At 39.1% G+C, this 144,179-nt stretch overlaps 6 protein-coding genes across 7 annotated transcripts; 5 read left to right on the top strand and 1 right to left on the bottom strand.

The window, feature by feature from the left end:
• Positions 1-20,130: 20,130 nt before the first annotated feature.
• LOC306859187 (protein AAR2 homolog) lies at positions 20,131-26,478 on the bottom strand. Its single transcript, XM_079400093.1, has 4 exons — positions 26,397-26,478; positions 25,300-26,058; positions 23,691-23,920; positions 20,131-21,411 (listed from the first exon to the last, which is right to left on the bottom strand). Exons 2-4 carry the CDS (start codon positions 26,054-26,056, stop codon positions 21,244-21,246), a joined length of 1,155 nt encoding a protein of 384 aa, XP_079256219.1. The 5' UTR covers positions 26,057-26,058; positions 26,397-26,478; the 3' UTR covers positions 20,131-21,243.
• An 876-nt stretch (positions 26,479-27,354) lies between these two features.
• LOC306859439 (translocating chain-associated membrane protein 1-like) lies at positions 27,355-43,403 on the top strand. Its single transcript, XM_079400458.1, has 11 exons — positions 27,355-27,609; positions 28,404-28,470; positions 29,576-29,700; positions 29,889-30,005; positions 30,088-30,146; positions 30,756-30,840; positions 30,954-31,024; positions 31,704-31,808; positions 31,982-32,125; positions 33,479-33,636; positions 40,546-43,403. The coding sequence occupies exons 1-11, from the start codon at positions 27,490-27,492 to the stop codon at positions 40,617-40,619; spliced, it is 1,125 nt and encodes a 374-aa protein (XP_079256584.1). The 5' UTR covers positions 27,355-27,489; the 3' UTR covers positions 40,620-43,403.
• A 25,038-nt stretch (positions 43,404-68,441) lies between these two features.
• LOC306859563 (PRA1 family protein 3-like) lies at positions 68,442-73,168 on the top strand. The gene is made up of 3 exons (XM_079400641.1): positions 68,442-68,812; positions 70,645-70,862; positions 72,339-73,168. The coding sequence occupies exons 1-3, from the start codon at positions 68,634-68,636 to the stop codon at positions 72,512-72,514; spliced, it is 573 nt and encodes a 190-aa protein (XP_079256767.1). The 5' UTR covers positions 68,442-68,633; the 3' UTR covers positions 72,515-73,168.
• Positions 73,169-76,396: 3,228 nt separating this feature from the next.
• Positions 76,397-87,194, top strand: LOC306859562 (putative splicing factor, arginine/serine-rich 1). 2 transcript variants are annotated; one of them, XM_079400639.1, is made up of 6 exons: positions 76,397-76,601; positions 82,242-82,450; positions 83,821-83,939; positions 84,071-84,273; positions 86,210-86,287; positions 86,369-87,194. In XM_079400639.1, the coding sequence occupies exons 1-6, from the start codon at positions 76,495-76,497 to the stop codon at positions 86,802-86,804; spliced, it is 1,152 nt and encodes a 383-aa protein (XP_079256765.1). In that variant the 5' UTR covers positions 76,397-76,494; the 3' UTR covers positions 86,805-87,194. The 2 variants fall into 2 exon arrangements, with proteins under 2 accessions (XP_079256765.1, XP_079256766.1); XM_079400640.1 differs by having other exon boundaries at positions 76,423-76,601; positions 82,242-82,303.
• Positions 87,195-89,617: 2,423 nt separating this feature from the next.
• On the top strand, positions 89,618-95,390 carry LOC306859646 (uncharacterized protein). Its single transcript, XM_079400770.1, has 6 exons — positions 89,618-89,800; positions 90,070-90,098; positions 90,316-90,468; positions 90,554-90,677; positions 90,878-90,904; positions 93,476-95,390. Exons 4-6 carry the CDS (start codon positions 90,584-90,586, stop codon positions 94,246-94,248), a joined length of 894 nt encoding a protein of 297 aa, XP_079256896.1. The 5' UTR covers positions 89,618-89,800; positions 90,070-90,098; positions 90,316-90,468; positions 90,554-90,583; the 3' UTR covers positions 94,249-95,390.
• Positions 95,391-97,293: 1,903 nt separating this feature from the next.
• On the top strand, positions 97,294-138,449 carry LOC306859350 (lethal(3)malignant brain tumor-like protein 1; the record flags this gene model as incomplete). The annotated part of the gene is made up of 21 exons (XM_079400360.1): positions 97,294-97,429; positions 97,679-97,845; positions 98,799-98,925; positions 101,433-101,586; positions 101,736-101,859; positions 101,986-102,034; positions 103,030-103,121; positions 103,286-103,390; positions 103,467-103,602; positions 104,324-104,415; positions 104,493-104,644; positions 118,419-118,495; positions 119,499-119,584; positions 119,686-119,796; positions 121,943-122,081; positions 130,172-130,274; positions 130,447-130,641; positions 130,738-130,787; positions 133,181-133,338; positions 134,118-134,180; positions 138,315-138,449. 21 exons carry the CDS (start codon positions 97,294-97,296, stop codon positions 138,447-138,449), a joined length of 2,451 nt encoding a protein of 816 aa, XP_079256486.1.
• Between the last annotated feature and the right edge of the window lie 5,730 nt (positions 138,450-144,179).

Raw genomic sequence — 144,179 nt, 5'->3', positions numbered from 1 at the left:
AGAATGTTATTTTAACATTAAAAAAGCTATTTCAACAACAACAAACAGCAGTTATTTTAACATCAAACTATATAACACAGCACCACAGTAAGCCATAATGATACTGGAATATAATAGCAAAGACCCCAAAGGTAGGCTAATGTAAGTAATGTGCTAATGTGCTTTCCTGTAGCTCAAATGGTAGAGCATGGCGCTAGCAACGCCAAGATCATGGGTTTGATTCCCAGGGAAAACAAGAGCTGATAATATGTAAAACTGTAACTTCAATGCAATGTAAGTCGCTTTGGATAAAAGCGTCTGCTAAATGCGTAAATGTAAGTAATGTTAAACTGTTATCAGCACCAAATTTATAAAACAGAAGCTTTTTGTTTTATTATCAGTACCGAGTTTATGAAACAGATGCTTATTTTTATTATGGAAGTATATATACAGGAAAGTTATTTTTACACAGAAGGCAAAAACTTTAATATAAACCAGCTAAATAAAATGTTGTATATTATAATTTAAGATTGTAAAGCTATTTGAAAGTGAAAAAAAAAAGTGACGTGACATACGGCCAAGTATGGTGACCCATACTCGGAATTCGTGCTCTGCATTTAACCCATCCAAAGTGCACACACACACAGCAGTGAACACACACACACACACACACACACACAGCAGTGAACACACACCGTGAACACACACCCGGAGCAGTGGGCAGCATTTATGCTGCAGCGCCCGGGGAGCAGTTGGTGGTTTGGTGTCTTGCTCAAGGGCACCTCAGTCGTGGTATTGAGGGTGGAGAGAGCGCTGGACATTCACTCCCCCACCTACAATCCCTGCCGGCCCGAGACTCGAACCCACAACCTTTGGATTATGAGTCCGACTCTCTAACCATTAGGCCAGACTTCCCCATTTGCTGATGTTTAATCAAACATTAACTTTCTTGCTATGTTTAACTAGCCAGCTAAGGTTAGCTTGCAATATAGCCTAGTTTAGTTTATATAAATTCTCAACTTACCTTTATCTTGCTGTTTTTTCTCTTCCTTGGTTTTCTTTTCTTTCTTTTTTCTTTTCTCTGCACCAGAAGGATATGTCCTTTTTTGTGACATTATTGAGTGTTTTGCTGCAGTGCCGCTGCTTCTTCCATCAAAGTCAATTAACGTTACGTCAGTCAGTCATACTCTAGCTGTGCATGCATCCTGCAGCAGCCAGTTAACATGATATTGCGGGCGGGGGGTTCGTTGAATAATGCATTTAGTATAATTACCAATACCCATTGACATAATATATATAATAAAAAAAAAGAAAATTATGTCATTTCATGTACTCTTGGGGGCCCCTTGGTGGCCACGGGGCCCTAAGCAGCCGCTTAGTTCGCTTATGCCTTGGGCCGGCTCTGTACTCAATACTTGGTAGAGGTTCTTTTGCTTTAATTACTGCATCAATGCGGCGTGGCATGGAGACAATCAGCCTGTGGCACTGCTCAGGTGTAATGGAAGCCCAGGTTGCTTTGATAGCAGCCTTCAGGTCATCTGCATTGCTGGGTCTGGTGTCTCTCATCTTCCTCTTGACAATAGCCCATAGATTCTCTATAGGGTTCAGGTCAGGCAATGAATCTAAAATATAAAAAGTTTCACTTTTTGAAATAACTTACAAGAAAAAAATTAACTTTTTCAGAACATTCTAATTTATTGAGATGCACCTGTCCTGTACATAATAAATAATATTTTGGAAAATACATTGCGAATACGGAAACATTTGATTTTGTGTCGAATGAGAGACCTAATGTTGGTTTCAGTTTCGTTTTAGCCTAAATTAATTCGTTTTGGCTTGTCGTTTATAGCTAGCTTATATTTTTAAATCTTGTTCTTTTCTAAATACTGTTAATTGAAAGCATTTGTTGTGGAGTGAGGGGAGCTAAAATAGCCTAGCTATGTTTACAGTGTTTATTATAATGTTTGTAAACATTTTGCGTCGGCATTAGGCTTATTTCTGAATGAAATAATAAAATGCGGCTTATACGTGACTTTTCACTCTCTCTCTCTAAAAAACGCAATATTTTATACGCACAGCATTAACCATGCAGCAAATCTTTTTGATAAATTACTGAAAAAAAGAACATCCCTGAGATGAAGGCAAAAAAAAAAAAAATTGGCCAAACATATCGGCCAAAAAAATCGGCATCATATATCGTCCATCGGCTGCCCTGATTTCTAAATATCGGCATCGGCCAGAGAAAAACCCATGTCGGTCGACCTCTAATTAAGAGACCCTAAAATAAAGTGTTACCAAAATTATAAATAAACTGGAACCATGTACAACCGAGTAATTTTGCTTTTGACTAATGAGGTATGTTTTGGGTGCTTACACATGCTTAGTTTCTGATTGTTTAACAATTTGTAGTTATTACTGTTCAAACTATTTAAGCATTTGGAGAAGTCTTAAGTCCATGATCACCAACCCCATGCAGATGTTCTGCCAAGATACTTGAAAATCAATGAAGGGAAATCATAGAGAAATATATTAATGTTGTAATGCTTTAAGGATTACCTGAAAGACTGTAGAGATAAATGAGTCAACAAGTGAATGAAACAATAATAACGACAACAATAATAATGTCACGATTCTCACGGGAGCACGGGAAACGAAGGAGCGAGGAGACTCAATTCAAACAGGTTTTAATGGAACCAAATAGCCAAGGAACATATGGAACATGGAGACATCAAATTGACATTAAACACCGGACGCTTGGGCCAGTGAAACACAGGAGAGAACCCGAGATAATTAATAGAACACAGCTGCAACTAATGGAACTAAATGGGGACCAAACGAGAACAGAAAAACCAAATATGGACATGAGGGAGAAACTAGGGCAAGGAAAGCACAAAGCAGGTCCATAACCCTGACAAATAATAATAATAATATTTGATTAATGTTGCTCAGTTAGGAAGAGAAGAAGAGTCTGAGCAACCTGAATGTGAATCTGTTGGCTATTTTCAAATCTCAAAGCTACTGCAAATTAAATAAATATTTCATAATGCTGTCATTATTTACTCAAGTCATTCCAAAGCCATATGGGTTTTTGTTGTTGTTGTTAAAACTTCATGCAGCTTGTTTTCCATTTAATGTCAAGCTCCACGCAGGACAAAAAAGCACTCTAGTCCATAGCAGTCTAAACAAACTTTTTGTTTTGTGAAGCCATACAATAGCTTTGATTCTTTCTTTCATGTTTATCAGGTTTCAATAACAAGATTTCAGTGAACAATGGCTTGACTTTCAAAAATGACAACCAAAAACATCTTCTATATGCTGTCTGAAAACTAACCAGCCATGGATGCTAGAATGGGAAAAGCAAAAAATCAAAAGGAGCAGATAACCGTGTTGCTTTCTGATACTGTTTCTTATGTCATGGCTTCAGATGGAAGAAACTGGCTGGTGGACATGCATATGAAAAAATTAATTCAAATCAGATGACATTTTAGCGTACCTTTACATAGTTGACAATTACAGAATTTCCCAAACTGTTCCTTCAAGATTGCTGGACATGTACTTGATTCGGCTGAACTGAATGCACCATTATACAGAATGTTCTACATGCTTTTCCTTTCTCTTTTCCTCCTTAATTTGATGTGTGTAAGCATGATTTGCCTTGCTGGTGTTCCTGCTGCAGGCTAAATACAGCTTCATTTCACACCTCCTAATCCAATTTTACTCTGTTCATGGGGTCATGAAGAGAGAGACTGCCGTGCCACAATCTCTCTTCCCCCATTAAATGTGCTCCTTCTCTCCCTCTCCACCCCTCCACTGGACTAGGCCAGAGTTGAGTGGGTTTTGGAGAACATGTGTGGGGAACTCGAGGAAGTAAACTCACTGTTTTAACTGAAGGTCAAGTGAGCAGGATACTGGTGAGGCCAAAGCAGGTTAGTTCTCAGACTTAACACAGAATTAACATACTTCAAATAAATGAGGATATGAGTTGTGTTCATCACAAATGTTAGCAAGGACATCATACAAGTCTTTAATTGGAGACACATGGGGAAAAATCACAGTGATCATTTTTTATTTTGGGCATTAAATGATTGTAAATAATGTGGTGTGATGCATGCAGTAATATTGACACAAGTTTTCATAAAAGGCATCCCTTCAAGTTACCTTTAACAGCGTAATATTCAACCACTGAAACACATCAAAAACATATCATAGTGACGTTACCTAAGTTTAAATAGTTTTTAGTATGTAAGGTAGGTAGGAAAATATGATTTCTTGAAAGTTTAGCACTGACCCCTTCACAAATCCTGTACTTTACAGACATAAGTGGCAGTTTCCCAAAGCTTTTAATGCCATTAATTCACTATACAACACAATTACAGTTACCTCAAATAATTGCAGTGTGTTTAGCGAAAAGGACAAGTCTTTTGGCCTTTTTAGACAGGCTGGAAAGATCATTCAAGCGTTTTACGATGGCAGTAATGAATAATGATTTGGACAGGAGAGCAGAGGTCAACACAGAATGAGCGTAAGATGCTAGAGGAATGCTAGCAGTGCTAATTGAATCTGTAATTTACCTTGACACTCCAACTTACTACAGCAGGAACAATAAATCTGAAAATCAATCTTCAGTTATTTGTATACTTTTCAATATTATGACTGTGACACAAAGTTCTGTTCAGTAGATTTTTGGTTGAAAATGAACCAAATTTAATTACTGAGCAAGTAGCAAGATTGTGTGGCCTAACTATTTCAGGCTGATAACTGTGTACATAGCTGGAAATACCAGCACGCCACAGCTGAAGGATTGCAACCATGTATATGTTACACTTTCAAGAAGGATGTGACGTCCGTTCTTATGGCAACACATTTATTTTCTGTTAAAAAAATATGAAAAACACAGGTTAAACGGGGAACGCTTTCCTTTGCGTGTACACCGACACTAATCACGTACTGAATGCTATTTCTGTTCTCTCAGTCAGCTATCTTAACAGAGTATCATAAACAATAACATGTCTTATAGTGCAAATGTTTATGCAGATACATGGCACTGGACACATTACTCTTTAAACCACACTCAATTCTCAAGAAATATCTGCTGTAAACTCATAAACTTCATTACCTACTAGATCTGAATGTGTTCTGTGCCCACTCGCACACAGCGTAAAGAAAAAGTATGACAAATAACATTTAAACATCACAAACCCACTTTAACATGAATACAAGCGAGTAATGCAAACTCTATAAACAAACTATGAGGATGGCTAATTATTTTATATCCATATTACTCCAGCATTGATAACTGTATGAAGCTGTATTCATACTCTTTTTAATCCTCTATGAAATATGCTAATGTGTGTGCTAGCGATTAGATCATGTCAACAGTGTGTGGTTATGCTTGAAGCAAACTTTTGCCTGAATGATGATCAGATGCACTGTTTTGGATTGCTTTAATTTGAGAATTTGTTTTGGATTTAATTTGAGAATGCACAAACAAGATTATTAGTTTTCAAGTTCAAATTCAAGTTCGTTGCAAAGCAGCTCTACAGGAAATTAAGTTTCCACAATATATTTATATATTGCAGAACCTTAATATATTTAACTTATGGCAAAATTAGTTAATTCTGTATGTTGTCTGAGCGTTGGCATCCTCTGAAGTCCTCTGAGGGGTTGGCATCATCTTTTCTCAGGTGTTCGGTCATCTCAGATCATTTAAGGGTTGGATCCAGACTGAAGCTTCTGTCATTCCTAGTTACCACGGGATGTTAATCAACAGAGAAACAAATAGAGACATAATTAGCGTAGATGCTGTTCCATCTAAGCAAAAATGATTGGTTCAACCCAAGCTAAAGAATAATAATAATGTACATTTGATCAGATATAACTGCAGTACAAGATTATAAGATGCATTATGTGAATGCTTGGCTAAAGAGATGTGTCTTTAATCTAGATTTAAACAGAGAGAGTGTGTCTGAACCCCGAACGTTATCAGGAAGGCTATTCCAGAGTTTGGGAGCCAAATGTGAAAAAGCTCTACCTCCTTTAGTGGACTTTGCTATCCTAGGTACTACCAAAAGTCCAGAGTTTTGCGACCTTAGGGAGCGGGTTGGATTGTAGCGTGGTAGAAGACAAGTTAGGTACGCAGGAGCTAAACCATTTAGGGCCTTATAGGCAAGTAATAATAATTTGTAAATGATACGGAACTGAATAGGTAGCCAGTGCAGAGACTGTAAAATTGGAGTAATATGATCATATTTTCTTGACCTGGTAAGAACTTTAGCCGCTGCATTTTGGACTATCTGTAGCTTGTTTATTGAAGATGCAGGACAAGCAGCTAGCAGTGCATTACAATAGTCCAGTCTAGAGGTCATGAATGCATGAACTAGCTTTTCTGCATCAGAAACAGGTAGCATGTTTCGAAGCTTGGCAATGTTTCTAAGATGGAAGAATGCTGTTTTTGTAACATGGGAAATATGATTTTCAAAGGACAAGTTGCTGTCTAATATAACACCCAGATTTTTGACTTTAGAGGATGTGACAGTGCATCCGTCTAGTTGCAAATTGTAATCCACGAGATTCTGCGTACTGTTTTTTGGTCCAATAAGTAATATCTCTGTCTTATCTGAATTTAATAGGAGGAAATTATTGGTCATCCAATCTTTTACATAGATTTTACGCCAATCAAACTTCTTCCTGCACTTCGCAAGGTGACTACAACAGAGACAGATGATACTGTATGGAGATGATTAATTGACAGTTTGTGCTTCCAAAGCAGGGCATGAAATGTTGGCAAATGTTCAGGCTATTGAGAAGAGGGCACTGAATAAAGTTCTCTTTAAACTTAAAGATGCATGTATTTGTAAAGTTTAATTTGGGCTGGTTATGGCATCAGGTGCCAAGAGAATGCTTGTGTGTTTAATGCTCGAGAGATGTAGTCCACCAACAGATATCACTGCAATTTTACAGTCACAAAGATGGATGTAGATGAGCTGCTACTACTCTACATTTGCAAGGATGCTAAAGGAAAAACAGATGAATATGGGTATATGAAATTCTTCAAAGACAAGAAGAGTTGGGAGAATCCATCACTCCATTGAGAGAGCTTTCATCTTTTGAAGAATGTTTTTCATACTTTTGCATGAGTCAACATCACTTTCATGTTATCCTGGACATTGTAAAAAAGAATATCAGCAAGAGCCAAACAAATATACACAATATTAGGAGGGTGGATTTAATGTTGTGCCTGATCAGTGTAGATTCTTAGATGATAAATACTCAGAACTGAAAGATAATATAAGTATAAAAGTACAAAAACCACAGCATTGTTTCCACAGGTGAGGTCCGGTTTGTTTTGCTGCGAGGTTTCTATTACTATACACACAGTCCCACTCACTTTCTGGAGAGCTGATCAGTCAATTTATCCATGAAACTCTATAAATGTGTTGCAATAAAATGTGGAATGTAAACAAGCAGCACACAAACACACGAGTGACAAGTTATGCATAAGACTTCCCCTGAGTCTGTGTAAACAAAAAATTGCCATGATTCTTACAGAAATAATGCCTTTATTACATACCAGCGCTTAAATGGTCCCATATTAATAAAGCCATAAACCATGAAGACTTCCAAATTAGTTTATAGCAGTTCTCTTTCCAAATTATTCCTCAGGGAGCAGAGAAGCACTGAAAAATGCATAAGAGTCACATACACAGGCATGCACGATTAATGCAATCAATCACAAGTGCAAAGTCTGCACATTCAGAATGGGTTCACTCAGCTGTAGACTTCTCAGAAAGCACAAGGCATTAGCTCAATTAAAAAAAAAACTGTCTAGAAAGTACACACGAAATGAAAAATATATTGCAATCAAAACACAAGATGCACTTAACAAATGTATTTTCATGATACAGCCAGGCCACACTGCAACATTTATTTAACATTTGATTTGTTTGTTTTAATTTGAGAGAGAGAAAAAAATGAAGCTTATAAAACGTTTACTTAGTTAAATAGCAAATCTGTGAAACAACTACCACTGCCAAACAATTTAATTGTTATTTATATCATTTTTGAATGGGTGCACAAGAGAACAATTCTCAGTGCAACTGATTGCAGAGCACACAGAGTCCAACAAAACACCAGATTTACTGAGCTAACACACATCACACGTCAACTGTTATCAATGAATATCAATGAAAATAACATGACTTTTTACTTTTACTATATTCAGAATGTTAAGAATTTCAATAAAATAACGGGCGTCATACAAATAGCATTTTATTTTTAATTCGTTACTGCCCTATTTCACATAATGGATGTTGGTCACCCTTTAGAATACTGTTCCATCGTTAATGAATAACCTTATTCACTTAGTCATTTCATTGCGAATTTGCTCTCCTGATTGGCTGTGATTTGTGATTGATTTTGTCATGTTGCATAGTAGCCACGTCGCATCTGGCGTGGATAAATTACTTATCGCTGGAGTCTTATCGCATCGCATCTGGTTAGGACTCGGTGTAAGACTGCAATAAAAACTGAAAATTATATTTTCTGAATGTATTCAGGGCTGTTTGGAAATGTGTTTATGAGGAAGAGAGTGGTTAAATGTGATGTTTAACTCTGTGGTCTGGAAAAATATATCTGCTTTCCTGCTGAGCTCATTTATTCTGTGCCTCCATCACAAGTAAACTCAATATAATTTATAAGTGTACTGTACCTATGCTGTAAGTCTCAAATTTATATAAATGTATACATTTTATTTCCAGTTCACACTATTAACTAAATATTAATTATGACATTTGCCTCAATAAAGTCCTAATTTGCTGCTTATTAACAGTTAGTAAGGTAGTTATTAAGTTTCGGTATGATATATAGTCATACAGACATAAAGACATAAATTTGTGCTTTATAAGTATTAATAAACAGCCAATATGCTAGTAATATGCACGCTAACAAGCAACTAGTTAATAGTGTGTAATCATGGCAAGTCATACACAATGGAAATCAAGTGGGTTACTTTGTCTCAATGTTTTCTTTTAATAAAGACTCAGAGACTCCAATGTACCAACAGCGAACTATAAACCTTGTCATCTTGAAAACATCTCCTGGAATCCACCACAGCACTCATGGCTTCAGACGTCCCAAGACCTTTTAAATCTCAGGGCATCAGTGCGATTCGTGTCTGGAAGGCACTAGGAAATCAAAGGCCCAGGCTTTTCCAAATAACTAAACAATACATGCACCCTACACTGGGGGAATCTGACCTCAGCTGAGATTTTTACACTGCTGGAATTAGTGAAAAACCAAAACTAGACCTTCAAGTGCTTTCAGTGTGACGTGAAATATGTCAATCAAGTCAACACTGTATCACTACTGTATCTCTATGATTAATTAAATGTGAAACAGTTCAAGACAGTTCACTGTTCATTCAGAGCCGCTCAAGTCAACCAAGACTTTCTGCTGTGCTGCACCAACAGAACAAACTTCTCATGAGATGTCTTCATCTGTCTACAAATAAAATGTCAAAAGCTACATGCTGTATATAATTCCTATATTCCACAATTAATGGCTGACGATAAGAAGCGCTTTTGTCCCCATGCCACGTACAGTAGTAGCAGGTTTAATGTGCTACATTAGATATTAGTCCTGCACTGAAGTGAATTATACTAAGACACATTCATGTTCTGATAGTTTTCATAACATTTGAATGTATCGTTCAGTTCACTATTTCTGTGAATTTATTTACGCTCTCAATTACTTTCACGGTGATAACAGCAGGCAGTTAGTCACGAGCAGAAATAACAATCTCTTTGCAGGAATGTGGACTGCATGCTTCAAAATGACCACACAAACTGGACACGAAGAGAATCATCCAAAATCTCAGTTCATAAGAACACAAATCAAGGCATGTAAAACGATAAATAAACCCGCTAAAATCCACTTCCTCTTATTAAATGTCCAAATTCGCACATCCTCTTTGCTAAATATTACGCAAGATTGGGAAATAGTATGTTGGTATGCTATGGGTAGTACACTATTTCCAGGGGATTTGGGAAGTGTGCATTTTTGGCTTAATATCGCCCACAAACCATTGAGCAACGTGAGAAGAGTAGTTTACAGCAGTTCTCTTTCAACTTTTCCAGTTGTAGAAATGTGTTTATGGAATTTATCTTGATGCTGATGTTTACAGCATCACTCCACATTAAATTCACAAATACTGAGATCTTGTTGACACAAACACTCATGTAAGCATGTAAGTAAACCCAAGTGGATATAAACACTTGCTTCCCTGTGTTCCTGTAGCTCAGTTTATGAGTTAGGAAATTAATAATGCCATGGGGCACTGATATGACAGACAAACAATGATGTACCTGATTATGCTTCTATATAACCTGCCCACAAACAAACACACCACAGCCATGATATCTGTGAGAACATATTGTGACCCTGGACCACAAAACTAGTCATAAGGGTCAGTTTTTCAAAATTGAGATTTATATATCATCTGAAAGCTGAATAAATAAATTTTCATCGATGTATGGTTTGTTAGGATAGGACAATATTTGTCTGAGATACAACTATTTGAAAATCTGGAATATGAGGGTGCAAAAAAATCTAAATATTGGGTCAAAATTATCACTTTTTTTCTTTTATGCCAAAAATCATTAGGATATTAAGTAAAGATCATGTTCAATGAAGATATTTTGTAAATTTCCTTCCGTAAATATATCAAAACTTAATTTGTGATTAGTAATATGCATTGCTAAGAACTTCATTTGAACAACTTTAAAGGAGATTTTCTCAATATTTAGATTTTTTTGCTCCCTCAGATTCCAGATTTTCAGATAGTTGTATCTCAGACAAATATTGTCCAAACAAACCATCAATGGAAAGATTATTTATTCATCTTTCAGATGATGCACAAATCCTAGTTTCACAAAATTGACCCTTACGACTGGTTTTGTGCTCCAGTGAACATATTCAGTGTTGTATAAGGGGTTTTCATGTATAATAATAACCATAGTGTTGAAACAGTTTAAAATGGGTTAATAGCTGGGCTGAGATATATAAGAATGTTGATGACTGCAGAAATAATTTAATATCAGTATATACACATTATTTCACAAGGTCACAACAGTGACCAACCACAAAACACACATTTTTCCCCCAAAATAATTATTGATTATTTCAAGGGGTTACTAATGACACATCATTTTGATACTTTAATGTCTGAGAAAAAATTGGGATTAAATGGGTTAATATCCTAATGATTTTTGGCATAAAAGAAAAATCAATAATTTTGACCCATAAAATACATTGTTGGCTGTTGCTACAAATATACCCCAGCAATTTAAGATTGGTTTTGTGCTCCAGGGTCACATATTATACATAAATTTACATTTTCCATCTGACATCACAAGCTTAGATGTGAAAAATACAATATGTATGTAAAGCAACTGAAGTTTACAGTCACAATGCAAAGTAATTATTAGGAAAGGTGCAGATCTGGGCTGAACTGACATGAACTAAACTAATTTGAGTTGAATAACGACTACTGTATTCTGTAGCGCTGCTTACAGGTGAACTGACCTTGTTTTAAAACACTGAACTGAATCAACTGGACTGCCTTTTTGAGTGCTGCTTGACAGCAGAATCTCAATTTATCTTATATTTTTTAAGTTTGCATCCGTGATTCTGCTATTTTCCTGTTTGTTTCCTGGTAAAGCTGCTTTGAAACAATCTGTTTCTTATAAAGTGCTGTATAAATAAAGGTACCTTGACTTTGCACAGACAAAGAGGAATTGTCATTCAGGAAGAGAAAAGGACCGTCCTCAGATTGCTCCAACAAAGTTGAAAGCACACAGGCATCTAGATTTAAGATCTTTGTTTAGAGTTGCCAAATGCTCAGCAGGCGTGAATGGATAACTGGAGAATATACTGGTAACAGTGTTATTTCTGAGGTATATTTACAGATGGTGTGGCAGCTGATGTTGATATAGACAGCTGACTCTATTATTAAGGGCTGAGGCAGATGCAGGATCATTAATGTTGTTCGATTAGAGTGGTGACAGCGACATGAAGGGCAGCTGGAAGACGACTGACTAGAAATAAACACGCTTCCAAACTTGTGTGACATTCAGTATAATATAAAATAATATATTCTGAGGAATGTCTTAGCATTTTTGTTGTTTTATGTCCACACAAAGCATGGCAATTGTCATGCTCTGTGTTCTGCAGCAGTACTATAGGTGTAATGGTACACAATCATGACGGTTTGGTACATACCTCAGGTTTGACGTCACGGTTCGTACTGCTTTTGGTACAGCATGGGGCAAAAACTAAACTTTTTTTCTTCTTCTTTATCAAACAGTGGTTTACTGAGCAAATTGCTCTTTCTTTAAATAAATTCAATTATAATTACAATTTTCTTAGGGATAAAAATATAAACTATAGGGAGCCCTTTTGCATTACTATAAGGTTACGGTTAACAATGTGTTAAACTAAACCTTTAACCCATGTCATTTCCTAAACTTAACTTTTTTGTTCCTTTTTATCTTTTGAATGTGTGTAGACAGTATGTCCAAGATCTCCACCCTAAAAATTTAAACAAATTAAAAATCGAGTTAAATGCTTTGGATGGAACAGATGTTATGAAGAAGAGAAAAATTTAGAGGACAGGACTATTAAATAAGCATGTCTACCATAATGATGGCCAAAGGAATTTGAACGCATTGAGCCAAACATGAGGAAGAATGAAAGCGATAAAAGAAGCACATAAAGAAAGACAAACTATTCATGGTGCTGTTAATGTGTCAGGCTACTGGAAAGACAGGAGGAAGAGTCAGTGAATCTCATCACCCTGGCTCATTGTCTATCAGGCCAGGGAAGAGTTAGCTAATGCTGCTAAAGATGTTTGTTTACGGCATTAACAATGGTCAGATACTGAAGAGCAAGAAGTTCAAAAGTACTGACTGAGTGAGAGATAAGAAAGTCAGGGTCAGATTAGTTCAGTAAAGAACCACACGTTGCTCATATTACTGTTATGTCATCATAGTAACAGGCAAATGCTTTTTCGACAGCTTTTTGGAAGCCAAGATCTCTGTCACCTCCAAGTTCTCCAGCCCAGTCACACAGCAGCTCTCATATAAAAATCTGAACCAGGCCTTCAAATTGAAAAAGACTTGTTTGTTTTTCTTCCATGAGAGTTGTAATGCGCCCTGCATCCATGAGCTCAGCCAAATGGGAGATGACTGGGAAATGAATCCTCCATAAATTATTTAGCATCTCGACAATGGCATTTTAACTAGCATGCAAATATAATGCGTGCACTAACGCTATTAAAACACATGCCATTTTAATAAAAAAAATGCACACATAAATCCATACACACACAAGTTCCAAACACCTGAATCAGTCAAGTCAAAGTTTTCTTTCAGTATTTTAATAGCTTAACAGGATTTATAGGTTTACCAAGATTTCCAGGTTTGTCGGTCTCTAGAAATGAATTTCAGCTGCAGCTCAGCTCTGTCTAGGCTCTGGTCCAAATGCTGAACTGCCTTGCTGTCTCCATCCTAACCGAAAAAGTCCTGGTTTGAAATGCTTTACAACACACAAACGCTTCAAAACACACAAATACTGAACCTCACACTAACAGCTGTTTTCATGTTAGCATATTGCTAAGCTAACAACTCTGAACTCAACTCAAAATACTTTTAATACATCTTGTTTGATGTTTTCTTAAAATTGGTGCTACATGACTAGAGAAAACAGAAAAATGGCTGTGCTGTTCCCTTTAATTAAGAGGTAGGGAAACGTCAGCACCCATGCACTGGGCTTGATCCGACTGTCTGTGAGCAGGGATACAAACATGTGGAAGTATGATCTGTATTTAAAAAAAATAAAAACCCTAAAGCTGTCCACTGGATGAAGCGTTTTCATGTCAAATCAACAGGGATTTATCTATGCAGGTGACAAAGAAAGAGTACACATTGTTCATTTACATGCACTACTAACACTGTAACAATACAAAACTTAGCCTTTAAGATAAATTGCTTGCATTCCTCGTTTGTAAGTTGCTTTGAATAAAACAATCTGTTAAAATAATAAATTTGGATAAATAGTGTAAAAATGTACTCCTTCCTATAGTGCCCAAGTGTGTTTTACATTATACTGAATTATGAAATTGGGCACAAGAGGGTTCACAAAATGTATTACTTGTTTACTTACTAAATTTGATATTATTACTTTTCATTTAAAATAATAAAAATGAATCACAACTGTTTTTGGATCATAGTATGACTACGAGGTCTAAATTGTAGCCTAGGTATACTGTCTATGTAGGCAGCACACTAGGCTTTGGAGAGAGATAATATGTGCAGCTCTTTATATTGACACAAGGACAAAAACAAGAGCTGGACAGGAGAAGGCATCCTGATGGAAAATAATGAGATAGATAGAAAGATAGAGACGGGTGGAGGGTGGAAGGAAACTGTAAAAAAGGAGGACTGGGAAAATTGATGCCAAAATATGATATACTCACTGAAAAATATCCAAATGTCTGTTATTGCATCAAAGTATTGGGAACAAGAACACTGATGGCATTGTATCCGAGCAATGATCCACAGCTGAGTTTCTCTTCTTCCTCTTTTAAAGCCATTGTCCGATTCTCCTGCTTGGGTCTCTGGCCAGAGAGGTGCGGCTGTGAACGCAGCAACAACAAGAAAGCCATGTTGAACGGGACAAGTTTTCCAGCACAGGGAGGATGCCTAACCTTTGCTTTTCACTTTCTAGAGCGCGAGCAGCCAAAACGAGAAGTGAAATATTATCTAACTCCTGAAGCTCTTCAGATCTTGCAGGCGTTGACAGGGTCTGCCAGAGTTTAGAAAGGGTTGCCAAAAACAATAGCAGGCACCGTGGCAAACAGATTTCCGCTCTAACCAGACGGACAAGTGGAGAAACTGGAGGAGAGAAGGAGAAAGGGAGAGTTTCCTCTTCTAAGTGCATAAACATTAGATAAATGTGATTACTTCCAAGAACCGATGAGAACATCGATTAACCTTCAGAAGGATAAAAGATCCTCCATTAAAAGCAGTAGAAAAAAAAAATGGGATAGGAAGACCAAAAGCCCACTTTGGCCCTTTTCGTACCCCTTAAAAAAACACTTCTTCCTCTTCTTTTCCAGCTTCTGTCATCACTTAACCAGGCAACACCTGCAAGCATTTAGCTTCAAATATGGAGGTTCAATCCAAAATTCATTTACACACTCAACTGCCAGGCCAACACATCAAGCCACTATCATCAAGGGCACAATTCATCATTAATGGAAACAAAGCGAAAGCTTCATCCTTTGCCCTGTCAGAGCAGGAGCTCTGCTGTTATCCACCCCTGCAGCACAATAGGGCTCTTTGTTGGGTTTTGGAGCAGAGCTCTGAGAAGGTGCTGCTTTCGATGGCGTCATCACAATAATACGTTGTTTTTTAGAGACCTGCTTAACTTAATGTGCAATAGCACGTTAAAGTTGTGCAGTTCATCTGCTATTATGCTGTAGTTATCGCGATGATTAGAAATTATGATTATGCTCTTAACTGAGCAATCAGCAAATTGCTGATCTCTCGCTTGGTCCAAAAATTGGATGTTATGACAAAGACCCTTAGATTCTCCAGAATAGCATTGTTGGATCCCGGTAGAGTGGTTCTCCTAGCCTTTATTTTAGGGTCTCTTAAATGGTTGCTCATTAGCATGCATAGTACTAGAATATTACTCATTTATTAGCACATATTAATGTCTTAATCTACATCCCTAATCTTACCCAATACCTAAACTTATCAACTACCTTACTAACTATTAATAAGCAGCAAATGAGGAATTTATTGAGGGAAAAGTCACAGTTAACAAGTGTTCCCTATTCTAAAGTGTTACCCAAATGTAAGCATAATTTTAAAAAGAGTACACTTTACAGAAATAATGTACTTTACAAGAAATCTGAATGTACTGGTTTCAGACACTTAAATGCATGTTATTTACAATTAAATAAAATCTATTATTGGTGGTGGCTAAAATTGTTGAATGTCTTAATTCAACAATTCTTCTCCCCAAGTTACTGTCTTCTGCCATTTTGGACCATGATGCATGAGTGCGCTTTCCAATAAATGTAAACAATGCTGATTTTGTTTTCTTTGCACACAAAAAGTATTCTCGTAGCTTTGTTTCTTGGCTGTATTTTGAAGTAAGTGTGTTGCCATCATTTCAGAAGTGACTTCAAAGTAATTCCAGTGTTTTTTGATTTTGTGTTTTTAATGTTACATATCCATGATATTATATAGATGATGTAGTGTTTCAGTGCTCTGCCTTGTCTATTGAACGATATACTGCATAAACGACACTCGTGGTACACTACTACTGCTGCATGAAGTTACACTGGGAGACAACAGACGGCTGTCATTCACTGAACAGAATACATAGAAACTCAGTTCATATAAAGATAATGGTCACACTTTATTTAAGGTCAAATTCTCGATATTAACAAACATTAACGACGGCTTTGCCTCAAACTGCTAATTTGCTGCTTATTAATAGTTAGCGCAGTAGTTGCTAAGTTTAGGTGTTGGGTAGCATTAGGGATGTAGAATAAAGTCATGTAGGTTCCTGCACTGCTAAAAACATCATGTGCCATACAGAAACCAAACTCAAAGCATGTCAAAGCTCCACGTCTCAATGTTTTGTGTGTTTTCTAGGTAATTTGGGGAAAATAACACACAGCCTAATGAATAATCCAGACATCTATCAACTTTTTTAAAAGTTTTATAGCAGGAAAGGCATGCAGCTGGCACTATAGCTTCCTGGGACGAAGGGCAAAGCTATAGAAAGAAACAGCCCTTTAACTCCACCCGTCTATTATAACGACAGGGATTATGGGAAATGAGAGGGACAGAGGCGTTCGTTTAGATTACGAGCGGAGCTCCACATGCAGGCGGTGACCGTTTCTCTCTGAAAGTGTCTGAGAGACAGAGCAGACTAAAGACTAGTTAATGCTGACTGACACATTTCAGACCTCACAAAGGAGGCGGTAGCTCAAAAAGAGCCGTTTCACAACACGTCTGGATTCAGGGGTGAACTCTGGTCTCACGAGTGGCCAGGACTTCTAGAAAATCTACCCTAGTAAAAATGTAACATATTTAAAAAACATTTATTTCATACTAGATATAGTTCAAATCTATTAACATATTTACTGACAGATAACTCGAGACTTACTGATATAAAAATTCATTAAACTTAATTTGGTGTATTTCTTGTGCACAATGCACTTTACAATGTGTTTTAATGTCACTATTGATGAGAATTGTGTGATCTTTGAATGATATCGGTCTTTAAATCCAAGATATTTAAAGTGTACTTGAAGCATGCTTGCAATAGTTCAACTTTACAAACTAATACACTCCAGTATATCTTTAGTTGGACTTCAGCACATTTCTGCACAATTAAAGTGCATTACGGGGAGACACCGCAGGCAAAAACTCATGCACCTGTCACGTTTCAGATTTTGGGCTTTTTCATAAAGTGTTTTCTTTTTTTTCAGACTAGTGGAAAGAAAAGATCCTAAAGACACTGGTAAGAACTTTATCTATTTGTGTCAATAGATGTCAATTACAACACATTTTTAAAGAGTGTTTCCTCACACACGGAGCCATAAATCTCCTCTTCTTCGTGCACTTACACACACCAAACTTTACATTTTTATTCCTATACTCTATATCCTGAAGGTTTTTACATAGGGATTTGTTCATATATAATTTTTTTGATTATATACAACATTTTATTCCCCCAAAAATTGTAAAAATATACTGTTTTCCGTCTGTTCTATTTTCTGAATTATGGAGTGACAAAAGGAGATGTCCCAAATTCCCTCTGTAAAAGCTTTTGACTCTAACATGTCAAAACATAAATAAATACACAACATTTTTGAAACTGACTTCATACAGTGTTTAGATTTTTGGACTAGAATGCATATTAAATAATGCCTCATTTGCATATTTCAACCTAACATTTTAGAAAACTTATAATAATGCAAAAAAGTTTGCAATTATCAATGTAATCAAATAACTCAGTAAGTAAGGCGATAACTGTTAATTTTTTTTACCCTATTCACCTGCAGTGTCTCGCCTTAAGTACAAAATGAGTTTTTCCAATTTAGCAGGCTTTAAGTGTACCAGTTTAGTTTACTAAAAGTACAATTGCAGAGCATTTTGTTAGTAAATATAAAAATGTATTTGTAGTATATTTAGCGTAAAATAAATGTATTTCAAATGCATTTAAGTATATTTATTTTTCACTACGGTACAAACATTCCAAATGCTGTAATTTTTGCAAATGTTGAAGTCTTCAAATAGAGAAGTTATCACACAGTCCATGTATAGCTACAGCAACTAAAGATTCAATTTAGAGACAACCGAAAAGTGAGGTCTTCAGGAAAGAGGATGCTGAGATGAATTTGAGCAGAAACAACCTAAAATTCATTCAATATTATTACTGTGGAAGTGATATGGCTAGTAAACAACAGTAGCTACCTGATGTCGCTAAACACCAGATACTTCTAAACATGTTAAGAAAATAGCTATAAGGCCATTGCACACTGAGTCCGGAATTATTTTTTTCGCATTCCCCATCCTTTCCTATCAAAATGCATGCTACGGATGTGAAAATGCAGAAAATCGAACCTGATCCGAATTTATTTTTTATTTTTTTGACGGACAAAAGTTTCGGAGGCAGTGTGTAAACGTGATTGACACAACGTGAGGTCGTATTTAATTTTTAGCGTGCGAAAATTTCGGACTCAGTGTGCAGAGACCTATACACTACAGGCTAAATGAAGGTCGTTGGCTATTTAAGCCAACTTCATATACACTGTAAAAAAAAAAAAGAAAAAGTTGAGCCAACTTAACATTTGAAGGCAACCCGCTTCAGCAGATTTTTGAGTTTTCTCAACTTGTTATTTTAAGTTTATAAAACAAAAAGTTGAGAAAAAACCTGCCTTCAAATTTTAAGTTGGCTCAACTTTTTTTTTTTTTTAAGTGTACAGTGTTTATTTTTCCTAAATATGAAATATGTAAAAAGTCTGTGGTAATGAGTCAAACTGTTTTGTTGGGAAAATAGCTTCCCTGATCGTTCACCTCACATCCAGATCATCTGTCGAGCTTCATCCCTGGCAAACGACGGGGTGTATTTCTTGTTCATTGTTCATTTATTATGTGTAAATTAGCACTTTTTCCAGAGTTTTTTGTAGTTTGTGTTTGTATCGCGTATAGTTTTACAGCTCGAATGATTCAGTGCATAAACAATCATCTAAAACTTATCTAAAATAATCTGCAATCCTGTTTAGTGTGTTTAGCTAACTAGTTTACTGATTCATTTATTTTATTTTTATTTTTTATGTACTAACTTTGTTTCAGATGTTCTCATAAAGTTCTTTGGAAAATAAAGGGAAACAAATCAAATGAGATCAATTGAGACACTGACAGCTGTTGACAGTAGTTATAAAATAAATGTGGATGGTATGGTTTTCACTTTTGGGTGAACTATCCCATTAAGGCAGTTATTTGTATCTTTTGCTGTATTGTGTCAGTAGGATAAATCTTTGTGTTCATAACGAAATCTTAACATTTGATTGCATATTGGCAAATCTGAGCACTGTTTATTATTTTTCTCTAAAGGATTAAACGTATTGAGAAGCATCTGGGAAGCAGGAGACTTCAGCAAAAACAAGACTGTCCTGCACTGATCAATCTAGCGTGAAATCTTTGGCACTAATTTCAATAAACTCCCAGTGCATAGACATCACCTGACTAGCTGGAAAAACCTGCAGCAAATCTGCCTGGATGATATATGTGCTAGATAACAGCTAGATATATGTGACCCTGGACCACAAAACCAGTCGTAAGGGTCAGTTTTACTAAATTGAGATTTATGCATCATCTGAAAGCTGAATAAATCATCTTTCCATTGATGTATGGTTTGTTATGATAGGACAATATTTGTCTGAGATGCAACTATTTGAAAATCTGGAATCTGAGGGAGCAAAAAAATCTAAATATTGAGAAAATCACCTTTAAAGTTGTTCAAATGAAGTTCTTAGCAATGCATATTACTCATCAAAAATTAAGTTTTGATATATTTACTGTAGGACATTTACAAAATATCTTCATGGAACATGATCTTTATTTAATATCCTAATGATTTTTGGCATAAAAAAAAATCAATAATTTTGACCCATACAATGTGTTTTTGGTTACTGCTACAAATAAACCTGTTCGACTTCAGACTGGTTGTGTGCTCCAGGGTCACATATAGGGCCGACATCACATCGTTGATAAACTATTAAAATGCAGATAATTCTACTGTAAACCACATAAAGCAATGTCACTGATGATGTTCAAGTATCAGTGCTTTGACAGCTTTACTATAGGATATAGAGTTCAGTGTCTTTGTTATTGGGCTGTTTGCATTAGGTGGGGTTGTGATGGTCAGTGGTCTGATGGAAACTGAGGGGTCTGTGTTTGCTTTGGCAGCTCCACTGATACAAACCCTGAATGAAGAGAAAACCTCAGCCTCCTGCATGCTTACTGCAGACAAAACACTCATGTGACTCAGTTAGACCAACAGAAAACCTGACTGAAATGAACGTGAAGAATAAAAAACTGAATTGCTGCAAACTGATGGCAAGAAAATAATAAAGACCATTAAAATCATGCAGTGATTAGCAATTCCCAACTATAGGAAAACTGAAGATTTGAGTTGACATTTAATACTTAAGGCTATGAGCATTATTAATAGTCATGTTTGTCTCAGCATACAGCTCAATAAAGAGCGTGACTTTGAAAGGAGCGTCAGCTTAAACACCGTTTCTTGTGCTGATGATATTGTAGAGACTGTCTGAAGAAATGTCTTGAATGAGCACATATGCAAACAGGTCTTCACAAAATAGCAGACTGTCCAGGGTCTCAAATACATGATTTCATGTGTACTGGCTGCCCTCTAGTGGTCATACATGCTATTCAGGGTCAGAAAAACACAAATGAAGAACAATGAAGTGAAATAGATATCTTTAATAAAGCGGAATGGTCAATATTTCTTTCGGAGGATATCCAGATGCTGGAGTATCTGACGAATGCAGTCTGATAAGACACGATTAGGTTCATGTGAGAACAATATAAAAACTGCTGTTGTGTTTAACCTGCGGTGTGTTTAAGAGTGGAAGTGGATGGGCCGTGTGAAGCAGCTTCAGTCCAGGGTGACTCCCTCTGGAAGCTCCACCACCACCGGAGCGCATTCATCAAGATCTGCATCAAAGTCCCAACGAAACTTTTTGGTCAGATGGACTTTAAATTTTTCTGCTCTTTTCCGTAATGTGCTGTCCACTCCGGGACTGCTGGCAAACTGGAAGAAGTCCTGGAATGCACCGATAGAAAGAGAAGATATTAAAACCATCAGTTACACTTACATACAGTTCAATGCATAACAATGTGCATGCTGGCTGACAAAGACCAATCTTTAGTCATGAGAGCAAACATGTCCGGCTTTAATCCAGCTAAAACACTTTGACATATTTATATTTTTATATATACTATCTTTTAAAGGGGTCAAGACCTTAATCTTGTGGCATATAAGAGGTCACTGTTCCATTAAAACAAGCCGCAAGTTTCATAGCTTAAACCATCCTCTTCCTGACTCACTGCCAAAAGCACACAGATCTCATTATAATCACTGACGCTTTCTTCACTGGATACAGAAGGACCTGAGTGTCAGGAAGAAGAAAAGGATGGTTTTATATGGATAATAATGTTATTAAACCCTTAATCACATGCGATATCAAGGGGGCTCATACAACGATAACAGAGGCAGTTTACTGACAAGCCTTAAAGGAGCAGCCGCTTTAAATCTGAATTTTTCAAATATATGGTTGGATTTAAAACTTTATTAACATTAAATGTATTATAAGTAAACCTCAAGAAAAAAATAAATCCATGTCATGACCACTTTAAAATTTAGCAACTAAACATTGAACAATTACTGAAGAATTAAACATGAAGAATTAAACATGAACAATTAAACACATTTTGACTTTACAGTTCTCCCATGTCAGTGACCATCACCTATATAAGAATAAAATATCTTTATCTCTTTATTTGGATTGTTTTTACTTTATTTATAGTTATTTATTTCAATTTTACATTTATGTTTACGATTTCATTCATTTTTAGCTTTTAATCAACTCAAGAAGCTCCCGCAGGTCCCTCATGATCCCCTGGGAAACATTTATGAAACATCATATGAATAAACATTATACGTGACCCTGTCATTGTTTTGTAATTGAGACTTATACATCATCTGAAATAAATCAAAACTCAAGCTGAATAAATAATCTTTCCATTGATGTATGGTTTGTTATGATAGGACAATATTTGTCTGAGATACAACTATTAGAAAATCTGGAATCTGAGGGAGCAAAAAAATCTAAATATTGAGAAAATCTCCTTTAAAGTTGTTCAAATGAAGTTCTTAGCAATGCATATTACTAATCAAAAATGAAGTTTTGATATATTTACGGTAGAAAATTTGCTAAATATTTTCATGGAACATGATCTTTAGTTAATATCCTCTGCATAGAATACATTGTCCTATCAATATTTTGCACACTCATCCAGCTGTAATTATTTATTACCACTGTTCTCACGTTTCTGCTGTTCATAATGTATATAATCCTACATTGCTCTGTTCATAATGTACATACAATCCCTACATTGCATTCCTATTTATATTCTGTATATACTCTGCTCAATACTGTACAATACTGTATATAGCAATTCCACTGTACATTCTGTAAATCATATCTTCATTTACTCTGCACTTATATGTATATAAAACACTATATTCTTGCACTTCTGGTTAGATGCTAACTGCATTTCATTAGCTCTGTACTTGTACTCTGCATAAATGACAATAAAGTTGAATCTAATCTAATCTAATCTAATGATTTTTGTCATAAAAGAGAAATGTATAATTTTGACCCATACAATGTATTGTTGTCTATTGCAAATATACCTGTGTTACTCATGACTGCTTTTGTGCTGCAGGGACATATATGAAACCCATAGAAAACATAAAATTTGTATTTATATTAAAATCAACATGAAATGCCTATTTCAACCCCTTTTTAATTCCATAATGTCATGTATTTCCACATGAAACAATAAGCAATGAGGGGGGAAAGGCAACTGATTAGATACAGATCAAGCCAAACCTGAAGATGAGTTTATATTGGATCATAGAGGACTCTGTTTGAGAAGGTTTCTTTGACCGGGTCATGAAGGCTAAAGAAGGCTGGATATGACTGTATCGCAGTGATACAGCACCTTTTTCTAATCTATCATTATTCTAACCTTCATTATATTACTGTTTAAAAAGGCCATGCGTAAACAGCTATTTGACTATTAATATTAACCAAAAGCTTGTGTGTCTTTGACATCAGCCATAGTGAAGAAAGATTCAGGGATGGAACAAATGATTATATTTTGATGAAAGATCACATTTGAAAAATAAATTCTGTTTATGCTTTGAAATGTTGCCGCCTGATGAATTATGCATTACTAAAGTAAAAAGGCTATTTTTTGATTTGATGTTGACTGTAAGGTGGCTTGATGTTTGGGCTGAATTGGAGAGGGGAGCACCTGAAGTGTGGTGGTGAGGAAGTTGTTCTGCGACACGATATCCACAAAGAAGTCCGGAGGGATTTCTCCCAGCTGATGGTAGAGGACGGCGATGAGGCCCAGATACAGCTCCTTCCTCTGCTTCATGGCCTCCTCAGAGCGGCACAGCAGAGCCAGCAGGCGCTTCCAGTGCTCGAAGGCCTCGTACACATTCCCAACCAGGAAACAAACGAAGGCAAACTGCAGCTCTCCTGCAAACAGAGACACTCTATACTTCAGTATTTCAGTGCACACATTATAACTAGATGTATACATTCCCTGGAGAAAAATTCACAGTATTCCTTTAATAAAAGTGATGCTTGTCTGAATAAAAACCAGAGCAGTGCACAGAGCACAGATTACAAGTTGCCCTGTTTAAAATGTATTAAGTGGATGTTCAGTTACTTTATCAAAGTAATGTAACTGATTACATTTGATTTCTTCATTTAAATTTATTTTTTTTTCTTCTAAATTTGTATAAACTGTTAATCATTTTGAAACATTTAAAGCAGGCAGTTAATCTTACAGCAGTACTCAACACTGATTACTGTCAGACTTTCCAAATCCTTCCTCACTTGAATTAAGATAATAAAACATTTCATTTTACAGCACAGCCACCACAAAATCAGACTTTAGCGCCTCTTCTTGCTTTGAGGTTAAATACAGATTTAAAATCATAAAATATAGTTTAATAGCTATGATGCTGTTTTTGAAATCAAATATATGCATAGATATGACAAGAAACACTGGCATCTGCCTTGGAAGAACAGTTATTTAAAAAAATAAAGCATATACACAAACCCAAATAGGAAATAATAAGCAAGTTATCAAATAAGCATGTGTCTATTCGGTGTCCTAAACACTGGTGTCTCATATTTTAAAGCAGTCGATGCAATTTGGGAAAGAAATCAATCATATCTGTGTTTGTGTGTGAAAATATTCAGATGTTACCTCCTTTGGAATCACTAACATTTTAATAAGTAAGTGTAATTTAATTACACTTTATGCGCAGTAACTGTAACAGATTACAGTTACATTTATTTTGTTATTAAATTAACTCCATTACACTCCCAACACTGCCAATGATAACACACTTTACAGGACCACAAGCTACCTAACCTAAACAGAGTTACATTTATTCATTTAGCAGACGCTTTTATCCAAAGTGACTTACAAATGAGGACAATAGAAGCAATCAAAACCAGCAAAAGAGCTTGGTGTTCCTCAGGGATCGGTGTTGGGACTCCACTACAAAAGCTGGACCCTGGAGCTGTTATGTAATATATGCAAGAGTTATCTCAATTATCTTAATGTAGTACATGTAGCAACGTTTTTTTTTATTATCTATTAAATAAAAAGAAAACAGATAGAACACAAAAAGAATAGAGAAGCTAGTGTAAGTTTTAAGAAAACAAGCAGTTAGTAAATGACTAGAGTGCAAGTCTAAAAGGGGCCTTTTTTAAAGAATAGAATTGGAATAGAGAGTGCTAGAGTAAGAGGGTCAATAAAAAGTTTATGATTTTTATATAAAAAAAGACCATCCTTTCAGATTTAATCCCAGATTATGAAACCAAACAGCACCTGTGCTCACCTAGTACACCGAGAGGCTGCTCTTTATAATGCCTCTCCAGCACAGAGTTGAGAGCGTAACTCCAATCCATGTTACACTGCGTGATCTGCGCAGGTGTGGCCCCGGGAGGGTACGCCTGTGTGGGAATGGAGGAGAACCGCAGCTCCGTGCCTTCCCTCTGCTTCATCCGGGGCAGTCTGTCCAGCCCCTCCTTCATGCTCTGACACTCCTGATCATTGCGGGGCAGGTTCTGCTCCTCACGGTCTCTAGTGTGGGTCAGCTGCAGCTCCGGGATCACGTCGCTGAAGGCGCACACCCTCCCGCTGAGGGGCTGCAGAGCGGCGGCCAGCTCCTGGCTCAGTCTGTCCGTCAGGGAAACCCACTTGCGGAGAGTGTCGTAGGGATAGGGGCCCAGATAGCCATCCAGCTCTCTGAGGTTGGCCCGTATGCGCTCGGCCTCCTCTGGGTCCCGTGAGAACTCCAAATCTTCTTCTCTCTGGTTCCAGTGGGCTACAAGCACCTCCCGGGGTTTCAGGGACAGAAACAGGCCCATTTTGGGGCCAATGTCCCCACATGCTTCATTAGAGTTGGCGGAGCAGTAGTGGAGGAAGTGAAGCCCTGGAGGAATCATCTTCACCCCACGGAACCGAGGGCCCAGGGTCCAGCTTTTGTAGTCGAGTCCCAACACCGATCCCTGAGGAACACCAAGTAAAACAAGCGTGGCTCCTTCTTCAAATAAGCCCCGAGCCACCTCGGGGTCCATATCTGTGCCTGCCATATCTGTTTAAAATAGATATCACAAACATATTACTATAGTAAATATGACTGGAATCTCATTACAATGAATGGAAATAACAGTTTAAGATATTATCGTTTGTCTGTCATGTAATATCATTTTGTCAGCTTTAGAAAGTTGTGGGTTTGAAAATAATGACTTCATTAAATATAATGTAAAAGACTTGCGTTGTATTAATGAATTATTAAAATAAGGCACTGCATGAGTAAGATAGAAAATGTGTTTCGAGAGAATAATATAAATAAACAAGCAGCAACAGCAAAACGGGTGTAAAAAAAATTGTATGTCGTTAGAAAGGTGCAAAACTGTAAACTGATATTACCTAAACAACTGCGCTCAATCACAAATCCAACATTTTACATAAAGGCCATGTGTGAATCAAGAAAACAACTTCCGCTGAAGTCGAAGCTGAAGACAAAATAAAAGCCCTACTTTACAGTTGTTGTTAATGACTAAATGTGTTACCCATCGACATAATAAATATAGTATTTATTATGTCTATGGTGTTACCCTACTACACGCATAACGTTTGGAATTTAGATATATATAGATACTTACTGATGTCATACATTTTTAATAACTGTGATGTGGGGAGCCCATAATCGGGTTTTCTTTCTTTATTTCTTTATTTATTTGTTTTATTTTATTTATTTTTTGCCGATGTGTCGTATAATAAAATCCTACATAACAATTAAATTTTCCTAAATAAAATTTAAAAAAACGTATTAGAATTGTATTCAGCTGCTGTTTTTTACAGAAAAATGATTTGTTTTATCAAGATATTTTCTTTTTTAAGTGTGATTTAAATTCTCTCTTTTTGGATGTTGTGAACTTCGCTTTATTGATAGGTAAATATTCATACAAACAAATGGAAAAAATGTAAGCCCTCCTTTAATATATTTATTTGTGAGTTTGTGAAAATGTTTCTGAGCTTTTAAATAAAATAGAAAGTCTGAAACCAGGCCAGAGGACATCCCTGTATATATAAAAGCCTCTCTATCTAACTCTTTGCCTCTTGATCTCAAACGATTTATTATTTTAGTGTGTGTTTTATTTTGATGCTCCCTGTGTGTATTTCTCTCTCGTCCCTCATTGTTGCTATTTTTGTTATGAGCATATAATTATTAATTATGTTGATTATTTGTATTATTTATGGTGAATGTGCCTTATGTTGTCGGATGTTCCCTGTCTTGTTATGTATAATTTGCACACAAAAAAAAAAAAAATAGATGTGTTGTATACTTGTACTCCGACGCCTGCGCTGTTCGTCGCGCGCTTCACTGCTTCCGGGTCAGGCCGTGCGCGGGTGTGAGTGTACAGTGTAGCAGGGCTTCGGAGTGCGTTTCCCCGAGATCTGCTTCACCTGCGCGTCTCTGCTCTGATCAGGAGCCTTTGTCCCCCGCGAGAGAAGAGCGATGGGCTTCAGGAAGAAGAACAAGAGTCCGCCGGTGCTGAGCCACGAGTTTGTGATCCAGAATCACGCGGATATGGTGTCGTGTGTGGCCATGATCGTGCTGCTGGGGCTCATGTTTGAGGTGATTGTTTCCTACACCACCATCATCATCATCATCATCATTTACTCTGAAACTCACAACATAGCATGCAAATCATGTTTGAGGTCTAAAATCATATGATAACATGCTGCTCTTATTGAGTATATGTTCATATTTACTATTAAAATCAACCAGGTCATCACGTTTGAGTTCATTGTTTATAATTAAATATTTTTATCATCATATCATGTTTGATGTTATTGAAAATTATACTCGTATGTGCATCACTTTTTATTAATTTTTTTACTTTATATGTAAATAAGAGCAGGATTATTTTTGACTCTTGCAGTCCTATAATAACCTGATCATCACATAATATCATGCATCAGTGCAGTCTGTTGTATTGTGCTACATATAGACACCCTCTTCTATCCTGACACCTTGGTGTCCATGTAGTATAATACTGCATAGCTATTCCAATCTTAACGTACTCTCAGTAAAATGCCTTTGTTTAATTGCTGGAAGACGAGTGTTATTCGTTAAACAGCAGCACTAATGCTGATTAGATCATGAAGCATAAGGCGCTTGATCACATGCTCTGCTTGCTTCCTCTTTACAGCTGACTCTCATACAGCTCTCCTGTTAACTGGCTTTATAATAACAGCTGAAGTCATTTAGATTGTATCTGATTCTGTTCTGATATTGCTGCAGTTTGTATCAGTAATGGCAGGAACTATTTGAAGCACGGCTGTTAAACCTGTGCTTTTTGCATTTCGTTTGCAATATGTTTGTGCATACTTGTATTAATATGATTTTTTTGTTTGTTTTTTTGGCAGGTGACAGCAAAATTTGCAATTATGTTCATCACAGTGCAGTATAATGTCACACAAAGCCTGGATACAGGTACGATCACGGTCTTTCAGTCACGCTTATACTAACACACAAATACAATATTACTGCATCAGGGTCCGAGCTGAAATAAATGCAACCAATAATTAAATAATAGACTCAGCGAGTTCAGTGTAAAAATAAATAACTGTGACTGAAGGATTCTGTTGAAACAATCATTTCTAATGCAAAGCATGAATTCAGTTCTCACTCTAAAGGCCTGGACAAATCTCATGTGTTGTGGCCGTTCACGGTTGAATTACTGACTACTAAAATATGAATATGGATTAATGACTAATACAATAACATGCACATTTATATATATATTTTATCTGTGACTTAGTAGGCCATAGCACTCCATAGAGCCAGAATTGAACTAAACCTGCCGTACCAATTATCTTTTGGAAGATATATGTGTCCCTGCAGCACAAAAGCAGTCATCAGTAGCACAGGTATATTTGTAGCAATAGACAACAATATGGCTCAAAATTACTGATTTTTCTTTTATGCCAAAAATAATTAGGATATTAAGTAAAGATCATGTTCCATGAAGATATTTTGTAAATTTCCTACCGTAAATATATCAAAACTTCATTATTGATTAGTAATATGCATTGCTAAGAACTTTATTTGAACAACTTTAAAGGAGATTTTCTCAATATTTGGATTTTTTTAGATTCCAGATTTTGAAATAGTTGTATCTCAGCCAGATATTGTCCAAACAAACCATACATCAATGAAATCTCAATTTCATACTGAAAAACTTTGAAAAACTGACACTTAAGACTGGTTTTGTGCTCCAGGGTCACATAATTCAGGCAACTTGGGTTACAGCTGATAATTGAAGAAGAGGCAAAATAAATGTAAGGAATGAAATGATTTTAGTGAGGAGTGATTTAGTGATTCTAGTCAGCTGAATGTGTTTTTCTGTGGCTCGTGGCATTTCTCCGCTCACCCAGGTGGCTTCATCCGTTCATCGTTGTGTGTGATGAGATGAAATGTCGAGGCATCACAGGTCTCTCAAATTCTCCAGTTGAGACAATTAGCAGAAAGCGTCTCTGCTCGAACCCCTAATGAGTGCATAATGAGTTTAAATGAGCAGGCTTTTATTTTGGTTCAGATGCAGAGGACAAGCCTGAGCCTGTCAGCTACTACAGATACGGGCCCAAGGACATCGCCACTGTCTTCTTTTACCTGCTCATTGCCATAATTCTTCATGCCCTGATTCAAGAGTACATACTCGACGTAAGTTATGCTATTTTAGCTTGCCTGAGTATTTTTAAGATTGTGCCTTTTCTTGAGCACTAATCAGATGAGCATGTTTGCACAAATTGTTACTGATTGCATAATTTGTAATTAAAAACATGTATATGAGGTCAGTAAGCAAATTGCTCTTGATCTCTCAAGGCAGTAACCTGATTGTGTTTCAATAGAAAATCAATCGTCGGCTACACTTGTCCAAGACCAAGCACAGCAAGTTCAATGAGTCGGGACAGCTGGCCACCTTCTACTTGTTCTCCTTCCTCTGGGGCTGCAGCATCCTCACCAACGTAAGAGTTCTGCTCATGACGTCTCAGATCTACCCTGCCCTCATGTGTGCGCAGACTAACTGACTGTTTCTTCAATCAACAGGAGGAGTTTGTGACGAATCCAACTTTTCTTTGGGAAGGTTATCCTCACATCCACATGGCGTGAGTCTGAAGTCACGTGACGCATTCATTCTGACATCCATGTTTTCCAATAATTCCCGTATGCTCTTCAGAAATACGCTTCTCTCCAGCTTTGTTAGAAGACTGGCACCTGTATTGTGGTATGACAGGGTTGCAAAAAGGTGGAAACTATCCAGTAAATTTCTGAAACATTCCAGGATTTTTTGGAATCTTCCGGGAATTTTTGGAAAGTTTCTGGAAATGTACCAGAAATGTTTCACCCCTTTGCAACTCTAGGTATGACAAGGTTGTTCTTGTTCTTTAATAAATCTTTTAATACATGACTCGCCAAGAGGCTCATCTGGCCTGTAGTGCTTTATCAAGTTAACATTTGTGACCCTGGACCACAAAACCAGTCATAAGGGCCAATTTATCAAAGTTGAGATTTATGCATCATCTGAAAGCTGAATAAATAATCTCATTGCACACATTTCTGATTACTGCAGGATCTTAAACTATCCAAACACTCAGCAAATCCCAGCTCAGATTACTGTAACTGTAACCTGTGTGTGTTAGTGTTTAAGCATGTGACGCATTATGTGCGCCGTTGCGGATCACAAGCTAATCTACAACCCTCTTTCTGTCTTGTAGTTTCCAAGTCAAGTTTTTCTATATCTGTCAGATTGCCTACTGGTTCCATGCTTTTCCTGAGCTGTATTTTCAGAAAGTACGAAAGGTAAGGCTTAGTTTTTTGCCATATATATTTGAAGCTGACAGAAATGGTTTCTAATACAATATGGTTGTTGTTATACATTATTAAATTGATATTGTGTTTACTTTTGTTTTTAGGAGGATATTCCACGTCAACTTTACTACATTTGCCTTTATATATTTCACATCACTGGTGCCTACGTCCTTAAGTGAGTGTTTTCTTATTTCAGGGTGAATTTGCTTCTAGAACGAGGCTAGAGATAGACCTCAAGACCCCGGCTGTCCCTTTTAAAATGAAAATAGTGAAAATTAAAATGTATTACAGCAACAGTGTAGCCGTTGAGACTAAATAGCTGTGCAATTCTCATACATTTTCTGAATTGAGAAGGATCACGTTGTGAATGTTTTTGTATTTTTTTGTTATTATTGTTTTTCACATGAAAATAACCTATGATGCTGACATGGCATTAAAATATATCTTATATACTAAATCCAATGCAAATGAGTTCACCTCTGAGCTGTATTAAACAGTCGTGTTTTAAACAGATGTGTAAATGCATCTAAATGCCACATTAGATGTCTGTTAGCATTTTAAATGCAAGAATTTGGCAAGATGATCCATGCATCTAATACGTTTTTAAAAAATGCCAGTGTAATGGTAAAAATCTCCTGGAAATCAATTTAATGGAGCAACTATTGCCTCGTAGTGGAGTTTAATTTCTGTCACTACTGTGAACTAACCACTGCACAGAATATGAACATATGGTTGTTTTTATAACAGTGCGTGGTAGATGAGTGCAGTAATAGTAGTTAATTCATAAGGAACCAGTTGGTGGACGTGTGCTTGAATTATTGAAGAGTGACTCTGACTCGTGTGTCCTCTCTCAGTCTCCACCGTCTGGGTCTGGTTCTTCTGGTGCCACATTATCTGGTAGAGCTGCTCTTCCACGCCTCGAGACTCTTCTACTTCAGTGATGAAAACAAGCAGAAGGGGTTCGTTCGCTTCCTATCTTGAGCCCTCACATTGTGCTCATTTCCACATTTGTCTTGTCATATAATCTTAGAATTGTATATGATTTCTGCCTGCTTAGTTTCCCTTCCTGTGCTGAGATCTTTTGAATTGTTCAGACTGTTGTTAAGAGGCCTGGCCTGCGTTTGCATCTTAGGTTCACGCTGTGGGCTCTGCTGTTTGTCATCACCCGCCTCCTGACGCTCACCGTTTCTGTCCTGACGTTTGGTTTTGGCCTGTCCCGCACAGATAATCAGGGATTCTCTTTAGCAGAGGGAAACTTTAATGTGCTGACTGTCAGGTAAGTCAGCTTGATTTCACACATGTTTGCATCCTCTGTGATGATATGGCCAAAATTTATATCACGATATATTTCGGTCGATACGATATAATTCCGATATCGATATGAAATTTTAAAAAAGCTGAACAGTATGATTTTTAATGTTTTTTAAAGAAGTCTCTTCTGCTCACCAAGCCTGCATTTATTTGATCCAAAATACAGCAAAAACAGTAACATTTTGAAATATTTTTGCTATTTAAAATAACACTTTTCTATTTTAAAATGTAATTTATTCCTGTGATTTCAAAGCTGAATTTTTAGCATCATTACTCCAGTCACATGACAAATCATTATAATATTCTGATATACTGCTCAAAAATACTTTGAATTTTTTTCAGGTTTCTTTGAATAGAAAGTTCAGAAAAACAGCATTTATCTGAAATACAAATCTTTTGTAATATTATAAATGTCTTTATCAGTCACTTTTGATCAATTTAAAGCATCCTTGCTAAATAAGTGTTGATTTCTATCATTTCTTTTTGAATTTACAAACAGCGTGTGTCTTCTCCAGGTCATGCTTACCAGGTTGTTCATAAAAGCCGAAATGTACCCAGATGTCAGCTTTTAAAGTAGTTGGAGCATTTTTAATTACTCGCACTCGCCTCTCGCTGCCATTGTATGCTACCGCGACCAAGCACGTATTTGACAAATGACATCAGAAAAGCATCAGTACATTATAACTGGACTCTTTCTCTCCAAAAGTTTTGAGCAATTAAAATGTCTTTAATTACTTATTTAAAATAGTTACAAATGTCTTTTAATCCACTTACACATGCGCTCATCAATGCGGGCGCTTATCGTTTTTGCCACCTTCAGTATATTGTTGTTCTAGTTGTTGTTGGTGTCCTTCATTTCTTTTTCGACAGTGAAACAACAGCCTGGTTTAGTGTTGACACCTTGTGGACAAACTAAGTACTGCAAACACTATCTGAAGTGCATGTGAGAGCTGCGTTTGCATTGTACACACTGTTAAAAAAATGGGTGGTGCAGGATAAAGATTGGATGTGGTTTTCAATGATGCATGTCTCGGACATCCACAAGAATTGTATTCTGGGGTCATCAGGATTAAACATCAGTCAGAGCTTCACGTCAATGGCATAGCAGGTTGGAAAACCCATGAGGCTGAATGATCTCAGTGTAGCTGTGTATTAAGAATAGGAGAGGGCCAAACACTGAACCCTGAGGTATGCAATGGTTAGCTGATGTGACTTAGACAGCCCTCTCATCCTAGGATCGAACAGTGAGGGTAGGACTCAAATTTGAGATAATCTGAAGCTATATTGAAGTATTTGTGAATGATGATCTCTCTTTTAGGATGACATGCCTGTCAGCCATCTGCCTGACCCAGGCCTGGATGATGTGGAAATTCATCAATTTCCAGCTGAAGAAGTGGAGAGAACAATCTCAAATCCAGGCCAGCAAGAAGAAAGCTGTCAGCCCGAAAAGCAGACCCAGCAAGAAGGACTCTCGAGGTGAGTCTTGCCTGAAAGTCATTTGGCATGTAGATTAGAATGTGTTTTGAAGGAACCATATTTATCTTTAGTACTCTAAACAGTACTCTTCAAATTGCCTATTCACAAGTGTTGCACTAAAAAAAACCCTAATTTTAGTAAGTGACACCTCTGTTCCTGGAACATTTGTGGTTAGTGATTTACGACGGGGAAGTCGTGGCCTAATGGTTAGAGAGTCGGACTCGTAATCCAAAGGTTGCGGGTTCGAGTCTCCGGCCGGCAGGGATTGTAGGTGGGGGGAGTGAATGTCCAGCGCTCTCTCCACCCTCAATACCACGACTGAGGTGCTCTTGAGCAAGGCACCGAACCCCCAACTGCTCCCCGGGCGCCGCAGCATAAATGCTGCCCACTGCTCCGGGTGTGTGTTCTTTTTTTTTTTTTTATTTTTTTTTTTTTTTTTTTTTTTTTTTTTTTTTTTTTGGCCTGTCAGTAACACAGATAACACATGACAGTACGTATGTGTAGTTATGCTATCATCATTCACAGCCTTTTTTTTTTTTTTTTTTTTATATTATTTATTTTTTATTAATTAATTAAATTTTATATACCCTTTTATTTAACCATACTATGACCGACAAGACCAGGGGACAGAGGAAACAAGAGAGAGAAAAAAAAAAAAAAAAAAAAAAAAAAAAAAAAAAATTATAATAATAATAATAATAATAAAAAAAAAATAATAATTATAATTATAATGATAATAATAAAAATAATAATAATAATAAAAAAAAAAAAAATAAAATAAAAAAAAATAAAATTGTGGATAAAGTCAACAGAGAAGGGGGAGAGAGAGAGAGGAAAAAACAAGACAAAAAAAAAAAAAAACAGACAATTTGCTTCGATACCTGCTGACAAAAAGAGAAAACAACAGAAGACACAACAGAAGACACAACATCAGAGAAACTGCAGCAACAACCAACATCTGTATGAATCACAATAAATTCTAAATGTTAAATGTTATTGAGCAACACGCATAACTAATATTACAAAATAAGTTTTGAAGCAACAGCAGATCAGAACAATGTGTGTCAGTGAGCACCCGTTTTTACACCAATGTGAATGCTTGAGTGTACACCTGTGTGTGTGAGCGCGCTTGTGTTCATAAGGTTCCTCCATGTAAATGTTTAATAGTGTGTGTGTGGGGAACAACAGCCCCATCCCGCAAGGCATGAAGCAGGCATGGAAGAGACCCAGGCCCCAAACATCCGGAGGCCCCCCAGGGCACGGGACCCCCAGGGGAACCACCGCAGGGACAACTGCGGCCCCCACCCAGAAAAGGGCAGAGGAGAGCCCGAAGGTGGGACATCCGACAGCCACAGTGTAGACACCCCAGGGTGCCGTGGCGGCAAGCCCGCAGGCTCCGCCGGCAGCCGACCACACCAGGGCAGACCGAGCCCTGGGCCCGGAGATCCAAGGGCCCCCCACCCCCCAACCGGGGCCCAGCAAGGCCAGTAGGGCCAGGCCCCGCCAAGCGACCGCCGAGAGTGGGCCAGCGCTCACCCGAGCATCCTACCCCGGCGCGAGAAACCACCAATGCACCGGCGGCATCCTCCACCGGCAGGGCATGGTGGTGGGGTGGGGGTCGACTGAGATGATGAGTGAGGTGGAGTCTAAGGCCCGACCTGACACATAGACGTAGACGAACAAGCACACATATACACAAGCATACGTTCCCACCCTCAAGCACGCAACGAATATTCTCACCCTCGCCCCACATGTAGACACACAAAAATGGACATGGTACCCACACTCACACTCCCTATATGCACTCTATACTCCTAGATCCAGGCACCACCACCCCCAGAGGGGTAATCAGCGCCCGATCCCGGAGCTGAACCCCCTTCGCTCTGGCGTGGGGACAGGAAGACCACCCCGGTCCCTGCAGCAGCAGAGAAGACCACCAGCCCAGACCCCGACCGGGCGGCCAGCTCATCCTCGCAGCCCCCGGCCCCGGACAGAGAACAGAGAACAGGGGTGTGAGAAAAAAAAAAGAGACCCCATGCTTCACCTCACCCGCTCAAATGTAGTGTTGGTGTGTGTTGTTCTAAGGTGCTTTAAAACAGGGGTGCTTTAAAACAGGGGAGGGGCACCCTCCACAAGCTTGTGTCAGCTCGTCCCCTCCCTAGAGCCCTCAATGTCTATGTGCAACTTAAAATTGAGAAGTGGGCACTGGCACCAGAGGGAAGGCTGAATGAACAGACCGCCCTCCGGATGCCATTCAGTGTGCCCACCCCCAAGGCCCTATATGTATGTGTCATGTGACAGTAAGTAATGAGAATGTCTAAGCTGTAATGTGTGATTGAGATGCAGGTGGCCACGAGGAGACAGAGGAGTACCACCTCCCCCGCATCCCAGCGACACACCCGCACCTCAAAACCCTACCTATGTGTTGGTGTGATGGGGCGGGAGAAGTGAAGCCTTAGGGATGGGGAGGAAAGCATCAGAGGGGGCAAAATACCCCCCCCTTCGGAGCCAGCTCCCCCGCTGACCCCCATAGGCACCCCCGTTACCCCAAATCTGCCCAGGGCGGGGGGCCCAAGCCCATCCAGACCAGGGCCCATGGCAGCCCGGGGCGGCCCACCAGACCCCACAGCAGAGGAAAAACTACCCCACCCCATCACTCATTCAACTCCCAGACTACATAAGACAATAAGACACCCAGGTTAGGCCCGTTTTCCCTGCCTCTATTGGATCCCCCCCGCGGAGGCACCGATGCATCGAAGACCCCCACACCAGGGCCGGGCCCAAGCGCATGCACCAACCCATGCTCCCGGCGGCACACCAACCAGGACCCAAGCCCCCCAGGCCCAGCCGTAACCCCAACCGGGAGGCAGAGCGCCCCCAGAACCCCAAGCCTCCCCCGGACCAACCCCGGAATAGTGCAGCCGCCAGGCCGGCAACCTACGTCCGCCGGCACAGGCATCCCCAGTAGCGCCGCATGCAGCCGCCAGAAAAACAGCACCCAAGAGTCACCAATACCCCATCCAGGCCAAGATCGCAGCCCCAGCGCCGAACCACCCAAGAAACCCACCCCCAGGGAACTCCCAGATGCCCCAAGCCCATATGGCCACCCCAACCGCAAAAACCACAGCCGGACAGAATCAGGACCCCCCACTCACACTAGGTGATGGAGCTGATCAAAGGAGTCCAGAGAGATTGATCTAATGTGGCAGCAGAAGCTGTGTCAAGACTAATATAATCCCACAAATGATTTCTATATTGGTTGATATTAAGATTATTTTTATTTTTCCAGTTCATGAGGACAGTCTTCTTAGCAATGCATAGGGCAGTGAAAGCCATGTGGATTGTGTTACCTTCTGTAGTGACACCATCTAGGTCGCCCAACAAGCAGACTGAAGGAGAGGCTGGAATAGAGCATTTAAGACACTTTGATAAATCTTCACAAATCCTGTACCAGTACCTCTGAACAGGTGGACAGAACCATAGAGCGTGGATGTAATTGTCAGGTGTATTGCCTTGACAGTGTGAGCAGTTGTTAGAAGCTGTAAGACCCATCCTGAACATCCGATGACCTGTGTAGTGCACTCTATGCAGGATTTTGTATTGTATTAATTGTAAACCAGGATTTCTAATCAGTTCAAAGGTTTTTAAACATATCTGAGACCAGAAATTATGGTCCCAGTTTACTGCTAGATCTGCCTCCCATTTTGCAATAGGAAGTGATACTGATTCATCTATTTTGGAAAGTGTCCTGTATATTTTAGACATTAATTTGGGGGTTTTGAGATTAAGAAAATCTGCCACACTTGGTGGTATTTGTAATTTGATATGATTAGATTTAAATTTCCCTTTTACAATAGATTTAATTTGTTGATATTCTAAAAATCTGTTTTTGTTAATCCCATATTGTTTAACTAATTTGTCAAAGGGAATAATTTGTCCGGGTGTGTGTTCACTGCTGTGTGGGTGTGTGTTCACTGCTGTGTGTGTGTTCACTGCTGTGTGTGTGTGTGTTCACTGCTGTGTGTGTGTGTGTTCACTGCTGTGTGTGTGTGTGTTCACTGCTGTGTGTGTGTGTGTTCACTGCTGTGTGTGTGTGTGTTCACTGCTGTGTGTGTGTGTGTTCACTGCTGTGTGTGTGTGTGTTCACTGCTGTGTGTGTGTGTGTGTTCACTGCTGTGTGTGTGTGTGTGTTCACTGCTGTGTGTGTGTGTTCACTGCTGTGTGTGTGTGTTCACTGCTGTGTGTGTGTGTTCACTGCTGTGTGTGTGTGTTCACTGCTGTGTGTGTGTGTTCACGATGTGTGTGTGTTCACGATGTGTGTGTTCACGATGTGTGTGTGTTCACGATGTGTGTGTGTTCACTGCTGTGTGTGTGTGTTCACCGCTGTGTGTGTGTGTGTGTGTTCACGGTGTGTGTGTGTGTTCACGGTGTGTGTGTGTGTGTTCACGGTGTGTGTGTGTGTTCTCTGCTGTGTGTGTGTGTGTTCACTGCTGTGTGTGTGTGTGTTCTCTGCTGTGTGTGTGTGTGTGTGTGTGTGTGTGTGTTCACTGCTGTGTGTGTGTTCACGGTGTGTGTGTGTTCACTGCTGTGTGTGTGTTCACGGTGTGTGTGTGTTCACTGCTGTGTGTGTGTTCACTGCTGTGTGTGTGCACGTTGGATGGGTTAAATGCAGAGCACGAATTCCGAGTATGGGTCACCATACTTGGCTGAATGTCACTTCACTCACTAAACTCATTCAGAACAACAGCAGTAGGCTCTTCGTTCATAGTGACTCATATCAGTAAGATTAACATGATTGTCATGTCAGTATTGAAATTGGGACCATGATGTTCAGTGGCTGGATGCTGCCTGGGTGCATTGGAAATGATGAAAATTAAGACGATAAGATTTTTAAAAATTAAACACTCCATGTAGGAGTGAAGAGGGTCTGCTACAGTACTGTGTACAGTATTAACTGTAGGATATGTAGCACACTTCTTTTTCTCTCTGATAGATGAATTTAATTATTAGTTTCATAGGTAGTTTAGTTGGCTAGTTATGTAATGTTTTTACAGGCTCTTAAAGTAAATGACACAGGTCACACGCTTGTGGTGTTAAAGGTACTTTCAGTAGTTTGGTGCTGATTTAGAAATGTGTCCACATTAGGGCTATCAGCAGTAAAGATACGATACGTATCCTGATACAGAGACCACGATACGATACGCATCACGATACAGGACTGCACTGAACTTCACCTCAGAAGAATGTAGTAAAACTGTTTATTAAACACTGCTTACTATAGGGCCGTTGCTAACTATAGGCAGAGCAGGAGGTTGACCTCTGCGTTATGAAGCGCCTCTATAACTGGACCACAGTACAATATCGGTAAGGCCATATGTTTCATGTTTACATTGGGCACTCCCCACCAGGTACAATATTCTGATTGCTTATTTTTAAGCACAATAATAATAATGTACTGGTTCTGATAAATGTATATTGTAATGTGCTCCTATTAATACACCATGTTCCAAATTATTATGCAGGTAACACAAGTAGGATTTCATTCAAATAAATATTCAGGTTTTAGTTTTTTTCAAAGAACGTGTTTGTTTTATTTTTCATGTTTTAGGTTAACTGGTATCAGTCTTTGACAGGTTAGTTAATTAGTTTGCCAGGTGACCTTAGTTGAAGGGAAACCTACTTAAAAAGGTTGTTCCACATTATTAAGCAAGTCACAGTTCTCGTGCAATATGGGGAGGAAGAAAGAAGCGTGAAATAGTGCAATGTCTTGCAACAGGCATGAAAACAATTGATATATCGCGAAAACTGAAAAGAGATCATCGAACTGTCAAAAGATGTGTGAGTGATTCACAGCACAGAAGAATATATTTGGAGCAATAGTCAAAAATACATTGTATGGGTCAAAATTATTTCTCTTTTATGCCAAAAATCATTAGGATATTAGGATCATGTTCCATAAAGATATTTAGTAAATGTCCTACTGTAAATATATCAAAGCTTCATTTTTGATTAGTAATATGCATTGCTAAGAACTTCATTTGAACAACTTTAAAGGAGATTTTCTCAATATTTAGATTTTTTTGCTCCCTCAGATTCCAGATTTTCTAATAGTTGTATCTCAGACAAATATTGTCCTATCATAACAAACCATACATCAATGGAGAGATTATTTATTCAGCTTCAGATTATGCATAAATCTCAATTTCGTACTGACTGATTTAGAAAAACAAACACAAATGGCATGTGCATAATAATTTGGATTACGGTGTATAATGGGACTTGTACTGGTTTTAAAGGAAACTGTAATGACTCTGTGGGTCTCTGCTGGTAATTGGTCTCCTTCTATTGATGGCTTGTTAAAACCAATAAATCCTAATGGAATATGTCCCAAAACACACTACAGGAAATAATTTTTTAATGGTTAATAGTTTGTAATGGTATTTGTAGTGAAAGCATTCACATTTGCTGCCTAAAACTCACTAGTATCCGTGTCATTGACATAAAGCTCAGACGGTCATGCTGATCCACATTAGGATAGGTGTAGTGCATCATGTAACACCTGTCTGCCATCGGGACTGAAGAACTTTGAGCTTACTAATGAGTGCACCTTTAACAGTTGCATTAATTATAATAAGAGAGATTAAACAAGGGAGCAATTTAGATATTCCTAAAGTTTCCTTTGAGAAAATCAGCATCTGAACTATGAAATATGCTTTCATCACCTGTCTTCCTGGGTAAAACACACACCAAGATAATGGTAGACACCTAAATGTTTGATGCATGTTATATTGGTTGTGTTTTGGGTTGTAAAAATACTACCAGCTACCATGCTTCAGCACCAGACATGAGCAGTGGCATTGAAATCTCTTTATTTGCTTAACCAAATGATCTTTTCTTTCTCCTTGACAGGGGGTTCAGTCAATGGAGTCATGAAACCAGATGACAAGACGTCGCCAAGAGCAAGAAAATCTAAAGCCTCGTAAGAGGAAACCGAGAGCAGGTGCCCAAGATGTGCTGCTCTGTTTCCACTCTGAACTGTAGAAAAGAAACCGATTTGATAACTGCGAACAGAACCACAGGAACAAACTACGGCATGGTTCAGGTCTTATTTGTCTGTTTCTCCTGTCTGCATCTTTAAAATGAACTATATAGATTTGTAATCAATCATTATATCATATGCGTGTGACTTTTAGCAAGACTGAGAGGTTTTGTGATTGACGTGAAGGGAAGGCTCGCTCGTGGAGTTGTCCAGGATCTGCACGACGGAAATGTTTCTGTAAGTCAGTCTTGCTCAGAAGATGAAGCTTTTATCCGGCCCTGAACACGATTAAACCCTATTCGACGTGATTTCTGCGCTTCTTATGAAACACACGGTGTGGACCGAAGCGTTGGAGAAGTGTCCTTTGTTAAGCGTTCACCTTTAGGTCCTCAGTCCTGGACGCTCCTATGAAGCTCCGTGAGAAACCCCAATATGAAGAGGCTGAGGTGGCCAAGGACTGCTACACAACTCGTTTCTACGTAGCTTTTAAATGACCTGAGCTGTGTGATTTTACATTTCGATACTGAGAGCAACTGATTTTAGTGTCCCGTTTGTGTGACTGTTGTTGTTTGTGGAGAATCGTTTTATAATTGTTTGTAGCGACAATGTTTGAGGTGGAGCTGGATGATGCAGAGTTGATCTGGTTTCTTTGTGTTTTATGGGCTGTGGTTGAGGTGATTAGATGATGGCTCCCCCTGCAGGCTTGGATCTAGTTCTTTAAGGATCGATATGCCTTTTCTTTGCAGAAGGACGATTAAAGAGCCTAACTGGCCAAGTTTAGGGCCTTAGTGCTTATCATGGCTACCTTACAGTTATCGATATAATCCATAACTCGTGCGTTAAAGGTGATAGCGCTTTTAGTTGCACTTGCAAAAGCCTCGGAGCTCATTAAAGATTTTAAAGTATGGATTTCATCTTCAAATCAAGGAAAGCCAGCCTTTAGTTTGCAGTTCTCCAAAGATCTGAAGAGGTTTTGAGCGCAGAAGAAAGATGAAGTTATACAGACGTTTATGAAGCCCCGAAGCTCTGTTTTTATGTGAAAAGTGTTGGAACATCACTCTTTCAACACTTTGTGGCCTTTTTCCTTGCGTTTGAGTGATCTGCTCTCTGTTATCTGGAACTCTGTCAGCATGTAGTTTATATGAAACATACGATTCTTTAAGTGTCCTTAAGCTGACAAGTAGAAGTAGTTATTCCTGGGTTTGAGCACTGGTGCGTTCTCGTTGCGTCGGTGTTTATTAGTGTGAAGAGAGAGTTCGTTGAAATGCTGTGAACGTGTGCATGTTGCGATCTGTGGAAGATTGGCCTCACTGAAGCATTTGATGCCTAGAACAGAAATAAAACCGTAGGCGTGCAATCAAAAGTGATCGCCTGTTAAACACTTTTTTACTTCTTTTTTTGAATAACCAACTGCAAAATCAAGACACAAACTGCCAGTTTGTTTAATTTCTTTTGTGAGCCCTGTCTTAACACACACACACCCCACACACACACACGCACACACACACACACACACACGCTGTGCTGTGTACCAGTTGCCAAATTATATGAAAGGGACTTGCTGCTCTCTCCCAGTTACTTTGCTATTGTGTGTACAATACAAGTTAGAAATCATACTTGGTTCTCGGTTCAGTTTGAAGGTCAAGTGCCTAAATCTGGCGGCAGAACTGGGTCTGAATCAGTCAATGGTCGGTGCATTAGGTCACCGTGACCTTCGTAACACACAGAGGTCATTCTGCTGATAGGTAGCTAATTCTTGAAATTCACGGTTCTTCTCTAACAGATGTCTGGAGGACTGAACGCCGGAGTAATGTAGATTTGATAAAGTACTGAAATCTCCCAGGTTTACACAGAAATGATATTGTTTTTTTGTTCCAAACCTCTTATTTTTTTCTTCATGTCGTTCAGGATTTGTCAAGAGTTTGTTTTTCATTTAGGTTTTTGATTGCTGACTGAATGAAACTAAACATGAAAGGAAAATAATTATACAGATTCACTACTGAATAACTGTCAGATTTTTAAACTATTTTTATAGCGTTGAACTGTTGAGAGATGAACATTATTTAGAGCATATAAATATTTTACTGCTTATGGGTTTATTATTTTTATACTGTGTGGAAGAAGCTTTCTACCATTTCAGTGGGACTGCAAATGATTCTACTGTTGGTGACTATGAATATTGTGAAAAGATGCAAGCGTTACTGCCGCTTTCCCTGATCTGTGATGTGTTTAATTTGGGATATGAACAAGTCTTCGTTTAGTTTGTTTTTGACTAGTGAGATTCTGGATAAAAACACAAAGTAAGTGAGAATGAGAATAAACTTCACACGCTCCCATTGTTGTGTCTCGTGAGCGACTCTTGATGAATAACTGTGGTGTTTTAATGTGGCTTGGTGGTTTTGATTTTGTGTATATAAATGTAAATGAAAAAAAAATCAAATTCACAAAATCCATGTTTTTACTATATTGTTTGCAGTGATCAGCCATCATCATAATTACTCTGTCAAATTAAAAGATGCACCAAAGCCTTCTGGATATCAGATACACAGAGCCTAAATTATTTTTCACCATGCTTTACGTAGTATGAGCACTGTTACTTTTCTAATGCTTGCCTGTATGTTGAGATGTATTGGTTTTTATATCAAATGTTATTAATATATGTATTTATGCAAGTCTGTGTGATGCTTTTTGTATGTTTGTCCTTTGATTAAATCTTTTGCTTAACCCCAGTGTGAGCGTGTATTTTGTTCATTTTGACCCCTATAGGCCTGACGTTTATACTCCTCTCGATGATCTGATGTCCAAAATAACATGTTCACATCAGCAAAACACATTACATTTATAATACTGGAAAATAATAGTAATTTTGCTTTTTTGTTCAGTAAACGAAACCGGTGTGTGGATGTTAAGCTTTGTTAATGATTTGCTATATGTTAAAATGCACAAGACATTTCAGAAAAACAAGTGTTTTTTGTCTGAGTCATCAAAAGATAACAGTGTATGAATGTCAAGCTGTAGACTGAAACAATCCATATAATTAGTTACGTGCCTGCATGTATAGTTCATCCTATTTAGTTATTTGTTAATGAATATTATTGAATGATCCCTGCACACTGAACGGGGTATATTTATAGAAGTGCACTGATGAGATCTCATATTTGTATATAAAAAAAAAAAATCTTATTAAAAAATGTATCTTATGAAATTAAAGTGTATGTAAAATATGTATATATATATATAAAACAATGTATAAATTATATATTGATCTATAACATGGGGTCAGAGGTCATAAACCTTCCACTGCCATGCAGGAGGGAAAAGGGAAAGGAAGGGAGAGTGTTGTGGGAGGTACTGGAATAAATGAAACAGATACCTAGTCTGCCCAATACTTCATCTGTCTAAACACATGAGTATGTGGTCGGTGTTGTAAGGGGCTATTTTGGCATGCCCCCCATGGAGGACCCCATTCTGCGTGATTGCAGCATATATTGTGATGTTACCACCACGTTGACCCGGGACATTCAAAATAGCTCTGTGGCCAAAGATGCTTCTCCTTATTCCTCTTCCTCTTCCTGCAACACTGCCTTTCATTTTTGTTGAAGACAACAATTCACCTGTTGCTTTTTTATAGTGCTTACACCTGATTGTTGAGTTTACAGTTAAGCAGATAAGTGTCTGCACACCTGAGGGCCGTGTTTCATCAATTGGTTCACATGTGTAGTATTTTGGAAAGCAGTGCCTTAAAATGGCAAAGAAGTGACATTATGTTAGATTTCTGTGTCTAATGTTGAGAAGTGTGCTTAGTGTCGTGCAAAACAATGTGTGGAGTGAAAAAAGTGTGAGGCTGAGAATGTGCTTATAGTTGTGCAGATTTGGGCTGAAGTTTTGCTCCTTGGGTGTCACTAATTGTATTATTTTTAATTTTAGCGTGTAAGCAATTGTAAAAAACTGTTCTGATCTGAGAATTGCACCAAAGCCACTGAGAAAACTGACTTATCTGCATTGAAGTTTCTGATTGGTGTGTGATAAATTTAGATTCCTAGTGTTTCCACTTTGGTAATTGTGCGCTAATTGAGCTCAAACTCTGCAGACTTGAATGAACAATACTGAATGCTAGTGCTTTCTAAAGGACCACACGGTGTAAGCACTAGAAATGTAGGGATTTGTGTGTAGAGTTTTGCAGTAACAGTTCACCAAATCTGACTCATGTGTCAAAGCAGGGGAATTGTGTTTATAGTTTAGGGAAATGGGTGTGCTTTTTAAAAAATGGCGTTATGGTTTTGAAATTTTAGTTCAAAAGCCTGGTTATAGTGTTTTAGCAATCAAGAAAAACTGTAATTCATGCTAAGACTCAAAACTAATGTAGTAGACCTTGCAATATTAGCAGAAATGTCATTTCCTCAACATGTCTTTACCACAGCAAATTTAGGTGTTGCTGTATAGACAAGTTCAAGGTTTACTGTATATTAAATTACAAATATTCAGTCTATTGTAAATTATATTTAAACGTGACATTATGTAAATTATAAAGTAAAATAAATTATATTTAAACATAACCCTAGATGAGACCAAATTCATCAACAATTAAATCCAAGAAATGCAGAGAGGAAATGAGAAAAGACCCAGAGAGGTATGCAGAATATCTGAAAAAACAAAATAATTATTTGTAAAAAACATTTAACATATAAATTGAGATGATTTACGCATTGAAATGGCAACATCTGCCATTAAAAGCTAAATATGTTATCTTTAGCGTGTATGGAAACAAGGTTACTGTCTAAATGTTATACGGCATAGAGAAAACCATGAAATCCCCTATTTTATAAATATTTTTTTAATATCAGTATTTATAAAACTGCTCAAAATTTGAAATAGCTATTGAAATATATAAAATTTCTATAGAAATTAAAAGAGAAAAAATGTATATAATGAATGGTATTGTTACGTTGCAGTTAGGACATTTTGTAAGAAGAAGAGTTGAAAAACATAAAAAAGAAACTTGATCCAGATTAAAATCTTAATGACTCCAATGCAATTTTGTTGACCTTTTTATATGTATTACAGACTCTGATGGTTAAAAATGAAATTCACAGGGGTTCTTTTTTTTTTTTTTTTTTTTTGGAGAGTCAAAAGTCCCCGTAGTTGCAAAAACACACGCGCACACACAGAATAAAGTTCATAAATAAGTTACATTTAGATTTTATATGGAAAATGAAGAGTCATATATGTAAAAGTGATATACAGTAATTAAAGAATATGAAGATCTTAAAACCATTGACTGTGATATTATGAATGGGGTCATTAAGCTTAAATTGTTACCGTAATGAGTCCCCTTTCCGGTTTGAGATTCCTAAGGCTGTTTTCAGAAAATGTGGTGGTATAGTTTTTTTGTTGCAGTGTGACTTTGAACTTTAAACTCCCTGTAAAACTACCTGCTTTTCTGGAAATTGATCTTTACACATCATTTAGCCCACATAGCATGCCAATTTGGAACAACCTTTAATTTAATGTTTTACTGCGTGGTGGAAACAATCTTCCATGAGAGCTCTTGCAGTGCAGCAGCAAAGAATGTCAGCAGGATATATTAAGATTTCATATTTAGTATTATTTTAACAGGGTAGAGTATGCATGTATGCTGTGTAAATGATTTATTGTTTATAAAGTGAAAATGACAAAATCCTTCATTTGAATACATTTCGATTTATTCATTAGCAGACCCTTTTCAATTGAATGTATAAGAACTAGTATATGCATTTTCAGAATATACAGGGGGAAAGAAATGGACAAACAATTTTCACTCAGAAATTGCTAGTAAATTTCACATATTATTAAGATATTATCACATATTATATGTCAAGTAGCACATTGAATGAAACATGATCTTTTTAAGTAGAACACCTGAAATATTATTTTCTTAACTGAACCTTTGGTTTTTTTCAGGCATCAAAAATGAATTATTTACTAAAATGCCTTTTTAAAATAATGAAACAAACCCTTTCTTTAAAAAAAACTTCCACATATAAACCCCGGTAATTTTGCATTATAAGCCTTGAAATTTTGCTCTGACATCATGACAGGATTTAGATCTTAATTTGGAAACTTGAAACCATTTACTAGCATAGTTTCATATAAAAAAATGCTTGTGCTTTTCCAATCACTCCTCTCTATGCGTTTGAATGTCTGAAGCCGATCGTCTATCTTCAGTATTAGTTGTGTTGATGTTCAGAGTAAGGCTCACGGGGGAATGATCAGACAGAGTTATATCATTGTGTATGTCACACCTTCTCACACAAGCCACATCCTGCGTCAGCATGAAAACATAGTCTAATCTGGATTGTGTTGAATTGTAATGTGAGCGTGTGTATTGTCTTTGTGAAGGATGCTTTCTTCTCCAGACATCTGATAGCTTGGCTGTACTCATGATGTTTTTCAGTCTAGCTCTCCATGCAGCATGTCCTTGGATTTTTTTGCTCGCATCCAGTTCTGGACAAAGTGTTGTGTTAAAGTCTCCGCCAATTACAAGCCTGCTTTTAAAAGCATCTGACCCATCTGTTAAGAAGCTGCAGAAAATCTTGAGCATGAGATTCCAGTTTAGTTTACAATCATAACTACAGCAATACACACTTACAAATGTGTACTTCTGCTCGTCAATCTCAACATGAACCCAAGCAAAATCTCCACCCTCACAATCCGCTGACAGCAGTCTATGTGGTTTATTGATAAGAATGGCAACACCTTTCTGGTTTGAGCTGAAGTATGTCATATACATTGTCTCCTGCTGATTATCTTGGTTTAATTCCAGGTCTTCCAGCTTTTCACAGGCATATCCCTCATCTGCTAACTCATCTGTAACTGTTTCCCAGTCATCATCGTTCTTTGTTGAGCCTTGTTTCGGATGACCAATTTTAGTCTCTTGCAGAAGTACAACATCATATTCCTTAAATGTTTTGAATAGTTTTCCTTTTTCTGTTTTAAATTTTTTTTTCAGGCCATTAATATTCCAGGAGAGAATCTTGATTTGATCATTTTCTGCAGATGACATTATGAGGAGATGTTTGGTTGCTATTTGTGAGGTTTACTGTAAGTACACAAAAACAATTAATTTAATATATATTTGGTGAGTTGAGATTCAACACATTCCCTTTTATTCAGCTTCAGTTCATTAAGTGTTATTAACGTATTTGCCACTGTCATTTCAAATTTGTACCTTCAATTTGCTGCAGTATCCATATGAGCAACAATTCTTTGCTTAAACCTTACATAAAACTTATAAGTGCAAGAAGAGAGAGAGAGAGAGAGAGAGCACGAATTCCATGAATATTTGAAGTTGTGGTTTTTTTTTTTTTTTTTGGCTTTTACAGCAGACTGAACGGGTCTTTGAAATAAATCATTTATTGAACTGGTATGAAACTGTAACATTGTCAAAACCAAGAATTACTTTATATCCATGCAGTTATGTAAGTTATGAGAAATCATGTTCTAATAGAAAGATGAGAACGTGAAATACACATTCTTGCATTATTGGAGCTGTGATGCCAAACTTTCTCTTTTCTAATAGAAAGATAGTCAATAACAAAAATAAGCATAAACTCCTAAATGTTTCTTTATATCACTTTGGATACGTTAAGGCAAATCATCGATATAAAATTCATGAACTTAAAGTCATTTCATAAAAACACACATACCTTTGATGTTCACAGCAGATTTGTCCTGGTGTCAGAAGAGTGTTTTAAGCAGATAGCTCAAGCACACTTTTCAATATGCACAAATCTTACCACAACCACAGGTTATATATGATGAAGTGGGGTGTGGTGTGCCAGTGGTGTGTCACTGGTGTCATTCTTGACAACAAGACACAAGGTTTTATCCTGAAGGGAGTGTTCATCCATGCCACCATGCTGAGGTGATACAAATATGCTCTTTATAATTCATTCATTAGTGATGATGCACCACACATTTTGTGCAGGTCAAGTTCAGCTAGTTCTGGCATCTTTGTCAGAACTAGCTGAACTTGATTTGGATTTAATCTCAAGTTCAGCTAGTTCTGGCATCTTTGTCAGAACTAGCTGAACTTGATTTGGATTTAATCTCAAGTTCAGCTAGTTCTGGCATCTTTGTCAGAACTAGCTGAACTTGATTTGGATTTAATCTCAAGTTCAGCTAGTTCTGGCATCTTTGCTTCCTTTGTTGTTGTCATTGAATGAAAGGATGGGTGAGCTTATTTCACAAAATGGCTACAACTACTGCGTTCTCGGCATTTTGGTAGATAGCAGAACTTGACCAAACAAAAAAATATAAAAAATTATTTTCTTACAAAATTATGGTCTTACAACCATGTTGTTGCTTGTAATAATTTCTTCTGTAATAGAATAGAACATCTCAAATAAAATATCTAGAGTAGTCTAGAATAGGATTTTTTTTTTTTTTTATTGCAAATTGCATTATCTCTACTCTTTAATCAAAATGAGAAACTTGAACATGAAAACTGATGGATGGATAGCAATTCAATCCTCTTACAAAACTCTGTATCAATTTTGTATTTAGTTTTTTTCTTTAGAATTGTAGCAAATTAGCTCAAAAGGGAAATGTATATACATCATTACAATTTATTAAAATGAAAGATAATTATTTATATCAGCTGCCAGTAGTAGCTGTTGCAGAATTAATAGTAATATTAATATTACAACGAACACTCAGTGAAATTTCATATCAACTCTAAGAAATTTTATTTTTGTGGCCACAGAAAATATCTTTTCTTACAGTATTAATGAAGCTATGGAAAAGGAGTAGGTTAACCACCTGAGTGAACCCTCAGTGTTATTTTATAACGGGGTCTACAGCTTGTACTAAACCTCTGTTTCATTTAGTTAAATGTACAATGCTAGCATTGCCTTGGCCGTTGAACAAATGTCGGATGAAGTCTTGATTGTTTAAGGCTCGTTGGTGTTGGAATTGCGATCACATTTTTCTGGGTTGCAAAGGTGTTATTCTGATTTGGTGGTGGTTGGGAATAACCATACACACAATGTCCTGGAGATATGAGTGATCATTCATAGAAGGTTTTCTGTGAGTTAATGGGGAAGGGTCCCTTTTTATGGGCATTATGTGTCTTTATGAGGAAATGGAATGAGAGTTGCTCTTCTCACATTCCTTTGAGCAATAAAACCAGTGTTATTCAATGATTTGTCATTGCTTTGCATGGTTAACCAGAGGCCTGTTCTGCCCTTTCGGGGTATTAGTTGCTCTTCGGGGGTTGTCCACAGAACTTTAACAGATAGTTAGCTGTTTTTGGGTGAGGGGGTTTGCTGGGTTGTTCATTAAATATAATTAATAATTGTGTGTCTGATTGGTTCAAATGTTACAGCATAGTTGTGTGTCCTTGTTTTATTTTCACTTTAGAACAAGTTTCTACTGTTGAAAATCTCTTGGAGGAATAACAGGTTTGTTGTGTGACAGCACAAGGAAGTGCCACTGTGTTGTCAGTTCACATTTTTAACATGTTTCCAGAGCATTTCACAATATTGTACAGCTCATACAAGCAGCTTTATACTACAGTTTATTCAAATTATTAAACTTCATCAAAGAGAAAAAAAAAAAAGCTCTACAAAATAAATGCAGAAACCCTTTTTTTTTAAACATTCAAGGACTAATGAAGGTCATTTATGGATGTTTACTGAGAGTTTTTGACTTACTGATCTGGGGTGAGTTTCCCAAAAGCATCGTTAGCTAACTATGGTTGTAAGCCCCATTGAACTCTATTGGTAACGACGTAACTTGCGACCCCTGGTTGTTTTTTTGGTGTTATTCCACACTCAAATATATTGTGTACAAAATATTGTGCTGTAAAGAGGGCTTAGTGGCAGGTCTTTTGAAAGGAAATCTTAAGCTAAATTGGAAGATGTATGCAGTAGATCAAAATGCTGATTATGGGGGTGTTTATATGGTTTCATGATCCCCTGAAGGATGTCAAAACTAAATTTAGAGGCAGTCTACACAAAGCTTTTCTTACAAATATGCAGATACATTTCTATAACTCAGATCATAATTTCGGGTCTTACTGTTGACATTACCTGAACAGTTGAGTTAAATATGGTATGAAACCTGACTCATGCTCTATAATAGGCATAGCATTGAGGGAACATAATGTTAAGGCCCCGATACACTCACAGCAAAGCTCTTTTTCATTCTTCACTTAGGGGTGAAAAGACGTTTGAAATACCTATGCAGCAATTTAGACATTTGGGAGTAGATATCATTTACATCACTGGTGGCAGAAAAATAGTGGTAACAAGCGACGGAAAATCAGTGAGATCGCAGGACCTTATTTTACGAACATCTTTGTTGACCTAGGAACACATCTAACTCAGTAAAATCAGGATTTGCGGTGAGATCCATGGAATAAGGAAACACATCTTGTGCCTTTCTCAGAATGCAAAAAAAGATGGTCTTCGTTTATATAGAATACCATCATCAAAGATGCCGTTTGAAGCAAAACACAGACGTTTATGTTTTATGGATATAATGACAGTTATATGATATTCATGTCTGTTTTTCATCAAGAAAGAGAATGCAAGAGAATGACAAGAATTCAACACCTGTAGAGTAAAAATCGAAAGAGCTATCAGCAAAGTAGTGAGTCAAGAGTAGTAGAACCACTGTTGAAGAAATAATGACAGGTGTGGCGACTCAAGTCAACTTGTTCAGAGTTGCCCCTAGCAACCACAGGCCATTTATATAACAAAGAGTTTCATAACTAGGGACACTGGATAACGATCATCTCATTATTTAAACAAAGCTGGCAAAGAACCCGACACCCTCTCTTCAAAGCAAGGAACATGGCCCAGCATGGACAGCGAGCTGATCCATTTTCTCTTTAAGGCTGTGGAGGACCTCAGCTTGAACTGTTTGGCCTCTGAAGAGCCCCCACTGTGGCCGTTTACAGTGCATCCTGAAAGTATTCACAGCACTTCACTTTTTCCACATTATGTTATGCTACAGCCTTATTTAAAAATGGATTAAATTCATTATTTTCCTCAAAGTTCTACAAACAATACCCCATGAAGACAATGTGAATAAGTTTGTTTGAAATCTTTGCAAATTTATTAAAAACTGAAAAAAAAAATTACATGTACATAAGTATTCACAGCCTTTGCTCTATACTTTGTTGAAGCACCTTTGGCACCAATTACAGCCTCACGTCTTTTTGAGTATGATTCTACAAGCTCGACACCTGTTTTTGGGCAGTTTCTCCCATTCTTGCTTGCAGTACCTCTCAAGCTCCATCAGGTTGGATGGGGAGTGTTGGTGCACAGCCATTTCCAGATGTCTCTAGAGATGTTCAATGGGGTTCAAGTCAGGGCTCTGGCTGGGCCACTCAAGGACATCCACAGAGTTGTCCTGTAGCCACTCCATTGTTATCGTGGTGTGCTTAGGGTTGTTGTCCTGTTGGAAGCAACCCGGTCTCATCCCAAGTCGTCACATATTGACGCTTTGGATTTGGCGTCGCTTTTTGACGCTCAAGGTACCCCTTTAGCGTCATTTTTCGACGTGAAGGGAAGCGTAATTTTTCGGCGTCGATATGCTAACGCGCTCTTCATAATAAGGTTGCCATTATTGCATATATGTAGAGGTGTGATTTTTGAATGTAAACAGTCAAAATAATGACTTACCCAACCCCTGCCCCTAAACCTACCATCAGTGAAGAAAACGCAAGATATAGGAGGCAGATGCAAGTACTGGCATAATTTTTAAAAAAATGATTAATATACGCTAAGTGTTTCCTATTTAAAAAAAATTACCTTCCCTTCACGTCGAAAAGTGACGCGAAAGGGGTACCTTGAGCGTCAAAAAGCGACGCAAAAACCAAGCGTCAATATGTGACGAGTTGGGATGAGACTATGTTATTGGAAGATGAACCTTCGCCCCAATCTGAGGTCCAGAGCATTCTGGAGCAGCTTTTCATCAAGAATGTCTCTGTACATTGCTGCATTCATCTTTCCCTCGATCCTGACTAGTCTCCCAGTTCCTGCCGCTGAAAAGCATCCCCACAGCATGATGACTAATTTTACTGCTGAAGAGATACAACACTATACAATACCAAAAAAAAGTGTGATTTGTCTCTCTGAAGGGAATTACAACAACTTTCCCAAATATTTGTGTGCACAATTATAAGGCAATTAGATTATAAAATATTATTCTTCATTTATCTCATTGTGTAACAGTAAAAAAGAATGTTTACACAAATAAAAATGTTTAAAACAAAATAGCGTCTTGATCAGTTCTTGATCAACTAGTTGATGCAGTCACCGTCAATTACACCAGAGGTGGACAGTAACTAAATACATTTACTTGAGTATTGTACTTAAGTACACTTTATGAGTATCTGTACTTTACATGAGTATTATTTTTTTCTGGAAGCTTATGACTTTAACTTCACTACTTTGACTAATTTCTAATTTCCACTACATTTCTATCAAGGTCCTTGAAGTAGGAAGTCATTATTATGTAGCACCTTTAAAAGTCAGTGAGTGATTTTTCTTCTCTAAAACGTCAGACAGTTTATCAGTTATCACTCTTGTTGGGATACATGAAGTGATTTCCCAGCATTTTTTGAACACTGACCAGTAGCAAATGTGATATTTATTTACAACAATTCAATAATAAAAAGTTGAGATTGTGGAATATAAAAGACACAATATTTTCTGATTTTGCTAAATTGTGTACGTGAAAATATTACCTATAAAGCCACAGAAGAACTGTTGTATTTTTAACATTTTTTGTTTTGATGTCAGATAATCTTGCTGTTTAGCTTTTTTGTTAAAGCAGTGTTGCTCTGGTTTGCTCAGTTGGGGACACTTGATTTCTAGCGATTATCGTCAATTTGATTGCACAGATACTATTTAAACTAAACTGAGCTAGACAATAACATCTCTGAATTCAATAATGAAATGCTTTTAACTGAAAATTGAGTGTTTAATCTTATTATTATACATTACTGACACTCTATCCTCCAGTCTGATACTGTTAAGTGCTTTGACACAATCTGTATTGTTAAAAGCGCTATATAAATAAAGCTGACTTGACTTGACTGTTGTAAAGCTGAGTTTCTGGGTTTTAAAGCAGGCTTGATTTTTAGTTTTTCTTCTGTATCAGTCTGTATTTACAGGATTTCACTGTCCACTCTGTTTTAATGTGGATGAATGGTTACACATAGATGTGTGCACTGTGCACACACTACTTAGAGCTGTGTGAATCCTACTTTTGTGGGAGTGGTTAGGGGCGTTAAATAATATATATATATATAATTTTAAAAAATCCCCATAGGTTTTTAACATTCTAAAATCTCTTTATTCCAAATATACTACAAGCTAGTCAGTTTATTCAGTAGGTGTAATGTATTGTAAGTTGCTTCAGAGGTATTGCAAGTATTACATACAATAATAAAACATTGCATTGCAGTGCATTGACATAAAAAAGGACATTTACTTTTGGTACTTAAGTACTTTTAAAAGCAAGTACTTCTGTACTTTTAGTTAGTAGAAATCTGCCTTTACAACTTTCTCTTGTAATGCGTTAATATTCAATATATGGCAACCTGATCTCACATAATTCCGTGTAATGTCCACGCACGGACCCTTAATAAAGTAGGGTTTGCTGCATCCTGCGGTGCACATCCAACCCAGCCCACATCCAAGTGTGACGTCACAGGCCACGCCCATAGCAATACAGTCACGCCCACGCCAAAACGTTACGTCGGAAACCACGCCCTATTATATACGTCACCTCTTGTGATTCCCCTTACCGGGAAACCCGGAAGTAACGTTACGTCAAAGCAATTTACATCCGTTTCGGGGATCTAAATAATGTTGCCTTTCGTTTTACTAATACACGTTTTCACACACAACTTAAATCTAATATATGTAATATGTCTAATGTACAGAGCTGATTTCTCATCACAACAGCCCGTAAAACTCTTGCATTAGTTGATTAAATTAGGCTAATTGTAATAAAAAAACCTCTACACCTTATTCAACCTTATGAGATAAATTCTCATTTATTGCTATCAATTTTAAACTAAGACACCTTTTAGATTTATCAAATTTAAAGGGTACAATTAGATTTTGTTATTGTTAAAGTCACAACACATTGTTATAATTTAATTTTCTAAAGATGTGTTGTTCCACTTATCATCAGTTGTTAACATCTGACTGATAGGACTGACAGTTCTCCGTATGCAGTAGTCTGCACACACATGTGCTGAATAGAGATTGCTTGCTTTGATAGATTATGACGAGTAACATGGCATTGACATTCAGGCCTTGTTCATCAACAAAACTTCATATGAAGTGTGTCCAGGTCCTCCACATATTTAAAGATGAATAAACCGACATCTCTTGCTTCTTTTGTTATTTATATATTTATTATTTTACAAAAATAATTCAATTTAAAATTTTACAAAAATATGTTCTATAAGAGATATGTTCCAACTATCATAAATGAGCAGCTGAATGATCAGATAAACAGTTCTTGAAATGCAGTACACAGACATATATAAGCTACAGAGAGAGATTCCTGGCCTTGTTAGATTATTCACAGAAACATGGCATGGACTTTCAAGCCTTGTTCAGCAACACAATTTGATATGAATGTGTCCAGCTCCTCCGGATACTCAAACAATCAGAATAGTGTATTGTACAGATGTGCTACATACAAATTATGCAAGGGAATGTGGATAGATCGATATATTAAATCAAAAACATATGTATAATAAATATAAGTATGGGTAGTATGGTATTGTACATGTTTTATTGCACAGTAGGGAGAACATTTAACTGTTCATGAGATGTATTGACTGAGGGTAGAAGCTGTTCCTGTGTCTGGTCGTTCTGGTGCTCAGAGCTCTGTAGCGTCGACCAGATGGTAACAGTTCAAAGAGGGAGTGTGCTGGATGTGAGGGGTCCAGAGTGATTTTACCAGCCCTTTTGCTCACTCTGAATGAGTACAGTTCTTGGAGAGTGGGGAGGGTTGTACCAATGATTCGCTCAGCAGTCCAGACTCCAGACTACCCTCCGTAGTCTTCTGAGGTCAGATTTGGTAGCTGAGCTGAACCAGACAGTTATTGAAGTGCAGAGGATGGATTCAATGATGGCAGAGTAGAACTGTTTCAGCAGCTCCTGTGGCAGGTTGAACTTCCTCAGCTGGCGAAGAAAGTACAACCTCTGCTGGGCCTTCCTGACAATGGAGTCAATGTGAATATCCCACTTCAGGTCCTGAGAGATTAATAAAAAGACATCTCTTGCTTCATCCGATTCGACCCCAGGTAGTCTTTGATGGCATTTTGTTGATTTTTACCGTCCATCTGGAGTAAAGCAGGCCCTTTCACCTCCCCACAGAATAACTGACGGTGACTCTGTATCCAGCACAACACTGGGACAATGTCTCTTACAAACTCCCACTTTATGTCCTCTTGGCACTCCTGTTAAAAATACAGAATACATGTGTGTTGGTCCACTAAACATTTGTCATACTAAATAGTATTTACCTCATCATTTTGCAAACAAGAATATTTCTGATTTTAAACCACAAAAATGAATCACTACAGTATCTACAGAAATGCTCCCACCAGACCTTTCTTTACTGGTGAAACTGCAGCAGGACCCCCTCATCCCAGCAGAACTGATCTGCATCAGGCTAGGAACAAAAATGCATAGAATGCTGTAAAACATATCAAACAAAGATTGACAATCATTATGTGATCTTTCCATTAATATAGAATAATACAAAAATAATTGGTCACAAACACAGAGTTATCCAGCAATTCATAGTGAAATGATGTGGTTGCTCAATCAAGTTACCGTGCAAGGGTGCTGTGATCAGGGTATATCATTAAAAATATCATATGTATGTGAGTGAGTGTTTTGTGTGTGTGTGTGTGTGTGTGTGTGTGTACACTAGGGATGTAACGATTACCGGTTTGACGATAAACCATGATAAAATTCCCCACGGTTAGTATTACCGTTTCATATTTTAATTATCATTAAAACCGTATTCGATTACCACGATCTGAACAACTCACCATAAATAAATACTGTCCGGCATAAAGCAGAGTGTAACAGTGTCACGAGCGCACGGCAGCAGAGTTTCATTCTGAGTGAAAACAGGCCGGAAAAGTTGGGGATTTTCTTGGTACCACTGTCACAGGGCAAACCACAGTGGGCCAAAAATAGCTATTCATCTGTTGCTTCATCAAATTTGGTCTTTGCTTTATCCAATAGGTGTTTCTTTTAGAGCTGCGACAATAAATTGATATTTGAGATTATTAATCAATTATACAATTAATTACCAACAATTTTGATAATTGTTTAATAAAAAAATCCTCTGCTTTCAGAGTCTTACATATGAATGAATATATAAATATATATATATATATATATATTTGACTTGATCTTTGATCATCTTTGACTTTGGGAAACACTGGTCAGCATTTTTTTAAATTTTCTGATGGTTTATGGACCAAACAACGAATTGATTCATTGAAAAAAAATAGTCGACAGATTATGAAAATAACCGTTGTTTGCAGACCTAGTTTCTTTTACTAGTCAGTGATCCACATAGCTCACTGATTGTCTGCCATACATAGCAAAAGAGTCAACAGCAAGAGGCATTTCTCAATTAAACTTCAAAAAACTATAAACACATATCTCCACTTCACATGAGATAATGAGATCCTACAATTTGCACCAAAATCAGCCTCTCCTCAGTTCTACAGAGAGCATATAGTCCATAGGGCAGCATTTATAGACAGAAGAATACAAAAGACAAATGTACTGGACGTTTACTTATGGAGCACAGTCCCTGCTAGAAAAAAAGGGGACATTTGTTCTTATTACAGGGGGTGAATAATTTCCTCTTTTTGTACCATTTAGGTTGTACTAACCAGCAGCCCACCACCAGTCCTCCTCCCATCCAGTCCACCACCAGCCCTCCTCCCATCCAGTCCACCATCCAGCCCACCACCAGCCCTCCTCCCATCCAGTCCACCATCCAGCCCACCACCAGTCCTCCTCCCATCCAGTCCACCATCCAGCCCACCACCAGCCCTCCTCCCATCCAGTCCACCACCAGCCCTCCTCCCATCCAGTCCACCACCAGCCCTCCTCCCATCCAGTCCACCATCCAGTCCACCACCAGTCCTCCTCCCATCCAGTCCACCATCCAGCCCACCACCAGTCCTCCTCCCATCCAGTCCACCATCCAGCCCACCACCAGCCCTCCTCCCATCCAGTCCACCACCAGCCCTCCTCCCATCCAGTCCACCACCAGCCCTCCTCCCATCCAGTCCACCACCAGCCCTCCTCCCATCCAGTCCACCATCCAGCCCACCACCAGCCCTCCTCCCATCCAGTCCACCACCAGCCCTCCTCCCATCCAGTCCACCATCCAGCCCACCACCAATCCTCCTCCCATCCAGTCCACCACCAGCCCTCCTCCCATCCAGTCCACCACCAGCCCTCCTCCCATCCAGTCCACCATCCAGTCCACCACCAGCCCTCCTCCCATCCAGTCCACCATCCAGTCCACCATCCAGTCCACCACCAGTCCTCCTCCCATCCAGTCCACCACAAGCCCTCCTCCCATCCAGTCCACCACCAGCCCTCCTCCCATCCAGTCCACCACCAGCCCTCCTCCCATCCAGTCCACCATCCAGTCCACCACCAGCCCTCCTCCCATCCAGTCCACCATCCAGTCCACCACCAGTCCTCCTCCCATCCAGTCCACCACAAGCCCTCCTCCCATCCAGCCCACCACCAATCCTCCTCCCATCCAGTCCACCACCAGCCCTCCTCCCATCCAGTCCACCACCAGCCCTCCTCCCATCCAGTCCACCATCCAGTCCACCACCAGCCCTCCTCCCATCCAGTCCACCATCCAGTCCACCACCAGCCCTCCTCCCATCCAGTCCACCACCAGCCCTCCTCCCATCCAGTCCACCATCCAGTCCACCACCAGTCCTCCTCCCATCCAGTCCACCATCCAGTCCACCACCAGTCCTCCTCCCATCCAGTCCACCACAAGCCCTCCTCCCATCCAGTCCACCATTCAGCTAACCACCAGTCCTCCCATCCTACCCATCACAGAACCACCTCAGCAGAAACGCGGTAAGTTCTGCTGATATTTTCAAATAGCATATAAATCATGATTCAATTGATAGTTGTGTTTCTTGTTGTTCTATGTTGTTTAATCATGGTATAAATGATAGCCATGTTAAACATTTAATCTGTCTCTCCTTCTTAAACTGAAATAATACTCTAAATAAGGAAATGTATTTAAATTTGAAAAAAAAAACAAGTGACTGATTAGTGTGAGGTGACTTCTGAGGTGTTATATCAGTAACTACTGTTATATGTAGGTCTGGATAACTTGCCTTTCAAAAATTAATAAAGGGAAATATAATGTTTCAAAATTCTGACAGGATGATTGACAGATGCTGAAACAAAAACAAACTTTTGGCAAGTGAATTACTGAGGTGGTATCGGCCACAATGTGCCACCAGAACAGCTTCAATCTAGTAGGACTGATGATGATGGAGAGCAATGTTGCACATCCAAAGTCTGCTGCAGGTCTTTGGTGCCTCATTTTTAGCTGTATAGAATTCACTTCAGTCTACTGTGTATATGGACATGCTCAGTATGTGCACACACACACATCAAAATACATGGCTGTAACAATTCCCGTCCTATGCTAGTTTCTGTTAAGTAAGGGATAATATATAGCAAGGCGGTTGTTATAGCGAATACAAGCACGACAGGCTGATCGGGACTTGAATCAGCCTGAAGGGGTTGTATTCGCTATAACAACCGCCTCGCTATACATTATCCCGCTTATTACATGGCTACCTACCAAATAAATCAATAATTTGACACAAAATATTGATTTAAAAAGGAGTTTATTGATTTTAAAACGATTGTATTGCTTCCATTAAAGAACACCGTGTCCATGGCAACGCTCTGTTTTTCATGGCAACGGTGTGTTATACTTAGCAGTGGTCTGTTATCAAGAAATAACAGACCGCATTCTACTTTAGAATTTAACCAAGCCATGAAATAATAAATGATAATCAACTCAAAATATGGTGTAACTTAGCAAGCTTTCATATTCTGTGGTGAGCGTGGATTTCTGTCATCGTAATCAGTTTCTTATTTCTCAGTTTGTTTATAATAATAATTCATTACATTTATATAGCGCTTTTCTGCTTTTCTAAGCACTCAAAGCGCTCTACATTGTGAGGGGTGGCGTCTCCTCGTCCACCACCAGTGTGCAGCATCCACCTGGATGATGCGACGGCAGCCATAGTGCGCCAGAATGCCCACCACACACCAGCTACTGGTGGAGAGGAGACAGAGTGATGAAGCCAATCAGTGTATGGGGATGATTAGGAGGCCATGATGGTCAGAGACCAATGGGGAAATTTGGCCAGGATGCCGAGGTCACACCTCTACTCTTTTCGAAAGACATATTCTTTTTACACTTTTATATACACTTATAAATGAGGCCTCTGATGACCATACAAACCCCTGTTCCTATATTCAATGAATATACAACGAAGACAAGATATTTAAAGTTCAAACTGAAAAGCTTTATTGTTTGTTTGCAAAGATTCACTCATTTTGAATGTCATGGGGCATGGGTATGCAATGGACACTAACACACCCCCATGGCTTTTGAATTTAGCGCTGATAACAATTTGGGTGGTCCTTTTCCTCTTTATCCCAAGGAACACGATGTCCATGATTTCCAAAAACTATTTCAAATGTGGACTGCACTCATAGCACTTGTAGTAGCGACAAACTGTGTTAACTGACAATTGTTTTCCAAGGTGTTCCTGAGCCCACGTTAATATCCTTTACAGTAGTGATTCCCACCATCACATAGGATGACTTGCTTGTGAATGAATTCCGGGATGCCCCTTTTATGGCCAATCATGACACTCACGTGTTTTCAATGAACCTGTTCACCTGTGGAATGTTCCAAACATTCCCAGTCCTGATCCTGTCCCAGGTTTTTAGGAGTATGTTGCAGGCCTCAAATTCAAAATGAGTTAATATTAGCTAAAAAACAATAGTTTTTTTCAGCTTGTCTTTGTAGAGTATTCAATTTAATATAGGTTGAAAACGATTTGCAAATCGTTGTATTGTTTTTATTTTCGTTTTACAGTAGAGCCAGCTTCATTGAAAATGGGGTTTGTAAAACCCATTGAATCAGATTGACAAAATCTTCATACTTAGTAAATCATTCTGTGAGACACTGTGCTCTGTGAATTGAAGCATTATCAGTCTGGAAGACACATCTCCCATCAATACTGAGGTTATAGGATAAAGGTAATATGTGTTGGAGGATCTACATTCATTGTTTTTCCCCTCATCTTCCAGGCTTTTCCTTCAATTGGTCACCTGTGTGTACATCTTGTAGTCTATAACCCTTGGTAGAGCAAAGAAGTGACCATACAGCATATGGTTAAACAATTTCCATGTATTTCAATGAGTTCCCTGCAAAAGATTACAATCTATATCTTTCCAATTGTAATGTGATATTATATATTTGTTATTGGAATAAAGGTATTTAGACCAGTATTCATTGTAATAACAGCTCTTCACAGATACATTTCCTTTATCTCAACAGATATGTCTGCAAACAATAAAAAGAAGCAGAAGAATTCTGCAGCCTCAGACATGTCTACAAGGAAGAAACTGAGGGGGAAAAAATCACCCAAAGGTTATTAAGCTTTCCTAGATTTACATTTCACCATTTCAAATCAGACTTCAAATACAGTGATTCTTTTGTCTTAGCCAGATATACTTAAGTCATAATTATATCATGTGTTGCCTGTTTTTTAATTAATTGATGAAGATGTGTGAGGTCAAACTCGTGTACTTTTTTTGCTCTTTCAGAATGTAACCATGGGATCCTAGAAGGGGAACCTTACTACCCAGTGAAGAGGGTGATCCGCTGCAAAAAGCAGAAGGTTAGCTTTACAATAATTAAAAGTCTTAGATGTACTCAGTGGAATTGCAGCACCCCAACTGGAAACCCCTTAACCCCCTAACTTTGATGTTTTTTCAGGGGATCCAAATGAAGTTGGTGGAATGGGAGCCCTGTTCACTCTGGTATGTACAATTTATCATAGTTTTGATTGGAATAGCCTAATTCTTTGTACTTCAAAACTTAAAGTAATAGCCTTGGCTTATCTTTGTGGGCGGCTGTGGCTCAGTATGTTAAAGTGTCCTTGGGCACTCTTCGAGAGAGTTCCACATCTAATGCTCGCTATTTCATATGCCATTCACAGGAGTGGGCATTTACAAGGAGGTCTCACAGCAGACACGCCCCTTCAAACAGAGCGTTCAAATCAGAGGCTAAAATCAGGCTAGGAAAAATGACTTTTATTTCTAAATTATGACAATTTTTGAACTAAAAAAACATACTAACATTATAAGGGTACCCCAGGAAACATTATAAAATAATTAAATAATCCATGCCATGGGACCTTTAAGGCAGATAAACCTGACTGCCATAATTGAGAGACATATGTTGGACATAATCACCAATTTATTCTGAGCAAGAATTTCCTTTTTCTTCACATTGAATTTTAATTAGATGTTGACATTGGGATGATAAAGTAACACACATTGGTTAAAGGCATTTACAAACGTCCAAAGACTTGGGAGGTCTTTCATGACCAAATTTTCAAGATTATTATTGTGCAGCAAATTGCAGAGGTCTTTTACAATGGATACCTTCAGAGCAGAGGTATATGATTTCAAATAAACGGCTACGCTGTAGGTAATGCATATTCAAACCTTAACAAAAATATTACCATAGGCAGGTATTTACTGTTATCAGGTTACTGTAAGTTTATAAACCTACTGAATGAAGGGGTGGCTTGCTGTTCCTCATTGCCCTTAACCTTGTCATGTTTGTTTTTAATTTAATTCATGGCTGATGTAAAGACCTAAATTAATAACAATCTTTTTTTATCATAGTGAGAAAACTTGGCTGCCACAGTGAGTGATGGAGGAGAACACCACGAATTAAGGAAATGTTCAATCCCATTGTTTTGTTCCATAAGCTATGTGTATGTTGTTTACAGTATATTAAAAAAAATTCAAAAGCCTGAAAGACTCCCACTTTGTCGCAAACCAGAGAACACATGCTGTTAGCAAAAGCTTGACAGATTATCTCTCTCCTTCACAGATAGATAGATCGATAGATAGATAGACCGCACACGTGGTGGCAACACTGAATATGTCATAAGAAACGTCATCAGTGGAACACTGCCTGGATATTTAGTGAAATATCATGATCGGGGAGTAATACCACAAATAACACGCCAGTCCATATTCTTGGACTAACATTGATTCCAAGCTAAAAGCACTTCTTCGTAACTCGTCACTTTGTCAACATTAGTTTCTCCCGCTGCCATGGATTAAAGCAGCGTCCATAGCAACCAAAACGTTGCAGTTTCACATTATTCTGGCGAGATCTGAAAAATCTTCACAACAAGGAGCAAGCGAGTGATTGTGTACATTCACTGAGTGAATATTATGAAAATAAAATATATATTTCTCGCTAGAAATGTAATCAAAACTTATTTTTATGCAGAAACTAACTCCAAATATTGTTTTTTTCACAAAAAATGAGAGAAATGTCCGCCATGTTTTTTGTTCTCACGGCCGGTGTAGCAGTCGATTCTGTTCCCCTCGGAATGTCTGTTTCCCTTTACGCAACCATACTACAATTATTGCGTAGTTGCCTATTTACCAAACGTACGATCAGAACTAGTGTGCGCAAGAAGCGCATCTGGATGTACGGAAAGTCAAATGGTTCAAAATACCGTCTTTTCTCCGAAACTTGAAAATGCATTTAAGTAGCGAGGTTTTTCCCCAACTTACAACCGATTTAAGCGTAATGTTTGAGGCTTTGGTTATTATGCAGAACTCTGTAGCGCAGGCCTATTTGAAACACAATGTCTGTATGTTTTTAAATGTCACTTAATTTTGAGTGAAATAAAGAGCCAAATTTTGCGGAAAGTGTAACAATTTTTCCAAAAAAAACAAAAAAACAAAGACTACAAAACCAATGGTTTTAAAATTCAGTTTGATTTATTGCAAGAAAAGCATTTGTAATTTTTTTTCTGTGGATGGATTATTAACACAAGCCATATGGAACCATCGCCCACAGTCATCACAGGAAATCTGTAAAAATAATAATGTTAGTAACATTGTCAGCAGTTGTGCTAGTTTATTCCTTAATAAACCACACCAATTTAATAAATAAATTGGTTACCCAGAGATCATCTGCATCCGAGTCATCAAATGTTTCTGCTTCCCCACAAAAGTGACACAGGTCACTTAGGTCATCTTTGAGGTACAGTACAATGGACAGGGTATGATTTTTTTTTAGGCCAAATTTTCAAAACACTTATGAAAGTGATGCACATCAAACGGCATGTCAATAACATTCATGGTTAAGTAAAAATAATAAATACCAGATTGGTCAAGCAGTGTTGATGCAATCTCCAGTCTGAGTTGGGCTACGTCTTGTGGTGCATTGGAGAAGTCAATGTTGGTATTTAGCAGAATATGTTCTGCAAACTGAAAAAAAAGTTTAAAGAAATTAAACAAATCCTCCTATTTCAATGAACATTTCATATGTGCCATGTCACACACCTTCAAAGCAAACACACCACATGATGTAGCATCCATCTGACGTGGATGAGACAGACTTTCACACACCCAGTGTGAAACTGGAATTCCCTTTTTTCTCATCATTGCTCTACAAACACATTTTTCCATTCCTTTCAATCATACACAACTTCCCAAAAACACTACATCAGGCGAATTAAATACCTTGTTTTTTCCAAATACCTTTTCTTCTTGTTGTCAGACTCTCAAAGTGGGTCAAGCAGAATGGCTTTTTTTTTTGATGGGTATAAAGCCTAGGTAATATGCAAAATTCCCAGACATCACAATAAGGGATTAGTGCAAAAATTAAGGGAAGGACAAGATGTGGTAGAAAAAAGTGTACAAGCAATAGGGATAACCGCACCCTGGAGAGGATTGTGAAACAAAATACATTCAGAAATGTGGGGGAGATTCACAAAGAGTGGACTGCAGCTGGTGTCAGTGCTTCAAGAACCACCAGCACAGACGTATGCAAGACATGGGTTTCAGCTGTCGCATTCCTTGTGTCAAGCCACTCTTGAACAAGAGACAGCGTCAGAAGCGTCTGGACTGGACTGCTGCTGAGGGGTCCAAAGTTATGTTCTCTGATGAAAGTACATTTTGCATTTCCTTTGGAAATCAAGGTCCCAGAGTCTGGAGGAAGAGAGGAGAGGCACATAATCCACGTTGCTTGAGGTCCAGTGTAAAGTTTCCACAGTCATTGATGGTTTGGGGTGCCTTGTCATCTGCTGGTGTTGGTCCATTGTGTTTTCTGAGGTCCAAGGTCAACGCAGCCGTCTACCAGGAAGTTTTAGAGCACTTCATGCTTCCTGCTGCTGACCAACTTTATGGAGATGCAGATTTAATTTTCCAACAGGGCTTGGCACCTGCACACACTGCCAAAGCTACCAGTACCTGGTTTAAGGACCATGGTATCCCTGTTCTTGATTGGCCAGCAAACTCGCCTGACCTTGACCCCATAGAAAACCTATGGGGTATTGTGAAGAGGAAGATGCAATACGCCAGACCCAACAATTCAGAAGAGCTGAAGGCCACTATCAGAGCAACATGGGCTCTCATAACACCTGAGCAGTGCCACAGACTGATCGACTCCATGCCACGCCGCATTGCTGCAGTAATCCAGGCCAAAGGAGCCCCAGCTAAATATTGAGTGCTGTACATGCTCATACTTTTCATGCTCATACTTTTCAGTTGGCCAACATTTCTAAAAATTTTTTTTTTTGCATTGGTCTTAATTGATATTCTAATTTTCTGAGATACTGAATTTGGGACTTTCATTAGTTGTCAGTTATAATCATCAAAATGAAAGGAAATAAAAATTTGAAATATATCAGTCTGTGTGTAATGAATGAATCTAATATACAAGTTTCACTTTTTGAATGGTATTACTGAAATAAATAAACTTTTTCATGATATTCTAATTTTATGACCAGCACCTATACATACAGTATGCTTTAAAAAGTGTTGTCTTCACAGATTCTGAGCACATACCAAATTGAGACCTTCTTGTGACAATTAAGTTAAGTTTTCAAATTCAGTATATGCCATTAAGTTATCATTTAGAGGACTGATAGATTAAATATTATAATTTATTAAATATAGTCTATGATATGAGGCATCAAGTCTGCACCGACAATTTAGGCTAAATTGTATATGCAAAATTCAACTGCATTAACTCAGACATTAGACAAAAACAAAGGAACAATTGCAAGAATAAAAAAAACCACAGACCATTAACGGGATCGTGAGAATAATTTTATTACGCTGCATTGTAGCAAGGCATTTGAAAGTAGCGCCAACTCTTTTGTCCCCTTTCGCTTTCCGTACATCCAGTTGTGTTTTGGTGTATTTGCATGCTGCCGTGTTGCCATATCCACAGTCTTTTTTCCGCGGAATTGGGCTACTTTGTGCAAATATTTGATGAACAATTTGTATCAGGTATATTACGCAGCCCTGGCAACCCACTAAGCAAACACGCTTCGTCGAGGGGGAACAGGAATTCCAAAGGGGAACGGAATCGACTGCTACACCGGAATCTTGAAAGTCACGTGACTTGGACGTAAAACAATAGGAAAAGAATAGGCAAAAAAAACGTAACAGTCATACAATTCAAGGGCCGTTATTGTAACCCCTCTACGTTTTGCAATATGGACCAACGTAGACAGGGTACGTTTTTATATGAGACTGGGTTGGAGGTTTTAAAAGAGTGCTGAGGGAATTATACAAATGAATATATCAGTGAATTAATTAAATGAACGCACCTCTGAAGGATCTGACTGTCTTCAGAAACGATTCGATGGCATTTTGTTTTCATCTCAGCTCCATGTAATACCTAAAGCAAGTGTTTTTAATCACAATACTGCTTTGTTCGCGGAGTTCACGGGAATCAGCTGTAATTCAGCTTTTCCATATAAAGCGCCACCTGCTGTCAGAGAGTGGATTTACAGACACTTATTTACATTCAGCCTGTGTGCAGTTTCTGTCTGGACTAAAAACGGTCCAAATTTGCATGACCTGCTGTAAATATTAACCGGTTGATGAAAAACAAGCTTATGTGGATTCTACACATTTAAACATTTCAGATAAGCTATATAGAATTATTTATGGAGCAGATAAGTGGATAGAGAGTTGGACTTGTAACCTGAAGGTTGCGGGTTCGAGTCTCAGGTCCGGCAGGGATTGTAGGTGGGGGGAGTGAATGTCCAGCGCTCTCTCCACCCTCAATACCACGACTGAGGTGCCCTTGAGCAAGGCACCGAACCCCCAACTGCTCCCCGGGCGCTGCAGCAATGGCTGCCCACTGCTCCGGGTGTATGTTCACTACTGTGTGTGCACTTGGATGGGTTAAATGCAGAGCACAAATTCCGAGTATGGATCACCATACTTGGCCACACACCACTTCCCTCCTCCCCTTCCCCTTATTAATCAATTATCATTTTGACTTAACTCTTTTCTTTAAAGGCTGAAATGGTTTACCTTTATATGAAACTTTTTCAAAGCTTTATTTGAACCTTTACATTATTTATTTGAACATGCTATTAAACTGGTGTCAGTCAAGTTGTCATTTAAAATCCAGACCTCACTGGTAATGTTATTGTTTTAGTGATTATGCAAACAAAAAGTCATTTTATTTGCTGTTTGTTGATTAAGTATAAAACTTGGTGAAGTGATTTATGTTTCGGTACTTTTTGAATATCTCCAGCACATTTTAACAATACCGTGATAATACTGATAACCGTGATAATTTTGGTTACTATAATCGTGATGAGAAATTTTCATACCGTTACATCCCTAGTGTACACGTATATGTGAGTTGGTGAGATGAGTGTTATAAAAAAATTGCACATTCGGTCAACATTCATTATGTTGTAAGAATCAGTGCACTAATAAATATATAGTGCACTGATTTTTATGACATAAAATGAACTCTAACTGAATGTGCAATTTTTTTAATAACCCTTTTTTTTATAATAGCTACATAACACTCTTACCTACCCATATACACTCTATCCCTCTCACATATGTATTTATCTCTCCACACACACATGATATTTTTAATGACACTGATCACAGAACCCTTGCACAGTATCTTGGTTGAGGAACCAATTATCTTGCTGGATAACACACACTCACACACACACACACACTCTCACACACACTCACTCTCACACACACACTCACTCACTCTCACACACACACACACACACACACACTCACACACTCTCACTCTCACACACACACTCATATATATGTTAGTGATATCTAAGTAATAACTGTGTACAGTTCAAAACACATAAGCATGCTGAACTGTTTACACATGCACACATTCAAGTTGTCAACGTTTTAAGTCTTCCTAAAGACCAAAGATGTTGTTTTTTTTTCACTTACCAACACAGCAACCTTATTCTTTTTAGCGGTTTGCAAACAATTAGACTTATCTTCTTATCGATGCTTTTTTCCTGTTTCAAAACGATAAGAATATGACGTATTTTGACAGGGGCGTGGCCTGTGACGTCACGCTTGGATGTGGGCGGGGTTGGATGGCCACCGCAGGCTGCAGTCCACGTGCTTCATCATCTTTCTGCTGCCAGGGATCGCAATAGGCGTGGCGAAGGGTCTTAATGATTGGTCGACAGAGCTGTCTGTCAGGGTGTGTGGGCGGGGTTAGGGCTAGTTTGTGTTGTGTTGCGGCTGGCCTCGTCTCGTGATCGCAGAGCAGCATGGCAGGGATGGAGCTGGCACCCTTCAGACCGTGGGATGATTTCTTCCCTGGTCTCGACCGCTTCTCCAAACCCGATGTGTCTGATTTAAGCAGATGGAATAACAGAGTGATCAGCAATCTGCTTTATTATCAGACCAACTACTTTGCAGCCGCTATGGTCGTAATTCTGATTGTCGGGTATGTGAAGGTGTTAAATGTGTTTATCTATTAGTGTACACTATATATCATTCAGTCTGTTATCAAAGCGTGTTTATTATTTGTAGTACAGCTGAATAAATGTCGCACCCAGCTTGAATAGAGCAAACTCGTCCTCCGTTTAAAGCGGAAGCTGCATTATTTCATCCAGAGAGAGCTCGAAACACACTGCTTGTTATTATCGGGTGTGAGAAGGGTTGTGTTGCTGTGAGGAATGTGTTGAAGGTGGACCCACCCTTGTTTGGCTGTGTGTTAGTGTCGAGCTCGCAGGCCTGGAGTCAGTGAGTCACTGCTGCTCTACAAAGAGACTAACATGTTTAAAAGTCCTTCATAAAATATGATTAAATATAATATCAATTAAATGTAATAACATGCAAATAAAACACTAAAAACAAACATTACAATTTTAAAATCAAGCAAAAAATGAATGGCTATATATATATATATGTGTGTGTGTGTGTGTACTGTGTATATTTATTATGTATGTATATATATATATATATGTATATACACTCACATGCATGTATATATTCAAGAAAAATGTTATATTTGTATATTAAATGTATTTATATATTATATAAATTATGTAAATATATACATGTAAATACTTTCAATATATACTGTATGTGTGTGCATTTATATATGCATAATACATATACACAGTACACACACACATATATATTCTGTAAACAAAAACTTTTACTTTGGATGCAATTAATCGTTTGACAGCACTAATATATAGATATTAATCGTTTGACAGCACTAATATATAGATATTAATCGTTTGACAGCACTAATATATAGATATTAATCGTTTGACAGCACTAATATATAGATATTAATCGTTTGACAGCACTAATATATAGATATTAATCATCTGCCCTGACTCTTTTGGGTGTGAGCTTAAAAAAATATTCACGTTAAGGCTTTCTTTATTTCTTTCTTTATTTTTTTTATTTCTGTACTAAGTTTTACAACTCTTTATTTAAAAGCCATATTTATTTCTTTGTTAAAACAATGGTTGAAAAGGCCAGTTCACCAAGAACGTCAATTGTATTAGCATCCACACCAACAAACAATTGCATTTTATTTATTATAAGCACATACTGAAGTTAGACTATACCCATAACTTGAGATAAGTATACTGATAACTAACATAACTATACTGATAACTTAAAATAAATATGCAGATAAGTATAAGATAACTAGCCATACCAACTTAAGATATCTTTACCGATAACTTAAGATAGCAATACCGATAACTTACGATAGCAATACCGATAACTTGCGATAGCAATACCGATAACTAAAGGTAGTAGTACCAGTAACTTACGATAGCAATACCGATAACTTACGATAGCAATACCGGTAACTTAAGATAGCAATACCGTAACTTAAGATAGCAATACCGATAACTTACGATAGCAATACCGATAACTAAAGATAGTAGTACCGGTAACTTAAGATAGCAATACCGTAACTTAAGATAGCAATACCGATAACTTACGATAGCAATACCGGTAACTTAAGATAGCAATACCGTAACTTAAGATAGCAATACCGATAACTTACGATAGCAATACCGATAACTTACGATAGCAATATCGGTAACTTAAGATAGCAATACCGATAACTTTAGTATTGTTATCTTCCTTGATGAGTGTCCCAGTGATTAACCGAGTGTCCCAGCTGAATACTTCCTGTCGTTCACACTGACATTAGGAGCCCTGTTTTGATGCAGCTCTTATATATGTTATAATAACAGTAATAGTGATTCATTGATGTGCATTAAATGTCTGGTGTGGTTTTTGCAGCTTTATGAACCCGCTGGGCATGTTTCTTGGTGGGGCGGTCGTGGCTCTGGTCTTCATGGGCTCGGTGTGGGCAGGAGAGAATAAAGCTGTGATCAAGAACTTCAAGAAGAGAAACCCCACCCTGTTTGTTGTGGGTGTTTTGGGAATCAGCTACTTCCTGTTGTCCTTGTGTGGAGGAGTGATGGTGTTTCTCTTTGGGATCACATTCCCCATGCTCTGTGAGTACTCCAATTAGATCCTCTGGACTCACACCCGCCTTATAACGGCTGCTCTGTGTCATCTTTAATATGTTTTCTAGGACTTTATGCTGACATTATCTGCTGTGGATGCAGTATCACCCCAAAACAAACACTATATTTGGTCTCCAGTGCCATTGTAGAAATACTCTGTTCACAGGCATATTTGTCACCCACACTCTTAGAAATAAAGGATTCACAAGCGGGTTTTTACAGCGATGCCATTAATGACAAAAACCTTTCAGTGAACAGTTCTTTAAAAGAACCACTTTTCTTAACAATATATAAATTGTATCCTTTCACTATAAGGAACCTTTTATGCAATGGAAAGGTTCGATGATTGTTACAGTTTTCTAATTGAGCCATTTATTTGTTAGAGTGCAGGATTACTTACTTTTTGCAAATTGAAGTGTTTGAGGTTACTCAGAGAAAGTGAAAGTATAATACAGCTCTTCCGTACGGCAATGACTGATGACATCTCATTTTAATGTATATCATGTTTGAAACATGCCTTTTATTACTTTAAATGTAATTACTGTAAATCAATTATCCTGAGACAAAAAGAGAACACGTCCTGGTTTCAGTTTTTCACTGAAAAAGTATTAAATTATTAAAACATTTTTGCTAACTAACTGAAGGTGAGTAAATGATCAGAGACTTGTCATCTTTGTAAACCAGCGCTTTAATTTTGGAGGATTTGAGTATATCAGTCACAGAGACATAATCCACAGATCTCTTCTCGGTTCTTGGATGATTATAACACGCTTATTATTCGCTCAGAGTCAGACTGCATGGGTATTTCAAGCTCCTGCGGAAAACAGGCAGAGCTCTAGCAGCGTGTTTTGCTTGTAGTTATAGCAACACAAAACATCATTATCTAATTACGCTAGATTCACTTTTAGCATTTGCTGACAGTAGCAGATCAGATTCTTGGAAACGCCTCTGCCTTTTCCAGCAGTCTGCCCTATTACTACAATTGTAATGGGGTCTAAAATCACTTTACATTCTGTACACTCTAAAGACTGAATAAATAAAGATTTGAAATTGATTTTTTTTTTTAAACGGAGCATTAACACTGCACCCCATAAACACAATCAAGCCTAGAAAAACCACCCCTTTAAATTTAAAAATTTTATTTATTCATTCATTTATTGTACATGTTAAATTAATCCGTTTCCAGTTCATCACTACTTGCGTATTTATATATGTAGATATGTATAAAAGGAAATTTGAATAAAGTAATATACTGCAATAAGGAAAGATTGCATTGCATCCACTGGGACAATAATACTGTACCCTGGGCTTAATAAGAAAGATGCATGTTCACTGGAAACGCTAATAGCAACTGAGCTTTAAATTCTGAATAGATGCCTTCTCTGTCATCTGTTTGAGCGCACGGTTCTGTCGTGGTTCATCAAGAGGGTTTTTGTTGCTGAAGTCTTGTGTTTTGCCCTGCAGTGATCCTCATCCACGCCTCTCTGAGACTTCGCAGCATGAAGAACAAGTTGGAGAACAAGATCGAGGGCGTTGGCCTGAAGAAGACGCCCATGGGGGTCATACTGGATCTCCTGGATCAACAAGAAGAGAAAATCAACAAAATCCAGGATTTCCTGGAGAGTAAGCTGAAAGATTGAGCATGAAACACCTCAGGGTCCACTACATCCAGCCACTCTTTCTTCTTGAGTTGATTTGTGTTTATTTTGGTCTTGGTTTGACAGCCAAATACCAAAATGGCAATATCTTTTAAACACCAAAGTATGACTAAGTTCCAATCGTATACATGTTTGTCACGTCACAATGAAGTATGGCTGGAACTGATGACAATGCTGTTTTTAGTTCTTGCTAGTATGAGACTATCAGTCAAACTCTTGTCCTAGCTAGACGTCCTAAAATCATTCCCAACGTGTATGCAGCACCCATTGACATTTTGTCTATTTTTTGTTTTTATACATGATGAATTAGCATAAACGTGTATGCTTTGTAAAGCTTGAATAGATTTCTATAGACAGAGTTACTGAAAGCACTTAGTGTAGATTTGGTTATACCTTCCCCAATGGCGAAATGATCATCGTTCTTCTATTGCACATTTGTAATAGTAATGAAATGTTTTCATTTGAGCTGAAATGACATATGATGGAGGAGTGTGTATTTATTGCATCTAAATTGCATGTTTTTTTGGCTAACGCAAGCTCTGCAGTGAACAACCATTTACATGCTTCTGAAATCAATGCACAAAATACTGTTTGTTTGCTGTTTTAAATAGATTTAATAAAGGTGGATTGTGGAAACGTGTGCGCATGATATGAGTCAGTACAAAGTAAACACCCCCTTTGGCAGAAATCAGACTGTCCAAACATGCCACTTCATTTGCTGTAATGAATTGAGGTGCAGTATGTGAAGTTAGTGTCACTCTCATGATGTCTGTGCAGATTATATTTTCTTCAGCTCCCTTTATGCAGTGATATGACTTTTTTTTTTTAATACCTCATAGAGGACTTGTAGATTGATTATATATTTGGTTTTAAAGAATTACATTTGATAATTGCTGATAATGCATGATAAAGTATGCTTAAGATAATAGAGAGTGGATTGCTAAAACACTTTCTTTTTAGTTTGTTTCCTGCTCAAGCATGCAATATGTAGCCAAGTGCTAGTTCATTTGTTGTGCTTAAAACAATTTGTTGTTCTCGCTTTCCCTGGGAATCAAACTTTTGTCAGTTTCCAGCGCAGTTCACATGCTTTACAAAACTATTGAAGTCATTATGTAGGGGGAAAGGCATGCTAACTGTCAACATTTTCTACTATTATTACTAGTATGTAGCTTTAATGTAACTATGGGCTACAGTTGATTTCGGCAGTTGTTTCTGATCTCTAATCTGAACATATGGTACAAGCTAACATTTACCGTATAATTGATCTAGCAACAGACTATTTCAGCAGAACCTCCTATACATTGTTTCACACATTTTGTGACCTTTGGCTTCTGAAAGGCTTATTCACACGACTCTAGGTGATATTTCTCACAATTACCTGTCAAAATGTAGCCTACCATGGCAGTACTGTGGTACAACAATGATTTCATTTAGTAATACTGTGGTATTTTGATACATTTCGTGGTACTAAATGATTAGTCATATATCTAGCAATGCACATAAGGCTGGACGCTTTCGCTGCTATTCTGAAGTAATAATCAGAACAAAAGGCAGTTGAAGGACAATCATTTAATTACTGATTCAGTTAAAGTTGTTTTCATTTAACCGCTTACTGTTTGAAGGTAAAAGTCTTTCTATATCAACAGTTTCCTTTTCCTCTTATATCCAGAGCAAAGCATGGTTAAACATAAATTATTTTAAAAATGGTTTTAAACAGAGTCACAGCAAGAACTGAGTGAATGATTCAATGACCCATTCATGAAGACAGACACTTACTCCGTTCCTGAATGAATCAGCCATTTAGAAAGAATTGGTTGAGTGAATCAATCAATGACTTGTATATTTTAATGTATATTTTCCCCCCAAAACTTCATATTTTTATATTTAAAATATTTCATTTTAAAACATTAAGCTAATAACATTATGTATGCAGCTGACACATAATTGCAGTATAATGCTTCCATGCCATCTCTGAGCTGCATTAAACAATCTGTGTAAATGCATCTAAATGCAGCTTCTCTTTTGCAGTGCAGTTTTGTTGATACTGATTTAATATGACTGATAACAGCCCTATTCGTGTCTTATTATACTAATTGCATTAAATACACTTGTGCATGCTGTAAAGAGTGATTTGACTTAACTTAAAAAAATTTTAGGAAACCTGTTGCCTTAAAATTAAGTAAATAATAATCACACAAAAAAAAAGTTAAGTGAATTGTCAAGTTCACTTAATTTTTTTTTTTTTTTTTTTTTTTACTTAATTTTAAGGCAGGTTTCCTAAATTTTTTTAAGTAAGTCAACTCATCACTTTTTACAGTGTGAAAAGGAATGCATTCATTCAAGAAGACTGGAAAATGTGCCCTTGTTAAGGTGAAAATGCCCCTGGAAATCAGTTTGCTTAAAGTGGTCCAACAGCCTTCAATAAGCATATTAATGAATCCCTTCCACCAAGACAGGCATTTGTGTTTATGAAGTTACAGTATATATTACAGTGTTGTGATACTCTTTTGGTTTGAAAATGTCTTAAATTAAACAGCTTCCTCGTCACTTAACAGCCTTACAATAAAGTAGGGATTTCATCAAGTCAATCCAAATAATGTATTCGTTTTTATCATTAGTTCCAAATAATCCAGCTATGCTTTAATGCAAATGCTTCACATTTTATTATTCACATTCAGGGCCGGTTCTGAACATTTGGAGGCTCCAGGCAAAATTTATGATGGAGGCCTCTGGCATCCCTAAAGCCCTCCACCTTTCAGAATAAATGTTTATGTATATGACATTAAAATCTCTAAATAGTATGAGAATAGATGTCAAATTGTGTTGGATACCGGCTCACACAGGAATCAGTGGAAATGAAATAGCAGATCAGTTAAAAAGGCAACCCCCAAAAAAGTATATCAAGATTGAAGTCCTATTAGGAAGAGGAGGAATTAAATCAATTATTAAATCAAATACTCAAAAAAAAAAAAGTGGCATTAGAAGTGGGACATAGCTGATACAGGAAGATTTTATTATAAAATGAATTCATCAGTTAAAGACGTAGGCCTATACAATTTTGTAAAATGAGGTGATTTTAACTAGATTACAATTACAAAATGCATCACTATACAAAACAGGTAAACATAATACAGGTAAATGTGCTTGTTCTGGGGTAATAGAAACCCCTGAACATGTAATATTAAAATGTCGGAAATATAATATAGAGAGAATCAAAATGATAAAGAACTTAAAAGGTAATAATAAAGAAAAAAATGATTAAAAGAGGGTATTAATCAAAGAATAGTAATGGAATATATAGTAGAAACAGGATTAAAGAAACGAAGTTGATAGGGAAATAAATAAATAAAGCAAAGGAATAGGGGAACACACAAGCTGGGTTTTTTGGCATGGGAACTGAACACGCAGCAGCCAGAAATACAGCTTGGGTGAACCCGAAATAAAACTAACAATAAAGTAAAATAAAATATGAATAGAAACAGGATTATGATCTATGTCATAATCAGCATCTTGATATGCCACACCTGTGAGGTGGATGGATTATCTCGGAAAAGGAGAAGTGCTCACTAACACAGATTTAGACAGATTTGTGAACAATATTTGAGAGAAATAGGCCTTTTGTGTACATAGAAAACGTCTTAGATCTTTGAGTTCAGCTCATGAAAAATGGGGCAAAAACAAAAGTGTTGCGTTTATAATTTTGTTCAGTGTGAATAGTTGGTGGGGTATGTGTCTATGGTGCGGAATACGCCAAAATTCCAAAGAAGAAGAAGACTCATCACCAGAAAAATAAAAAGGCATTTTCGACGTAGCACTTTTAAACAAGTAAAGGATAAAGGACTCTTATTTTAGAAGGAGCGCTCTAGATCGAAGAACTTCCGGTTGACGATCGGACAAAGGCCTGTTGCGGCTGTTTTCGGTGCTGGAGATAATCTGCTGCGAGGAGCTCGAGGGAAATCAACATGCCTCGTGTGTATATCGGCAGACTGAGCTATAATGTCCGCGAGAAAGACATCCAGCGGTTCTTCGGCGGCTACGGGAAGCTGCTGGAGGTGGATCTGAAGAACGGGTGAGTTCATTCGTCTGCGGCACGGCAGCGATACCGCGACGCTAAGCGTCTGCTTGGGTTTCAGATGCAGCGTTTAGGTTAGCGTTGAGCCCAAACGTTAGTTTGTTGTTGCATAGAGCAATAGACTTAAACTATAAGGCCACTTTTAAAACGAATGCGAGTTTTGTTTGTTTGCAGTGGTTGATTATGCGGTGATACTGAGGAATATTCTGCGGGAAGTGTTTTGTTTTGTTGCAGAGATGTTAGTCTGATGCTCTCGCCATGTTTACGGCTGAAGAGCCTCCATCTTGAACAGAAGCTGAGATGGCCGGAGCACGCGCGACAGTATTACACCGCGGTCACTTAGTAATGCTCTGCCAGTTATGTTTCGACTTTATAATTAGACATTAATGTAAAATTCTCTCTCTCTCACACACACACACATTCTCTCTCTCTCTCTCTCTCTCTCACTCACACACACACACACACACACACACACATTCTCTCTCTCTCTCTCACACACACACACACACATTCTCTCTCTCTCTCTCACACACACACACACACATTCTCTCTCTCTCTCTCACACACACACACACACATTCTCTCTCTCTCTCACACACACACACACACACACACACATTCTCTCTCTCTCTCACACACACACACACACATTCTCTCTCTCTCTCTCTCTCTCACACACACACACACATTCTCTCTCTCTCTCTCTCTCTCTCTCTCTCACACACACACACACACACATTCTCTCTCTCTCTCTCTCTCTCTCTCTCTCACACACACACACACACACATTCTCTCTCTCTCTCTCTCTCTCTCTCTCTCTCTCTCTCACACACACATTCTCTCTCTCTCTCTCTCTCTCACACACACACACACACACATTCTCTCTCTCTCACACACACACACACACACACACACATTCTCTCTCTCTCTCACACACACACACACATTCTCTCTCTCTCACACACACACACACACACACATTCTCTCTCTCTCTCACACACACACACACACACACACATTCTCTCTCTCTCTCTCACACACACACACACACACACACATTCTCTCTCTCTCTCACACACACACACACACACACACACATTCTCTCTCTCTCTCACACACACACACACACATTCTCTCTCTCTCTCTCTCTCTCTCACACACACACACACACACACACACACATTCTCTCTCTCTCTCTCACACACACTCTTCACGTGGTGTCTGTAATGTGGTCTTAAGAAATCTAACCTACTGTTCTTCGATTTCAATTTATTGCTTTGAAACTAATATTTGACTCGTTCTACGTCTTTAAGGCTGTCTGTGTTGTAATGAAGCCTAACTACTTGCTAACCATACTAATTAATCTGGCCATACACCTGCAGCGAACTACAACATGTTAGCAATATGCTAAAGATCCCTAGCAAGAACCAGAGCATCCTCGTAACCACTGTCTATCTGATAGATATCATGACCTTAACTTCTAGTTTATAAAGCAATTCAAACTAGAAACACACCCCGGTTTCACAGACAAGGCTTAAGCTAGTCCCAGACTAAAATGCATGTTTGTGCTGTCTCAACTGAAAATATCTTGCTCTGAAACATCTTAAAATATGCCAGTGTCATTGTTCTGTGTCAAGATGCACACCTTAATGTTTTCTTTTAAGGCATTTTTGTAAAAGTTGCTTAAATATCTAAATTTAAGTAAGGCCTAGTCCTGGCTTAAGATAAGCCCCGTTTATGAAACAAGGCCTTAAATATGTTTTGTTTTCTCTGCTCTTTCTCAAGACCGTATTAGAGTTTGTTTTGACGAACCTTTTTAGGTCATTACTTTCATTGCTGATCTGGTTGTAATTACAGTTAATCACATTCATTATGCAATTTAAGATTTTCATTTGTATCTCAGTTGCTGTTGCATCAATTTAGAAAATTTCCAAGTTTGTACTTTGTGTACTGAATGTCTTCAATTACTAGCTGAGGCTTGAATTTGTCTCAGAAGGATTTGGAGAACTGAAAGTAGGGGTGTGCGATATGACGATTTTTGATCGTGGACGATACAAATGTCTCCACGATCTGCTTTTGAAGAAATATCGTAGTATCGCGCTACCGCGCACATTGTCAAATACAGTTCTGGCGCCGCGGTCTCTATATACTGTACAACACGACATACAGCAGTAGAGTTACTCAGACAGGACACTGCACTTATTCGCGATCGCAAAAGTACATTATTTGCACACAAGCCTTGCTGGTTAAATGTTTAATTCCCGCGCTGGTCTGACGTGCGCTTGTTCTGAGCGCATACACCTGAAGCACGCGCACTAAAACGCCTGTCTAACAGCGCCTGATTACTCAACTAAGTTATATTTTGCGCTAATCCTGTCAAAACACACAAGGTTTACATACAGACTGAGTTGGTTATCTCTAAAATGAAAGTAAATAGTTAAGAGAGAAACGGATGCGTGCCTGTATATTAGATGCGTGCAGCTCTTAAAGGGACAGGACACTAAACGTGCTGTCGACTGTCATTAAAGGGATAGTTCACCCTAAAATTTAATTTCTGTCATTATTTACTCAGTGGAAAACCAAACAGTTGCTGGTCTACATTGACTTTGATAGTAGGAAAGAAAAATCCAATGGAAGTCACTGAGGACCAGCAACTGTTTGGTTTTCCACCTTCTTCAAAATAGCATTTATGTTCAGCAGAAGAAAGAAACTCATTCAGGTTTAAAACAACTTTTGAGTAAATGATGATATAAAAATACAACATTATGACAGAATTGACAGACAGATGACAGAATATTAATTTGTGGGGGAACTATTCATTTAACGTTAACAAAACAACAAAACACAAAGAGAAAAATCCCTCACTATTCCTGACTGAAAAACTTTAATACAGTTGCTTTAGGAATCAGTCTATGTAGTGTTTTATTTTTATATTTGTTCATTCAATTTCATTGAATGCTCTGCTAAATACACCTATTGTACCTGGAAATAAAGCACTGTTTGTTTTATTTGTATATTTGTAATGTGTATCTTTGTTCTTATTTTTTAATAAGAAAAATAAAATAATGACAAAGATTTTTTATCTTCACCCACTTTGGCCTAAATATCTGCCATGCATCTTTGTCTTTCTAGTTTGGCTGTAATGCTCAGACAACTTGTAAAACCAAAATAGTAAAACTAACAAAGAATCGGGATAAAAATCGTGAATCGTGATATTTCTATAAAAAATCGTGATATGATATTTTTCCCATATCGCCCACCCCTAACTGAAAGTGTAAATGCAAATGCTAGGGATGCACCGATACTGGTATGGGGTCGATACTGAGCTCATGTACTCGTTAAAATGCCCCGATACTAAACGCCGATACCACGCATGTGATCAGTGCCATATTCAGACAAAGAAACACCAACAACAGAAAAACAGACAGCAGAATGTAGTTATTAGAGATTAAGGATGTCTAAAAATGTACATGCAATGACTATAATGTTAAACATTCAGTATTAATGCCTGTATAGCTGATGTGAGCAAGCTGATAAGCAAAACACGCTGAGTGGATCCAGCGCGCGGCGGCGCAGATGCGCGAGCTTGTTGAGTGAATATCCCTTTCTCACAGATATCACTGGAAAGTTTGTACTTCGGTCGGAAATGTCAAAAACGAGTAAGTAAAACAATGCACAAGTTACTTAACAGTAGGGAGAGAGAGATAGAGAGCGCGCGCACTTCTGTGGTGTGATCTTTATTGATGTTCACTCAGCACGCATCATTTGAATTAAAACTAAATCGTAAATATATGACAACATATAGGGGCATTCATTCACTTTAAACATCATTTATTTTTAACCTTAAGCATTGAACACGAGTGAAACACAAGTGAAACTATCAGCCTGTGTGAAATGCGCTAGGCTGTTCTGTACTTGTCCCTTTCATCTGCTCGGTACACATAAGTGCGCGCGCTGTGCGTGTTTTCCTTGCTTCATGCGTGTTTCTGCAATTATATGGCTTTGAAATCTAAATGTTTCGGATGAAAATAAATAAAAAATTCTATATCTGAGAATGATTGATTTATAACGTGTGGTTCCCTGCATAATTTCAGCAAAAAGCGTGGTTATACAGCACTGAGCCGCTGCAATGGAGCAGCTCTAATGCTATTTAAGATGATGTACCATAGAGCAAATAAATAAATACAAAATTAACAGTGAAAGTAACAAAAAATTGTAAATTACATTTTAATGGGCATAATTAAGTGTGAAAAATAACCGAAGGATATACAGTCAAACCAAAAATTATTCAGAGACCAGATATATTTTTTTTTTTTTTTTACTAGTGGGTGCAGGACACTATAGTTAATTTAAGTAACTGAGGATAGCAAAATAAAGTCAACTGTGACAAATTATACCCAAAAATTCTTCATACAGTGGACTACCAGTAAAATTGATACAAAAGTGAGACCAAAAATTATTCAGACCAAGTAATGAAAAAAAAATGTAAATTCAGGCTTTCATGAAGCTGGTTGACAGCATGCCCAGGAGACTACAGGCTGCCATTAAGACTAAGGGTGGCCCCACAAAGTACTGATAGCTGTGTAAATATTGTCATACCAACAGCTGTCTGAATAATTTTGATTGATTGATAGAAAGGTATTATCAAGCTAAATTTGTTCTGACAGTTTAACTTGGAGTTCTTGTAATATTTTATTAGCATTTTCTAAACTATAGCGAATAGAAATGTTGAAGGTGTCTGAATAAATTTTGGTTTGACAGCATCTATTTGATAAATGAAGTTAATCAACTAACATTTTACATATTTGTTTTCTTTACCCAATATTTAAAAAATGTAAAAATACAATAAAAGTATCGGTACTCGGTATCGGCAAGTACCAAAAATTAAAGTATCGGTATCGGGCGAGTACTGGAAAAAGTGGTATCGGTGCATCCCTAGCAAATGCATTGTGTGAACTTTTGTGGGATCTTTAAAGGTAGATCTGATCTTATTGTGTTTAGAATAGGTGCTTTATAATGCTTTCAATAATATAATCATATGTGACCCTGGAGCACGAAACCAGTCTGAAGTCGCTGGGGTACAGCCAACAATACATTGTTTGGGTCAAAATTATACATTTTTCTTTTATGCCAAAAATCATTAGGATGTTAAGATCATGTTCCATGAAGAGATTTTGTGAATGTCTTACTGTAAATATATCACCTTAATTTTTGATTAGTAATATGCATTGCTAAGAACTTCATGGAGACAACTTTAAAGGAGATTTTTCTCAGTATTTAGAATTTTTTTTTTTTTTGCACCCTCAGATTCCAGATTTTCAAATAGTTGCATCTCAGCCAGATATTGTCCAATCCTAACACACCATACATAAATGGAAATATTTTTTATTCAGCTTTCAGATGATGCATAGATCCCAATTTTAAATAATTTACACTTAAGACTGGTTTTGTGGTCCAGGGTCACAAATGACCAACACATTTGAGGGGCGGAGAGCCTAAGATCATGAGATTCTCCTCCAGGAGCAGCCTTGGTCAATGACACATGGGCTTGTTGGTGTTCAATAACTTTTGGATTTAACCCCATTACATTTGTGCACTGCTCTGTGGTCCCTGGGCTAATCGGTGCTGTGCTCGTAGGTACGGCTTTGTTGAGTTTGAGGACACCCGTGATGCTGATGACGCCGTCTATGAGCTGAACGGTAAAGAGCTGTGTGGAGAGCGGGTCATGGTGGAGCACGCCAGGGGTCCGCGCCGGGACCGGGACAGCTATGGAGGGGGTTATCATGGTGGTGGAGGAGGTGGTGGTGGAGGAGGAGGAGGTGGTGGTGGTGGAGGAGGAGGACGCAGTAAGTAATGCATTGCATCGAGTACTTGTTTTTAAATTTCTGTAAACCAGATCATTACAAGAGGATATTATGAGCGTAAGCAAGCATGTGATCATAAATCTTGCTACCCAATTTTTTGTTCCTCCAGGTGTAATGTTGCTTACAAGTGATTTATTTTTTTTTTCTCTATCCCTTTTGCTGTTAATTCGAGCAATTTTTGATTTCTGTATTGGCATTTACAGAATATCAAACATCATGCTGGCAAAATCACATTTCAACTGCTGATGAAAATGCTCTTGAAAAGCGAAGATGTTTTGTTTCCCCTTCCATCCTTTTTTAGTAAAGAAAGCCAAATCAGCTGCACACAGCTTTCTGGATTCCTTATGTCTTTATTATGATGTTCATGTAATGCTAATGAAATGTGAACATTAAGCCTTTAGCCCAGTCATATCAGGGCAAGTCATTACCAGATCTTTCTCAAGTGTTTTTCACACTTTAATTTCACTAATTTGACTTGAAGCATGTTACTTTTTTTTTTTTTTAGTTACATGCTTCTACAGTTCTTTTTTTTTTTTTTTTTGAGAGGGTGTTTTATATGATAGTGTTTCTTTTCCCAATATGCCGTTTCTTTTGTTCTTGAGTTTAAGCTTGTGTTCTAGCCCAGTGGAAAGTAAGCATCAACGTCCATGTATAAGTCTAATTTTATTTCCAATTTGATTTTCACAATAACAAAGTCCTTGATGTTTCAATTTGAAAGAGTCCAGTGGGGGCTGAGGCTGAGTCCAAGTGTCGTTGTGGCTAAGATGACTACCTGACCGGTTTGGCCTTGGCCTCTTCACCTTACAATGTGTGTGTGACCTTTGCCCCTTGATGCTTTGGCTGACCTAACCGGAAGCCAAGATGACCGCAGCCTTTTGCCAATAGACCAGGGGTGATGGTGAGGAATGACACTAGTTATTGCTATGTTGTCCATATGGAAAGCCTCTATCAGGATGTAATAGAAATACCTAAAATGGAGACATTGGGTTACACTAGCATTTCTGTATGGGCAAGTCAAGATGTTCAAGCGAAGGATTTGTGAGCCTAAATAGTAAAACATTTAAATGTATCATGCTGCCTATCGAAAAATCTTTTTTGCCCTGAAAGGCCAAGAATGGTCTTGTCAGCCTTATGTGTGTCTTATCAGTTTCTCTTTTATCCAAATAGTAATGCCTTTTCTGGGAGGCAGCAAACTGCTCTTGAGTCTGAACAGGTTGGCAATAAGCAACAGAGGGCAAATATATGACTACTATATCTTCTCTTAGGTTCCAATGTTAAGTCAATGGGGCTCGTCTTTCCCTGATTTGTCTGTCGTAAGAAGATCTTTTTATGTTCCCCCTTTTCTTACAAAGGTGGTGGTTACAGCAGCAGGAGTCGCACCGGAAGGGACAAGTATGGCCCTCCTGTTCGCACTGAGTACCGCCTCGTTGTGGAGAATCTGTCTAGTCGCTGCAGTTGGCAAGACCTCAAGGTAGCGGTTGATGAATTTTGGTTTCGGTAAAAAAAATTATTCTCTCTGCATCACTATTTATAACTGAAGAAAGTACCTTGCCATCGCCAGCAGTGTTGTGCACAGAGGTGAAATTTGGGTTCCCTTTGCAGGATTTTATGCGACAGGCAGGTGAGGTGACCTATGCAGATGCCCACAAGGAGCGTGCCAATGAGGGAGTCATCGAGTTCCGCTCTTACTCTGACATGCAGAGAGCTCTGGACAAACTGGATGGAACAGACATCAATGGCAGGAAGATTCGTCTGGTTGAAGACAAGCAGCGGCGGCGGCGCTCCTACTCTGGCAGCCGCTCTCGGTGAGTGTTAACTTGTCACCAACAAGCGCAAAACACCAGTTTCTGGTGAACCCGGTAGTGTCGTGCCCCTATCTTGGCTTGAATTTTGATTAATATTCAAGACATTTCAAGTCTTATAGGATTGGTATCTTGCTGGGCACTTTACACCCCTGGTGTACCACAAGGTTCTATCCTGGATCATATTTAATTTCTGATTATGATTCCTTCAGTGTTAAAAGGCTGTTTTCAAAACCTCCCATCTTTGTTTGGACAAATAGTCCAATGCCAAACTGAATGCTCAAGAGCACTGCTTTGATCAGAGCCTCGGTATTCATGTTTACAGTTGACTTTGCATATTAGGCTGGGATAGGAGTATGTATGTACAAAAAAAATATGTGTATACATGCATGCGTGCGTGTGTGTGTATATATATATATATATATATATATATATATATATATATATATATATATATATATATATATATATATATATATATATATATTAATATATATATATATATATATATATATATATATATATGTGTGTATATGTACGTACGCACGCACGCACGGGTCATAAAATTAGAATATCATGAAAATGTTCAATATTGAAGACCCCTGGTGCCACACTCTAATCGGCTAATTAACTCAAAACACCTGCAAAAGCCTTTAAATGGTCTCTCAGTCTAGTTCTGTAGGCTACACAATCATGGGGAAGACTGCTGACCTGACAGTTGTCCAAAAGACGACCATTGACACCTTGCAGAAGGAGGGCAAGACACGAAAGGTCATTGATAAAGAGGCTGGCTGTTCACAGAGCTCTGTGTCCAAGCACATTAATAGAGAGGCGAAGGGAAGGACAAGATGTGGTAGAAAAAGTGTACAAGCAATAGGGATAACCGCAACCTGGAGAGGATTGTGAAACAAAACCCATTCAGAAATGTGGGGGAGATTCACAAAGAGTGGACTGCAGCTGGTGTCAGTGCTTCAAGAAGCACCAGCACAGACGTATGCAAGACATGGGTTTCAGCTGTCGCATTCCTTGTGTCAAGCCACTCTTGAACAAGAGACAGCGTCAGAAGCGTCTTGACTGGACTGCTGCTGAGTGGTCCAAAGTTATGTTCTCTGATGAAAGTACATTTTGCATTTCCTTTGGAAATCAAGGTCCCAGAGTCTGGAGGAAGAGAGGAGAGGCACATAATCCACGTTGCTTGAGGTCCAGTGTAAAGTTTCCACAGTCATTGATGGTTTGGGGTGCCATGTCATCTGCTGGTGTTGGTCCATTGTGTTTTCTGCGGTCCAAGGTCAACGCAGCCGTCTACCAGGAAGTTTTAGAGCACTTCATGCTTCCTGCTGCTGACCAACTTTATGGAGATGCAGATTTAATTTTCCAACAGGACTTGGCACCTGCACACACTGCCAAAGCTACCAGTACCTGGTTTAAGGACCATGGTATCCCTGTTCTTGATTGGCCAGCAAACTCGCCTGACCTTAACCCCATAGAAAACCTATGGGGTATTGTGAAGAGGAAGATGCAATACGCCAGACCCAACAATTCAGAAGAGCTGAAGGCCACTATCAGAGCAACATGGGCTCTCATAACACCTGAGCAGTGCCACAGACTGATCGACTCCATGCCACGCCGCATTGCTGCAGTAATCCAGGCCAAAGGAGCCCCAGCTAAATATTGAGTGCTGTACATGCTCATACTTTTCATGCTCATACTTTTCAGTTGGCCAACATTTCTAAAAATTTTTTTTTTTGCATTGGTCTTAATTGATATTCTAATTTTCTGAGATACTGAATTTGGGACTTTCATTAGTTGTCAGTTATAATCATCAAAATTAAAGGAAATAAACATTTGAAATATATCAGTCTGTTTGTAATGAATGAATCTAATATACAAGTTTCACTTCTTGAATGGTATTACTGAAATAATTGTCCTTTTCCCCCAGTTCTCGTAGCCGGCGTCGTTCTCGTAGCAGGAGTCGCCGTAGCAGCCGTTCTCGGAGCAACTCAAGATCTCGCTCAAGGTATTAAAAATAACAAAAATTGATTGAATGTAAATATGACTGTTTGTATCCCTTCTTTCAGCTGCTGTTTGTCTTTTGTAGGTCTCGCTCTCGCCGACACCGCTCCCGTTCCAGGTCGGGACACAGGTCTCGCTCCAAATCTCCATCGAGCAAGTCTCGCTCCCGCAACCGTAAATCTCGTTCTCGCTCCCGCACACACAAATCTCGCAGTCGATCAACCAGTCGCAAGTCTCGCTCCCGCTCGGATGAGCGCAAGTCCCGCTCTAAGAGCACTTCTAAAGTGAAGTCGGCTCGTGGACGCTCCAAGGAGAAATCAGTCAGCAGGAAATCCAGAAGTAGATCTGCTTCACCGATGGAGAATGGCGATGGAGGTCATGCCAAGTCTGCTTCTCGCTCTCCATCACCTCAGGCTGAGAAGAGCCAGTACAAGTCTCCAGACAAGCGTTCACGCTCTCGCTCAAAGTCTGGCTCGCGCTCTAAATCCCGCTCCCGTTCCAGATCTGCATCCCAAGATTAGTATTAAGTGTGGTCTGATTTTTGTTTTTTCCCCACCTCCTTACGAGTTGTCCAGGATAGTTTTCTAATTGTCATGATGGGATCCAGGTCCAAAGCTTTTGTTTTATTTTACTCTTCTATAGTAAAAGTGAATCACCGCTTCGATATTTTATATTCATAACAGTAGCATGAAAATAAGTGATTTAATTTAGTGTGCTGCATGTCAGTCGTTTTTATAAACCATGATCCTCTGTGCTGTGTGTGGCTGGAAGAGGCTTCTTGGCAAGGAAAAGAAAAGTCACTGCATCTAGTGGCTTGTAAAACTATTATCAGAAAAATCTAGGCTTCAGTTTCGTCATGTAATAGTTAATTAAACTGTCTGATTTTGTTTTATTAAAATTCAGTCTATTTATTTTATTGTTGTGTGTTCTTTTTAATGCCTTTTTCACCAAAAATCATTGATTTGTAAAGGGCTATGCTTTTTTCTTCCTTAGCTGATAAAAGTGGTACTTGAGGCCTGTTAACACAAACAACTATAATACTTGCAAATTATTTTACAGTCCTGTTCCGCATGTACATACTATGTACTTATTATATCGAGTACAATAACTAGGTAGTAGGTGCTAACTCTAAACCTAACCTTAACTTGTGTAGTTGCCTTATATTATCCGATTACTTTCTTAGCTAAGTACGTTAAGTACACATACTGTAAAATATGTGCAACCACTATAACTAACAAAGTTGAAATGATTCTAGGGAGTCCACACCACATCTGTAAGATGACAGCACAGATGAATGAATTTATCAGATTTTAATTTTTGTTTACCATCTGATGAACAAAAACAGACAGAATCCAGCTTTAGACTTTTAAAAGCTTGAGTATTCAAAGCAGCAGATGACTGAACATTATTGTGCAGCGTTACTGTGGATGCTAATATAGTTCTTGATGTGAACAGGCCTTCAAGTGTTTACTATATCATTGGCAGAACTGGTGTGCATTGCTTATAAGAGACATATAAGGTAAATCGATTCCTATATGAAGACTTTTCCCCCTCTAGCACTGGCAGCAGAGCATTTTTCATGATGAAAGGTTCAGGATCTCATGGCTTTCCATTGCCAGAGGAGCTGCTGGTTTGATTAGTTAGTTCAGCTCTTGGATATCAGGGCTGAAGATGGCAGCTATAATGGCTCTTCCCAGCGGCTCATGGATATGGCCTGATCTGGGAGCAAGGAAAAGCAGAAGGAACCAAACTGTAAGGAAGGATGTTTTTGCATTCTAAATATTTCAGCTGATCTGGTATTACAACTAAAAGTTACTCAGATGTTTTATGGGGAATGTTGATGAGATTAAAAATAGCCATTAATAATTGACATTGACCTAAGCCACCCAGTCCAGATTAATGAAGATACTAGATGCATTTGTAATGCATTAGCGCAGAGGTTTTTAACCTGTCCTGGAGGACCCCAGCCATGCACATTTTTTATGTACACAAAATGTACTTCATGAAACTGATTTAGGACAGAGTTCTGAAGCAACTGAACGATTCAACAAAATATAGAGAGCTTTGGTGATGATTAGGGCAGAGAAGGATGAATGCTGTCTTCAAAAATGGATCAGATGAAGGCATCTCATTAGACAGAATGTGCCTGATTTTCAGATGCAGCAGCTGTTTACGATCTTAAATCCAGACTTGGCTCTTTATAATATAAATGCATAATATACAATTGAAATAAATATTTTTAAATGCATTGAATTACAATTAGTTTTTATTATTATTATTATTATTAGCTAGTAAACAAACAAAACTACACATTCTGAACAATTATACTTTTAAGCAGTGTATAAGTAGTTAGTATGCTAAGAAAAAAATAGGGCACAGTCTACTATGTTAATATGAAGGAATTTTCTGTATTGATTTTTCCACAGGTTTTTTACCTGCATTTTTAATTATACTTTGTGTTTTCGGGTTGCAGGGTTACAACGGATAATGATTAATGTTTAAATTACTAGCACCATTTCCATTTTCTAGATGTACTAACTGATCAACAGTCGCAGGTACAAGCTACTAACCAAGTGTATCATAAATAAACTATTATTATTATTCAATTAAACTATTGCAAATAGCAGCTAACTTAATTCACGTGATGTGTGTACTAGGCATCTTTGGTTTTCTCTTTTTGTGTAATTTAATAAGTAAATGTATGCCTTTTTATCATTTGTATGCCTTTTTATCATTTGAGTTATGTGTGTTTGAACCATACTCTAGTAAAGAACTTGAATGAATTTGTTGTGGTAATTCTATAGTTGCTGTGGTGATATAACAACTATAGTAATATAAACAAATGACCCAATACTGTACTACATCTTCTACAACTATAGGTTGTTATGCCACAATACACTACAGTTTACTGTAGTAAAAACTACTACTGTATTTACTACAGTTTATCAGTTCGCTATAGTTAATAGTACAGTATACTGTTGCAATACAGTATAATACACTTCATTATAGTATGGTTCAAAAACACTATAGTATTACTATAAATTACTATAGTATTTTTTCATGTGGGTAAATAGATGTGACTACTCAGGGTAGTGATCTATCCAAAACACAAACTATTGAACAAATCATACTCAAAATGTAACAAAGTTTGCCATATAACAGATAAAAACTAAATTACAGAGTGCAAAAACAACACAGTTGCATCGTTAAATAGAGTAACATTGTCACATTGTGCACGTGCATCTGTTGAAGTGCGTGCGACCCCCACACACACATATTATCGACAGAACACAATGTTATTTTTAAATGGGAAACATGCTTTTATTGCAGCACCAGTCGCTAATGGTGTAGTTTCCAGCAGCACGTGTTCTAAAGGCGACGGTCACGTGACTCTCGCGCAGATATTTCATATATATGTTTAAAACATCAGTTGATCGATGCTCTTCAAATTGTGCTATCATCTTTAGAGAATCTGCATGGAGAGATTGATTTGCATCCACACATCTGCTTGAGGGAGGTTAGTAGAGATGCTTATTATGGTTTAAAGGATATTACTATTACCAAAACCACATAGTTTACAACAAAATGCCACAGTTATTGTGCCTACTGTAAATAATGCATCAATATGATTAAGCTTTGACAATCTGTTATTCTGTGTAGTTTGATGATTTATTTTTGCATGTGGTGTTAAAACCAAATTCCCATAGCTTTACTGTAGTAGTAGTGCATTGTTGTAATGGAGTTTTCAGATCACATAATTAATACAAAAGTATTTGGTATTTTTAGGCTCTGGAAGTGAATAGTCATGACTGGTGGTGAGTATAATGCTTTATATGATTACAATAAGAGTTTTCTTATCTAATTTCCTATGGGTCTGTGATTAACATCACTTAATACTGTCCCACAGCATCAGTTAAACACTGTCATATCGAAACATATTTCTCTAGAAGTTACGTATCTGGAGTGATGCACATGCAGTGGATATGGTTCCACAAAGCTTGTATTTGACGTATTCTCCTGACTGTTTCACAGAGAGAGTGTTTGTGTTTGTTGATGAAGAGGAGCTGTTCGGCGTGATGAAGGACCTTGACTGTCTCTACTGTAGGATTCCAGTCACTGCATCCAAACATCACCTCAAAAAGAAACATCTCAGATTCGCTATATATTATAAAGACTCTGGCATTGGTAACTGACCAGAAGCTGTTTCTATAATACACACAATTAGTATTTCACACCCATTCTTGACTTTAATCTTGTCTGTTCTTGACAGGGAAGTTTTCTATCCCCTGTTATTGTTCTGATGGAGGCCATGGCAGGAGTCACTGGCATTGCCCAATGTGCTCCAAAATATTGCACAGGACACAGAATTACAAAATCCATATCACCAACCACGGGTTGTGTCTATTACAATACATTTCCTATTGAATGGTCTTAGATTCATTGTTGGGCAATGTTTACATACACACTACACCACCAGTCAAAAATGTGCACAGTATACACATGCTTGTCTATATTGAAGAATATAAACAAACCATGTTTATTTGAGCTCGTCCAAGGTGATTCTTGTTAATTAATTTCCTTCATATGACTGCAGGTGTTGAGATGACAGACAAATCCACAGGTGAGCAATGGCATTAAATCACTTTTCAATAGCACTCATCCATTGAGCCAACACCACAGCAGCTGACTTAGACTGTTTTGTGTGACAGTAGCTCCTAAAGATGTAGACACATGTACCATTTTCACAGATGAAGTGCAGTAGCTGCAGTAGGAGTACACACAGTCTGGGATTTCTCGTGAGGGCAAAAGATTTCTCATTGGGTTCAGTTATGCAGATTCACCGTGTTACAACAGAAAACAGTGTTGGGGGCAACGCGAGTCACGCAGATGACTTTTTTCAAGTAACTAGTAACATTACTTTTTAATTTACTTAAAAAGCGCCGGAGTAAGATGTTATTGTAGTTCTAGAATAAATGCGAACATGCATTAATTAATCTCACTTGCAAAAAAAACTGATTTGGTATTCCTCAAAATGAACAAAATTCAGCACAGAATATGACGCAAACCTGCAGTTATTAAATGTTAAATAACACCGATATCCTTTATGTATTTAATCCCATTTTATTAACCAATGTCTTTGCTGCTGACCTTCAGTGATCCAGTTCAACCATACTAATAAGTAAAATTACTCTAGATAAACAGTTGTGCTTTTTTTATATTGCTGAAGTGTGTTGAACTTACTACTTATGCATTCTGTTGTACAGACGTGAATTCACTTTCCCTTCAGCCTGAGGCGTATTCATTTCACTTTTGGTGTGAAACGGCTTTGACATTTGAATAAAATAGAACTTTTTTATGTTAAAAACAAACAATCAAGCCCTGCCCAGATTTAAAAAGTAACGTAACACATTACTTTCCATAAAAAGTAACTAAGTATCGTAATTAGTTACTTTTTTTAGGGAGTAAGGCAAAATTGTGAGGCATTACTTTTAAAAGACAGTTTCCCCAACACTGGTTGTAAGTGACGTGTGAGCTGTGCCTCATGCATCGCTACACTATTGATAACAGACAGTGGACCTCTGAAATTACTCTAATGTGACCACTCGTTAAGGATATAACTTTAGACCGGTTTCAAGGCATCATAATATATACATCACATGATCGAGAACCTAGGTCTTCAACCCTGGTCCTATTTCCAGCCTGCTTCAGCACATTGTTGTGTTTATTTCTAGTGATTCTAGTGAAGAGCTTGATTATCTGGTTCTGATGGGTTTGATTGAGGTTGTAGCTAATAGTGGCTCTCCAGGAGCAGGTTTTGGACACCCCTGAGTTTGGATGTGTAACAAATTCTCTGGAGATGCATCTAAGAGAATATAAAAAAAAATGCGTTTGGAAAAGTTTTATTTTACAGATCACGGTAGACGACGTTGTGTTTGATTGAGACGTGTCTAGATTCTGTCGTCACATACAGTGGTGGACAGTAACTAGTATTGCAAATTTTAATATTGTACTTTTTACTCCTCTATATCTCATAAGAACATGTCGTTCCTCATTATTTTGTACTGGAGACGTGAAAGCGGTGTCCGATTCGTTAATGAGCTGATTCTTTTCATCATGCACTTTGTTTAGGTATAATGTGGGTCTATCGTTCAGGAGTGTTGTAATTGTATGTATGGCCTGCTGTAAAAGAGCTGTTTAAGCCCACCGTATGAAATGCTTGAACATGTAGACCTGTCCATATTTGTGTGTGTATCATCTGAACGGGGTGGGTTTTATTTCAAAAATAGTGCTGTCAAACGATTAATCGCATCCAAAATAAACGTTTTTGTTTACATGATATATGTGTGTGTACTGTGTATATTTATTATGCATATATAAATACACGCACATGCATGTATATATTTAAGAAAAACATGTTATGTTTATATATTAAATATATTTCTATATAATATAAATATATACATGTCAATATTTTCTAAATATATGCTGTATGTGTGTGTATTTATATATGCATGATAAACGTGCACAGTAAACACACATATGTAAACAAAAACGTTTGTTTTTTAAATGCTAACACATTTTCCCCAATGTATATTGTATATGTATATTTGCCAACACGTCAAATACTATATGATTTTTTATTTTTTGTTATTTTCACTTGAATTATCAGTAATTATCAGTAGTAATTAGTGTATGATGTTTTTAACAGGAGGATAGAGTATATAAAATTGCAAAATAAATAAACATTCATCAATCAGTACTTTTTACTTTTAATACTTTCATACATTAAAAATCATGTGCTTTTACCAACGTGAAATTGAAAAGGAGTACACTTACTGGTTACACTTTATTTTAAAGGGTTCTTGTTACAGTGTAGTTATACATTTAAGTACTGAGTAATATTAATAACTACATGCACTTACTATAGGGTTAGGGTTAGGATTAGGGTTTGGCTTAGGGTTACATGCATGTAATTATGCATAAGTTATTGTTATTATAATAGTAAGTACATAAAACGTGTAACAAGGACACCTTAAAATAAAGTGTTATTATTACTGAAATAATATACTTTTACTCAAGTACTTGATTTGTGTACTTCGTCCACCTCTGGTCAGATAGTGGCTGATCATTCAGTTTCAGAAACAGTCATATCCCAAACTGAGATTCATCTCAAAGTTTTCTCCTCTTCCAGTTGAGCTACAGCCTACAGTGCTGTTAGAGAGCCTACAAACGGACAATGAAGACAAGACACCAGGCAACAAGGCAGCGTGCCAAAAGTGTGGGATCCTCTTTACCACAACCTCAAATTTGAGGCGGCATGAGAGACTACAGCACGGCCAGGACCAACAGCCCATTTTATGCATAGATGCCAAAAATGCAATTTATGTTACACCCAAATATCTGCACGGACTGAGAGTTCCCATTCATATCCGCAAGTCCTTCACCTTGCAGATTCTGCTGTGTGAGCTGGAGGAGTGCTGGGATTTCATGAAAGCGCAGGCCCAGAGCGGGAATCCTGGGAAGGAATGCCGTCACCTGGTCAGAACGAATCACGCAGGGCACTACGTTCCCCCTCCGCCGCTGTGCATTAACTCTCTGGAGGAGATGAGCCACAAACACCTCCTGTCCGCATCTGAGAAACACGAGTGCCAGGAGATGAGCTCTAGGGCCTGCATACAGGGGGTGGTTTGTGTGTACCCTATTTTCTGGGGCGAGCATGACCTTTCAGAGAGATGTGTCTTCTTTTCTGTGTGCACCGACCTTGAGGACAAATGGTGTCAGTTTGGGAGGACACGCGTCTCGTTTGACACCAAGTCTGGCAACTGGAAGTGTCTGTGTAGGCACAAAAGAAGCCGCTGCGTCCACAAGAGTTTATCTCTGTGGTGGTTGTTTCAGGAGCGTCCTGAACTGCTGCAGAATGCCCTAGATGTCCAAAGAGTCGGCGCGCTTGAGGACGTGGTTTAAACGACCTCTGCTAGACTCAACATCCGTCAGAACTTCACTCTTGTTTTCTGTGTCTTCACTCAATAGAAACACTGGATGTAACCGTTGGCTTGTAATTTGTTAACGGTTGGTTTGCAGAAACTCATGTGCTGTGCTATGTTTGCATTGTTGAGGAAAAGGCATTACAATTAACCCTAGTTATGTATTCAGATTACTTTTTTCAAGTAACTAGTCAATAACACATTACTTTTACATTTACGATGAAATATTGAAGTGACTTTTTTCCCGTTTTAGTCACTGACAGCTCTCCTGAAATTGCCTTCCTTCAGCCTGAGGCTTATTAATTTCACTTTTGGTGTAAAAGGGCCTTTACAGTTGCCAAAAATATAACTTTTTTTGTGTGTGTTTTTGTTATTCAAAATTAAATAAGCAAGCAATGCAATTGGCTATTTTTTATGGAATAATGCAGTATTGTAATGATTACTTTTAAAAGTTAATTTCCCCAACATTGTATGTTCATGACGCTGCCACACTATTTTTAACAATGTTATACAAGTTGTATTTGTGGTGAAAATTTCTTGAAAGGTGTCATGAGATTTATTCATGGATTAAACCCTAATGAGGTTTAAATCTATTTATACACAATCGAAAAGCAAAATGCGTGTTCTTATGCTTTTAAAGCCAAATTTAATGCATATTAAATCCAGTAACGAGGCTGATAAACTGCAAACCTTCCTCTTTGTGGGGAAGTTTCACTTTAGGCTTTGTATTGCACTGTAAATGGTGAGAGTTATGTGACATGATTGTAACAACACAAGACCCAAATACACAAAGTACTGATGCACTGATGGTTTGGGACTCTAAATTCCCTCATGGCTTTGCCGGGACTGGTTTAATCAGAATTTAACAAAGTTTACACAACATAAATTATGTTCAGTATTCAGATTTAAAAAAAAAAAAATCATCTTTATTTATGTTTGAACAGCAAAGTCTGAATTACATGATAATAAATCAATTAAAGAAATACTGGCTTATAGGATGCCCAAGTGTGATGCATAATTTCGTAAAACTGACACTTAAGACTGGTTTTGTGCTCCAGGGTCACATATTTTTAATATGGACTTGTCCATTCCCCAATCACTTGATTAAAACTCCTAGAAATTACGACTGTCATAGTGGAGTTTATTCATTTATTTGTTTTTATTTAGGAATTAACTCGTTTGCTTCAACGCCTCGCTCCAGTGCCATTAATAGCTATGTTAAACGATATTAAAAATGCATGTTGTATAAAATGATCCTTATAACAGCAGAGATGTGTTATACGCTGTAAATGCAACACTTTCAAACATCACAGGACTGGGCACTCCTGATGCGCGCATGCGCAGATCATACTCCTCCCGAGCAAGACCAGCACTGGTGAGAATAAATTCATTATCTGATCACCTTCACATTACACACAATTCATGTCATGCCATTAATACGCGGTCGATATAAATAGATTTCACTTTGCATGCATTTCTAGATACTTGTGATGAAGCGCGTTCCATCGTATTTTCCCTTCATGACAATATTAAATACCCTTATAATTAGCAATTAAGCTGAGGTTGCATTGAAATGACAGCATATGTTTGAATATCGATCATCATAACAGAGCGCATCTGTCTTTTCCTTCCAAATGCATCGGAATCGGATGTTCCTCATAAAGTCAAGAACGGAATGAAATAATGAATGGTTCGCCTACTTTACAGTTTACTGCACAGGAACATGGACTTCCGCCATTTTGCACTGGTAGAGTAAAGATTATTGTGGGGAGAGGAGAGGATGCGCTGGAACTGATGCTTTCTGACATGCAGTTGAAGATTCACTCACATCACCTCCATCACTTATGCATTATGCATAATCATCACCATCATCAGCACCATCGTGTTTATGGATTATGCATCGCCATCATTTAAAATGGTCATCACTATCAGATGATAGGTTGAGCATTAACATCATTGTGCATTATCCTGTTTCTCTTTCATTTTTCTTTGTAAAGGAATATCCTCCTAAACGGCTAATTGTCTTCCTCTTCAAACGACAGTATTTTAACTGTGCTGTTCCCTTTACTTCAAACATCACAACAGTGTTACCAACTTAGCAATTTTGTTGCTCAATTTAGCAACGTTTCAGACTATCCTAGCAACTTTTTCTTCCGAAAGCACATAGGAACAAATTTAGTGCAGTATGTTTAAAATTTATTTGGCAACTTTTGATAAGTGACAATAAAAAGGCACACATTTACCATTTAAATGACAAATAAAAAAGAAGAGAAAGCCAAAGATGCCTAGTAGTACACACATCACGTGAATTAAGTTAGCTGCTATTTGCAATCGTTTAATTGAATAACTGAATAATTTCATAATTGTTCATTTATGATACACTTTGTTAGTAGCTTGGCTGTGATTGTTAGTATACTGTAAGAAAAATAGATACTAGTCATTTTCCAGGACATTATCCGTTATCCATTACCTGATGTAACCCTGTAATCTGAAAACACAAAATACAATGCATAAATAAAAAATACAGGTAATAGACTTATAATTATGGAAAATTCCTTCATATTAAGATAGTAGATTGTGCCCTATTTTACAGACTTTTCTTAGAATGTAGCATACTAACTACTAATACACGGATTAAAACTATAACTTAAATTATAATCTTTCAAAAATGTGTACGTTTTCAACAATTCAATGTATTTAAAAATAGCTGTTCATATTTTAACTTTATATTATTTTACGAACAAATCCAAATGAACATACAGAATTTTTTGCTGAGATTTGATGCCGTGACACAATTTTGCGTCCTGATCACGTAATGACATCACAACGTCATTTAGCAACTTTTAGCAAAAGATCAGCCTTCCTTTAGCAACTTCCCCTGAAAATGAGTTGGCAACACTGCATCAACATCCTGCCCCTGAAGGACGTTCTCTGCCAGTGTTCCGTATGAATAGTGAAATGACTTCTGTACTATCACCATGTCCTCAATGTCTCTGTTGTTAGTGGTATTGAGCAGAGTCTTGCTATGAGTGCCAAAGCAGACCTGGATGTCCTGCCACATGATGCAGATGTCCCGTCTGAAAGCAGCGTCTCTCGCGCTCCCAGTGACAGCTCTGCACCGCGGATCAAACCCCAGGATACCACCACTATCATTTTTCCAGGTGCTTGAACAGAAGTCAGTGTAGAATGTACATTTATTATGTTGAATTTCCCATATATTTTTTTCTCTTTTTAAACTTGCTGTCCAAGGTGTAGGGATAGAGCTTGAGACTTGCTCATCTGTTTATATTTCTTGCAGTTTGACTGACAGGATTAAATGAACATACTCCTCCTGAACAATAGTTTGCTCCATATTATTATAAAGGTGTTAAATATTGTGGATGCAATAAAAAGTTATTATTTTCCCAAAGCTTCTGCTCATCCATTGCCAAAAGTGGAGCTGCCTCCAAATGCAATCAAGGCAATTAAAGGCAGTGAACTGGGGGCCGCATCACTTCCTGCTCAGGTTGGAGGGACGATTGTCCATGTCCTGGGCTGGAAGGAGGGAATGGCCATCCTCCCTGGAAGCAATCTGAAGGTGAGCAGAATGTCTGTGTTTGTGTGGCCCCGTATGCGTTGACCTTAATGGCCATTTAGTCATTTAAATGTTTTGAGTTAAAATATAAAAGATGTCTAAATATATTCATTCATTTAGCAGATGCTTTTATAAAGCAACTTACAAATTATGAATTCTGCTACATAAGCATTTCACACTAAGGGATCAGGAAGGTGTTTTCCTAACATAATTCAAATGATAAAAATTGCACCTGAAATAACTTGCCATATGACATGAAAATACAATGCTAAAACAATAACAAAACTATAATAATAACTGATTTTCATAATCCACTTCAATGCAGAAATATTACTCAAATAATGAATCAAATGCTCAGAGGAACATCATAAATGTTAAATCAAATGCTCAAGCAATGTTAAATGCCTGAGGTTGTACAGTGTGAATGTGTGATTTTTGTGATGTGGTTTGAGAAGTTAAAATGGTTGCCGAATGCTACCCCCAACTTCCACCCAACAGGTGTCTACAAGGCAGGCAGAAGTGTACTGTTACCATAGTTAGGAAATCTAAGTGCATGAATTATAAGTGATTTTGTGTATATTGAGAAGAGGAGAGGGCCAAACACCAAACCCTGAGGCACCCCAGTGGTTAACCGGTGTGATTTAGACACTGCTCCACTCCAAGATACCTGGAAGGATCTGCCTGTTCTGATATCAGCCCAGTGAAGTGCAGTTCACAAGTTGACCAGTGTTGAGAGGGAAGGTCTGGTGATTTAAAATGTCAAAAACTGCAGACAACTTGCTCTCTCACCAGTCAAAATCTCTGTTGAAGGAGTGGATGGAATCTCATCACTGGAGTGGGAACAGAAAGCATTTTACATTACAACAAATAATTATATAGTGTGGTGAATGCTTCCTGAAGGCACTATATATTACCTTTATTATTGCATAACAATAATGCTACTCTGCTTTCTGCAGTTATGTGTTAGTAATACTGGTTCACTGGAAGTGATCAGTGAAGGGAAAATTGGCTCTGCTAACCTGACCACTGAAGGAGTGCAGACAAAATCAGCTGATATGGAGCTCAAACAGGCTGAAAAAACAGGTAATTATTCATTAGATGCCTCTGGATTATTACATCATTCTTTCATCATTCTTACAAGCATGGCTTTTGTTAGTCAGGGCTCAAAGTTAACACTAAACAGGCGCAAAACAGGAATACAAATTAGCTTTGAGTACATAACAGAGTTACTTTACTGTTAGCCAGTCTCTGTATTGTTATGCTAATTACCAGTAAAACTTTGCAAGTATTGACACAATGTTTTTGTTGAATTTTAGCACATACATTCTATGCTAATACCTTAAATGTCCTGAAAAACTAGTTCAAAGAAAAATGGCTTTATGCAAATGGTGTCACATGACTGAATTACATATGTGTCTGCGGCTGTATGTCACTCCTATTTATGTGTTGGTTCACTGTAATGTTCAGGGATGTGTTATATCTATTTGGACTTCATGCATAGTGAAATGGCCTAATAAAATAAAAAATCTGAACATTTTTCACCATATCAGTATTAATATTCTCCCATGTATTTCACTTTACATATTACAGTTGAATACATATTGAGTCATTGCATGCAGACTTTCATGGCCACGTCAAATCGCAGCTGGTTTAACTGCATGTTAAAGGTTGCATTAAAGGTTGTTGCTATATGCAATTATTAAACGTTTTTCACTGTAGCAATATTTTTTAAAGGGGTCATATGATGCTATTTTAAAGATAATTATTTTGTGTGTTTGGTGTAACAGAATATGTTGACATGCTTTAATGTTCAAAAAACACATTATGTTTCAAATACTGTACATTATTGCAGTTCCTCTATGCCCCGCCTCTCTCAAACGCGTTGTTTTCTACAAAGAAAACGACCAACTGACCCAGTGCATTGTGATTGGCCAAACACCACAAGCACGCATCGGAAATGTATCGCCCCTTTCCATAATCTCGAGCTTCAGCTTTCAAAGTAAATATAAAGACAATTAATAATGTTGTTAGTTTTACCATCAGTTCAAGCCTGAGAGTGGAACAGAGTCGTGTGACAGACACAGTGATGATGCTCGTATGTATTTGCACACAAACCTCGGTTAAGACGATTTCTGACGGGCTGTACACTCCGCTGTGATGTGACCCTGTTCCCCTCACACACACACACACACACGATGCGTTACACGCACGCACACACTGCGCAAAACTCCACATTTAAACAGTCAATAGCAAATACTTAAACTAATAGCAAAACATACTTACAGTCGCTGATTCAGAAGCGCTAGATTGTCAGAGCAAAGTCGGAATTGACACTTTTTTTATTTTAGAAATAGCCTTCGTGCACAGCCAGCCTTGTACTCTCCTAGGTTCACAAAACTGTCCTCCATAAAATGCGTTGCACATATTCAAACATTTGGGTTGTGCTGTTCTGTTGCATCTACTTTCAGAAGGCCAAATAAAGTGCTTTTGCTTTCACATAAAAACACACAGCATCTCCCTGACATGGCTGCATCAACACTACTGCGGTTACTGAAACCATGCCTTCTTTCTTTGCGTGAACATTACGCAAATATTTCCACATCGTGACATAGACATGTGAGGGCGTTTGAATGAGGCGTTTCAGCCCGGTCTGGATCAGCCTTCTCTTTTAGATAGAATAAATCCTTTTTTTTTTTTTTACATACTGCCCATACTCGGAATTCGTGCTCTGCATTTAACCCATCCAACATGCACACACACAGCAGTGAACACACACACACACACACACACACACACACACGCACACACACAGCAGTGAACACACACACACACAGCAGTGAACACACACAGACACACACCGTGAACACACACCCGGAGCATTGGGCATTTATGCTGCGGCGCCCGGGGAGCAGTTGGGGGTTCGGTGTCTTGCTCAAGGACACCTCAGTCGTGGTATTGAGGGTGGAGAGAGCGCTGGACATTCACTCCCCCCACCTACAATCCCTGCCGGCCCGAGACTCGAACCTGCAACCTTTGGATTACGAGTCCGACTCTCTAACCATTAGGCCATGACTTCCCCTTGTGTGGGAGACTTTGAGCTTTGTAACTCTGCAGATCTTATACATGCACAAACAGCTACATAACACACTAAAGAAAAGGAAAACAAGAAATCGCATCATATGACTCCTTTAAATGGACCCTTAAATTTTGCAAACAGAATAAGATTGAGCTGCCCTGTTGTATCCAGACCCATGGGCTTCTTTGCATAGAGGCAGTTCCAGTCTTCGTAGATGAGCAACGTCTTTTACAAAGATTAGGGTAAATCTAGGAAGATGAACAATACAGAATTTGTAATATACACATTTTTTTATATTTTATTACTTTTTTGTATAACTTTATTACACCCAACATTTTAGCAGTAAAATGACAATTGGGTTGAAACAGCAAATTTATTCCAGTTTTAACTCAAGCTGGAAGAACAGTAGTCCAATGAAAAGTTCAGTAACCATTGAGAACATGCATCAAATCTTAAAGTTATTAGCATTTGTCTTTCCAATAGCACCATCACAAACGGGAATGTTTGCTTGCAGACGTCTCAGCAGGTGGGAATGTCCGGTCTGCTGCCTTTGTGGGGGCCGACAGACTTCAGAGAGCTCAGGACAATCCAGCTCATAGCAAGTGCACTGAGACCTCGGCCAAACAGACTTACCTGACGGAGCTACGCGGAGAGACGATGTCTGAAAAGTAAATTAACTACCAGACTTACACAGCTAACTCATGCAATATATAAGTATGGATGAGAGATTTCTGGTAAAAAATCATGTGCATATTACAGTCAGATTAAGGATATTGAGGATATTCTATCAGTATAGTGTTCTGTATGGATGCTTTAGTCCTGCAGGGATTGCTGAAGCACAGGTGATCTATCATGAGCATGAAATGCTGAAGCCCATGAAGAAGAGGAAGAGGAGGGAATACAACAGCCCATCAGAGGAAGAGTCTGACGCTGAGCCAATGGTGCAGTTCTTTTTCTTCTTTAAATGAATGTCATTGCTGTGCTTGATATGTATTTTTACACTATTGTGCATTTCATATGATGCTTTGAGTTTTTTAATGCAATGAAATGAACTTTTGTGATTAAAGGAGGAGAAAGTGGAGGCTTTAAAAATGGATGGCAGACAGAACAAAGCTGGTACGTCATCACACTCCCATGATACACAGTAATAGTGTTACGTAACCATCACTAATGAACTAAAGTTAGATTTCATACGCTTGCACTCTGCATCCTCACAGTTATAAATCACTGCATTATTTCTTGAAAATGATGTTCCATTTACTGTCGAAATCCAGGCTTTGTTTTCCTTGTCAATATACAACATAAATTATATAAATAAAAATATACACATGTAAATGCATGTAAATATTTTCAAAATATATTCTGTATGTGTGTGTATTTATATATACATAATAAATATACACAGTACACACATATAAATTATGTAACTAAAAACTTTTATTTTGGATGCAATTAATCGCGATTAATCGTTTGACAGCACTATATATATATATATATATATATATATGCAAATGTTATTATAGTTAACTGCAACTAAATCTAAACCCAAAACCACAAAAAAGAAAAATGGTTACTTAAAAAAATGAACATTAACTGAAATAAAATATATATTACACAAAAATTTTAAATAATTTTTTTTCAGCTAGTTGCCAAAACATTTCAAATGTTTGTTTAGTTTAACTTGATGTACAAACATCACAAAAATAAAAAAAACTAATATAAAGTATACAGTTTACATATTAAAAAAATTATTATAAAAATTATTAACAAAAATTAAATGTAAAAGTAAAATATACCACTGTGACCACTATGAGCTTACAACGGTCCATTTCTGTGTTTTTACAAACTATGGGAACTATTTCTGTGTCAATGGAGCACATTCTGCTTTTGAACATTAATCGTACTGATAATAAATATAATGAAATCTATGAGTTTTGTGAATTCAGCATTCTATGAACCTAAACAGAGCATTTGAAAAGATGTCTCATGTAAGTAGTATATGAATGGATCTACATATATATTGATATGGTTTGTATCAGTTTTTGCTAATAATGTTATTATGTGTAATGTTTTCAGTGCTCTTAGCAGGTGTAACTGTGCTCTGTCTGTAGGCTCAGCAGAGAGTAAGCTGGAGATGTGGTCCTGGCCGCAGTATCTCGAGCAGCAGAAAGCTGTGGCCGCTCCAGCCAGACTCTTCCAGGAGGTTTGACTTCTGTGTTTCACTCTAGGAAGTGAATAACGCCACGGATGCAGCTGTGATGTGCTTCAGAGCGCAGAACATTAACTTGATTCATTTCAATACGGACTAGAGATTACACATTTAATAGTTCAGTTATGGATTAACATTTCTCCATGTCACCGGTCTAGACCCAGCGGGTTCCCCTGATTAAGAACAGCTTCAGACAGGGGATGAAGTTAGAGGGCATCGACCCCCAGCACCCCTCGATGTATTTCGTCCTGACCGTCGCTGAGGTACACTGACGTTTGTTATGAGTGTAATCAGTGCAGAGGAGTCTGTCTCTCATTCTCTGGACATGCTCGTCTCTAGGTCTGCGGCTTCAGATTGCGCCTTCATTTTGATGGCTATTCAGACTGCCATGACTTCTGGGTCAACGCCAACTGCCCTGATATTCACCCCGCTGGCTGGTGTGAGAGCACAGGGCACAAGCTGTACACCCCAAAAGGTGAATTACAAATCTGTTTAGATGAAAAACAAGTAAAGTAGGGGATAACCATACACTGTGATAGACACACAATTTTAGGATGAATTATATACGCCAAACAGAAGTTAGGAATAAGAAGCCTCTTCTGCACACCGAGACTGCATTTATTTGATCAAAAACACTGTAGGAACTGTAATATTGTTAAATATTTCTACAATTTAAAATAACTGGTGCAGCGCTGAAATTCTTTCTTTCTTTCTTTCTTTCTTTCTTTCTAGCAGTCACTATACTTTTGAATAGTGGTAGTGTATCACAGTTTCTGCAAAAAAATTAAGTAGCAAGAACTGTTATATACAATTATGTAACTCTATCATATATATATATATACACACACACACACATATATTTTAATACACGCAAATAGAAAACATACACTCACACTCATATTCACAGAGAAAAAAAGAATAAATTAAATGAAAAATGAACAACAACAGTTACATGAGATTTTACAAGAAATCAAGTCTAGCCATTGCTTGTTTGAAGTATATAACAATCCCATTTCCTCCAATAACTTTCCCCTTTTTCCAACACGTGGACTAGGATGGCTTATTGCTTTAACATAGCTCAAAACCATGCACTTAAAAAAAAAGTATTTATTATTTATCCCAGCTGTTATAGATGTGCTAACATACAGTTATATTTTAAATTCATATTTCAGCAATTCAACACTCTTCCCTTGCAGGATGTAAAGAAGAAGAGTTTTCTTGGTCCAACTACCTAAAAATCACCCGATCTCAAGCCGCCCAGAAGGAGCTGTTCTCCAGCTCGGTCAAAGTGAGTCAAACACTAAAGCAGTGCTGTCTTACTAACGGACTCAGTGTGAACACAGAGCTGGTTTTCTGACTGTGCAGCCGGAGACAGACTGTGGCTTTGAGGTGGGGATGAAGCTGGAGGCCGTGGACCGCATGAACCCGTCTCTCATCTGTGTTGCCACGGTAACGGACAAAGTGAGCAACCGCTTCCTGGTTCACTTTGATAACTGGGATGACACGTATGACTACTGGTGAGTTACAGCTGCGTCTCACGTTTGTTTAAAGGATGCCGTATACAGTGTTGGGGAAAGTTCCTTTTAAAAGTAATGTGTTACAATTTTGCGCTACTCCCTAAATGCGTTACATTACTGGTTACTCAAAAAAAGTAATCTGCGTGACTCACGTTACATGTAATGTTACCCCCAACACTGACCATATATACAGCAAGGCAAGGCAAGGCAAGTTTATTTATATAGCACATTTCATACACAGTGGTAATTCAAAGTGCTTTACATAAAAGAAAGTGAAATAGACATTAAAATCAATAAAAACATGGAAATCAGATAAAATAAGTATTGAACATTTTTCTCAGTAAATATATTTCTAAAGGTGCTGTTGATATGAAATTTTCAACGAGGTTCAAAAAGGCATGAAAGCCAAGACACCAGCTGAAATCAGTAATTAGAAAGCAATCCTGCCCCTCGTCAGTGGAAATTAATATAGCAATATAATATAATATAGCAATAGCCAACAATACATTGTATGGGTCAAAATTATACTTTTTTTTTCTTTTATGCCAAAAATCATTAGGATATTAAGTAACGATCGTGTTCCATGAAGATATTTTGAAAATGTCCTACCATAAATATATCAAAACTTCATTTCTGATTAGTAATATGCATTGCTAAGAACTTCATTTGAACAACTTTAAAGGTGATTTTCTCAATATTTAGATTTTTTTGCACCCTCAGATTCCAGATTTTCAAATAGTTGTATCTCAGCCAAATATTGTCATAACAAACCATACATCAATGGAAAGATTAGTTATCCTGCTTTCAGATGATGCATAAATCTCAATTTTGAAAAACTGACACTGGTTTTGTGGTCCAGGGTTACAAATTAGCTTCAGTCCCAACACCTACAGTACCAGGATTATGGAGCTTATATTATGACAAAACTAATTGAATTTGAATTGTGTAAATTTGAATTATTGACGTGTCTTTTAACAAAACTGAATATAATGTGGCATTTAACATAGTTCTGAATTAGATTTTTTTTTAAAACTTGAATAATGAACATTTGAAATTAAACAACTGATTTTTTTATGGCAGTTTTTTAATAGACATGTATTTTCAAACAGCAGATTTTTTGTTCTGAATTCTTTCAATGCAAATATCCAGTTTTAAAAAAATATAGCTTCAAGTTTTCAAGATGAAGAAGAAATTTGGAGCATTAAATTCAATATTTAAAATTCAAAGCGCAGAAATTCAGATCGTACAGAAAGTAGGTCAGAGGTCATCCACAGGGAAGAGTAGATGATCTCCGAAAAGTCGAACGAAGCCTTTACTGCGACCAGGAGGGGATATGTTCGGTTCACTTAGGCTAGTTTTGTCCTGGCCACAACATATTAACTCGTGGGAGTGTGATAATATGTCTGGCCACGAGATTATTTTGTCGATGTAATCCTGGAATCGTCGCGCAGATAGCAAGCACACTCGGGACGATTCTGGCTGAAATGCGGTTCTGTCGGCTCAGTCTCAGCATCGGTGAGATGATAATGGACCAGAGCCGCGCCGACTCTACAAAACACTTCTGGCTGAGAGACGGCTCTTTGTATCTGGGCCGATCTCGGCTGAAAGCTGTTGTACGTGCGGCAGGTCCACACTCGGTGTAGTTGTGTGTATCTGCCTCTGGCCCGAGTTAGTTTAGTGTCTCTATCTCTGGCCCGAGTTAGTTTAGTGTCTCTATCTCTGGCACGAGTTAGTTTAGTGTCTCTATCTCTGGCCCGAGTTAGTTTAGTGTCTCTATCTCTGGCCCGGGTTAGTTTAGTGTCTCTATCTCTGGCCCGAGTTAGTTTAGTGTCTCTATCTCTGGCACGAGTTAGTTTAGTGTCTCTATCTCTGGCACGAGTTAGTTTAGTGTCTCTATCTCTGGCCCGGGTTAGTTTAGTGTCTCTATCTCTGGCCCGAGTTAGTTTAGTGTCTCTATCTCTGGCCCGAGTTAGTTTAGTGTCTCTATCTCTGGCCCGAGTTAGTTTAGTGTCTCTATCTCTGGCCCGAGTTAGTTTAGTGTCTCTATCTCTGGTCTGAGTTAGTTTAGTGTCTCTATCTCTGGCCCGAGTTAGTTTAGTGTCTATATCTCTGGCCCGGGTTAGTGTATCTATCTCTGGCCTGAGTTAGCTTAGCGTCTCTATCTCTGGCCCGAGTTAGTTTAGTGTCTCTATCTCTGGCCCGAGTTAGTTTAGTGTCTCTATCTCTGGCCCGAGTTAGTTTAGTGTCTATCTCTGGCCCGAGTTAGTTTAGTGTCTCTATCTCTGGCCCGGGTTATCTCTGGCCCGAGTTAGTTTAGTGTCTATCTCTGGCCCGAGTTAGTTTAGTGTCTCTATCTCTGGCCCGGGTTATCTCTGGCCCGAGTTAGTTTAGTGTCTCTATCTCTGGCCCGGGTTAGTTTAGTGTCTCTATCTCTGGCCCGAGTTAGTTTAGTGTCTCTATCTCTGGCCCGAGTTAGTTTAGTGTCTCTATCTCTGGCCCGGGTTAGTTTAATGTCTCTATCTCTGGCCCGAGTTAGTTTAGTGTCTCTATCTCTGGCCCGAGTTAGTTTAGTGTCTCTATCTCTGACCCGAGTTAGTTTAGTGTCTCTATCTCTGGCCCGAGTTAGTTTAGTGTCTCTATCTCTGGCACGAGTTAGTTTAGTGTCTCTATCTCTGGCCCGAGTTAGTTTAGTGTCTCTATCTCTGGCCCGGGTTAGTTTAGTGTCTCTATCTCTGGCCCGAGTTAGTTTAGTGTCTCTATCTCTGGCACGAGTTAGTTTAGTGTCTCTATCTCTGGCACGAGTTAGTTTAGTGTCTCTATCTCTGGCCCGGGTTAGTTTAGTGTCTCTATCTCTGGCCCGAGTTAGTTTAGTGTCTCTATCTCTGGCCCGAGTTAGTTTAGTGTCTCTATCTCTGGCCCGAGTTAGTTTAGTGTCTCTATCTCTGGCCCGAGTTAGTTTAGTGTCTCTATCTCTGGCCCGAGTTAGTTTAGTGTCTCTATCTCTGGTCTGAGTTAGTTTAGTGTCTCTATCTCTGGCCCGAGTTAGTTTAGTGTCTCTATCTCTGGCCCGGGTTAGTGTATCTATCTCTGGCCTGAGTTAGCTTAGCGTCTCTATCTCTGGCCCGAGTTAGTTTAGTGTCTCTATCTCTGGCCCGAGTTAGTTTAGTGTCTCTATCTCTGGCCCGAGTTAGTCTAGTGTCTATCTCTGGCCCGAGTTAGTTTAGTGTCTCTATCTCTGGCCCGGGTTATCTCTGGCCCGAGTTAGTTTAGTGTCTATCTCTGGCCCGAGTTAGTTTAGTGTCTCTATCTCTGGCCCGGGTTATCTCTGGCCCGAGTTAGTTTAGTGTCTCTATCTCTGGCCCGGGTTAGTTTAGTGTCTCTATCTCTGGCCCGAGTTAGTTTAGTGTCTCTATCTCTGGCCCGAGTTAGTGTAGTGTCTCTATCTCTGGCCCGGGTTAGTTTAGTGTATCTATCTCTGGCCCGAGTTAGTTTAGTGTCTCTATCTCTGGCCCGAGTTAGTGTCTCTATCTCTGACCCGAGTTAGTTTAGTGTCTCTATCTCTGGCCCGAGTTAGTTTAGTGTCTCTATCTCTGGCCCGAGTTAGTGTCTCTATCTCTGGCCCGAGTTAGTTTAGTGTCTCTATCTCTGGCCCGAGTTAGTTTATTGTCTCTATCTCTGGCCTGAGTTAGTTTAGTGTCTCTATCTCTGGCCCGAGTTAGTTTAGTGTCTCTATCTCTGGCCCGAGTTAGTTTAATGTCTCTATCTCTGGCCCGAGTTAGTTTAGTGTCTCTATCTCTGGCCCGAGTTAGTTTAGTGTCTCTATCTCTGGCCCGAGTTAGTTTAATGTCTCTATCTCTGGTCTGAGTTAGTTTAGTGTCTCTCTATCTCTGGCCCGAGTTAGTTTAGTGTCTCTATCTCTGGCCCGAGTTAGTTTAGTGTCTCTCTATCTCTGGCCCGAGTTAGTTTAGTGTCTCTATCTCTGGCCCGAGTTAGTTTAGTGTCTCTATCTCTGGCCCGGGTTATCTCTGGCCCGAGTTAGTTTAGTGTCTATCTCTGGCCCGAGTTAGTTTAGTGTCTCTATCTCTGGCCCGGGTTATCTCTGGCCCGAGTTAGTTTAGTGTCTCTATCTCTGGCCCGGGTTAGTTTAGTGTCTCTATCTCTGGCCCGAGTTAGTTTAGTGTCTCTATCTCTGGCCCGAGTTAGTTTAGTGTCTCTATCTCTGGCCCGGGTTAGTTTAGTGTATCTATCTCTGGCCCGAGTTAGTTTAGTGTCTCTATCTCTGGCCCGAGTTAGTGTCTCTATCTCTGACCCGAGTTAGTTTAGTGTCTCTATCTCTGGCCCGAGTTAGTTTAGTGTCTCTATCTCTGGCCCGAGTTAGTGTCTCTATCTCTGGCCCGAGTTAGTTTAGTGTCTCTATCTCTGGCCCGAGTTAGTTTATTGTCTCTATCTCTGGCCTGAGTTAGTTTAGTGTCTCTATCTCTGGCCCGAGTTAGTTTAGTGTCTCTATCTCTGGCCCGAGTTAGTTTAATGTCTCTATCTCTGGCCCGAGTTAGTTTAGTGTCTCTATCTCTGGCCCGAGTTAGTTTAGTGTCTCTATCTCTGGCCCGAGTTAGTTTAATGTCTCTATCTCTGGTCTGAGTTAGTTTAGTGTCTCTCTATCTCTGGCCCGAGTTAGTTTAGTGTCTCTATCTCTGGCCCGAGTTAGTTTAGTGTCTCTCTATCTCTGGCCCGAGTTAGTTTAGTGTCTCTATCTCTGGCCCGAGTTAGTTTAGTGTCTCTATCTCTGGCCCGAGTTAGTTTAGTGTCTCTATCTCTGGTCTGAGTTAGTTTAGTGTCTCTCTATCTCTGGCCCGAGTTAGTTTAGTGTCTCTATCTCTGGCCCGAGTTAGTTTAGTGTCTCTATCTCTGGCCCGAGTTAGTTTATTGTCTCTATCTCTGGCCCGAGTTAGTTTAGTGTCTCTATCTCTGGCCCGAGTTAGTTTAATGTCTCTATCTCTGGTCCGAGTTAGTTTAGTGTCTCTATCTCTGGTCCGGGTTAGTTTAGTGTCTCTATCTCTGGCCCGGGTTAGTTTAATGTCTCTATCTCTGGCCCGGGTTAGTTTAATGTCTCTATCTCTGGTCCGAGTTAGTTTAGTGTCTCTATCTCTGGTCCGGGTTAGTTTAGTGTCTCTATCTCTGGCCCGAGTTAGTTTAATGTCTCTATCTCTGGCCCGGGTTAGTTTAGTCTCCGGCGGACCGCTGCTAGAATGAAGGAGATCAGCGCCTGAGAGAAAGATCTGGAGGTTAATCCTGAGGAGATTTCGGCGGACACATTTCTCAAGAGGAATACTTCAACTGCAAAAAGTAAGTTATTTAATTTATCTAATATTCAGTCGCGTGTTGTTGGATGTTTTAAATGCCACGAAGAGTATTTAGTAGGGATGCAACGATACCATTTTTTCAGAGTGTTCGTTAATGCTTCTCCTTGGAGAGGTTTCTCCCTGTCTGCTGGCCTCACGCGGCTTATCTGGCCTCGGGCTAATGGGGAACAGGTGCGGCCGCTTCAGCCTTGATGAGCGGGTGCAGGTGTTCCTGGTGCGTTTCCAGGGCAACGCTGATGAGAGCTCGGGACGCTCGTCACACTCCCCCCCCCCCCCTAAGCGTTGTCCTGGTACTGGCGGAGACAAATGGCGTTAGTAAGGGGGACACTGGGGGTGGGGGGGGAATGACCCCTGACAGACCTGCATAAGCCGACCAGATCTGTGATAGTCCATCCGCATTGGCGTTGGAGGCACCGGCTCGGTGGCGGACTTCAAAGCAGAGCCGGTGCGCGAGGAACCACCGGCGTCACTCGGGCGTTGGTATCCTTGGCTTTCGCCATCCACTGGAGCGGCGCGTGGTCCGTGTAGAGCGTGAATCTCCGTCCCAACAGGTAATAGCGCAGCTCCAGGACTGCCCACTTGATAGCCAGTGCCTCTTTTTCTACCGTCGCGTAGTTTCTTTCGGCTGGGGTCAGCTTCCTGCTAATAAACAAGACAGGGTGTTCCTCACCATCCTGGACTTGCGACAGGACGGCTCCCAACCCTGTCTCGGACGCGTCCGTCTGAAGCAGAAAGGGGCAGCCGAAGTTCGGGGCACGCAAGACCGGTTCCTCCGTCAAGGCCTGTTGAATCCCCCGGAACGCCTTTTCCTCCTCAGGTCGAGCTCAGGCTGCCCCTTTCTGGTCAGGTCTGTCAAGGGGACGGCTAGAGAGGAGAAGTTAGGGATGAAACATCTGTAATAACCCGCCAACCCCAAAAACGCTCGTACCTGGGACTTGGTGTTGGGCCTTGGAGCGGCACGGACAGCTTCCACCTTCTTCTCCTGGGGTCGTATGAGGCCCCGTCCCACTTGAAATCCCAGGTACTTGGCCTCGTAGAGCGCTAGGTGGCACTTAGCGGGGTTGGCGGTGAGCCCAGCCCGTCGAAGATCCGTCAGCACCCTCCGCAGACGGTCTAGATGGTCTTCCCAACGCTCCGAGTGGATGACCACGTCGTCGATGTAGGCTGCGGCATACTGTTGGTGCGGCCGCAGGAGGATATCCATTAATCTCTGGAATGTGGCTGGAGCCCCGTGCAGGCCGAAGGGAAGGACCCGATATTGCCAGTGGCCGCTAGGGGTGGAAAAGGCGGTTTTTGGTCTTGCGGCTTCCGTCAAGGGCACCTGCCAGTAGCCCTTGGTGAGATCTAATGTGGAGATATATCGGGCCCTCCCAAGACGGTCCAGTAACTCATCCACCCGGGGCATTGGGTAGCCGTCGAATTCTGAGGCTTCGTTGAGGCGACGGAAGTCGTTGTAGAAGCGGAGGGTGCCGTCAGGTTTTGGTACCAATACAATGGGGCTGGACCACGGGCTGTGTGATGGCTCAATCACCCCTAACTTCAGCATGTGCTGGACCTCTTCCTCAATAGCCCTCCGACGAGCCTCAGGGATGCGGTAGGGCCGTTGCTTAATCACGACTCCTGGGGACGTCCGGATGTCGTGTTGTAAGAGGTGGGTGTGTCCTGGCGCCGGGGAGAACACATCTGGGAACTGACCGACCAGGTGCCGAAGCTCAGCCTTCTGAGTGGCTGAGAGTTCTGGGTTGATGTCCACTGGTGCTGGTTCCACGGCGGCGAGGGCTGCGGTTTGTGCTGGGGTGCCGACCCACTTCTTGAGGAGGTTAACATGGTATAGCTGCTCGGGGCTGCGCCTCCCAGGCTGACGCACCTTATACGTGACGGGCCCCACTCCCTCGACCACCGTGTAGGGCCCTTGCCAGGTAGCCAAAAACTTGCAGGTGGACGTAGGAACCAGCACCATAACCCGGTCGCCTGTCTGGAACTCTCGAGGCTGAGTGGGCCGTAATGCCGCCGTTGGGCCTGCTGGGCTCTGGCCATATGTTCCCGGACTAATGGCATGACCCGGTCGATGCGTTGCCGCATTTCGGTGACGTGCTCGACAAGGGATCGGTGTGGAGTGGGTTGTTGGTGTTCCCATGCCTCCTTGGTGACGTCCAACAATCCTCGGGGCTGTCTGCCGAAAAGGAGCTCAAACGGTGTAAAGCCGGTGGATGCCTGCGGAACTTCACGTATCCCGAAGAGGACATAGGGCAACATCAAATCCCAATCTCGTCGGTCCTCGGTGGCCACTCTCCTCAGCATCTGTTTGAGGGTTTGATTAAATCGCTCGACGAGACCATCCGTCTGGGGGTGGTATACGGAAGTCCGCAGCTGCTTTACCCGGAGCAGATGGCATAGGTCAGCCATTAGCCGGGACATGAACGGGGTTCCCTGGTCGGTCAGGATTTCGGCTGGCAGGCCAACCCGGCTGAAGAAGAGGAAGAGTTCCTGCACGATGTTCTTCGCCGTGGCCTTCCTCAGGGGAACAGCTTCCGGGTAGCGGGTGGCATAATCAACGATCACCAGTATGTGCTCATGGCCCCAGGCCGACTTGGGTAACGGCCCCACCAGATCCATCCCGATGCGCTCGAAGGGCACCTCTATGATGGGTAGAGGTATGAGCGGTGAGGGGGGAGGCTTTGTGGGGGACGTCTTCTGACAGACGGCACACGCTTGGCAGAAGCGTTTGACTTCGGCCTCCAGGCCAGGCCAGTTGAAGCGGTCCCGTATCCGTTGCACGGTGTTCTGTGCCCCCAGATGGCCCGCTGTGGGGTGGGCATGGGCTAGCTGGAGGACAGCTTCCGTCTTGGAGTGTGGCAGCACGAGAAGTTTCTTCTTCTCCCCCCTCCCCTCGGCGACACAATAGAGCAGCCCGTTCTCCACAATAAAGTGGGGGAAAGGATGCTGCTTTGGCTGGCGGTCTTTCCCCTCCAGCACGCGGACCTGATCCCAACAATGTTTAAGCCGCTCGTCCTCCCGTTGGGCCTGTCCAAACGAGCCCCCTCCCACGACCTGCTGGTACACATCAAAAAACAGGTTAGAATTTTGGGAGGGGGACTCAGCTTCTCTCCCACTGTCGGTTGCGAGGAGAACGGGGCGGCGATGAGGTCCAGATCGCCGTCCGTGGCGACCCCCTTTTTGGCTGACAGGCCGTGCAGTGGCTGCCAAGAGGGCGTCAAGCCCCAGCCAGTCCCGTCCCAAGAGCACGTCAACAGGCAGCCTCCGCACTATGCCCACTTCGACGGGCCAGGAACCTGGGCTGGCAGAGATGGTTACACGGCGAGTGGGCACTTCCCGCATGTCCCCATGAACACACACGATCGGGAGCCAGGTTTTAGTCTCGTTGCGTGGGGGCAATATTTTGGCGTGGACGAGACTGACTGCGCTGCCAGAGTCAAGCAGTGCTTTGTGCGGCCGGCCATTTATCTTGATTTGTGCTTCTGGAGCCCCGCATGGAAGTTCCTGGTGCATTGCACAGCCTGCCATCCACGGTTGAGTCTTAGGGGAAGAAGGTGCCGTGGGCATGGATTCGTCGGGTGGTTCTGGGGCCGCTGCTCTGCCCATTGGTCGCGAGGCGCCCTCCGGCGCGTGCTGCTCCTGGACCACCCTCCGGGAAAAAGGCAGCACTTGCGCCCCACCGTCGCGGCGTTGGGCCGCCTCTGCCAGCTCGATCGCCTCCACAAGCTCTGGCGTGGTGGTGGGGTTCCGCATTCCTACAGCCTGACGGAACGCTCGGGGTAAGGCGCGCAGGAGGCGATCGATGATGACGCGCTCCGCTACCTGAGCCGCCGTTGGGGCTCCCTCCATGAGCCAGTGGTGGGCGAGACGCGTGAGTTCGCTTGGGTCCGAGCCGATCGTCTGGGCTGGTAGACCCAATCATGAAATTGCTGCGCGGCGCACACCGGGGATAATCCCACGTGAGCCAGGATCTCCCGCTTGACTTCCTCGTAGTCGGCGGCACGCTCGACGGGGAGACTGAAGAACACGCGCTGGGCTTCTCCAGTGAGAAGAGGTGCCAACGCGCTCGCCCACTCCTCAGGATCCCACCATTCAGACCTGGCCGTGGTTTCAAATAAATGGAGGAAGGCCTCCACGTCATCCTGCGCTGTCATTTTGGGAATGAGTTGCGTGGCTTGTCTCCGTGGCTCAGGCAGCGGGATGCGCTGGCAGGCGGCCGAGCGAAGATCGGCGAGCTCCTGGTCAACCTGGCCCTGCCGGCCCGACAAGATGTTCCACGATTTGCTGTTGGTGCAGGCTGACCTCGGTGAGCTGCCGGAGTAGCTCCTCCATGCTCTGGGGAGGAGTGGCTGCCTAGCGAACAGAAACAGGATGAGTGCGGAGATCACTTGCCGGTGCGAAACTTCCACTTTTATGCCCGCATTCTCCACCAGTGTGGCGCGGGGTGGAAGAATCACACGACAAGGAGAGCTCAAATAAATACCCCGGAGGGTGGATTTTATTAATAGAAGAGTCGGTGGATGGTGAAGGTCTGTGCTGAGGTGCTCTCGGTGCTCTTAGTGCTCTTCCGTGGCGTGGTGGACCGGCGCTGTGCAGGGTGCAGGCTGGGTCGCTCAAACGCTCGTTTCTGTAAGAGAGTCGAGAGAGTGTTCGTTAATGCTTCTCCTTGGAGAGGTTTCTCCCTGTCTCCTGGCCTCACGCGGCTTATCTGGCCGCGGGCTAATGGGGAACAGGTGCGGCCGCTTCAGCCTTGATGAGCGGGTGCAGGTGTTCCTGGTGCGTTTCCAGGGCAACGGGCAACGAGCTCGGGACGCTTGTCACACTACGTAAGAGAAAGCTGTACAATGTAAGTGCATCATGTTTTGTTCTTGAATGGAGGCCTAATCTGTCTGCTGCACAAGAGCAGGTTCAGATTTTAGAGTGAATGAACTTTTGAAGCATATATATGCAGTATGAAAGTACTTGTTTTACTGTGGTGGGGATTATTATGAGCAAATTTTTTTAAAGTTTAATCTGAACACTTTATATATGTAATCTGACTTTTTTTTTTTTTTACAGAAATTCTGAGCTGCTGCATGAATTTATGCATGAACATTCATCAAACATATGAGGTGCGAATTCTGGGTCTGGTCCTAATGACTGTGAAAAACTGTAATGCTTAAGATTTAATAATTACCTTACAATATATATTTATACATATATTTCAAGGCTGCAGTTTGGAAAACCTTTAATGCTGCTCAAATGGAGGTCAAGGGGACTATGAAGAGGTGGCAGATCAAAAGGGTGGACTTCAGGAGGCAGACACACTCTGTGAGTTTAAGAGTCCCGTCTCTTTAACCTTCCATACACATGACACACTATCACATTTATATCATTCAAATCACTTAAAGTATTTTTATGCTGCACCAATTTTGTTTAAGCAGCAACACTTCCCATAATATCTAAAGTACTTGTTAATTTGTAAGAAGAATTACATCAATGCTTATATTAGTCGCTTATTTACTGTCTCATTCTTATCCCTAGGTTACAGTAATCAGCTGATCAATCCGGTATCCAGACCAGACGGTGGACCTGCTCCTGGGAATGACCACAACACATCCCTGAATATCAGCGGAGACCATGTCAACAAGACCTCATTGATGGCCCCAGCACAGACCCTCAGCAAAGACTACGAGAACCAGACAAGCCCTCTGCACAGACCCTTTTTACCAGCTTCATCTACTAGCATGATGTTTCTTCAAGCAGAAGAAGTTGGATGAAATATTCTGAATGGTATCAATCCACAATCTGACTTGTGATGCAGCCTGGAATAATCACACCATGTCCGTTCGTTTGGTCAGAGGAGAACTGGTTTCCTGACTGAGCCTGGTCTTGTTTGGGTTCCTTGTCACTGATGCCTTTTGTCTTGCTTAGTTGAAGACACCTAATATTCAGCAATACTATTCACTTGACTGCACTGATGCCATTTGATAAGAACTGAACTGAATTATGACACAATGTTTATATATATATATATATATATAATATACAGTAAATATAATTTACTTGTTACTTTGTGGTTTAAAAAGTGTGTTAATGTTTATACTGTAGTGCATTTGTTCATTGTTAATATATATTTATATTAAAGTATTTGTTAATTTTATAATAAAAGCTTTTTTAATGTTTTTAAATGGTTGTTGTTGTGTTTCACTGCTGAATAACATTTAGCAGGTTCTGGGCCACATTTGGATCGGGGACCAAGCCGAGTCTCAGCCGGATCTGGCTTAAAGTGTCTGGGCCAGACCTGGGCCACATAAAATAATAGAAGTCACTCTACAGTATGCGGGCCAGATCTGGGCCACGTCAATAAATAAGAGTCATTTTACAGGGTGTGGGCCGCATCTGGGCCAGAGGAAATAGTTTGAGCCGGTTTTTAGTGTGTGGGCCAGTTTTGGGCCGGGGACCCAGCCAGAACTGGGCCAGAAGTGATGCAAGGTTGTGGGCCAGAAAACTTTTGCTATCTGGGTGCCGTTTTCTCTCGTAGTGGAAGTGTTTTGTGAGGTCTCAGGGCCGACATTGCCATAGTTACATAACATAATGGAAATGTATTATAGGAGTTATTTGCTATTTCTTATTTCATGGGACTAGCTTATAGTATAGTTTTCATGTCAGACATAGTTAACGATGACATTTTACATGTAATTGTATTTTTACCTGGCAATCCAACTCGTACACCATGCCCTGGATTTATTTTATTTCTCTAAAACATTTTTGATGGATCATCCAATGAATTCTATTACATTTTAAATTATCTTCATGTTTTCAACACTACCTACATGAGCTCAGAGAAATGTTCTATTAGTCATTAATAATCTGCCTGGTTAAAGCCGACAAAAATCATTTTATTTTAAATTCTATTTTTAAATCTCTGGCGGCGCCGTAAAGAGCCGTGGAAGCGGCAGGATTTTGGGAGCACGAGCACCGCTTGCGCACCTCCAGCGAAACTTTCCTGCTATTCACAATTTGAATAAAGGTTTTAGTAAATGAGTTTTGTCTACCTCATGTAAGATATTTAATGTGGTTCGGGTTGGATAACGGGTTGGGTGTTCTGTCAGTTACTGCAGGTGCGGGTCTCAAACAGGTCCTGTGCAGGACTCTGCCTCCAGATGCTGTTGAGGGAACCACTTATTTTTAATGCATAAACAAACCTGCGTGACCATAGCAACCAGGGATTATCAGAGATGGATTTATTAACATTTCATTTTGAATGAAGAGATTATATTAATTATTACAAATTGTCACATTATTAAATTATTTTAACCATAGGCCTAGGCTGCCGGACTGTATTGTGCGTGATGTAGTGTGATGAAGTTTATCATGAATAAAGTACATAAAATAAAATAGGCCTACAAGAAAACATTTTTATCCATCCAAAGTCCATTAATCGATCGTCTTTTTCCATAACATTTGTTTATTATTATTATTATTGGTTATATAGCCTACTGTAAATGCCGACATGGATTTCTTTATATAAATTTTCAAAATGTTTTGTCCAAATGTTTCCATCTTGTATTGGCAAGTCTTGAGGTTTCTGCGCTTTGAATTTTAAATATTGAATTTAATGCTCCGAATTTCTTCTTCATCTTGAAAACTTGAAGCTGTATTTTTTTAAAACTGGATATTTGCATTGAAAGAATTCAGAACAAAAAATCTGCTGTTTGAAAATACACGTCTATTAAAAAACTGCCATAAAAAATCTGTTATTTAATTTCAAGTGTCCATTATTCAAGTTTACAAAAATCTAATTCACAACTATGTTAAATGCCACATTATATTCAGTTTTGTTAAAAGACACCTGTCAATAATTCAAATTCAAATAGTTTTGTCATATTATAAGCTCCATACAGGATGATGAAGATGAAACAAGGGTGAGAATGATCCCAAACACAGCCAAGGAAACTCTCGACTGGTTTCAGAGAAAGAAAATAATGGCAGCCTGACTAGAATCCAATAGAAAAACAGAACTAAAGGTCAGAGTTCATAGAAGAAGCCACAGATCCTTCAGGATTTGAAGACTCTGAGCAATGCATGCGGCTAGTTTCTCCTGCAGGAGGCGTCTTGAAGCTCTCATCACCAACAAAGGCTTTTGTATGAAATAATAAATACATTTCTTTAAGTGTGTTCAATACTTTCCCCCTGTCATGACATTTTATTACACATAACTTAATCATTTCTATTTGTTTTCTTTTCTTTGTATGTATGGATTACTTGGGTTGTTACCGACATCTGGTGAAAATATCATGTCAACAGCACCTTTAGAGATATATTTACGGGGAAAAACAGTGCCGTGTTCAATACTTATTTTAGCCGCTGTATATAGTTCAGTGTGAAATGAATGGGTTTATTATTGAAGATGAAGCGGTGCTGTGTTCCCGCAGGTGTGATGCTCACAGCCCGTACATTCATCCCACCGGCTGGTGTCAGGAGAGAGGTCTCCCGCTGACGCCCCCTCAGGGTAACACACTCCTCCTCACTACGCTTTAGCTTCTTTACTCCAATATGAACATTTCAGCAGGGATCCATTGCAAAAAGCACACAGATACCATTACTTTGTTCCAAACTTTGTGACCACATTGTTATTTTGATATTTAAGTGTTGTTATTAACATGGATTTTACTTGAGTTGTTTCTATAGATGTTCATTAATTTTCAAAAGTTTGGGGTCTTTTTTTGGGGGGGCTTTTTTTCAGCAGGGATGTATTAAATTGATCAAACGTTACAGTGAATAATGTGACAGTATAAAGTATAATGCCACAAAATATTCTTGTGAGCTTTCTATCAATCAAAGAATTGTGGGGGGAAAAATGTATTATGGTTTCCACAAAAATATCAAGTAGCACAACTGTAATATTCAATATATAATAACATTTATTATTAATATTATTCACAGAAAACCTTTTAAGCCAAGTAATGTAGTTCATTTGTGATACTGTAGAAAAGCAGACTTGTGACATTCATATGATATATTTATACAGTACTGGTTTGGAATAATTATATATATGAAGAAACACACACACACTCACATAAATATACACACACGTATACACTACACAAAAGGTGTAGAGGAAAGTGAATAAATGCTGTTCTTTCATTCTGTTCATCCGTGGATCCTGAAAAATAAAATATACCACCATTTACACAGAAAATATTGGGCGGCACAACTGTTTTCAACATTCATAATAATCATATTATTATGATTTCTGAAGGATCATGCGACACTAAAGACTGGAGAAATCATGCTGAAAAATCACAGAAATAAATTACATAAAAAAAATATATATATTTAAATAAAAAATACTAATTTAACATTTTTGACAACTGCAGCATTGGTGATGAAGCATCATGTCTTCTTTCAGAAACATGAAAACATCTTACTGACCCAGACGTTTGAAGACTAGTGTACTCTGTCTGTTTGGGTGCGTTTATAAGAGACTGGCTGGATGTGATCTTGTCCCGCAGACTATCCGGACCCTGAGCGCTTCTCGTGGGAGAGGTATCTGGAGGAGACGGGCTCAACGGCGGTCGCTCCCGAAGCCTTCAGAGTGGTGTGTCAGATCTCTCAGTCCTGATCAAATACACACACAACTCTGTTAAAACCACTTCCTTGGTCAAAATAAGGAAAGCGACTCTTCTTGTGTTTGCGCAGCGCCCCTCGCACAGCTTCCAGGTGCAGATGAAGCTGGAGGCGGTGGATAAGAGGTGTCCGGGGCTGATCCGCGTGGCCACGGTGCAGGAGATCGACACCTACAGAATCAAGGTGCTTCTGTAGACTAACTCCAGCTTACTGCTGTGCCAGTTTGATCAAATGTGACCACAAAACCAGTCATAAGGGTCAATTTTTGGAAATTGAGATTTATGCATCATATGAAAGCTGAATAAATGATCTCTCCATTGATGTATGGTTTGTTAGGATAGGACAATATTTGTCTGAGATACAACTATTTGAAAATCTGGAATCTGAGGGAGCAAAAAAATCTAAATATTGAGAAAATCTCCTTTAAAGTTGTTCAAATGAAGTTCTTAGCAATGCATATTACTAATCAATAATGAAGTTTTGATATATTTACAGTAGGAAATTTACATAATATCTTCATGGAACATGATCTTTACTTGATATCCTAATGATTTTTGGCATACAATGTATTGCATATTGCTACAAATATACCTGTGCTACTTAAGACTGCTTTTGTGCCGCAGGGTCACAAATAACAAAATAGAAATAAAAATTAAGACAACATATTAAATGTATTCCTTTAATGGCTCATCATAGTAATATACACTGAGATGATTTTTGAATATTTTTGAAAGACGAGTCTTGTGCTCATCAAGGCTGCATTTATTTGATCAGCCATACAGTAAAATAGTAATACTGTGAAATATTATTACAATTTTCTATTTGAATGTTTTAAACTGTAATGTATTTCTGTGATCTGCAGCTGTATTTTCAGCATCATTACTCCAGTCTTCAGTGTCACATGATCTTCAGAAATCATAATAATATACTGATTTACTGCTCAACAAACATTTCTGATTATTATCAATGTTGAAAACAACTGTGCTGCTGAATATTTTTGTGAAAACATTATAAAAGCTACATTTTAAATGCTTTTGTAACATTATAAATCTTATTACTGTCACTGTGTGATGTTATAAATGTTATTACCCCCCCCCCCCCAAAAAAATCTTGCTGACCCCAAACTTTTAAAAAGGTAACGTATGTAAGGCAAATGACTATTTTATGTATGAAAAATATAATTTAGCATAGCAAATAGAAGTAAAAAATATTAAACATCCTCCTGACAATTTATTTGAGAAGCAAAATTGTGTACAATAATAGGAATTGTTTTCAGAGAAACTTATTTCTCTTAACACACTGCCTAAAAGTTTTTCACTACATTTTGTTACTACATAAATTTATAATTTGCATATTATTCTTTAAAAATTAATAATTTTGTCATTGGAACTTTGTAATTTTTCCAAGTAAATTTGAGTTTTTCACAAAAATGAGTTAATTAAGCCCTCTTCTAGCGACCCCAGTGCTCCAAATAGTAATTAAACATCTAAAATTATCTTTATTGGTACATTTTCTGAGAGGAGTCTTTTTCTCTGCTCACATCTGGACGACTGCTGCTACTTCTCAAGTTCACTGTAAAATATCAAAAGTTGAGAAAACTTAAAAGTTTAAGGCAACCAGCTTCAGCAGATTTTTAAGTTTTCTCAACTTGTTGGTTGATTTTTTAGTGTTGTAGGTCTATTGTTGTAAAGCGCAGCATTCCAGCTTTGTGAATATTCACATCGAATTCTCGATGACATGTTCAAACCAGTGAAATATGATTTTCAAACCCATGATGAAAACAAAACGATTGTGCTGACATTTGCAAATCGTGTGCAGAAGATGTGCTTCTACATTATTTCGAAATATGTCTTGATGAGATTCACACAAACATAATCTGTTATATCTTACATGAACGTTTAGTTAATGGTTGGGGAAAAATCTGATGTGTAACATTATATTAGATCCATGCATTACAGCAGGTCTTAGATCTGCCTCAATGTTAATCAAACAGTAAAAGAAAAGACGGAATCACTCGCTGCTCTTTGTTCTTATTTTTAATTACAAAGGTAAAATAAAAAATAGCTATATTGTGATTAATAGTATAGTAATAATTATTAAGAAAAGAATTGGAGGAAAATATGCAACGTTGCTGCTAGGAGATTTGCTCAAAATCAACTCTGATGACTCTATCGCCTTCAAACAACTCATTCCGACTCATTTTGCCAGCACAGGTCACATAGAGGTATATATATATATATATATATATGTGTGTGTACACATATATTAATGTAGTGGAGTGAAGTTTATTTGTGAGGGTGAATCAGTCTCATATTTGTGCTGTCCTTAGATTCATTTTGATGGCTGGAGTCACTTGTATGATGAATGGATGGATTCAGACCATCCGGACATCCACCCTGCAGGCTGGTGTGAAAGCACAGGACACCCCCTCAAACCTCCACCCTGCCAGCCCACTGCCCAGAAACCCGGTGAGAAACCTCCAGACCTCATTCCTCTGACCCTCACCTGCTCATGCACCAAACACTCTGTCAGCTCAGAGCAGTGTTGCCCACTTCAGAAAACCAAAATACGGGACAATCACGTATATATACAGTGCCCTCCATAAGTATTGGAACAGTAAAGACAAAATTGCTCTGTTGGCTGTGGAGTCAAGACATTTGCAAATATGATTAAAAGATGAATATGAGACAAAACTACAGAATGTCACATTTTATTATTAGCCGTTTCAACACATAGATGTTTTACCAAATAAAAAGAACAGCACTTTTAGAGTTCATCCCACTCATTGATGTGAGCATAAGTATTGGGACACTTGAACATAAGGCAGATATAAAAGATTAAAAGCTATTATTTAGTTGCAGATCCCTTGCACACAATCACAGCAGTGAGTCTGTGACCCATAGACATCACCAGACTCTTGCTCTCATCCTTTGAAATACTTTTCCCAGCCTTTAATGCAGACAATTCCAATTGTTGCTTGTTTTGGGGAGTTTCTGCCTTTACTCTCCTCTTCAGCTGCTGAAATTCATGTGCAATCAGATTTAAATCTGGAGATTGACTTGGGCAATCTAAGACTTTCCATGTTTCCATGTTTCAGGAGGTAGGGGTTTGCATGGGGGGTCAGAGGGGGGCGGGGTGGTTTGAGTTCAGGGCTCTCACAGCCTGGGGGAAAAAGCTGTTGAGCAGTCTGGCGGAGCGGGCTCTGATGCTCCGGTACCGTCTTCCTGATGGTAGGAGCTGGAAGAGACTGTGGGAGGGATGGGTGGAGTCCTTCACGATGCTGTTGGTTTTGCTGGAGCATCGTGTCAGGAAAATGTCCAGGATGGAGGGGAGAGGGGCACCGATGATCTTTGCAGCTGTGTTCACTGTCCGCTGGAGGGTCTTGCGGTCAGCAGCACTGCAGTTCCCGTACCAGACAGTGATGCAGCTGGTCAGCACACTCTCAATGGTGCCTCTGTAGAATGTGGTGAGGATGGGTGGAGGGAGACTTGCTCTTTTCAGCCAGCAGAGAAAGTGTAGGCGCTGTTGTGCTTTTTTGGAGAGTGACATGGTGTTGGTGGTCCAGGTGATGTGCACCCCCAGGAATTTAGTGCTGCTGACTCTCTCCACAGTCGAGCTGTCGATGGTCAGTGGGGGGTGGTCAACAGAGTTTCTTCTGAAGTCCATCACAACCTCCTTTGTCTTCTCCACATTGAGGGACAGATTGTTTGTGCCACACCATTCAGCCAGCTGTGCCACTTCCTCTCTGTAGTGCGTTTCATCGTTGTCGCTGATGAGACCTACCACTGTTGTGTCATCAGCAAACTTGATGATGTGGTTGGAGCTGAACTTGGCAGTGCAGTCGTGGGTCAGCAGTGTGAAGAGCAGCGGGCTGAGCACACAGCCTTGTGGGGCACCTGTGCTCAGTGTGGTAGAGCTCGAGGTGTTGTGGCCGACACGGACTGACTGAGGTCTTCCGGTTAGAAAGTCCAGGATCCAATTACACAGGGAATTGTTAAGGCCCAGCAGGTTTAGTTTATTTATGAGCTGTTGTGGGATTATAGGGAGGGTGGAGGAAATTGCATCGTCCGTAGAGCGGTTTGGACGGTATGCAAACTGGAGAGGGTCGAGTGTGTTGGGGAGGCTGGTTTTGATGTTGTGCATGACTAACCTCTCAAAGCACTTCATCATGATTGGAGTCAGTGCTATGGGACGGTAGTCATTGAGACAGGACACAGGTGATTTCTTTGGTACCGGTATGATTGTTGTGGAGTCGAGACATGTGGGGACGACTGCCTGGCTCAGCGAGGTGTTGAAGATATCTGTTAGGACATCTGTCAGCTGTGCAGCACAGTCTCTCAGAACACGGCCAGGTATGTTGTCAGGACCCGCTGCCTGGCGTGGGTTAATCCTAGATAGGGTCTTCCTTACGTCGGCTGGAGACAGACAGAGCGCCCGATCGTTGGGAGGTGTGGGCAATTTTTGTGCAGGTGTGTCATTCTGCATTTCAAACCGTGAATAAAAGTGAATAAAATCACAGGCCTGTGGCGGGGGCTTGTAGTCAGTGATGGTCTGAATGGCTTGCCACAGGCTCCGTGTCTCTGCTGTCTGTGAAGTGGTTGTTGATTTTTTGAGCATATGACCGTTTTGCATTTTTAATGCCACAGGACAGACTGACTCTTGCTGTTTTGAGGGCTGCTTTATCTCCTGATCTGAATGCTTCATCTCTGGTCTTAGCAGCCCACGAACCTCTGCTGTCATCCATGGCTTCAGGTTGGCACGTGTGGTGATAGTCTTGGTGACTGTCACATCATCAGTGCACTTTTTGATGTAAGCAGTCACAGTTAAAGTGTACTCATTCAGGTCTGTGTGGTTGTTGTAGGTGGCTGCCTCTTTAAACATGTTCCAGTCTGTGTCCTGGAAGCAGTCCTGCAGTGCTGAGGTGGCATTGTCTGGCCATACGGTGATCTGCTTTTGAACCGGTTTGGCAAGTTTGAGAAGTGGTCTATATGCTGGGATTAGCATAACAGTGATGTGGTCGGAGTACCCGAGGTGGGGGCGGGGGCGGGGTACAGCCTTGTAAGAGTTACTTTACTGTTGTGTAAACAAAGTCCAGTGTGTTTTTTCCCATTTGTGTGTTAGTTCACATGTTGGTAGAACTTTGGCAAAACTGTCTTTAAGTTTGCGTGGTTGAAGTCACCGGCTATGATGAAAAAGCCGTCGGGGTTATTTGTTTGTTGTTCACTGATGGCGCTATACAGTTCACGAAGCGCGTCCTTAGCGTTTGCACACGGGGGGGATGTAAACCGCAACGATAACAATGGCCGTGAACTCCCGCGGCAGATAGAACGGTCGACACTTCACAACCATAAACACCACCAGCGATGAACAGTGTTTTGATAATACTGCAGCATTGTTGCACCAGTCTTTGTTGATATACACACACAAGCCACCTCCGCGGGTCTTACCAGACAGTGATGAATCTCTGTCCGCTCGGAAGTTGGATAGCCCGTGCAGTTGAATGGCGGAGTCCAGGATGTTGTCGTTTAGCCATGTTTCGGTGAAAACAAACACACAACAGTCCCTTGCCTCATGCTGTGTAGACCGACTGAGTTGAATTAAGTCCAGTTTGTTTTCCAGAGAGCGAACGTTTGAGAGCATGAGTGTTGGAGGAGCCAGTCTTGTGGGGTTAGCTCTTAGCCTAGCTCGTATACCTCCGTCCTCTCACACACTGCTTGCGACGCTGCCTTGTGCGGGTAGCATCAGTAGACGAGGCCGCGGTCTCGAGGTCCGGCTCCAGCAGTAAACAAAGCCTCGTAGCTTCTCAGTAGCCGCCGGCGAGAGTTGATGTTCGTATGCGTTGTTGATATCCAAAAGACTTTGGCGATCATAGATGAATTCTGGGGTGATTTCCTTATGAGTTAGCTGTAAACTGACACTATTTGGAGACGAACAGACATTAAAAGACATAAAAGCACCGTCTTTGGGACCCGGAGCAGCCGCTGCGTCTGATCGCGCCGCCATCTTAGTTCCTTCCTTGCTTTACAGATGAGGCTGTATGCTTGGGATCATTTGCAGTTCCCTTTTTTTCTCCACATTTTTGCTTTCCCATCACTTAGGTTCATCTTTGTCTCATCGGTCCATAAACACAGTTCCAAAACTCTTCTGGCTCACCTTTGTGCTTTTTTGCAAACTCTAATCTTGCCTTTCTATTTTTGGTGCTGGTCAGAGGTTTGCATCTTGCTGTGTAGCATCTGTAATTCTGTGTCAAAGTCTCCTGAGGACAGTAGATTGTCAGAGCATCACCCCAGCTTTCTGGAAGTTGTTGGGGATTTTCCAGACATGTCTTTTAGGGTTCATTTTCACAGCTTTTATGATTTGTCTGTCATCAACTACTGTTGTTTTCTCAGCCGATCAGGTCGTTGTTGGTTGCTGGTGTCGCTGGTGGTTTCTAAACTCTTGATTTCTCCATGACCTTTGTTTTTGCTAGAGCTCTAACTGACTTCCTCTTTTCTTTTAGCATCCAAATTGCTTGCTTTTCTCTCAAAGTCAGCTCCTTCATCTTCATCCTGGTTTGTGTGTGTCATCATCGAATGCAAGATTCAGAATACAGAAGTAATGGATATAACTGATACGACACATTCCCTGCTTTTAATATCTGAAGAATTAATGCAACAGGACACAGCTGATCACTTAGAAAGACCTGTGAGGCAACTGCTCCAATACTTATGATCTCATCAGATAGAGGGATGAAACTCTAAAAGTGCTGAACTTCTTAGCTGCTAAAACATCTATCTGTTGAATCACCCAATAATAAAATGTGACATTCTGTAGTTTTGTCTCATATTCATCTTTTAATCATATTTGTAAATGTCTTGACTCCACAACCAGCAGAGTAATTTTGTCTTTACTGCCCCAACACTTATGGAGGGTACTGTATATGTGTGTGTGTGTGTGTGTGTGTGTGTGTATTAGTCCTGTCAAACGATTAATCACATAAACACGCTTTTGTTTACATGATATGTGTGTGTATACTGTGTATATTTAAATACAAAAAACAATGCATGTATATATTTAAGAAAAATATGTTATGTTTATATATTAAATATATTTATATATAATATAAAATATAAGAATATAAATGTATATACATGTAGATATTTTCAAAATATATACTGTATGTGTGTATTTTTATATACATAATAAATGTAGACAGTACATATACATATATTATGTAAACAAAACCTTTTATTTTGGATGAGACTAATTGTGATTAATCATTTGACAGGACTAATATACAGGTCCTTTTCAAAAAATTAGCATATTGTGATAAAGTTCATTATTTTCTGTAATGTACTGATAAACATTAGACTTTCATATATTTTAGATTCATTACAACACAACTGAAGTAGTTCAAGCCTTTTATTGTTTTAATATTGATGATTTTGGCATACAGCTCATGAAAACCCAAAATTCCTATCTCAAAAAATTAGCATATTTCATCCGACCAATAAAAGAAAAGTGTTTTTAATACAAAAAAAAGTCAACCTTCAAATAATTATGTTCAGTTATGCACTCAATACTTGGTCGGGAATCCTTTTGCAGAAATGACTGCTTCAATGCGGCGTGGCATGGAGGCAATCAGCCTGTGGCACTGCTGAGGTGTTATGGAGGCCCAGGATGCTTCGATAGCGGCCTTAAGCTCATCCAGAGTGTTGGGTCTTGCGTCTCTCAACTTTCTCTTCACAATATCCCACAGATTCTCTATGGGGTTCAGGTCAGGAGAGTTGGCAGGCCAATTGAGCACAGTAATACCATGGTCAGTAAACCATTTACCAGTGGTTTTGGCACTGTGAGCAGGTGCCAGGTCATGCTGAAAAATGAAATCTTCATCTCCATAAAGCTTTTCAGCAGATGGAAGCATGAAGTGCTCCAAAATCTCCTGATAGCTAGCTGCATTGACCCTGCCCTTGATAAAACACAGTGGACCAACACCAGCAGCTGACATGGCACCCCAGACCATCAGTGACTGTGGGTACTTGACACTGGACTTCAGGCATTTTGGCATTTCCCCTCTCCCCAGTCTTCCTCCAGACTCTGGCACCTTGATTTCCGAATGACATGCAAAATTTGCTTTCATCCGAAAAAGTACTTTGGACCACTGAGCAACAGTCCAGTGCTGCTTCTCTGTAGCCCAGGTCAGGCGCTTCTGCCGCTGTTTCTGGTTCAAAAGTGGCTTGACCTGGGGAATGCGGCACCTGTAGCCCATTTCCTGCACACGCCTGTACACGGTGGCTCTGGATGTTTCTACTCCAGACTCAGTCCACTGCTTCCGCAGGTCCCCCAAGGTCTGGAATCGGTCCTTCTCCACAATCTTCCTCAGGGTCCGGTCACCTCTTCTCGTTGTGCTGCGTTTTCTGCCACACTTTTTCCTTCCCACAGACTTCCCACTGAGGTGCCTTGATACAGCACTCTGGGAACAGCCTATTCGTTCAGAAATGTCTTTCTGTGTCTTACCCTCTTGCTTGAGGGTGTCAATGATGGCCTTCTGGACAGCAGTCAGGTCGGCAGTCTTACCCATGATTGCGGTTTTGAGTAATGAACCAGGCTGGGAGTTTTTAAAAGCCTCAGGAATCTTTTGCAGGTGTTTAGAGTTAATTAGTTGATTCAGATGATTAGGTTAATAGCTCGTTTAGAGAACCTTTTCATGATATGCTAATTTTTTGAGATAGGAATTTTGGGTTTTCATGAGCTGTATGCCAAAAACATCAATATTAAAACAATAAAAGGCTTGAACTACTTCAGTTGTGTTGTAATGAATCTAAAATATATGAAAGTCTAATGTTTATCAGTACATTACAGAAAATAATGAACTTTATCACAATATGCTAATTTTTTGAAAAGGACCTGTATATATATATATATATATTAGGGGTGCCACTAACAACTATTTTTATTTCGATGAATCTAACGAAATAATTTTAAAATTCAATAATGTAAACAGCTAATTTCCCGCAAAAAAATCAACAATTTTACTTAAAAATATTTTATTAAACCAAATGAAATCCAAATTTCTATGAAATTTAAAATGGAATCCAGAAAATAATGGAAAACAGAATTTGGTACAGATAAAACTGTAAAACTCAATTAATTAGACAGGCTTTTGATTAATAAAAATTAAAAAACTGAATTTGGAAATAAAATGGATTTCATAGGGCCCTATAATTATATATATATTTTTTTTTTTTTTGTGGTAATAAAAATGGATTTAAGTGAACAATAGATTTTAAAATGACTTAAAATACATATATAATAGCAATGATGCAATAATAATTAGTTCAAATAAAGTATCAAAAGCAAGAAATCATATGGTTTTATTGAACAAAACTGTTAAAACACATAATATATTATAAACAAGAGCTAATATAGATTACGCATTACAACAAAGACCTGCAGGAGCGCCGACGGCCTGATTATTATTATTACACATTACTGTTTAATATTGACCAAGCACCATTTAATTCAAACGTACACTTAATCTTTAATATTTGGCCATTTCTTTAGGACAGAAATGCTATAGTCACTGTAATTAAATGCATATGTGGACATCAAACCGTGTAACTCAGAGTGAGGGTCTGAGCTTTTATTTTGAAACCGCGATGTATTCCCCTGTGTTTGTGTAGATTTATAAATGATTTACCTTACAAATCTGATGAAATGGCGCACTTTGCATTCCCAGATGAACGTTATAATAAACACAAACTCACAACAACACGCAGAGATGAGTTTGAGACGCTCCACATGTAAATGATAACAGATTCTGTGGAGCTACTGTGAACAGAGCCGCTGTGAGAGGCACGTGCTTAACTACACGCATGGAAATAATTAAAGAGCATATACTGTGTGAACTGCATCGCATATAATTATTTAATTAAATCATAGCATTTGTGAATTTACAATTATGCTTAATAACGATTTTTAAATGGGTTTAATATATCATGCAGCCTTGGAAAATAGTCTAATAATGTGTTTTATGGATTATCGTCCGTGAAATGCGCCACTTCCGGTATTTTGCTGGTTAGTCGACACGAGCAAATGAAGTCCACGATTTTTAATAATCAACTAGTCGCGACGAATCGCGACAGCCCTAATATATATATTATATATAATATACACACACACACACGCACACACAGTATTACGCATATATTAGTATATGAAAATGTGTATTTTTCAATTAAAGATTAAAGTCATTTTTGGTCATTTTGTGTTTCAAGAATAAGGTCTAAGGTTAAGAATAAGCTATTAGTTACTTAAATGATTTTTTTTTCTCTATTTTACAACATTACAAATGTGAAAGACGACTTCACTTATTGATCACATCTCGGGTAGACTGCATGTTTTCCTGCGCGGCTGGATGTTAGGCTCATGAAAAATAATCACGTTGTTTTGCTGCTGTGTATCAGTCAGTGGGTAGCTGTCAAGAAACGGGACACAGAAATTAAGCCCCATATACGGGACATCCCGGCTAATACGGGACGGTTGGCAACCCTAGCTCAGAGTCCCCTGTGTCGTTTAGGTCCCCGGGAGAGCCTGGCAGCCCGGCAGCCCAGCTTCACCTCCATGTCTTGTAAAAGTCTGCCTCAGCCACGCAGCGCCTCCAAATACAGCTTCCACCACAGGTCAGTCTTTAGCGTGCCTTTAGCGCATTTCATAACACTCGTGGTTTCAGAGCAGCTTGACAGAAAGTGCAACACCACTGCTTTAATTCACTGGCTTAAAAATGAGAATGTTGAAATGCTCAGACTAAAGAACAATGCAGAATACAGAACAGACGTGTTTTCTGTCACTCAGAAAGTGCCCTACTCCGGGATGTGATGGGTCAGGTCATGTGACCGGGCGCTTCACGGCGCATCACTGTTTATCTGGCTGCCCATTGGCTGAGAGGAACCAGGGCCGGCTTAAAGCGGATCTCTCTGATACAGAAGCATCCAGGCGTAACCTGCTGGTCTTCGGCCAGAGAGCAAAAAAATCCCGCTACCATGGCAGGTACAACAATATTTACGAGTCAAGTATAATTGAGTATTTGTATATTAAAGATTATGTAAACATTTATTAAAAATCACCTGTGTTTGCTGTCACCAGGATCGGTCGCCCTCCTAAATATCGCAAAAGTCAGCAAAGAAATTGTCAGAGTGAGTTTTACTTTACTACATTTTCTATATTTGAAAGCTGAAAATTGTGTCAGTGACTGTGTGTCACGAATCCTGGCCATGCACTTCCGTTCACTTGCCACCAGAGGTCACTCGTTCGCCACACTGACTCATACACCACACCCCTGTGTGCACATTACATTGAACTACATTTCCCATCACCCACTGCATTGACACAGCTGTTCACACTGATCACGCTTGCACCTGAGAACCATCATCTACTGGAAAAGCTGCCTGTGGTGTATGAGTCAGTGTGGTGAACGAGTGACCTCTGGTGGCAAGTGAACGGAAGTGCATGGCCAGGATTCGTGACACTGTGATTGAATGAGCAAGATTTATTCCAATTATGTGACTAAATTATATGTAATTAATGTAATTATATCTAACTCTAGCACTGTCTATTCTGATTCTGTTTTTTGTTTATTTATAAAAACCTTTTGACCCTATAACACTAGCTTTCCCTATTATTTTTCTATTGTAACTACTTGTTTTCTTCTTATTTATTATAAAAACCCTTGTGTGCTACTTTAGACTAACTGAGACTTGTTAAAGCACTTGCAGATCATTGCTCTTTTGTTGGTTTGATTGCTTCTATTGTCATTATTTTTAAGTCGCTTTAGATAAAAGCATCTGCTAAATGACTAAAGCTATATGTGTCATGTGAACATGTTACAGTTTTGTACGATTGCTTAGGCAGGATTTTAAAAACAAGGCTCATTTGGTCAAAACACTACACACAGTTCACACATCTACACACACAAGTAGCAGAGCATCTCAGATCTTTTGCAAAATGAAACACTTCATTCAAAACTTTACAATAATTGAACAAAACCCAGTTTCAGTACCGTACCATACACACATGGTTCATACAGTCTGTTTGAAGTGCTTACACACTGCTGTGCTCAATCTTAAACACTTGTTACATTTCTACCTTTCTAACGATACAGTCTGGGTTTGATTTTTGATTTTTGATTTTTTTGAGATATTGTTACAGAACATGAATTGACCAAACACAATACATGAGACAAGTGTTGCACACTGATGAAAGTATTTATTGCTCACCACATTGTAAAATCCTTCAGTACATCATTGCAATTAGGCTGAAAATCAGAACATATTCTAAATACAATATAGTACATAAACTAAAAAAAACCAAACACCTTAGCATCATCTCTTCATGTAGCTGGATATGGCCACCTCGTCCACATCACAGGCAATGTCCTCCCTCGCAAAACAGCAAGGGAAGAATCTTCATCCTTGCCCAGACTCTGCATCTGTTAGGTCACAGGCCTCCTCCATAGCTTGAATGAAGGGAATAACATGGGGTCAGAGGTCATAAACCTTCCACTGCCATGCAGGAGGGAAAAGGGAAAGGAAGGGAGAGTGTTGTGGGAGGTACTGGAATAATTGATACAGATACCTAGTCTGCCCAATACTTAATCTGTCTAAACACATGAGTATGCGGTCAGTGTTGTAAGGGGCTATTTTGGCATGCCCCCCATGGAGGACCCCATTCTGCGTGATTGCAGCATATATTGTGATGTTACCACCACGTTGACCCGGCACATTCAAAATAGCTCTGTGGCCAAAGATGTTTCTCCTTATTCCTCTTCCTGTAACACTGCCTTTCATTTTTGTTGAAGACAAAAATTCACCTGTTGGCTTTTTATAGTGCTTACACCTGATTGTTGAGTTTACAGTTAAGCAGCTAAGTGTCTGCACACCTGAGGTCTGTGTTTCATCAATTGGTTCACATGTGTAGTATTTTGGAAAGCAGTGCCTTAAAATGGCAAAGAAGTGACATTATGTTAGATTTCTGTGTCTAATGTTGAGAAGTGTGCTTAGTGTCGTGCAAAACAATCTGTGTAGTGTTTTGCAAAAAGTGTGAGGCTGAGAATGTGCTTATAGTTGTGCAGATTTGGGCTGAAGTTTTGCTCCTTGGGTGTCAGGTTTCACTAATTGTGTGTTATTATTAATTTTAGTGTGTAAGCAATTGTAAAAAACTGTAACCAGATTACCATAACCCTGTAAGGCAATATTCTGTTATGCAAAGACTTACTCAGAATATCCTAATTAAACAAGACATAGACAAGTGAAGTCTATATCATGTGAGTTTGCAATTCATTGCGCTACTGCATGGTTTTATTAAAGACACTAATCCTCAATAGTTGATGAAATTACTGTGTGCAATTATGAAAATGACAGCATGGTAATGACAAGGGCAAGCATCTCACGCACTTCCAGACGAGTCTTATTAAAAAGAAGCATGGAAACATTTTTTTAGATTAAAAATGATGTAAATCTTTCAGCAGAATATGGAGCATAATCAGAAGCTTGTGTATGCGTGTGTGTGTGTGTGTGTGTGTGTGTTTCAGATATGGTGTCGGAGGGAATGTACTCGTCTCTCTTCATGACAGCGTTTACAGTGAACTCTGACCGGACTCTGTCTCTCTGCTGGGAGCAGCACTGTAAGTTACTGCCTGGCGTCGCAGGAATTCATGCAGGTCAAGTATCCACATGGACTATAGAGGAGGTAACCGCTTCATTCAACCGTTTGCAATTTTCTTGGGTAAAATAAATACATTTATTAATTTTAGTGTGAAAGATCACATGCATTTTTGTAGAACGGCATGCACAGTCCATTATTTGCACATGTACTATATTATTATATATAACTTAATCACTTTTGCTTCCAACACTTTTATTTAAAAAAAAGCAATATATTTAAAATGCATCTATTTCATACTAAGTATAGTTTAAATCTATATTTATTGACATGATATAAACATTATAATTAAACTGTATTTGGAGTACTTGTACACTATGCACATTTCTTAATATTAAGCCCAAAATGTGTTTTAATGTCACTATTGATGAAGATTGTATGATCTTTGAATAATATCAGTCTTTAAGATATTTAAAGTGTACCTGAAGCATACTTGCAATAGTTCCACTTTAGCACAATCAAATATACTTCAGTATACCTTTAGTTGGACTTTTTCTGCACAATTAAAGTGCATTAAGCACAAAATGAGTTGTTTCAATTTAGCAGACTTGAAGTATAGCCTAAGTACAATTGTAGAGTATTTTTTATGAAGTACATAAATACCTACATGTATTTGTAGTATACTTAGCATGAAATAAATTTATTTCAAATACACTGTAGTATATTTATTTTTCACTAGGGTAGTACAATAAGAGTACAGATGCACAGTTCTGAATTTCTAGGTTATAAAGTAATCTATAGACACAGCAAACAAACAGCAGTCAGTATGCTGGCTCTGTTCATTTATAACCGCGTTTTATTTGCAGGTCTTTGGGTTTGTCAATAATCTTATTGGTTGTGAGGAGCAGGCCCGAATTTTCAAAGATGAAGTAAGTAATTTGCCTCATCAAATTAGAATTATTAATGGTACTTGCTGAAGAAACCATCATAGGTATTATTGTGCAAATTAAAATATTAATAGAGTTACTGTTGAGTCATAATGTTTTAGTAGTTAATAGTTTGTAAGAGTTTCTATATAGGAACTGTATATATGAAGGCACAATCACATTTAACTTTGCACATTAATTTCTGGAAAGGTAATACAGGCGTCTCAATAGAAAGCCGCAGGATTGGGTATTTGGTTTGAAAGTGTGTGTGTGTGTGTGTGTGTGTGTTGTGTCGTGCATTGCTACACTATTGAAAATAAATACCTCCTATATATTGGATATATACACACCACTAATATTGTCTTTAAATAACTTTATATATGATATTTCAAGTACGGTGACCAGGAGGGGACATGCTCGGTTCACTTAATTTTGTCCTGGCCTCAACATATTAACTTGTGGGAACGTGATATTATGTGGTGGCCTTGAGATCCATTTGTCGAGGTAACAACCTCCTTAACATGTTCTTATGTCGAGGGAACAACCTCCTTAAAATGTTCTTATGTCGAGGGAACAACCTCCTTAACATGTTCTTATGTCGAGGTAAAAACCTCCTTAACATGTTCTTATGTCGAGGGAACAACCTCCTTAAAATGTTCTTATGTCGAGGGAACAACCTCCTTAACATGTTCTTATGTCGAGGTAAAAACCTCCTTAACATGTTCTTATGTCGAGGGAACAACCTCCTTAACATGTTCTTATGTCGAGGGAATAACCTCCTTAAAATGTTCTTATGTCGAGGGAACAACCTCCTTAACATGTTCTTATGTCGAGGGAACAACCTCCTTAACATGTTCTTATGTCGAGGGAATAACCTCCTTAAAATGTTCTTATGTCGAGGGAACAACCTCCTTAACATGTTCTTATGTCGAGGGAATAACCTCCTTAACATGTTCTTATGTCGAGGGAATAAAGGTAATAACCTCCTTAAAATGTTCTTATGTCAAGGGAATAACCTCCTTAACATGTTCTTATGTCAAGGGAATAACCTCCTTAACATGTTCTTATGTCGAGGGAATAAAGGTAATAACCTCCTTAAAATGTTCTTATGTTGAGGGAATAACCTCCTTAACATGTTCTTATGTCGAGGGAATAACCTCCTTAACATGTTCTTATGTCGAGGGAACAACCTCCTTAACATGTTCTTATGTCGAGGGAACAACCTCCTTAACATGTTCTTATGTCGAGGTAAAAACCTCCTTAACATGTTCTTATGTCGAGGTAACAACCTCCTTAACATGTTCTTATGTCGAGGGAATAACCTCCTTAACATGTTCTTATGTCGAGGGAACAACCTCCTTAACATGTTCTTATGTCGAGGTAAAAACCTCCTTAACATGTTCTTATGTCGAGGGAACAACCTCCTTAACATGTTCTTATGTCGAGGGAACAACCTCCTTAACATGTTCTTATGTGGAGGGAACAACCTCCTTAACGTGTTCTTATGTCGAGGGAATAACCTCCTTAACGTGTTCTTATGTCGAGGTAACAACCTCCTTAACATGTTCTTATGTCGAGGTAACAACCTCCTTAACATGTTCTTATGTCGAGGGAACAACCTCCTTAACATGTTCTTATGTGGAGGGAACAACCTCCTTAACATGTTCTTATGTGGAGGGAACAACCTCCTTAACATGTTCTTATGTCGAGGTAACAACCTCCTTAACGTGTTCTTATGTCGAGGTAACAACCTCCTTAACGTGTTCTTATGTCGAGGTAACAACCTCCTTAACGTGTTCTTATGTCGAGGGAACAACCTCCTTAACATGTTCTTATGTCGAGGTAACAACCTCCTTAACATGTTCTTATGTCGAGGGAACAACCTCCTTAACATGTTCTTATGTCGAGGTAACAACCTCCTTAACATGTTCTTATGTCGAGGTAAAAACCTCCTTAACATGTTCTTATGTCGAGGTAAAAACCTCCTTAACATGTTCTTATGTCGAGGTAAAAACCTCCTTAACATGTTCTTATGTCGAGGTAACAACCTCCTTAACATGTTCTTATGTCGAGGTAAAAACCTCCTTAACATGTTCTTATGTCGAGGTAAAAACCTCCTTAACATGTTCTTATGTCGAGGTAAAAACCTCCTTAACATGTTCTTATGTCGAGGTAAAAACCTCCTTAACATGTTCTTATGTCGAGGGAATAACCTCCTTAACATGTTCTTATGTCGAGGTAACAACCTCCTTAACATGTTCTTATGTCGAGGGAACAACCTCCTTAACATGTTCTTATGTCGAGGTAACAACCTCCTTAACATGTTCTTATGTCGAGGTAAAAACCTCCTTAACATGTTCTTATGTCGAGGTAAAAACCTCCTTAACATGTTCTTATGTCGAGGTAACAACCTCCTTAACATGTTCTTATGTCGAGGGAACAACCTCCTTAACATGTTCTTATGTCGAGGTAACAACCTCCTTAACATGTTCTTATGTCGAGGGAACAACCTCCTTAACATGTTCTTATGTCGAGGTAACAACCTCCTTAACATGTTCTTATGTCGAGGTAAAAACCTCCTTAACATGTTCTTATGTCGAGGTAAAAACCTCCTTAACATGTTCTTATGTCGAGGTAAAAACCTCCTTAACATGTTCTTATGTCGAGGGAACAACCTCCTTAACATGTTCTTATGTCGAGGGAACAACCTCCTTAACATGTTCTTATGTCGAGGTAAAAACCTCCTTAACATGTTCTTATGTCGAGGGAACAACCTCCTTAACATGTTCTTATGTCGAGGTAAAAACCTCCTTAACATGTTCTTATGTTGAGGGAACAACATATTTTTTCTCGTGGCCACGAGTTTAATGCGAAAACAAACCTGTGTGACCATAGCAACCCAGGACTATATGGATAAAACATTTTTACATGAAACGTTTCATTTGATATTTGTATATTATTTATTATTATTATTGTTATTATTATTATATTAACTTCTTAGGGCTATATTTTTATATTTATTGTTATATATGCTTATTTCCCCTTTCCATTCGTGTATCGCTTTAACGTTCTGTATAATTATGCTATTATTTGCTACCATATATTTTGCAAAGACTGTAAACGCCTGACAATTATGCCAATAAAGTTTTGACTTTATGATTGTATTTATGCCCGTGTGTGATGATAAATAAGCGTGCTGTGTTGTGTACGTGAATGATTCATTCCTCAACAAAACACTATAATATTTATAATTATAGTGTATTAATTAGCTGAAATAAAATGCATTCCAGTAAAAAGTTAAGTCAGCATAATCAAAGCTTTATTGGCATGTCGAGCATTTACATTAGGCTATTCTTTACAAAATAATTTGCTCCGTAACCCAGTTTCTCCCTTGTGTGATTATGTCATTTCTTTCAGGCGTGTATCATTTATCCCTCGTTTAATTTAGTATTTATAGTGTGTTCTGCCCCATGTTTCCTTGTCGGGTCTTGTCCGTCTTCCTTGTGCTCTGTGTCTCCTTGTTGGATCATTAAAGACTCTCGTTTGGGGAATCTCCACGTCTCCTCGTTCCTCCCGTGGGCAGAGTGTGACACTTATATAAAATAATAATATACAAATATTACGGGAAAAAGATGATCAGTTAATGGACTCACAAGACTGTGGGATGGATAAAAATGTTTTCTTGTAGGCCTATTTTATTTTATGTACTTTATGTAACTTTTATTCATGATAAACTTCATTTGAATGCTGTCTACATTGCACAATACAGTCTGGTAGCCAAGGCCTATTATGTAATAATTAATATAATAATTTCTTAATTAAAAATAAAATATGAATAAATCCAGCTCTGATAATCCTGGGTTGCTATGGTCCCGCAGGCTTGTTTACACATTAAACTGGAAATGGATGTTGTTTGCTCAACATAGCATTTCAAGGCCACCACATAATATCACGTTCCCACGAGTTAATATGTTGTGGCCACGACAAAATTAAGTGAACCGAGCATGTCCCCTCCCGGTCACCGTATTCAGGCATTGTAGAATGACTTTAGAATTAAAACAGGCATTTTGAGTGGTGTTGTGATACATTTCGTTTCTTGTTAGAGCAGTGAAGGCTGATCACATCTTTTCTCTGCAGATGATTGATGGAGAGGCGTTCCTCCTCCTGACTCAAAATGATATTGTGAAGATCATGAATATCAAGCTAGGCCCAGCGTTGAAGATTCACAATGCCATTTTAATGTTCAAGAGCACAGATGAAGGCCTGAAGTGAGCAGCCTCAGACTCCTCGTGCTGTAACAATCTAATCAGAATCCGACATCTATCACGTGTTTGGTGTTTAACGTCAGAGAGAGAGAGAGAAATCCAGGACGAACCATAAGTGAGCCCAGCTGAGCTTTGATGTTGCTTTATTTCAAAAGCGAAACGACACGTTCTGATAAAGAACAACTTGATCTGAACCCAGCATGAAGGCTTTTACAGACAGTGCTTTTTGTATCTGGAGTGCTAACTGAAATCTACATTTGTCCTCAGTATGTTGTGTGGAAATATCAGGGCAGATTTCAGTCGATTGGTGCTACTGGACCCTTTATTCGATCCCTGATGATGTTTATGCACTTTACATGAGGAGTCACTCGAGGGCACTGCTGTCCATTGTTTGGAGACCATTAACAATATTTGCCCTCAGTAACAAAGTGCTCCTGACATTGTGGTGTTCAAAGAGATTATACTTTAAAAACATCAGCTATTTTACTGAGATAGTTTGGATTGTCATATCAGTGTTGTTATTTTTCAACTGTGTGAATGAGGGGTGAGTAGTAGTAACCGAGGTCAGGTTTTTAGGTCGTCTGTGTTTCTCTCTCTGATGGGAAAATTTTAATACTGTACAGTTGAGTAACTGTGTCGTTCAGTTCATCAACATGATTAAATGTTTAATTCAAGCACTGGTGTCTGCTTGTGTTCAGTGGAGTCTGACAATCCCCTGAATATGTAAACTTGTTGAGGAGAGCTGGGCTATTTCTAAGCCACTAGATTCACAATTTTCATCTGGCAGACAATAAAACGGGCATAAAATGTAATAAATAAAAGCTAAGATAGCAACAACATAACACACTTTGGTGCATTTTTTAGCAAACTATATGATCGCAAGTTGCATCAATTTCCAACATTTCTGTTTTTTCTGAAACCATAGTTCTAACGAAGGATTCGCAAACAGCGTCACATGGTTGTGTGCTTGGAGCTGCCGCTGTTGGTCAGAGTTTTAAAATACTCATAATCAGACTAGAGTTACTTTTTTATGGATTACATGATTTCATATTATTTACACAATTGCAATCATTTATTCATAATTTACTGATTCTCCCTAATTCCTTTTTTTCATCTTTTAAATGTTCCTTTCTTAAATAGCTTACCCTTATGAAAATTCACCATGGTTTTATATATTGATTACCATTTGTATAACCACAATAAAAGGCCACTGTAAAATGTGCAGTTTTATCAGACAGCACAATGCCACAGATGTTGCAAGTTTTGAGGGAGCGTGCAATTGGCATGCTGACTGCAGGAATGTCCATCAGAGCTGTTGCCCGTGAATTGAATGTTCATTTCTCTACCATAAGCCATCTCCAAAGGCGTTTCAGAGAATTTGGCAGTACATCCAACCGGCCTCACAACCGCAGACCACGTGTAACCACACCAGCCCAGGACCTCCACATCCAGCATCTTCACCTCCAAGATCGTCTGAGACCAGCCACCCGGACAGCTGCTACAACAATCGGTTTGCATAACCAAAGAATTTCTGCACAAACTATCAGAAACCGTTTCAGGGAAGCTCATCTGCATACTCGTCATCCTCATCGGGGTCTCGACCTGACTGCAGTTCGTCGTCGTAACCGACTTGAGTGGGCAAATGCTCACATTCGATGGTGTCTGGCACTTTGCAGAGGTGTTCTCTTCATGGATGAATCCCGGTTTTCACTGTACAGGGCAGATGGCAAACAGCGTGTATGGCGTCGTGTGGGTGAGCGGTTTGCTGATGTGAACTTTGTGGATCGAGTGGCCCATGGTGGTGAGGTTATGGTATGGGCAGGTGCATGTTATGGACAACGAACACAGGTGCATTTTATTGATGGCATTTTGAATGCACAGAGATACCGTGACGAGATCCTGAGGCCCATTGTTGTGCCATTCATCCACGACCATCACCTCATGTTGCAGCATGATAATGCACGGCCCCATGTTGCAAGGATCTGTACACAATTCCTGGAAGCTGAAAACATCCCAGTTCTTGCATGGCCAGCATACTCACCAGACATGTCACCCATTGAGCATGTTTGGGATGCTCTGGATTGGCGTATATGATAGCGTGTTCCAGTTCCTGCCAAAATCCAGCTACTTCACACAGCCATCGAAGAGGAGTGGACCAACATTCCACAGGCCACAATCAACAACCTGATCAACTCTATGCGAAGGTGATGTGTTGCACTGCGTGAGGAAAATGGTGGCCACACCAGATACTGAAAACACTGCCAGATGTATAATTGACAAAAATATTTAAAACCTGGAAGACCATGTCTTTTTCTTGAATATGCATGAATATTCATGTTTGTTTGATTCCCAAACTATTTTGTAAGTCAAACCCTTTTGACCTAAAATATTTATTTGAAGTCCCTGAGATTTAAAGTTGATATTTCAACCATTTAATAACACATTTGCATGTTCACAGTTCTCTGAAGTCAGTTAATTGCCGAGGTAAAAAAGAAAATTATTAATTTTAATTTGACATTTTTATGATTTCATTAATTAATCGATCAAAATCATCATTAATTTACTATTTTAAATTTACATCATTAACACATCCCTTCAGACTGGAATTTTTCCCTCAGCATTTAAACAGGCTCGTATAACTCCACTTCTTAAAAAACCCACTCTTAACCCAACTCTTTTAGGGAACTATAGACCGGTTTCCCTTCTTCCTTTCATTGCAAAAACACTTGAACGAGTTGTGTTCAACCAAGTCTCTGTCTTTCTCACACAGAACAACCTCCTGGACAGTAACCAATCTGGCTTCAGAAGTGGACATTCGACCGAAACTGCCTTGCTTTCTGTTGTTGAAGCCCTAAGACTTGCAAGAGCGGCTTCCAAATCTTCATGACTTATCTGCTGCTTTTGATACGGTCAACCATCAGATCCTCTTGTCAACCCTATTGAGAAAGGGCATCTCAGGAACCGCACTCCAGTGGTTTGAGTCTTACCTCTCTGATAGGTCCTTCAAAGTATCTTGGAGAGGTGAGGTATCCAAGTCGCAACATCTAGCTACTGGGGTGCCTCAGGGCTCAGTTCTTGGACCACTTCTCTTTTCTGTCTACATGGCATCACTAGGTTCTGTCATTTCAGAAACATGGCTTTTCATATCACTGCTATGCTGATAACACTCAACTCTACCTCTCATTCCATCCTGATGATCCGACGACAGCTGCTCCCATCTCAGCGTGTCTAACAGACATTTCTTGCCGGATGATGGACCATCACCTTCAGCTCAACCTAGCTAAGACAGAACTGCTTGTAGTTTCAGCTAACCCATCGCTTCATCACAATCTCACCTTCCAGTTAGGCTCATCTACCATAACTCCTTCAAAAACAGCCAGAAACCTTGGAGTTGTGATTGATGATAAGCTGAATTTCTCAGACCACATTGCTAAAACTGCCCGGTCCTGCAGATTTGCATTATATAATATTAAGAAGATCAGGCCCTTTCTCTCGGAACATGCAACACAACTCCTTGTTCAGGCTCTTGTTCTGTCCAGACTTGACTATTGCAATGCTCTCTTGGCAGGTCTTCCAGCCAATTCCATTAAACCTCTACAATTAATCCAAAATGCCGCTGCAAGATTAATCTTTAATGAGTCGAAAAGAACGCACGTCACGCCTCTGTTCATCAATTTGCACTGGCTACCAATAGCTGCTCGCATTAAATTCAAGGCATTAATGTTTGCCTACAGAACCACCACTATGTATGGTGGTTCTGTAATAGACTGCAATAGACTTCTGTAGTTTTTATTTGCAGCTAATAAATACTGACCCAATTCCACACCCAGCTCTGCATTTCCAAAATAAAAACTAAAGATTATTTAGACCTGCTTTATTTATGTACCACTCTTACAAAGAAAAATGTCATTTCTGGGGACACTTTTGCCTCCAGTGCATAGTGAAGTATTCACGCACGCACGCACACACACACACATACACGCACACACTACAGAGCGTCTCTGTCGCTCTCTTATGGGGTGTGATTTGTGCACTTTTAGCGATCACGAAGCAAACTGAGAGGTGAACTAACGTGTATATGCTCGCCAGGCATCTGGCCAAAATCCCATAGTAATCAGGCGTCAGACGTAAGATAAGAGACACACGATCACGTGTTGGAGCTGCGCTCAAAGTGTGCGGTGACCTGGCGGCGACGGAGCTGAGAAAGGATTTTTTTTACTTTGTGTCTGGTCTGGATAACGTACGTGTGGATATTAGCTTAATACTTAGGCTAAATTCTATTATCTTTACTATTGTACTTTTTTAACTTGGGATATGATCATAATACTGTTTTCATGCTTTTGTGGGTTGTACAACAGTGTCTACTATTAGTAATATATATCTCATTTCTATATGTTTATATATGTATTTATGTGTGTGTTTTAAGGTAATATTGCTGCCTTGGTAAAACAAGCATACAGTATATAGTCTGGAATAAATATGCAGCCTGCAGGGCAATGTACAACTGTGTTTGAATGTACTGTAAATGTATAATTTTTCAGCTCTTCTAAAAAGAAGAAACATTTTCTTGGTCTTTCTGAAGCTCACTTAGACATGTAGTGGAGTGTTTCCTAACCCTGAAGGCTCTACAGCATTGCACGTCTCCCTCCTCGGACTGCTTTATGTCTTGGAGTCTCCACTGAAGAGGTGAGGAGCTGACTGAGATGTGATGATGAAGAGTTGAACATGTGTTGTGTTTGGTGTGCCTCCAGGAACAGGGTTGGGAAACAGTGAGGTTGCCTTTTTTATTCACTAAAATGCACTACCTACAAATGTCTACAAATAAATATGACAATCATGATTTAAAGGGAGTTTACTATAAGTACAATGTAAATGTGTCTGATCTTACATCAGGTAAGCGTTAGTGTGTAAGCATACTGTAAGTGTAGTGTAAGTGTAAAATATTTGCCCCGTCACTCAAGTATGTCAATAACCTTTGAACCACAAGGGCCAGAAACAAAAGGATTGTTCCCCTGAATCATAGAACCAAGCTATTATTCGATTTCCTTTAGTCATAAAGGCATTTATGTCTTTTTAATTTTGCGGCCAGCAGTTCTTTAATGATGTTACATTTAATGATGTGTAATCGAATGGTTTAGCATTATAAAACGAGTAGTCCAGTGTTGTGTGAAATCAAGTAGCTACTGAATCTGGTGAACAGACACAAGGTGGCGCAGTAATTAAGCCTGATAGTTTTTTGCTAATAACTCCACAGGAATGCATGATATAATCAAAACTGTTTATTTTGAATCCTTGAAAAAATGGTTCTAATTGAATGTAGGCTAAATATTGTCAGTGCACTGAATTTAACTAAATTTCAAAATTTAACATGACTATAATAATAATAATAACAACAATAACATGCTGGTTAATGCAAAATTTTAGCCAAATAATCCAACGATTAATATTTGTGTAAACAAATGTATTGGTGAAAACTCTACTAACACAACAACATATAGCAATATTAACACATCACTGGGTTCGCTTCTGGGCCATTTTTAACACATTTTTTAAGCTAGGCATTTCATTTAGACATGTTTACTAACTCTCCTCCTTGAACTGCCACCTTAACGTGGTGGAGGGGTTTGAGTACCCGAATGAACCTAGGAGCTATGTTGTCCGGGGCTATATGCCCCTGGTAGGGTCTCCCAAGGCAAACAGGTCCTAGGCGACGGGTCAGACTAAGAGCGGTTCAAAA

The sequence above is a fragment of the Barbus barbus genome (genome assembly GCF_936440315.1).
Source record: "Barbus barbus genome assembly, chromosome: 40".
Classification (NCBI taxonomy): domain Eukaryota; kingdom Metazoa; phylum Chordata; class Actinopteri; order Cypriniformes; family Cyprinidae; genus Barbus; species Barbus barbus.
This window is presented reverse-complemented; position numbering and strand designations above follow the sequence as displayed.

What these genes read in the sequence shown, in the direction of transcription:
- LOC306859563 (XM_079400641.1), top strand. Translation starts at nt 68,634, where the DNA reads ATGGCAGGGATGGAGCTGGCACCCTTCAGACCGTGGGATGATTTCTTC. An exon ending in GTCGTAATTCTGATTGTCGG is followed by an intron (nt 68,813 to 70,644) that starts GTATGTGAAGGT and finishes TGGTTTTTGCAG; the next exon opens with CTTTATGAACCCGCTGGGCA. An exon ending in GATCACATTCCCCATGCTCT is followed by an intron (nt 70,863 to 72,338) that starts GTGAGTACTCCA and finishes TTTGCCCTGCAG; the next exon opens with TGATCCTCATCCACGCCTCT.
- LOC306859439 (XM_079400458.1), top strand. Translation starts at nt 27,490, where the DNA reads ATGGGCTTCAGGAAGAAGAACAAGAGTCCGCCGGTGCTGAGCCACGAG. An exon ending in TGCTGGGGCTCATGTTTGAG is followed by an intron (nt 27,610 to 28,403) that starts GTGATTGTTTCC and finishes TTTTTTTGGCAG; the next exon opens with GTGACAGCAAAATTTGCAAT. An exon ending in CAGCAAGAAGGACTCTCGAG is followed by an intron (nt 33,637 to 40,545) that starts GTGAGTCTTGCC and finishes TCTCCTTGACAG; the next exon opens with GGGGTTCAGTCAATGGAGTC.
- LOC306859187 (XM_079400093.1), bottom strand. Translation starts at nt 26,056, where the DNA reads ATGGCAGGCACAGATATGGACCCCGAGGTGGCTCGGGGCTTATTTGAA. An exon ending in GCAGCCTCTCGGTGTACTAG is followed by an intron (nt 23,921 to 25,299) that starts GTGAGCACAGGT and finishes CTCTGTTTGCAG; the next exon opens with GAGAGCTGCAGTTTGCCTTC. An exon ending in TCCTCACCACCACACTTCAG is followed by an intron (nt 21,412 to 23,690) that starts GTGCTCCCCTCT and finishes GGTGCATTCCAG; the next exon opens with GACTTCTTCCAGTTTGCCAG.
- LOC306859562 (XM_079400639.1), top strand. Translation starts at nt 76,495, where the DNA reads ATGCCTCGTGTGTATATCGGCAGACTGAGCTATAATGTCCGCGAGAAA. An exon ending in TGGTGGAGGAGGAGGACGCA is followed by an intron (nt 82,451 to 83,820) that starts GTAAGTAATGCA and finishes TTTCTTACAAAG; the next exon opens with GTGGTGGTTACAGCAGCAGG. An exon ending in TACTCTGGCAGCCGCTCTCG is followed by an intron (nt 84,274 to 86,209) that starts GTGAGTGTTAAC and finishes CTTTTCCCCCAG; the next exon opens with TTCTCGTAGCCGGCGTCGTT.
- LOC306859646 (XM_079400770.1), top strand. Translation starts at nt 90,584, where the DNA reads ATGGAGGCCATGGCAGGAGTCACTGGCATTGCCCAATGTGCTCCAAAA. An exon ending in ATCCATATCACCAACCACGG is followed by an intron (nt 90,678 to 90,877) that starts GTTGTGTCTATT and finishes ATATGACTGCAG; the next exon opens with GTGTTGAGATGACAGACAAA. An exon ending in GATGACAGACAAATCCACAG is followed by an intron (nt 90,905 to 93,475) that starts GTGAGCAATGGC and finishes CTCCTCTTCCAG; the next exon opens with TTGAGCTACAGCCTACAGTG.